Raw genomic sequence first — 142,782 nt, 5'->3', positions numbered from 1 at the left:
TTCCAAAGATTTTTCACTTGTTTTCCTCCAAAGAAAGCTGAGGAGATGCCCAGGCCTGGCACTGCAATAAGGAATAGTGGGAACAGCTTTGGACACAGACTAACAGGGAACATGCAGATGGAAAATAAACTCACTGAGCACTGAAAGATATGATTGGATTCACATATCCCGACGGAATCTCATGGGGGAAAGAAATGTTTATTTGAATTTATGGAACAACAATCTGACCCAGTCCTATGAGTGACGTACAGAGGTAGCCTTTGCCTCTGTGGATGGAAAAGATGGAACCAAATATGGGAAAGCACTCCTGGGACAGCCACTGCCTCTCACAGAAAAACCCTCAGTGCATTGTTTCAGCCACATCTCTAAAGGGCAGGTATTTTACACAGCTTATCCACTTTATTACAGCCTAACTCTAGTTCAGCAATAAAATCCCCTGGATGCTTTCCACATGTACACACACTCTTATTTGCCAATTCTCCTCTCTCCAAGGGCTTGGAAAGTGTAAAATCCTCACACAAACCCAGTGCAAAACTAGAGCAGACACTGTCACATGGACCTGTGATAGTAGCACAAAATTTTTCTTTAAATGCTCTGTGTACAACAGGTTTTTTCCTTACCTTTGAAGGTTTGGGTGAGCTGTTTGGATTGGGAATATCTGGACTTTTACAGATGGTTGGCAGGGGGAAGCAGAGTGACAGGTAACACAGGTAACATGGATCCAATACACTGGATCCATGGACAGGACTAGTGCAACTTCTCACTGATGTATTGAGTACAAAACCATTTAATCATTGCTTCCTTATACTGAATAATTCCTTTTTACTTCACTAACCCCTGCAAATCACAGAATCCCAGAATGGTTTGGGTTAGAAAGGACCTTAAAGATCACCTTGTTCCACCCCCTGCCTTGGGCAGGGACACCTTCCACTCTCCCAGGTTGCTCCAAGCCCCAGGGTCCAGCCTGGCTTGGGACAGTGAACCAGAACAGTGATTGAGTGAGGGAGCACAGCAAAAAATTCACTCTCAGCAGTGTCTCTCCTGGCCATGCTTGTGTGTTTCCCTGGAAAAATGGCAGGATGCAGGTTATCCTCTATGGGGACACCAGGCAGGATCACACTGTATCTGAAGATTGGCTCCTCGACTGTCAGTACTGCACAAGAGCCAAAATTTTGTGTGATGATCAGGATATTAATCCAGCTAAGACAGATGGCTACTGAGTTAGTCAATGACATTTAAAATTAACAAAAATCCATGCTGCTCAAATTGGTTTGGTATGTGTCATTCATTGAGCCATCATGAGGCAGCTTAGCCCCGGCTCAACATCTGACTTACCTTGGAAAATTTCTCCATTCAAAATCTACCACTTACCTAGACCCTGTTCTAACTTACCAAATCAGCAACTCAGCCACGTTAGCTTCCCAGCACAGCTATCTGCTGAAAAACCTTGTACCCAAGAGTCTGCAGGACAGACTCAGCTTTTATTGACAGACTTTTATTGATATAAAATATCAGACCTACTCATGGAAAAGACAGTATCAAATTCTGAGTGCTCTGATCTCAGCCAAAATGGCCCTTGAGCTACAGGTCAGACTGAGCTTCTTTCCATCACACTAAGGAATGTCAATTCACAGGAGTCCCACAACACTTTAAAACTTATTCAGTAACCATCCTTGAAATAAATGAGTAATCTCTTTATATATCAGATGGTATCTTTGGGCAGACTGGGTATTTTTATAGAGTACTCTTATGGAAGGCTGCCCTATCTTCTCACAGGAAAATGACAAGTTTTCCTTTCCTTGATTTCACATAAAGTCTCTGTCCCACTTGACACATCTACAGTGGCACTCAAGGTGCCTCATTTGTCTATAAAATGCCAGTATATATTAAAACCTTTCCTACTGAGAAATAGAAGAATGCCTTTCTCCTCTTTTCATTATCATTTGCAGTGTCCCAGACCTGAGGGATGTGTCTGGGAAGAGAGAATGTTGGGATGTGTTGGCCTGTGTTTAGGGAGTGGTCTCCAGTGGAGTTTGGCATTCTTTGGCCTTCAGTAGTGATTATTGGAACTTTTGCTGCACTTTGGAGCACTGCAGGTCTCACAGCCATACCCTTCCCCTCCTGCAGGCTGTTCCCTTCCCACTTGTCCATGCTCTACAGAAAATGGGGTTTTTTTACAAAAATAAAGAGGCACAGTGCTACCAATGCTGAGTCAGTGACTGCTCTGTACCTTCCCACCTGTGGGTCTGGAGGACCAGCTCACAAAAAGGCTCAGGAGGTGCCACTATTCCAAACCACCTGCTGGCCACAGGGAGTGTCTGGGCAAGAAAACCCCCTACCAGTCTGTGTGAGTATTACTTGAACCAGCACAGTCTGCCCCCACCCTTATTCCCATCAGACACTGGAAATAAATCGAGTATTGAGTGAATTCCTCACCTCCTCCACGCCCTGCCTGTGGGGGAGGACAGCCACCTGTTGTTGGGAAGGAGCAGAAAACACTGAGCATCCCCAGCCCTGCTGGGTGGGGCTGTGAGGCCAGAGAGAGCCTCCTCTCCCCAAAAACCAGCAGTGCCCCCAAATCCCCCAGGGTTCTTAGCCTGGGAGCTGTCAGAGAACAGTGTGACTCCCCAAACCATGCAGCATTAATCACTGAGTAATCTCACCCATGTGGTTTTCCTCCACAAGCATGAATTTTCTGTCTTAGCAGACCCTTAAGGGTGGATATGTAGAATCTGTTCTTTCTCTATGTCAGAATAAACATAAATATTTTCATACCCTGTTGTATTTGCAGGGTCCTCCATGGCAGGGAGGAATGATGAATCTGACTCCATGTTCTCAGAAGGCTAATTTATTATTTTATTATACTATATTATAATAAAGAATAGTGTACTATACTAAAGAATACAGAAAGGATACTTACTGCAGGCTAAAAGATAATAATGAAAACTCGTGACTCTCTCCAGAGTCCTGACACAGCTTGGCCCTGATTGCCCAATGAGTGAAAACAACTCACAGCAGAATCCAACAAAACAATCACCTGTGGGTGAACAATCTCCAAACACATTCCAGATGAGCAAAACACAGGAGAAGCAAATGAGATAAAAACTGGTTTCCTTTTGCTCTGAGGCTTCTCAACTTCCCAGGAGAAATATCCTGGGCAAAGGGATTTTTCCAGAGAATGTGAATGCCACAATACCTTCTCAGAGCTGCAGAGGAAAACTTGATTTTGCAAACAACACAATTCAGCAGAGCATCAACCCTGATCCTTGATCCTTCCCAAAGGAGCATTTTGGATTTTACTTGAAAAATAATTTAAAAATGTTAAAAACCCAAAAATTATGTGAAGTCACCCATCCATTTAACTGACAGCATTAATGGAAACTCAGATGTATGATTTATCCTCACTAGGAATTGATATTTCCTTACATATCCTTACCCTGCAGTCACTGATAAGGTGACTGCTTAGGAGGGAAGTGCAGACAGACAGACAGGCTGAAGAGCAGGAGACATGCAGACAACTCCTCTGCTGGCAGGTAATGCCACAAATCTGCTTTTGCTACAGGTTAGGCAGCAAGGGAGGTGAGATTGTGGAATGGCTGCACTTTTTTCCAAAGAAGATTCACCTTTGTGTTGTGTCTACACTTCAGCTTAATTCTGGTATGGAAAGAAAGTTGGTTCACAGTCTATTCATGTGCCCTGCAAAAAATGGGCAATGGCATTCATGACTACAAATTCAGATGCAGATATATCTGGAAAGGGGAAATCCCAAGCAGTGTTTTGTTGGTGCATGAGCTGTAGACTCAAATGTAGACATTTTGGTAGAAAAATAAAGCTGGAGATGGTGAAGTCTGCTTGAGCTTTGCCATGGGCTCAAAAAAAGACTACACTGAATGTTAAGGAAAAAAAGATAAATACTTGTGGATTGGGGAAGGTATTTTCAGTTATGGTTCCTGACACAGATTTCACATTTGTTCACAAAAGGAACTGCATGTTATGCATTCCATCTGCCAAAAACCTTCCCCCATAAAGCCCTCTCAGATCTTCCTCAGGCTTTTCCAGAAGGTTGTGAAGTTTCAGCAAGGGTAAGAGCAGTCTTCAATACCTGGTGTTCATTCTGGGGGCACAGATATCAAAATAAAGCCTAAAAAACCCACAATGATCATTTGGTTTCTTGTACACTTGCTCTCCAGAATGTGATATATGAACATTCCCTCCTCAGTCCTTCCATTATCAAGAATAGTTAAATTATCATCTAAGATGATTGATGTTAAGAGTGAAAAAATAAACTGGATTTGAATTTTGATGGATTGGATTTTTCAAAGGTACTTAGAATTTTTTCAGCTGAAGGCAAAAAGAATTTGCTCAGCTGTAGTCAAAGCTAAGTAGTGAAAGCAGATCTGGCTGCAAGAGAGAAAGGTCTGTGCAACTCATATGGAATTAATAAATAACCCACTCCTTATACACCCACCTGCATTTCATGGCTATGTAAACTTGTCAAACAAATGATTAATAATTCAAAATACCTTCTCCTCCCTCCCTTCTCCTCTAGATTTATTAACCCATTTTCAAAGTATAATTTGATCAAGCTAATAGCCACAGACTTCCTAAGCTGACTCTCTCTGCATCAATTCTCTCTGCATGGCCGTAGTCCTGCTCCCACAGTACCATCTAATAAAAATCAATTACAAGACAACAAAAGGCACCTGAAAGCCAAATGAGAGCTCAGCAACATTCTTTGATGCTTGAATTCTGTTCTTCTCTTCAAGCAATAAATTTATCTTATTTAAGCTGGGCTTGTTGTCCTGAAGCCAGTTCCCCTTCAAGTCCTCAAACACTTAGCTACTGGATGAAGTTTATTTATGCAGTTTTGTTAAAAATAAAAACAACAAAAACCACCAAAAAGAAAAAACAAAACAAAACAAGCAAACAAAAAGAAACCCAAAACAAAAAACCACACACAAAAACAAAAGAACAAAACAAGAAAACCAAAAGAGACCCAAACCACATCCTACCAACGATGCTGAAGGATCAAGCAGGACCTTTCTGGGATATTTCTGTGTGATATTTTGCTCACATGTGTGGAAGCAAACGGGCCCTGGGTTACCCTTTGAACTGTGTGGGCAAGCAAGTGCTGCACTGGGAAACTCTTACAGGACAACACAGAGCCATGAGCTGAATTTGTACCTGTGTACCACAGGCTTTGGCATCCTCCAGCTTCCCATTCTTCTTCCCAGATCAGAATTCTGTCTTTGGCCCAGACCTCACTAGAGGGTGTTTCCAGTTTACTCCTTATTCAAACTAATTCATGCTCACAGCAGTTAACATGCAGCACTTTTTGTCATGCTACTCCACAATCTTTGGACCTGTCCAAGTTGCTGTGGCATGAGCAGCACATAATGCCCCAGGAAGCTCAGATGTGGGCTGGGCTGAGGTTGCTGCAATGGACTCAGTGGTAAATCTCACAGCTTGTCACTGCAGAATCAAACTGACGTGGGCTTGCTGTTGTTCACAAATTTTTCATGCTTTCACACCCTGGGAAAGCTCCTAACAGCCCTTTCAGCACTGACTCTGTCAGGATGGGAACACCACACCAGTTTGCACTTCATGTTGGCACCTAGAGGGGAAGAAATGTGACTTTTTCTTGTCTGTGCCCAACAAAACACAGGAAAGCAGGAAGCACCCTGAATGCACCTGGTTTGGGCTAATGCTGGGCTGAATTCCCAAGCTGTTTATTGTTTCAGAGCATGACCAGCACTGAAGGGATGGGTAACAGATAACCACAGCACAGCAGTATTCTCCACACGCACTTCTGCAAGCTTCTCAGGAAGAAAGAAACTGCTGGGATCAGAGTGCTGAGGCTGCTTTTCCTTTGTTTGACTTTTGCTGGTAAGTATCCATCAATTTACTAGAGATACATCATCGTTCTGCTGACCTGCTTCCCTCCACTCACACTGCTCAGATGAATAATAATTTGCTGCAAAGCAATTTAGAAAATAAATGCTGACAGGCTAAGTGTATACTTAGCCTAGGTGAGATTTTGTTCTATTTCTACTTTTTCAATGAATTTTGCTAGCTTAGAATTCTAAAAAGGTCCCCAAAAGGAAACTGCTTTTGTGGAAATTCAGTGTTTTCAAGGCCTGTGCTGGACAACAGCAATTAGAAAGAGATTGGGAAAAGTTTATCACATATTGAGGTAGTGGGATGTCTTGAAGGCCTTTCTCTAGAAAGCTGCTTTCCATATCCATGAGCAAGTCACAGGTCAGACATAAAGCTTGCAGACAACACCTTTGCATTTGGTGTCACTCTGCCACTTAAAAGCTCAGATAAGCCTTTCCATCTTATCAATACCAATTAGTTTAGCATTGTTGCCTCTTTATTTTTTTTATTCTCCTGAGGAAACTTGAGTACACAAGAATTATTCACACCTCAACAGCAGGGAACAGAACATATCATGAAACACTTATCATGAAAACTTCAGGTTAAAGTGTCCAGTTTATGCAGGCACACAAATAGTCATGACACAAAATATTAATCCATAGAAGAGGTGTGCAAGGCCAAGTAAGGTCTGTTGTGGATGGATGTGTGACTGTAGCTTTCTCCTACTGTTTTCCTCATGATCCAGCTGAATCCAAACATAACAGCCACACAGTGAATCACAGGCAGGAAACACAGCAGAGGGCCAGCAGTGTTCATAGAAAGTAAAAAGACATGTTAGGATACATCAGAGAAAAGGCCCAGTTGTTTCTCACCTTAGAGCAATGTGAGCTCCCTCTCAGCAGGCAGCAGATGCTGGGAAACCAGAAACAGCCAAACCAAATGCAGAGTCCAAGCTGCACTGCCAGCCTAGGACTCAGGAATGCAGACACACCATGAGTCTGCTTTTTCTAGGTATTACCAGCTGAGAAAATCTACTTGGACAAGCAGCCCCTTCCACTGAGGTCAGCTTCAGCAACTGCTGCTTGGCTGTGCCATTTGCCCCTCTGCACATTCCATGTGCTGCTCCTTCCATATACCTTGGCACATCACTGTGACAGCCACTCCCAGAAGAACTCGGGAAACTGAGAGCAAGGAATTACCTGGATAAAATCTTTGAATGTAATTTAAAGGTAAAAGAAGGAGAAAACAACCAGCTCTCCCTGGACTGCTCCTACAGGGTTTGAGTTCAGTGTTATTGAAGCAGGAAAATCTGAGAGTTGCAAGGTTTTGTCTTTCTGGGTGTATAAATTCTCTCAGTGGTTTCCTTGAAGGAAAGACAAATGTGACAAACATCCCTACAGCCAGGAAGCCTGAGAGCTGTTGTCACTCCCCCACGTGATTAGATCCAACTGTACCAGGTTTTCACGTCCCAAGGTATCATCTTTCAGCAGTAGTCATCATTTGGTTTGGGTTTTTTTAGCAGACCAATCTGTAAATAAATGCAGTCTTGCTCTGGGGCGGGCTGTGTATTCTTTCTTGTAAGTGAGTCTGAAAGATCTTTCATTCAGTGTTATGAAGTATGAACATACATTGCATTCTATTGAAGGAAAATAAGAGCTTGGATTTGATTTCACCAGACAGCTGGGGAAGGCAATTTCAATATTAAACATTGCCTCTTTATTTAATACTGCTGGTTTTAAACTCATAAGAGAACATCAGGCAAAATAAAATATCTGTATGTGGAGTTTTCATCCCCGAGTGACCACAGCCAAATCTTTGTCATTTTCATCCTCCATTGTGCCAAAGAAGCCTTCCAGCTCTTCTCTCTTGTGACTTTTTTGTCACTCAGCAGTCTTTTGAACAACCCTCAGCAGAGCTTTGCAGCTTAGTGAACCATCTCAGATCTGCAAAAATCCTATCAAATCAGTACTGGAGGATAGGACTGTGAGTGAGAAAATCAGAGTTTTTTCCCTTCTTGACCAAAGGCAAACCATTCTGAGATGTAACATGCCTGGTGACAGAACCACTGGTCTCATTGTCTCAGAATTTCTTAGTGGTGTAGAACATGTTCTCAGCCATTTTCTTCCCAAATTTCTCTAATCCAACAATATTCCTTGATTGTATGTCAATAAATCCATCAGCAATCAATTGATAGTAACGTTTCATAGATCAGTCATTTTATTTAATACAAGCCTAGATAAAGTATGAAAGGAGTTTATACAAACTATTACACATTCTTTCTTTGTCTCCAGGCTAGTCCTTCAGTTTTTCTGGGTTTGATTTTTGTTGGGGGGAGGGGGGTTGGGGTTTTTTTAGTTTGTTGGTTTGGTTTTTTTGTTTTGGTGGGTTTTTTTTTTTCTGTGGCTGGCACAGGCTCTCTTTATCTATTGCAAAATTCATTATAATTGGAGTTCTTTAAGATTTTTTAGCATTTCTAGGGGGAATTAGTTCTTTACAGAGGAAGGGTTTCTCCATTGTGGGATTCATACCATAATTAGACAAAATGATGGGCTAAGTCCCAGTGGAAAAAATGCACTGTAATTGGTGTTCATTTTTGTTACATAAACCCACAGAGATCATGCTGGCTCCTCCTCTTGCAGCCACTTCTGAAGCACAGAGTTCAATTTAAAACTGATGTACCATTATTATCTAGAACCCACAAATATCTTCAAGACTTTCATCTGAGTCTGACATGAACCTTCTTCCTCTGAGGAAAATAAACTTAAGATCAGTTTAAGGCCTCTGCATTACCTGATCTCAGAAGCCACAGATTACATCCAGCCATGCTTTGCTTTGTGTTTGTTCAGGCATCCTTGTAGTCAGAACACAAACACCTAGCAAGGCACAAATGGTATCTGTATATAAAAGTAAGGCACACAGAAGAATTTCTTCCAGCCTGCACAGCACCTGGGACAAGAAAATAGCTGATGACAACCACAGAACAAAGGTACCAGCCCCCAAGAACAGATCTTATTGAGTGCAAACAAGATGTGGCCAGATTTTGTGGAAGATAAAAAAAAAATTTAAATGTGTTTATTGCATCTAACAAATCATTATTGAGGATAGTTGTTATTAAGAATTAACCAAATACTTGTAAGTTGGTTTTAAATGACTGGTGAAAAATACCAGTCTCACAAATTTTTGCTATTGCCTTGCTGATTTCAGAAAACAGAGGGTGTTCACAATTAAGCCAAGTCACATCAACCCCAAATGTATTTTTACAGAGGAACAAACCATGCTCTGTGTACATGCAGCTCCTCCAGCTAATTAGCACCTTGGGGTAGGTTGTTCATAAACAGAAAACAATAAGGGACCACTACATCCCAGCAGTACCTTGTGTAATACCAATCTCAGAATCAATGAAGATTTTACCTGAATCCTCATCAAGTCACTGCCTCACAAAATAAAAAATAAAATTCCAGGTTCAGAGAAACCAAAGGGAATGATTTTACCTGTGATGACAGAAATCTAAGGCCCTGGAGGGACATGGGACACTCCTTCAGAAGACATTTTCTTTTCATCTTAGGCATGAATCATTTCTTTAATATCAAGCTCATTACCTTTGGAAAATTAATTTATTTTACTAGTTATGCCACAAGTGTCAACATATAAGTGTGGGTGCTGCCAGGCAATTCCATCCTTTTGGTAAGGGACAGAAAAGGAACATATTTGCTTCATGGCAAAGGCATTGGGTCAAATTCAGCACTGTCTGACTGCGGGTGGCCCAGCAGCCTGCAAGGGTCCCCAGTCCATTTTCTGATGGCCAGCTGCCCACAGCCACACTGAAACCTCAGAGCCATTACCAAAAGGATCAAACATGGACCGTGCTGCAAAGTGGGAAGATTTTTTCAGCTTTAATAGTTCCACCTTCCAAGCCAGGCACATAAAGCTGAGCTGTCTGTACATCTGCCAGGCTTCACCCCACTTTTGATAGATTTAGGGCTTCAGTCTACCCTCAGCCATCAGCCCAGTCTGTGAAACACTTAGAAAAAAACAAAACCAAGGCTCTTCTTTTGGAGGGATTTAACCATGAATCACCATTTTAAGATGGCACAGGAAATGTTGGTACACAAAGCCTCATTTAATGAATACATTCAACAGTGGAACAGCTCTTGGTTTCAGCAGGGAAAAGGGAAAGGGAAAGGGAAAGGGAAAGGAAAAGGAAAAGGAAAAGGAAAAGGAAAAGGAAAAGGAAAAGGAAAAGGAAAAGGAAAAGGAAAAGGAAAAGGAAAAGGAAAAGGAAAAGGAAAAGGAAAAGGAAAAGGAAAAGGAAAAGGAAAAGGAAAAGGAAAAGGAAAATTACTGTGGATGAAGTACAGGTGGCCATGCATAAGTGTGCTAAAGGGTGAAACAAACAGGACTAATTTGAGTTCAGAAGCTTTCTCTAGAGACAAGATAATGAAAAATCTTTTTGTTTTGACACTAGCGCATGCAGTAATAATGGCTCTCCCAAATGTAACACTGAGCTCTGATTTAGATCGAAGCCAGTTCAGTCACACCTGGGATGAATCTGTAGTTGTAGAATGATGATTTATTTTAAACAGTTTAATGTTATTCTGGAATTATGACACAAGAAATCCTGAAAGAACATTCACCTAAATAGAAGATACCAAATTAAGAGGATTTATTTGTAAAGTACACATGCACACACACTGAAAACAGTTTTCCAGGTATAAATGACTTTAGATGTCTCTTACATGTCTCTCTGCATATATCTTTAGAACGTTAAAAAATAAGAGCTCCAATTTTTCATCTTTGTGAAATTCACTGCATACCATTAACGTCCTGGTTTGCCTCTGCATAAAACATTTCTAGCATTTCTGGTGATAAAAAGAAGGCCATAAACAGGAAATGCATGCAAAAATGTTTCTGGTATTGATTCTTCTCAGTACATGCTGTATATCATGCACACAAAAACCTGGTGGCCCAGAGCTGTTAAAGACTCTCCAAACTGAGCTCAGTGGTTTTGCTGAGTATCTTGTGGCTGCTGTGATCCCCAATGTCTAATGGAAACTAGACTGCTTGTAAACAATAAGCTATCATCTTGTTAGCACAAACAAACAGCAGAGAGAAATGAATCATGACTGTCACTGCCTTTAGCACCCCTGCTGCTGTTGCAAAGCAGCAGGGGATGATGCAGAGGGCACAGACCCTCTGAACAGGACTGGCTGCAAACAGGCAGGTTCAGTCCATGAAACATCGCTGGATTTTCAGACCTTGAGCAGATCTGTGTTGGCTGCGGCTGTTGGTCGGCTGGGAAGCGAACCTCAAATGCTTTCACTGCTTCTCTTTGGTTCTGAGAGGCAGCTTGGCAATTAAAAACAGGCTTTGCAAATGGGAAGATGCTAATGCTGTGCAGGAAAGATGGAGCAAAATGGAGCCTGCAGGCTGGGTGCCCTCACTGCAGCGAAGGCAGGCAGCCCTCTCCTGGTGTAAACACCACTGCTCACGTCTGCCCAACAGCCCTTTGCTTTTCTGGCAGAATCAGAGCAGCTTTTCATTCGTTGGAGGGCATTTTCAGCAAGTCTGCATATTTCCAAAATCCATTTACTTCATCAGTGGACTGACTTAGGAGTCCCTGGATACTTCTGGAGAACAATTCAAACTGTCTACATAAACTGCAGCTGTCTCGAGCCAGCTTCTGGAGAACAGCAGGCAAATGGACAGAAGTGAAATTTAGTCTGAGTTCACACTGGGTTCATCTCCTTACCTATTTTTATGCTGCATGGCAAACAGAGATATTTGTATGTACTTGCATAATTGGGACTGTCTGGGAAAAGGAATTTGGCTCACTTGGAATTCCTTCCTAAAGATCTAAAACTGTTGGTTTACTTGAGCATAATATTCTAATTTCCTTTAAAAATGCACATCAAAAAGAATAATTGAAACACGAATTCCATCTCAGTGCTTGTAAAAATGCATGCAAGGCACCTCAGGATTTGATTATATTTGCACCAGCACAAGCTGCCCTCAGAGAACAAAGCTCAATTGATTTCAGGGAGTCTGATTTGCCTGGATGAAAATGAATTTTTAATAGATTTGGTTGTCAGAGGGATTATGCAGGAATATGAAGAGGCAGGGAGTTCACACAGTGGACTGCTGTGAAGGTGTGTGCTGGTGGCCAGCAGGCAGGAATGGTGGCCAGTGTTTTCCACAGACAGACAGGAGCAGGATCCCAGGGGAGCTGAGGGGACCAGTTGCCAGGAGACATCACAACACCGAGTCCTCCCTGCAACAGACCTGACTCCCTCCTACCTCTGCACACTGGCCTGGCTTGCCACCACTCTTCAAATTATTTTCTTTAATCTCCCTATAACCCAAACCCTACTGAAAATTGCCAGCTTTGAGAAATTTCATTTATCTGATATGAAGCCCATTTTCTGGTTATTCTGTCACTTCATTAATGACAGAAAACTAGCAGAGGCCTCGAGCATCAGTAAGGATCCAGCTCCAGGGCTGGTACCAACCTGTCCAGCCGCAGTCCCTGTAACAAGGATTGAAACACAGCATGTGCTGTATCCCAGGGCAGAGATGCCCTCCTGCTTCACGGGAGAGCAAAGGCCAGCAGCACTTCACTTTCATAAATGAGTAAACACTCAGCTCCCTGAAGCTCAGGTCTCCATGAATCATTACATTGTTTAAACATGAAGCAAAACAGGAGTAACAAACAGATACATAGTTATAGATCCCCAACAAATATTGGTTTTGTCTTCAGAGTCACTGGTTTTCTTTCTCCTCTTCAGACACATAAGGCCTTAAAAGCTATGATTCCATAATTCCAGAACCAGGGGCTTCAAGGCACACCCCAAAATGTGGCAAAATTCAGAAAAATCCATGACAGCTGTCAGATGGTGACACTCATTCTGGCTGAGCCTCCTGTTCCACTCCACACGTGAGATATTCAGTCAGAAGAGTTTCTCCCTGTGCTTTGGTGTGTGTCTTCTGCCATCAGCCTCAAGGAGGAGGTGATCCAACATCTCCCTGTCTCCAGTCAGCCTGAGTCTTTGGGTCAATCCAGCTGCTAAATAACAAACCCACAAAGACACAATTCAAAGGATGTAGAAATGTGCTGAAATATTTCAAATTGACATTTGCCTGACAAATGCTACTCTGTTATTTTCCCAGGCCAAGCATCTCTGAATCACAGTAATATGAAGGAATTACTCCCCAAAAGATCCTCCATCTGATTTTCAAAGCTCCCTACAGCAACAAAAATATCAACCCTCAAAGGTACAGCACTATATCTCAATGAGAGAGGAAAAGAAAGCAAATATTTTTTCAGTTCAAATTTATATAAAGCAAATCAGAAAGAGAAGTAAGACTACCTTTACTCTTTCTGCATATTTATAAACATAGAAAAAACATAAATTTAGTGTGGAGAAGTCTAATTGCTCTCCTGTGCTTCATGTCATCCACTGCAGCAGTATATCACAAGCCATATGGAGAATCAATCTGTGCACAAAATACAAGGGAAAGGAAAGTCAATAACTAGCCAGTCATTGGCTTTTCTTCCTTCAAAGAAAATCAAAGTTTGTAGACTCATACAGGTTTCCTGCCTTCCTGTTGGTGTGTATTTTTTAATGATTCATTATTTGATACACTGTGCTTCCAGGGTCATCAGAGTTTTTTCTCCACAGTTGTGGGTCAGCCTTTAGACTTCAAGCGCAAACTAAAGGCAGGATGAAGTTTTCAGAAACAAAGATATGAGCTGACTAGTTTATTTTAATTCACTTTCTTACCCCTGAATAATATAATTATAGAGCTTTCTGGGCAAATTGTGGCAAGCTGAACTGAATACAAAGCAACAGTGCGCAGAACAAAGCCATCCAGAAACATTTCAAACACCAGCTCAGGGGAAGAGGGGAGGGATATGTCATTCCTCTCTCAACAAAAACCAGCTTGCACTCATGACATCTTCACTTTCTTGCCCAGATGTTGTCACAGGAAGAAAATATCAGAATATAAATTATGCCCTATAAAGCACAGATGGGAGCAAGCTCTCACGAGAACCTCTTTTCCATTTCAGCCCTGTCCTAGCCCCTCCCTGGGGCCCAGAACCACTTTAGGTCAGATTGAGCCCCTAGTTCTGGACTGGTCAGTTCTGTGACTACTGTGTGGTTTATCTGTAGGAACACAGGGCAGAAGCAGCAATGAAACAAGGCACAGCACCAAGCCTGGATTACATGACCTCTACCTGCCTTAAAACTGCACAGGCTCAGCTCCAAGTACCTCATTTTGAGAGTGATCTGTAGTTCTCACAGACCTCAGCATAAGCACTCATGGGCAAAATTCTACTTATGCCCTACACAACTTCTAATTAAAACAGCAGGTACAAATTAGCATGAAATTGAGTCCCTTAATGGATGGTTTTCCCTTTTCTCTTCCATTTAAAATCACCATAACAAGCCTGATTCAATGTGCAAGTGGAATGTGTCCTCCAGTGAAAATTCAAATTTAAGTCACTGCAATTTTACATGTGAATATTTTTTCTTCTCGCCCCTATACAGCATGAAGCTGGAAGCGCTAGCTGCAGAGGATGCTGGCTTCCAGTGACACAGAGAAAGAAAACAATCAAAACCCCAAACATTTAATTGTCCTGTCCTTTACCAGGTGCTGTACCTCATCTCCAACACCTGAAAAATTTAGCATTTTCCTTTTCATCCCAAATCAACCTTCTTCTCCCAGAGCTGTCAGGGCCCTGACTGCACTAATTGTCTCACCAGTCTCAGCTGGGGCTTCCACTCACACTCTTGGACAGGAACTTTATTTAAGCTTTGGGTTTAAATAGAACAATAGAATGGTTTGGGTTGGCAGGGACCTTAAGTTAATCCAGTTTTAACTCTCTGCCATGGTCAGGGACGCCTTCCTGCTCCAAGCCCCATCCAGCCTGGCCTTGGATGCTTCCAGGGGCAGCCACAGCTTCTCTGGGTACCCTTTGCCAGGGCTTCATCACCCTCACAAGGAAGAATTAATTCTCAATATCCAGTCTAAATCTGCCCTTTTCCAGTTTAAAGCCATTTCCCTGTGTCCTGTCACGCCATGCCTTTGTCCAAAGTCCCTCCAGCTCTCTCTTGGAGCCCCTTTAAGCAGTGGAAGGGATTCTAAGGTCTCCCTGGAGCCTTCTCTTCTCCAGGCTGAGCACTGAGCTCCCCCAGCCTGTCTTCCCAGCAGAGGTATCCAGCCCCTGAGCCCTTTGTGGCCCTCCTCTGAACCTACCTAACCATGTCCTCCTCATGCTGGGATGACAGAGGTGACTTGGGGGTGTCTTTGCCGCTAATTCTGCTCCTGAACTGCTCTTTGGGTTTCCTGGGCTGACACTGTCCATGTCCTTGCTGGATGGTCCCTGGACCGTGCCCTGTTGGTGAGGTCTTTACCTGGCTGGTGTTGTGGCCACCCTCAGCTCCCAGATTCCTTTTCCTGAGGGACAACAGCAAGAGCTGGATGAGGCTGGGCAGAGCCACTAAGTCCTTGTGCACTCAGGACACCAATAATGTTTTGTTCTACTGCATTTTTCCCCCAGACAGCGTCTGTTGTCAGCACTACTTGCTTTAATCAAAAAATAAATACATTTCAGCATGGCTCATTATGCTAAATGAAAACAACAGGGGGCTAATGAGCTTTGTGAACAAGGCATTAACATGGCAATCAGAGTTTCCACAAGAAGCTGCATCCTTCTTCCAACACCGTGTATACACAACTGTGTATACAGTTGTGACCTCATCTGTTGAATTTAATTCAGGGGATAAATAGATTTAGATGTCTAACTTTGGTTTTTCTTTGTAGCAAATTGTGCATTGTGTTACACTTACTATGAAAAAACAAAACTGCCAGCTTGGTTTGTGCAACTGTTCAGGGGTCATTCTTACTCTTCAGTGAACACATTTAACACATCTAATATTCATAACTGTGTGTGCACATTTAATAGTCATGATTTTGGGGTAGAAGTTAAAGTGTTACTCCCCCAGTAAGCGTTGTGGGAGGCTCGGGCCAGCATCAGTCTGTAAAGGGAAGGTGGCTGTGGCCCTGCTCCGGCAATGGCAGTTCTGAACACACCCACACACGCTGCCCGCGAGTTATCTGGGTCCCCAAGCTGAAATATCACCTGCAGGCCAAAATTTTCCGAATCTCTTTTCCAAATTTATTTTTTACCTCTTCTCCTTGTAAGCCTAAAAACCTGAAACAGTCTTGGCTGCCCCTCTAAACGCTGCCGGACAGTGGGCTCGTTAGAGCGGCCACCATCGCTGCTGGTGTGGCACCGAGGGGGAGAACCCCACGGCACAGCAGCACCAGCCCCGCCGAAACGGGCGGGGAACACCCGTGAAGAGGAGCCACGGCAGGGGACAGGGAGGGACAAGGAGGGACAAGGAGGGCCGGGCCCGTGAGGGAAGGAGGCGTTCCCGCCCGCCCCGTCCCTCCCCTCAGCCCGGCCGCCATTTCGGGAGCGCTGCGCGGGGGCGCGGCGCCCCCTGGCGGCCCCGCATCCCGTCCCGGCGGCCATGAAGTCCGTGTTCGTCACCGTGGGCACCACCAGCTTCGATGAGCTGATCGCCACGGCCCGCTCGCCGCCCGCGCTGCAGGTCAGCCGGCCGAGACACCGACACCGGCCCCGGCCCCGGGCCAGGCCTGCCCTCCCGGGGCTGGCGCCTGCGCGCCACGAGCAGCCCCGCCCTCACTGCCGCGTCCCGGCAGCGGTGCCGGGGTCCCTGAGGGCGCCGCGGCCGTTCGGGGGTTGCCGGGGGAGAAGCCTGAAGTGTCGGTGGAGGAAAGGGAGGGACGTTCTGTGGCGCGGGGTGGGAAAGGGAGGGGGCAGCGGTACCGGGGCCCGGGTAGGCGGGAGCTGGGCACACCCCTCACACACCTTCTCTATCCCCGCCTCATCCCCCTCTTCTCCATCTCTCTTCATCCCCCCATCCCCGTTATTCCCTCCATTCCCCCGTCCCGTGCCCTCAGGCGCTGCAGAGCCGCGGGTACCAGAAGCTGGTGCTGCAGGTGGGCCGGGGCTCGCTGCCGCAGCCGCAGCCCAGCAGCAGCCCGGCCATGGCGGTGGAAGCGTTCCGATTCAAGGACTCGCTGGCTGAGGACCTGCAGGGCGCAGACCTGGTTATCAGCCACGCAGGTACAGCCCGGCTGCTTCTGGGGCTGCGGGAGGTCCGTGGGATGAGATCTCTCCGGCCAGGGGTGGGCTGGCTGGGAGTGCTGAGGTCCACATTAGAGTTGGGTTGTTCAAGAGGTTCCCCCTGTTTCAGCAGCAAGTAGGGGGATATTTGATCTCTCATGATGTTTTCTCTTGTAGGTGCTGGTAGCTGCCTGGAGACTCTAGAGAAAGGAAAACCACTAATAGTAGTAATAAATGACAAGCTGATGAACAACCATCAGCTTGAGCTGGCCAAACAGCTCCACAGAGATGGCTGTGTCCTCTACTGTAACTGCAGGTATGGAGCTGCTGGGGCTGTTCCCACTGGGCAAGAGCAATCAGTCCATGTGACTGCACAGCTGAGAATGCAACAAGGAAATGTACATCCTTCTCTGCAATCTCCAGCTGGATATTACACTTTCCAGAGTGAACAGACTAACACTAGGTAGTAATTTACCACACTTACCAAGCCTTTTGACCATGACCTCTTCTAGTTTTTTTTTTCCATTTGAGGTAACATGTATTTAGATTAAAAAAAGAAAAACACTTGGATTCAGGGGATTAATAAAGCAGATAGAGATATTATCTGGTTAGTAACTTTAAGTACCCCTGTCTTTGAAGTACTCATTCAGGCTGCCCTTTTAACCAAACTTCCTGAGTCCACCATACCCTCTGACAAGGAGTTTCACAGATCTGCTGCCTGTCACTTCAGGAGAAAAACCTAAACTAAATAAACAAAAACACACAAAAAAAAACCCACCCCACAAACAACGCATGAAAAAAACCCACCATCACCAAAACCCCTAGCTCCTTTTTTTAGAGTTCATCCATCCTGACTCCTGTTGGGTTAATTTCTTCTCCTGGTTTTAACTGTACATTAATGTTTTCTCTTTACTTGTGATTGACTCCACTCTTAAAATAACAGATGACTTTTAAACTGAAGGCAGAAATAACTCCCATTACTTAGTCTGCATCTTGTTCCTTTGCCCTGCAAGCAGAGTTGCATATGTTTCAGAAGAGCTTTCTGAACAGACCAGGCCTGGCATTCATTTAAATTGAGCAAGTTTCTTAAACTCATTATCTTGGTGCTTCTGTCAGCTTTGGAATTTTTATTTCTTTGTGTTGGGCAGTGCCAAGCATTTGAGCCTTATTTGCAGCCTGATAATAGCAAGTAACAGATTGATGGAGCTGTTCTTTCTGGCTCTGTGATCAGGGGAGAACTCTGCCATGTGTTCAAATAGGATGGATTTCCTCCTATGGTTTATGGAGCAGAGCCTCAGATCTTGTTCAGTTTCCCAGCACTGCAACCAGAGAAGATTAAAAAGTTTAAAAGTTGAGTTTTGTCTCTGCAAGCTGATGGAAGTGTGTTCTCAGCAATGCTCCCTACAAGCCAGAGCTGGTTGGGGTCTGCTGCTCTGTGCATTCTCTTCCTTTCCATACATATCCTTATTTAATATTTCCATGCTAAAGAATTACGTATGGATGCATAGAAAGAAAACTGTATTTAAAATTTTCCTATGGCATGGCTCTTTCTTCTTTAATTTTTGCTTTTGGTCTGTTTTTACAGCACTCTTGTGGAGACACTGCAGTCAATGGACTTGTCAGCTTTGAAACCTTTTCCTCCTGGACAGCCAGAAAAGTTTGCTTCGTTCTTGGATAAAGTTTTTGGGTTACAATAAACAAAACAGAGATATAAAAAAAAGTTGGAATAAAATGTCTGATCTCCGCCACTTAAGATCTGCAACTGGGACCAAGACTCAAAGAAAATACCATTTAATATTAACTCAAATTAAATGGCTTCCAATTTAGTGTCAAACTCATTCAGCTTTATGTTTGAAAGAGTACAATGCCAATAAGGAAGGAATATGAACTGTTTAGTGGCATAGACAGACATATTTCTATCACAAAAGCTGCATTGGCATGGTAATTCCACTGATGAGGACAAGCTAAACTACTTTACAGGCATGGCATATGCATTGTGGTCTCTTGACCTTTTTTGCCAAGTACAGGTGGAAATAAATTATCTTTGTTGATGTTCCCGATGTCCTGCAAATGCCTTCAGCTCTTGGCTTGTGTGTTTACAGAAGCACTGAAAAAAGAACTTAAGAGTGAGCTATTTGAGCCTGAAAAGGGAAAAAAACATGTGGTGCATCCGGGTGAAAAAAGTCACAAGCTGCAAACCTGCTGCCTGACTGAGTAAATCACCCTTTGTTTGGGTGATTTACTCACAAAACATAGGACAGGAATGGGCTTGGCAATGCAATCGCTCCTTTTGCATGGTGTTAGCCCATCACAACCCATCAGTTTGGACTTCTGCACACCCATGTTTCCTATTTAGATTCTATGTAAGGAAGAAATTCTCCCCTGTGAGGGTGGGCAGGCCCTGGCACAGGTTCCCAGAGCAGCTGTGGCTGCCCCTGGATCCCTGAAGTGTCCAAGGCCAGGCTGGACAGGGCTTGGAGCAACCTGGGATATTAGAAGGTGTCCCTGCCCATGGCAGGGAGGTTGAAACCGGATGAACTTTAGGGTCTCTGCAAGCCCAAGCCGTTCTGGGATTCTTTGATGCTGATCGGAGCTTCCTATTTATAGTATCGAATTTGACAATGATGTGTTACATCAATTTATTCAAGTAAATATTTTGAAAACAAAGGGGGGTTTAAACTTTAAAATGTTCATGCATGTTTTTAGGCTTCTAATGGCCTACAACTTAGGAAGTGCATAATTGGTGCTAATTGCCCTTCCCACAAGGACAGTATGGGGGGCGGTGTTGCTTTTGTTGTTTAAAACAAGAAAATGAAACTCCTGAATTGGGCCATCTGATGTCTAAGTACAACTTTCATGAGGAAGTTAAATGTACATAGTACATTTACATAGTAAATGTGCATAGAAGCATTCAAATCAAGCACAAAGGGCCACAGGTGGAATAAAACAGGCCGCACGGTTGTGCAAGGCTCAGTTTTGCCAATCCCCCAAAGTTTGCCCCAAATACTAGATTAGGAGCCACTAAGATTTTTCACTCCCTTAACAATTTCTATGGAGTTATTTCAAACCCACTGCTAGCAACTCGCCTCCAGCTCGGGACCGCACAGGGAACTCTGGATAAGCACCGGAGCGACGTTCGCGCTGACTCTCCGCAGCCGAGCGATGAAGCTGAAGGAGCGAGCAGGTGTACGAGGAGCCGCTTCCTGCGGCTTGGGATGCGCACCCGCGCCGGGCGTCAGGCTCTCTAAAAACTGTCCTAAACCAACCTAAAATGGCCCCGGCGGGGGCAGCCCCAGCGGGATCCGAGGGGCCGGGGCCGGGCTGTCCCGTCCCGTCCCGTCCCGCAGGTGGGCGCGGTGCCTCATTAGCGGCGCCTCATTAGCGGCGGCCGCGCGCCCGGCGCCTCGCGCTTCGCCCGCGTCTCCGCGCCCGCCTCAGCCGCCCCGGCCGGGAAGATGCACAAAGGCTCCAAGAAGTACTTCGGGCAGAAGTCCTTCAGCGAGGTGGCCATGGACGAGTACCTGGGCAGCCTGGGGCTGTACCGCAAGATGACGGCCAAGGACGCCTCCTGCCTCTTCCGAGCCGTCTCCGAGCAGGTGCGCAGCCGGCCGGGCTGGGGGCAGCCGGGGCGCCTCAGGCCCGGGGCGGGCCGGGGGTGCCCCCGGAGAGCTCCTGGAGACCCGGCCGTGAGCCCAAAGCGAGGAGGTGGCAGCGGGGATGGCTGGGAATGTGTGTGGGCATGGGTGCGACCGGCTCCGGGCGTTTGGGCTCCCCTCATCCTCAGGTGTCCCCAGGTGCCGCCCAGCCCCTGCACCGCCTCCCGCTGCGGTGGCGTTAGACTGGAGCATTCACGCCTAACGCGAGGCGCGAGTTAAACTCTTGACGCTTTCTCCTTTGTTACCGTTATTTTCCCAGCTGTTTTCATCTCAAATTCATCACGCAGAAGTTAGGAAAGCTTGCGTCTCGTTTATGAGGCAGCACCAGTCGAGGTTTGAATCCGTGAGTACCGTGTGTTCTGTACCTGAGCTGCGTGCGTGCCGCTGGGAAGTGCTGTGCTGGGGGTCTGTGGTGTGGCACTGAGAACACGATGGTTTGTCACGTTTGATGCTTGAAAGACAGGAGAAATGGCAGGGTGACTGCTTCTTTATGTTGAGTTGCAGTTACACAAGTTTTATTTGGCTTTGGTTCTGAAGTTCCTGGAAACAAGTTACTAAAACCAAAGTAGTGAGTGGGGCAAGTTATTTGTAGCATATTCTCTGTGAAGTGACCATTGCAGAATTTAGTAGGTGGGAAATGTGTAGGTTTTTGGAGCAAGAAATTAATATCAAAGGGTGGTGGGAAATTCTGGAATAATTAGGTAAAGTCATGGAGTTTTGAGGTATGGTTTTGGTCGGTTTTGTTTGTGGCAGTTTGTGTGTGTGCGGTGTGGTATTTTAGGGTTTTGATGTGTTTTGGGGTTTTTCTTTGTTTTCCCTCTAATCACATTTAAGTGCTTCATCTAATCTAGGAGGAACTTGAATATTACTTGGACTCATATCCTTAATATTGTTTTAGAATCTCTTGGTATTCTCACATTGATACCCCAAATCATTCCTATGTTCTATGTGCTTTGCCCCCTCCAAATCAACAGCTGGTAGCTGTTAAGTAGTCTTTAGGTTTAATTTTAACTTTGCTTTCCAACTGCTTATGTTTTTATATCTGTTTTCTTCTTTGTTTTTTTTAAAGTATGTGGAAGGCTCATTTGAGAAATACCTAGAACGACTAGGAGATCCAAAGGTAAGCCTGATTTGAGACTTATTAAGAGATTTAAATTTGAAGAGACTAGAACAGGAAGGTGTTTAGGTAGTTATTTGAAATGTGGTTATTTGAGTTTGTGGGGTTTTTTAGCTAGACTCAGAATCAATTATGTAAGCAATACTAAGGGTTTGTACTGATGAAGGTGAATAAAGTGTGCATGTATAAATAATACCAGTTTTAGTAGGGAATTTGCATGGGTGCAAAGGAGCAGTCTCTGCAGGCTGGACAGTAAAAGCTTATTCATAACTGTAATTGTTTAAGAAGAAAAAATAAATGTGGCGTGTACCTTAAATGAAATGTCTGTCAGGCTTTACAATTCCCTGCTTCTTCCTTTGCTGTTCAGACTTCTGTTTCTTTAGTCTTTAACCAGTAACCTTGATAAGTGCAGCAGTTTCTGAAACAAATGTGGGTTTTAAAAAAAAGTATTTAAAGTGATGTGTTGGAGGAGCTCAGTCTTACAAACTTTGGTAATTGTGGCCCCCCCATGTAGCAGACTCCTTTTCCCTCACTCTCCCTCAAATCCTGATATCTCAACTTTCAGAGCATTATTGCTTTAACAAACTGATGACTTTGAACAGGTATTTTAATAGTACGGAATTTTAATCCTACAGAAATGTAGAATATAGTTGTTGGTGTTTAGATTCTTCTGCTGTCTCACATAATCTCATCCTATTGCACAGGAAAGTGCTGGCCAGCTGGAAATAAGTGCTTTATCAATGATGTACAAGTAAGTACCTATTTCTAAAGGTTTACTTTGCTTTGCCCTTGATGTGGGGGTTCTGGCCCCAGAACTTTCTGTGTGTTTGCCACTGAGAGGTGAATGTGTGAAACAGGATGAGAAATGCTTCCCTAAAAAACTCACCTAACTGACATGTAAATGGTGCCATCACAGCCCCTGTTCTGATGGGGATTAAGGGTAGGGTCAGTTTCCAGAGATGCTTGTTTGTTGTCTTTTTGCTGATATTAAAGTTGAATGTCAAGTGTTTGTTTCTAGTGGCTGAAGACTGGAAAATGGGGAAAACAGAGGAGCTGTGTGCAGTGGAAACAGTGTGGTAGTTACAAGCATGGCTAAAACTCATGTAGGTGTTCTTGAAAGCTCCAGGAGTGAGGAGTACCTGCCCTACCTGGTGTGTAACCATTTCAGAGGTAACACAGAACTGTGCAGGTGCTGCTGTCTTGCTGAATTAAGCTAATTAAGTGCTGCTGTGTGTATAAAGCAGTCTGGCTCTCTAGTGGTAGGAGATATATGCCTCCTTTTGCAGGCTGACTCTGTCCAAGTACTAAAGGAACAACTGAAGTTTGGCAGGAATTACTAGCTCCCTGCACTGAGGTTCTAGTCCTTTTGCAGGGTGCCTAAATCACTTAGACTGAATAGTCTCAGTGTCTGTGCACCCTTCTGTAAGTATAAGTACTTGACTTAGTCTATGAGTAAACATCATGGTCTTTCACAGATCATTTTTGTTTTCCCCTCCAGATAGGTTTGCTCATATGGCTATTCCCTTATGGTAGCATTCATTTCTTAGGGAAAGTGCTTTGCTTGATTTTTCTGTAAACCAACAGCTCTAAACTGCTCCCTGGAAACTTCTCCATAAGGTGGTTCTACTGAGAGTGTGCTCTTGCACGTCTTGTTTTCCCTCTGCTTACCTAGGAGAGACTTCATTGTGTACCGGTACCCCGGGAAGCCACCCACACGTGCTACAGACAGTGGCTTTGAAGACAAGGTCAGTAGAAGTGAGGGCAATTTCCTGCTCTTCCCTGCCAGTCTGTTTCCTTACTTTTCCTGAAGCTGGATGGGTTGTGCAATTTTTTCTATCAAAAGAGGAAGTTAATAGGAAGGGATGATTGTAACAAATTGATTGATTTTTGTGGCCTACAAACTGATCCCAGTTCAGAATGGGAGTTATTGGAACAGCTTATCTACATCAGAACTACTGCTGGGGGCAAAAGGAAGGAGCATAAAGGACAAATACTGTGTATTACCTTGCATCTGACCCCTCTGGAGCTGTGTAGATGTGGGTGCACAATTATGTGGCTACTTCAGGCACGATGCCAGCGAAGCTGCTGTGGTGTGGATTTCAGTGTGGGCTGCTAGATTTGCCAAGGTGGCCAGTCTGCTCTGAACCTGTGCTGCTACAGCTGTTACTGATTTGTTGATGAGCATTGCTGTCTTCATTACATGTGCTTCTTTCTTCATCTACCCAGATTCCTGTGTAGCTTAATTTAATTCCAAAGTGAGCTGAGTTTAAAAATCAAACAGCACGGTCTAAATGCTCAAGGCTTTCCCACCAGAACTCTCATTAAGTGTTGGCAGCTGTCTGGCATTACACTGTTGAGTTTGGGCAGCAGCTCCTTCTGGTGTTGCTCCTCCTTACCACAAGAGGAGAGCTTGTGTTGGCAGAATCCACAGAGCACCCAGAATTAAGAGTCCTGGCATCTGGGCTCCTTCTGGGAGCTGGTTTTCTGGGAAGCATCCTCGCTGACAGCTGCCTCAGGGCTTTTGCCCATTGCAGTTGGCTGTGGTTGTGTGCCAAGAAGTTTGGTGGCACATGTTTATGTGATGTGTCAATGCATGTGATACAGAAAGCATCTCTTCTGCTTCTTAAAAGCAAGGTTTTAAGGGCTAGAGAAGTAAATGCTCTTCTAGTCTTGCAGGCAGAGAAGGATGAAGTGTGCCTTTGATACTTGGGATAGTGTGTCTTTGGGTGCTTCATGCAATGGGTTGTATTTATTTTACCTCCTGAGCAAATGGTGGTCTTGGAAACAAACTCCTATTTCATGTTCAGTACAGCAGGATGTACAGATGGGGCTTTATTCTTTGTATGATACAAAGTTACTTAGAGACTACCTAAATTTCAGTTCTGAACTGATGCTACAGCTCAAAAAAAGCTCAGCTTTTTCCTGTTTATATTGAGAATATTTACTATTGCCTTGGTGAGTTGGTGTCAACTGTAGAATAAAAGGATATCAGAATTTACTGAATTCATCATAATTGATGGGATTACATCATTCCAGCCTTAAAACTTTTTTTTTTTAATTTTCCCAGATTTTACTGTGTTGTTCCGGTAACGGCCATTATGACTCTGTGTATACAAAACAATTTCAGGAAAATGCTGCCATTTGCCAGGGTAAACTTGAAATCATTTTTCTGTGAAAGAGAATTGTGTGTTTTCATATGTACAGAGGCAGGGTTTGTTTCAGTTTTCAGGGGGTGGGGAGAAGAGAGATGGAAGCTCACTTCTGGTATATTTTTATGCATAGACTCATTTTTTCTACCTGTTAAGTGGGTTTTGGACTAAATGACTTCCAGAGGTCCCTTTTTCCCAACTGAGTTACTTTATGATCCTGTCCTTAACTCCATTTGATATTACTACAGCCTTGTAACAGTAGATAATATCTGAAGATCTGCCTGCCTTAAACTGCAGGAGTTCTTATGGATCTCATATTATCGAGCTTTGTGTTGGTTTGTTCAGCTGTATTATATGAGATCCTCTACAAAGATGTGTTTGGCATGGATGAGGAAGAATTAAGGTCTGCAGTTGAGGTGTTTCGAAGTGGATCCAAGAAGAACAGAAACAGTGCTCCTGTAGGAAGTGAGGATGCAAACTTTGGTTGTCTCCATGAAAAAGTGCCCCGAAATCCATCAGAAAAGAGGTAGTATGTTGGGAAGGGGATCTGGTAAGAGGAAAGCAAAAAAAAAAAAAAACCTTGAAAACCTTGCAGAGGACAACTTTTCCAAGTTTCTATGAATTTTTATGGAATATTAACTCTTCTTTTCCTATGATATGACGCAAACACAAAGCTCAAGTATATCGTGGAAGAGAGTGTGCTTTTCTTGGAGCTGGGAAGTGCCACATAATTGACTGTCCTCTGCTGCAGGCTGTGCTATAGCTGTATGTTACTCTGTAAAATGACAGCTTATTTGTAAGTAAAATTGCTCCTTATATTCGAGTTTTTTTTATTATTTTAATGTGAGACTTATCCTTCTAAGCCTCCATAGCTCTGAAAGGCTTGAGAGCTGCCTCTGAATGCTTGCAGACAGCATGGGTTTAATGGTACCTGGCGCAGAGTGTCCTTTTTTACTTGACAGTGCAAAAATTCAGTCAGTGGGATCACCTTCATCCTTTCCTAATGCAAGCAGTAGCCCTCATTAGGGGTTGGTATTGGAACAAGCAAAGGTTCTTAAAGCTTGGAAAAGGCTGGTCCTGCACTGCATTGCAGCTTGCTGGTGTTTAAGGCAAAACGTGCCACTTGATGGCACCATGGTGCTTTTTCAGGTTGTCTGAACAGCTGGTGATATTAATCCTGGCTAGAAATCATGTGTTGTAGCTTTTGTAATCTTATTTTCAAATTTTTAGATTGGACGACTGGGAAGGCAACGATGCTGACAATCCACAGGAAACCAAGTTCAAACAAAGCATTGAAGAACAAAAGGTTTGGCAGTCCAGGAAAAAGCCTTATGGTTTGCTTTTGGGGTGGTTTGGTTTTTTTTCCTGTTGTACGTTACTCTTCTTAGGGCTAAATCCTCTTTACCACTTTGTAAAAATGTATTTTTGGTTAGTAGGTGGCTTATTTCTTCCATCTACTTGTCTATTGGTTTCACCCTTGAGATTCTCTTAAACTGGAAATGGCTCTTTTACTTTCTGAAATTCTCTAGTCTTTCTCTAGCTGATTTTTATTTCTCCCAAAAGATGGAGCTTAGCAGATGTTTCCTGATTTGTTTGTTTTTCCCAGAATGTGGTTTAAATTAGTTCACTTTTGTCTTGACCATAGTATAAATTGCTTCAGAATACTTCTAGAAATTGTACAGAGTTTTCAGATACAATAACTGAAATTCTCACTTACTTTTGAAGCTGTGGCTTCTTTAGTCTGGTTGGCTTCCTTTGATTCATTTTGAGTACAGAACAATGCCAAGTGTTACTCTTGAGCCTGTTCTGCTTTCCAGAGTCAGTTTGCTCAGCACCTGAGTGCCTGGATCTGTTTTCATACTCTTGAGTTTTAGTTTTTAGGGAAATACAGTGGAAGTGAAAATTTTGGAAAATAGTATCTGTACTTTTTTAAATGGTGCACAGATGCTGGCAGAATAGAGACTGTGCTGAACACATGAAATGCACTTGTTAATGCTCCATTCCCATTTTGTTTTTAGCCTCCAGAAAATCCTCCAAAGATGCCTGTTCCTTACAAAGTGCTAAAGGCACTGGACTCTACCATCTATCGAAATGTGGAGTTTGATGTTTGGCTGGACAGTAGAAAAGGTATTTTTGGAAAGGGAAAATCCAAAAACCTCTTCCTGTAGTAGGGTTAGCATTAAATTTATGAATCTTGAATCCTGTCAGCTGTTTCTTCACAGCTGAAATGTGAAGGACACAGGTGAACCCAGCAGTAGGTAGGACATGTTCTTGGTTTCCTGTCTGCCATTCAAAGCTTCTGATACTGTGTAATGGTGCAAGGTTGCTGAAAATCTGATCTCTGCTACTCATTGGCTGTATGCAGGAAAAAGGGGGATTCAAAGCAGAGCACAGAGCTCTGTTGCCATTCTGTTGTACTGGAAAGCATTCAAATGTGAGAGTTTTTTGTTACAGCATGTGTGCAAAGACTTCTTTTTAGAGCACGATTTTGGCCTCAGAATTGTATAATAATGAAGATCTCAAATTTAGCATTGAGATCTGTCAGATGAGTTTTTCTCCTGCCTCCCAGCCCTCCTGGGCTTGAACATTCTGCAGAGATTTTATGGTTCTCGTGGCTTGGGAAAGGTTGGCTGCTTTTTGGCATTCCCTGTGGCTGATCTGTAAAGCAAGAAGTTACCAAGAAAGATAAGTTTTTAAGTGATACTTGATGTCTGACCCAAAGTGCTTTGCATGCTGAAGAACTCCAGCATTTCACCACGGCGTAATCAGTAATGAGGATCATTAAAATTCTTGGAACAGAGTGTGGTAACCAATTATCTGTGTAGAATACTGACGTGCAGAAAAGCCAGGCAAGGAACAGAGGTAAAAAAAGCTGAAATTTAACAGCAAGGAGACTTTAGGCAATGTTAGCTTTTCCTGGATGACATTTCATGTTTGCCAAGTGCCACTGGGACTCTGGCAAGATAAGAGATGTCCAACATTTTTAATTCCAGGATTTATATTAAAGGCAGGATTATCTCTGTGCCACCACAGAAGCTGCAGTGTTGTAGCAGTGCTGCTTGCTGCATTATCTGGCTGTTGCTGGTCTCATGTGACTTAGCCTGGTTATGGTCTATTGTAAGAACACCTAGAGTTACTCCACTGTTACTATGGGGAATATTCAGGTATGCACAGGAAGTATTTAACTCAATTAGCCTATAAATTCTATTTGGCTGCTGTCATGAAGTACTTGTAGGATATATGAAGAAAGAACAGTAGCTTAAAGGCTTATTTTTTCCCCATTTATTTATTTATCCATTTCTTTTTAGAGCTTCAAAAAACTGACTACATGGTGTTTGCTGGGAGACAGTACTATTTAGGAGATAAGTGTCAGGTCAGTACTCAAAGGAGACTCAGTTATGATCAACTGTTAAAACTACTTTAAATGGACTATGATAAGCCATGAAGTCATTTGACTTCATAGAATTCTCTAATGCTTTTCTCATTCTCTTCCCTGTAGGTATTCTTCTAATTTTTTTTTTTTTTTTTAATCTACCTTTAAACTTGGTAGTTTGATAGAAAAGCAGTTTGGGGATTCAATGTAAACTAGTCATCCACATTCTCTGAGTGTGGAAGTTCCAGGCAGAGCTCAAAATGCACAGGGGGTGCTTTTGATGTAGTTGTCTTTGGATTTTTCTTTTGGGATAAGCAACAATTCTGGATAGTCTTAACTTTTTCAACAGTGAAGTAGCAAAATCTTTTTATAAAATAAAAAGGGAAGAGCTAAAAAGGGAGGAGTAGAATGATCTGGACAGGAGATGCTAAAAGGAAGGTCTGTTTTCTTTATATTCTGATGTCATATGTTGTGAGGGCACATTTTTTAATCAATCTTTAAGGGAGTGCTAATGATTCACTCAGTGACTTGTTTTTCACTGAGCAGAGCTTTCCTTTTCCTACTTTATCTTCTGTTCTCCTCAAGTTCTTAAGCAGCAGTCTTCCTTGGCACTTATCTGCTGGGCACAGGGGATAAAAATAAGTTAGGGAACTGGTATCTTGCCTCTCAGTTGCTCACAAGACTGATTTTATGTCTTTTTATCCTCCCTGAAGTTAGTACGCTGCTCTTTATTTTGGTTGCTGTTTTGAAGAAGTATTTGAGACTCCTGGGCCAGCTCAGTAAATGGGAGCTGCCTTTGCTATTAGTGGTTTGTGGACAATATTCTGATGCAGTTTAAATTTTTTTAGAGCTTTCCTTGTTCTCTCTTCCAGGTGCGTCTGGAACCAGGAGAGAAGTATTACAATGCTCACATCCAGGAAGTTGGACAGGATAGCAACACATTGACTGTATTTGTTGAGGAGCTGGCAGAAAAGTAAGCAGTCTGGTGATGACTTCAAGTTTAAACTCTTTCTGGTTGAGGGCTTTATTTTATTTTTTTTTTATGATCAAAATCATTATTGTAATGCTTTGTGTGAAATCTTGCTGCTCTTCCTTCACTGGAATGTAAAAGTGATCTCTACAGTTTGGGCTTAATTCACAGAGAGCAAATTGCCCTCTGCTGTTGCATTTCTCTGGAGTTTTTATGCTGTACCCAAGCAACGAAATAATTGGCACTTCTGGTGAATCTAATCATTTTCTCCCCCTTGCTGTTCAGTCATTCTCCCTCCTCCAAAGCTGGGATTTACAACATCCTGCAAAAATTCTGTGTACCTGCTTTTAGGAGTACCTCTGGAGGCACACAAATGCAGATAGGGGAGGGAGACTTGACCCAGGAAGTAAGTGTTTAAACTAAAGCCTAGCTTGTCTTTTCTTATGAAACAAGTAGCAGTAATGTGTGCTTGGTGCCAGAAAAACGGATTATTTATTTTCACAAGCTATTTCCTCTGTCTTGGTGCTGCTTCAGCTTATGTTACTGTGCAGAGTATATCCCTGGGGCACTGCTAACACGGGTGTCCTTCCTGCAGGCACACAGTTCCTCTGGCAAACTTAAAGCCAGTGTCACAAGTGGCTCCTGTCCTTGCTTGGAATATGGCTCACAACAGAAGAGGAGCTTATCAGAAAGTAACAGGTGGACACTTCTCAGGAATAGGTTTGTACAAGGCTTCCAGAGGCATTTCTTCTCTGGGGAAGTAGGGGAATTGCTCATGAGAGTTGTAACTGTAGCAGTCTTTGGATATTGGAATGGACTCAATTCCCCCTGTGATGTAAAACTTGGCCGCTGTGGGGGTTTGATGGGAAGCTATCTTTCAGACAGGGATGAATTTGCTTTTGCAAATGAGCAAATCTGTTGAAATACAGAGGAAATCTGGTATTGCTCAAAATTGCCCAGAACAAATTTGCCACTTGAGAGCCATCTAAAAGACATATCAGTGAACCAGAGATTTTGTCTGACCTGGCATTAGCAGAGATGTGTGGATGGACCAGGGACCCACTTAAGTATGGGTTCAATTTAATTTGGAGGAAGAGTTGTGAGGTTTTTTACTTTTATGAATAAATGCAGCCTGCATAGAGAGGTTTTTACACTGAGTACTGGTTGGATCAGCTGAAGCTGGGAAGGTGCTCCCATGTCAGATGCTTGTATCATGTAGAATTCCTTCTTGATTCTTTTAAAGAAAAGTTTGTGGTGTCCATATTTACAATGCACTTTTTCTGGAACAAGCCACTGGCTTTCTTCTCTATGGGTTCAAATATTAATTCCTTACTTTATCATTTGAAGCCATGGCTCAGGTTTAAGGTGTAAATCTCTTTTCTGTCTTCAATGGAAACTGCAGAAATGGATATGAAAACACGGAAGAGGATGCTCAAGAAGGTCCGTGGGAAGGAAGTGTTCATGGCTGTGGCTTACAGCAGGGGCCAGCCGGTGCTGCCACCCCGGCTGCAGCACAGTGCTCCCTCAGGGCGCTTCCCTCCCATCCACTGCTCCCAGGGAGGTGCAGCCATGGCACCCTACAAACCCTATCACCAGCAGAATCCTCCCAGACAGCACCGGGACTCCGGCATGCCGAGGTAGGGAGCTTTGGAAACATGAGCTGGCTGCTTATTTCCTGTCCTCTCTTGCTGCAGACTGGTTGGGAGAGAGTTTGTGCTGTTCAGGTAAAACTACAGCTGAGAGGCACTGAGGGCTGTTGGGCAGGAATTGTTCTCTGTGAGGGTGGGCAGGCCCTGGCACAGGGTGCCCAGAGCAGCTGGGGCTGCCCCTGGATCCCTGGCAGTGTCCCTGGACAGGGCTTGGAGCAGCCTGGGGCAGTGGAAGGTGTCCCTAGCCATGGAAGAGGATGATGAGGATGATCTTTAGCATCCCTTCCAACCCAAACCTTTCCATTATTCTGTAATGACAAACATGGTGCTGTGTACCCCCTTTGCAGAAAGGTGTCACACAGGTTTGGGTCCAGCCACTTTTTCCCCCTTTAAACTCAGGGCATCTCCCTGTTTTTTAGACATGCTTGGCCCTCAGATAGCATCCCCAGCCCAGGGGAGAGAGGCTGTCAGAGTTATGACAGCTCGTCCTGGTGAGTGACAACAAACCTCTTCCACCAAAAACTGCTCTACCAGGCATTAGGTAGGATGCTGGGGCACAAATTGCCTGTGTGCAGCAGAGTGTGAAAAAGCAGGTTTCTTGGTGGCTCTGCAGAAAGAACTGAGTTCAAACTGAGCAGCCAAAGGCAGGTGGAAGTGCAGGTGGTGGTGACTGCTCACCTCCCCTCTTGTTCCCCAGCTCGTACAGCCGCAGCCGCCGCCCGCTGCCGTGCGTGAGCAAGGAGTGCCAGTACAGCTTCGTGCCAGGGGCTGCTGAGGAGCCCCAGGGGCCAGAGGAAACTGTCACTTTCTGTGAAATCGAAGGAGATGACACTGCTTTTCCTGCTCTGCCTGTGAGTTATGAACAAAGGGTAAGCTGAAGCCTCTCAGAGAGAGAGGAGGAGGAAACTAAATGGACGATGATTCTTTACCTAAATACGCAGCAGGTTTTTTTAGGTTTCTTGGAGTAAGGTTTAGCAGTGAATGCATTTTTGACAGTGGAAGACTGAAGTTAGTCTAGTTCCTGTAAAACCATCTTGAAACCTCATTTTTTTTCCTAGATATTCCCTTCTTTGTATCCTCAGTAGCAACACTTGTTTTCGTCTACACATATTTTCATAAACATAATCATGTTTCTCCTTTCTATTGCAGTTTGAAAATAAAATCTTTTCCTCCTGCGAATGTCTGTCTAGCTCAAAACATTGTGGGAGAAAGCTTTTCACTTGTTTGCTACACTATAATTTATCATTTGGGAAGCAAGATTCAGAAACTGGATAGTGATAGCCTGGGTTTTTTTCCCTACGAATTTGTAGTTGTGATGTTTTGAATTAACTTGTTGTTCCTGACACGGTGTCTTCTGCTACTGAAACAGGAAAAAATTGCAAACCTGGAATTTTCTTAAAGCAGTCGTTTTTGTTGAGTTGTAGATAAAGTGGCGAAGTGTATTCTTAAACTTTAAAATGCCTTTTTTCTTTATTTGTAGTCCAAACCTAGTCCAAAGCTGGGAGTGCTAAAAAAAAGATCAATTATACTTAGGTATCTGAATAGAAAAACAGATTAAAAAACCCACAACCAACCTGGTATGTTTGAATTTTTTTGCTGTGTTGAAGCAGTGAACTATTGTTAGACTCATATTTAAATGAGGAAGAGAGAATGTGCTTAGGGCTGTTTCAGCACCAGTCATTTTTTCTTTGCTCTGATGTACTAGATCTGTAATCTTTGCTCTGATTTTTCCTCCAAGAGTGCCAAGGAATAAGGACACATTATCCTGCAATTTCTTTTTTCCAACGTGAAATCAATACAGCTCAGTGGCTTTTTCTCCCCCTTTGCTAGACTTGCCTGCAGCTCCTAATGAATAGGTTTTCATGTTCATTCACTGACTTTGTTATTGTCAATGCCAAAGCTTTTTCTCTGTCTCTTCCTTGTCTTGTTTAGTAAAGGAATGTGACATTTCCTGGGGAAAGATGCATCTCACAGAGGACTCTGCCATGCTGCCAGAGGCCTGGTGGGAAAATCTTCTGACTTACCACTTCTGCTTCAACCTTGGAAATCTTGCAAGCCTCTCTGAGCACTTTATTGATCTCGTAGTCACCAGTGGCTTCTGAGGAGAGTTTTGAGTGTCACCTTAGCCACAAGAGTGAATCAGCTTTTTTTGCTTAAGCATGTCAACCCTACATTCCTCCTTCAGAGAACTGATCTTTTAAACTGGGGTGCACCTAAAGATTGATTTCAGTGCAGCAGCAAAGGGCATGTAAAAAACTGAAGGAGTGCTGTGGGCAACCTTGCGGTGTGCTGCTCTCTGAAATAGCCAGGGTTGCACATGTGGATCAGCCTAGTGCAGACAGTGCTGTCTGTGCCAACAGCCACAGTTCCACTAGTTGGGATTGAAGATGACCTTTCTCCATGGTGATCAGTGTTTGGATGAACTGATCTGCTGCTGGTGTGGGGGGAATGCTCTAGAATGAGGAATGCACTAATGCAGCCTTGTCTGGGATCTGCTCCCTCCTTTGCAGCTTTGTGAGAGCTTGGGATAAAGCTGGCTGAGTTCTGGGAGGGAGCAGCTTGACTGCCTGCATAGGACAATAAAAAGCTTCTGAATTGCCTTAAGTGTGCAAGGCAGAACAGAAGGAAAAGGAAATAAATGTTTGTTTCATTAGAATGGACACGCAGATGATGCTTCTAGTAAGCTTTGGTTGCAGCAAGCTGGGTCTGCCAGCCTGGTTCTGTGTGTCTGTCTATAGAGCATGGAAGGGTTCTAAATGATTTCTAAATATGTGCTTCTTATTTTCCTTTTCAGAGCCACAGTAGCCATGCTCCCATTGTCCATGGTCCAGGGGCATTTTGGGTAGCAAGGAGAGGTCCAAACTCTGTTCCATCCAACAAGCAGACCCTGAGTGCCCTAGAGGAGGAGGAAGAAGCAAGTGAAAATGGTGAGTTCTTAAAGGATTAATAGACAAAAAAAAGGTTTAAGAGATTGTCAATGTGCTTTTCATTGTCAAAAGTAGGTTCCTTACATCTCCTAAAGGGCACAAAGTGAGATGGCACTGAAAGCAGGTTATTAATAGATGCACTGAAGTATAATTGCAGTAACTCAAGGTGTAAGCTCTTTTGCCTTCCCCTTTTTTCCCCTCAAATCAAAACTTCCTCTTCTCTTTCCCTTGTAGGGAAATTTCATGAGGAATATATCTATGTATCTCCAGGTAAGTAAAAGTTTAGTCTTTACTGATAGAACATTTGGTTGAATGTAATACACTCAATTATGAGCTTCTTTTATATTTCTGAAGGATTAGATTTAATGCAGCTCTTTTCAATTAATTTTGCCTATGTCCTCCAGATCCCAACTGTGAAACTGCAACAGTGTTTAGTTCAGCAGAACCTACAGCAAACTTGGTAAGTTTTACTCACAGACTGTTCAGATTTGAGATCTTTGAGGTGTGTGGCATTCATGGAAACTGTTCTTGGATGCATAGTAGGCTAGAGACTTAATAAAAGAAATGAAATCAGCATTCCTTTATATATTTACCATCCTTTTCCTTCCTGAATGGTGAGGTTTTTATCTGAGTCTGAAAGTACAGTCTGAATTGCACTGGATACATTAAAGATTTTCCACCTTTCCCTCTGCAAAGAGAGAGTGTGTATTTGAGTGCTGTTTACTTTTCTTTCTCTGCTCCAGACAGCACTTGCTTTTATCAGGCCACCCTTCAGGTCATATTCCAGTTAATCTTAGCCCTCTTCTGTGGGACTGGAGAGATCTCATCTGTGGTAGAACTTATCTTGGAATTTAATTTTTGTTTTATTTGAAACGAAATCTTTATAGTCACCTGCTGCTCCACAGTGGATGTGAAAGCAGTCCTGAGCATGCCAGAATAAAACTGTGTTTAATTGAGCTACAAAAGACACTCTGGGTGTATAGTCCAGAAATGCAAAATTAAAAAAATAGGGGTGTGGTGTCTGTGTGCCTTGTGGCTTCTTTGCCACTGAAATGGACCATGCTTTGCTTTGGAATCCCTTCAGGAGGAAGGGCCAGTCTCGGTGTCACCTCAAGATGAAGTGGCTTCCTACAGCTATCCCCAGAAGGTAGTGTCTGGTACTCTGAACTGTATCTCACACTTCATTGTGGTGGCCCTGCAGAGAGGTGACCACTCTGCTTGGACTGTGACACTTTCTGGGGACCCCTCACAGCCTCTGGCAGCAGAGAATGCAATTCCCTGCAAATAAAAGCAAAACAGAAGATGCCTTGCAGGTGTCTACAACTCTAAACTGGTATTTTTCAAGCCAGTTTTTACAGAGTTTGGATAGTTAGTTAGTGCCTTTACAGCTAGGATTTACAAGATGGATTTGTGTGAAGTGAGAATTTTTCAAGTGTGTGGTATTTTCATAGTCTTTGTCAAAGCCAGTTGCAGAGGCAGACTGTTGAATACTCTTGACTCTTTTCCAGGTGTTGGTGAACTCTGCAACAGTTTCCACCTCCACAGATGTTTATACTGCTCCAGCTACAGGTCTCTCTTCAAATTCTGCTGCCTCCACTCCAGCCAGTGTCATAACAGCAGCTCCCCCACAAACAGCAGTGCAGCCTGTCATAGTATCTCCCTTTTCTGTGGGGAGGCCAGGTAGAGTGTACAGACTGCAGCTGTGGACTTGGATTTCCAAGTTTTCAGTTACATTTTCCCCTCCCTTTCTCCCCCCCCATCCAAAACAAGTGTTAAAAGACTTCAAAAAAAAGTCACTCACTTTGGTTTAAAATTCCATAGTTGTAACTTGGCTGCTGGCTTCTTGTTTTTAAGGGGCTGTTGCCCCTGAGTTTTTGTGGGAATTAGAGGTCTCTGCTTTGGGTTACCCCTCTTGCCAACTTTAACCATTAATGCCAAGTGTTTGCTAGAAAATTCTTTTCAGAAGGCAGAAGTTCAGTGTGACTGCTTTCACCTCCCCTTTCCTACAGCTAATTTTCCTCTTGAGCTGAGGTAGCAAGCTTCTAGAATGCCATCACTTCCAGGAAAGTCACTGGCTGGGGTGTTCCAGTTTATTTTTGTGACCCTTAGTTTCCTCTGTGCAAGGAGATCAGGTCTGTGGGTAGTCACAGGGTGCACTCTCCACCTTAGCTGCTCTATCTGCTTTGCTCTTAGAAAAGGGCAGTTACGAAAAAATTTTTCCTTCTTGCAAAGAGCACTTCTCCTGTCTTCTATAACTTTTTGTTTAGCATCTAGAAAATCTCCACATTCCATTCTGCTCAGTTCTGTCTCACTTTTCTTGGTTTGTTTTTTTTTTTTTTGTTCCTACTCTGTATGAGAGTTTAGTCAGCACAGTTCTCAAAGCTGTCTGCTCACTGGTGCCAACCTGCTGCTGTGTTCGAGGTGTGGGCCACCTAAAAGGATATTTAACAGTTCTCTATCCAGAAGATTTTTGTCCTGATACGTGTCAAACCTTCCCTTATTTTTGTGGGCTTACTGTCACACTTCTGAGGATTTCAGGTGATTAGACTAAAGTTGTTGTTCTCTTACATAACTATCTGCCCTAGAAATCTGGCCTGCCTTCTAATATGAAGACATTATTGAAAAATACTTTTTTTTCCTTAAACTGGGATATACAGCTTGCAGATAGAAGTGCAGTTAAGGCTTGAGAGATGGAAACTTTCCTATCTAGTTTGAAATTTTCTTTGGTACACCTTTCAAAGGGGTTGCTGAACAGAATTTTGTTAGAGCCTGTATTTAGGGGCACCAAGGTGTCAAAGTGCATGCTGAATTGTGGAAGTTAACATCTTACTCATTTGACATATCATGGCAAAGTTGACCTTTTGGATGACATTTGTTTCCTTCCAATTGTAGCAGTTTCTTCAGTGCCATTCCCAATTTATTCAGCTCCTCTTCCCCCAGTGAGTGAGGTGGGAGAAGCCAGTGCTGTTCTTCCAGCCTACTCTTGTGATCCCAGCGGCAGTGATTTGCCTCGAGGTAATTAATGATGGTGTTTTGTATTTTTACTTCTCCAGCACGCTTCTGACTTGTGTTCTCCTTGGAAGCTTAGCAGAACACCAAGTTGAGAATACATAGTGAGAAGAAATGGCTCCCTGCAACTTGCAGGGAATGAGAAATAATATTATAGATACTTGAGCTAAAAAATTTTCATTCCCACTTTGGAACAGAAAGTTTGTATCTGACTCAAGTACGTGATTATTGCAGCTTTAGACAGCACCTTAAATAAGTGAAAGCCCAGGGAGAGGCTGCTTGGCCTGTATCATACTTGTTTGTGGCCAAGCAGTCACTTTTCTGATAACTGATTAAAATAAGAGCTGTGTATTTATCAGTTGTGCTGTTGCACAGTTCAATGGGGTATTTTAGTTGTTTTCCTTAATGGCTCCAAGCTGTAATTCTGTGGTATTACAAACCAGGGCTGAAGTGTAGGGTCAGCTTGTTCCTTGGGTGGGCAGCTTTGTCACACGCTGCCATCAGCTGGGACAGTGTCTAAGGTCCACGTTGAGCAGTGAGTGCAGAGGCCAAGCCTGCTGCTTTCACACTGCTGCTGCCATGCTCTGCAGTTGCTCTGCTGCCTCCCCTCTGCCCTCAAATCCAAGATTTGTTCATCTTGGCTGTTCTGGTCCCTTCCCTGCTGTGGTAGCATCACTCTGACCCTATGCACACAGCAGAGTTCCTGCTTTCCAGCTTTAGTTGAATGCCCTTTAACTGAGGCTTTCCCCACTTGGGAGAATGGGGTGTGAAGTGTGCTGACAAGAATCTGGAGTGGATGTGGATTATTTACCTCTCCAGACCCTGCCTGGAGCTCTTCAGCTGAGTCAGTCCACATTGTAGTGGTCCTGTCCTTGGTACAGGCTGCAGGAATTTTAAAGGTTGCTAGTTAACAGTACTGCATGTAGCATTTATGTTACAATGCTGAGCATAATCTAGATGGCTTTTAAATTAAGAAACCCAGCAGGTTTGGAGTAGGGTAGGGTGAAGTATGTGGGTGGGTTTGATCTGGAGTTCAGTGTGCTTGCTAAAGACACTAGCCTGGTATGGATGGGGAGCAGGACTTGTCAATAGACTGAAGTCCTGGACCTGCTGTGGGCTCTAGCATTTGTTGTATCTGCATTTTTCCCAGTTTTCACAGCATCTTGTATCTTGTTTTAATGGCATTTAGGATTTGTCAAGTGTGTTTATTAACGCAGTGACCTCAGGTGTCCTGCCCTTGCATGGTGCCTTGTATTGAAGGAGCTGTTGATAAAAGCTTGCTTGAAATTGCTCTGTTCCAGAAACACAGTTTTCAGTACTGGCCAGAGCTTCCCAACAGCACAGTAAAAACCCTATCATGAGATGAGATTTTTATCAGACATCAGCGTGGTCTTTGTATTTTCATATCAGAATGGGTAACTTTTTAGGGTTAGCTGTTGCTTCACAAGCAGTATGTTTTACTGAAGATGGACTTGATTTCCAGACATCTAAAAGAGGAATCTAAACACAAACTGGTCTCCTACTGTACTGGCTTCTTTTCCATCGTTCCACAGATGTCAGTATTTCCAGTGTCAGTTTGTCACTTCAGTCTCCCAGCAGTTCCTTTGTACTGTTATTGCTGCTATGGAAGCAGCTGTTCCATTCAGCTCTTATGCTTGCTTTGCATAGATTTGCATAAACAATTGAAGAACAAAATTGGGTTTTGGAAAAAACATCCAACTTCTTCCAGATGTAGATGGAATTTCAGCTAAATACTAAAAGGTTTGCACTTGTGTTAGCCTTTAAGTTATTTTTACTATTTCACTGACCATGGTCAGTGTTACAGCCAGACCACCAATACCTCCAGGAGTAAGGAAGGAAGGATCTGTGAGCATTTCCTAAAACAGCTGCATGGATTGTTGCCCTGATAAATGGGCTGAGCAGTAAAAGAATTGAGAATTGGCAGCAGCAACAGAGGAATAAATCCACGTGCTTTTTAAAATTGTGGCTTGCTTTGCTGATGCTTTTGCCTTCCTGCAGCAAACCACAACACAGAGTGACACAGAGGCAGGGCTGGGGAAGTGTGGGAGGTGGGTGGGCAGGGAAGCACTGTGGAGCCTGGCCTAGGGCAGAGTGGGTGCTTGTGAGGATGGCAGCTCTGGAGGTGTTGAACCCCTTTTGAGTTGTCTCCCTGTTTTCCCTTGGCTTTAGTAGAGCTGGGAGCTCAAAGGCTGTGCTGTGGAATAGGTCACTTGCTCTTCCTTCAAAGCCTTCAAAGCAAAATCTGTATTGAAATCTGAGAAATCAATTTTTCTCATGCACAGTTCAGAACTGCATCATGGGATTAAACACATACCATCCACTTTTTTTTTTTTGTCCTCTCAGTGGGTCAACTTCAAAGGTTTAAAGCTGCTTCATGGGTTTTGGACAGTTGGAAATGTGTTTCCAACTTCAAAACCCTGTTGCTTTTGGAGAGAGGTTTCAAAGTCCCTTCACACACCTGGGACTGTTTCTCAGCATATCACTTACTTGTCTGGGGACAAATTATTCAGTACAGGGAAGAGAGAAGTAAAAGACTCTGCAAGAAAGCAGGGAACTGAGTACCCTTGTGAGGAAGGAATTTATTCCTTATTCCTGCCTCCCCTGATCTTAATATAACAGTTGGGGGGCCCCAGAATTTGGTGAGAAGCTCTGTGTTAAGTCCTAGTTGCTTAGACAACTTCTTTGATTATTTTGTAAAAAAACTGAGTCATCACTTGAGTAATCAAGATGAATAAACCAAAACTAAACTTAATGTAATCATTGAATTAAATAATTAATTGGCCAGACAAATGCTCTGCCATTGGACAAATATCTAACTGTATTTAATTTAAAAGATAAAACTAGTTTAACAACTATTTATATTCAAGATACATTCTTTACCCTTGAAATTTTAAAGAAAAGGTACTGCTGAAATACTCTCATGCATTAAGAAATAATAACTTCAAATTAAATGTTCCTAATGTAAGTTGGTTTTGCTTCTTGGTTTATATTCCTCTGCTCTTTAATGTCCTGTCCTTTAATTTCAGATACAAAGGTCTTGCGGTATTATTTTAATATGGGATTGCAAGTAAGTGCTTTTAAAATGAGTATAGCAATTGCCTGTAAAAACTGCTGGGTTTCCTGACAAATGTACTGATGTATTCAAAACTTCACATGTCCCAAATGTGCATTTTGTGCACGGGACTTATTAATAGGGATAGACTTTCTTTATGGAGATTAAAGCCTGGCTCAGGAAGTAAAGTTCTACCTCAAAATGTGAAGTACACTATATTAATTGTTTTACTGTGGGTTGTGGTGGTTTTTTAGTTTTATTTTAGTTTTTTTGGGGTTTTATTGTATTTTGATGGTGGATAAATATCCTTTCTATGAAGAGAAGGGAAGAACCTGAGCCATTCTGAACAGAATTTGTGTACTTAGATAAGATATCAAAGACCACTTAGAGGTGTGTGGATGGAGTCTCCTAGGGCTTGTGCAGCTGAGCTCAGACTGGTTAGCACCATTTCTCTGTGTTCTGGAAACCTGCTCTGCTGAAGCATTCTCTGTAGCAGTAGTTAAATGCAGTGTCAGTGCTGCTGCTCAGGGAAGTAGAAAGAGCAATGTGAGCTCCTTCAACTGAAGAAATGGGAAAAATCTCTGAATATGACAAAGTTAATGAGTGGGAATCTTCTTTCTCTGTAAATGCACAACAGCAGTTGGCTGTTGCTGCAGGTATCTTTCCTGGTAGCCTATGAGGGTTTGATGGGTTTTTTGTTTGTTTATATGTCTTAAAGGGCTAGGGAGAAAAAAAAATCACTTTTTCCTAACTCTAGCTCTGAAAGTAGCAGTGGTTTGGAGGAGGGCTGGAGAGTGTGTGGCTGTGACCATGTTTTTCCTTTTCCTGCAAGTACTGCCATCAGAGCTGCTGGCCTTCCATGATGTACGTGCAGCCAGTGCTGCCTCCATCTCCAGTGGAAGTTTACCCAGCCTATGCTGAGCCAGCTCCTGTCCTGGATCAGTCAGTGCCCCAGCTCTTCCCTGATGCTGGGCAAGCTGAGGTCCACCAGGTTCCCTTGGAGGCATCAGCAAATGGTTTGTACTTGAGCAATGCTGCCTTCATACTCCTGCATAAAAAGGCCATCAGTGTGGCTGAAGTGTGTGAATGTGCTTTTTGTTCTGTTTTTTTTTAAGGAAACTTCCCAAACACAGAGCCTCCACCCCTGTCCTACGGGCCGGTGTATTACCCGGTGGTGTCAGACCCCTTCAGCCAGCAGCCCGTGCCTGGCTTTGACTCTGTGGTTCCTGCCTACCGCTACATTGGCACCTGGCATCCAGTCAATCCTCCCCATGGAAATTCCCCACCTGTGGCCAAGGCTGGGAGCTCAGGAGCACCTCCCCAGGTCGGCTACATGGCCTCCCCTAACCCTGCACCTCCTGATGCACCTCAGGGAATGTAAACCCGGGAGCTGGAGGCTCCTCCTTGGCTTCTCGTTTCTTGTTTGTAAGCTCTTGTTAATATTGTTTTGTAAATGTTATCCTCTCTTAGAGAGTTGAGTCAGTTGCTCAAACTGTGTTCAAATTTCATGTTTCTCCTTAGTTTATGCTACTGATAGATGACAAGATGTTGCTTTAGTTGATTAGGAAAGCATAGGAGAAAAGTACTGTAGTGCAGGGAACAGCTTGGATGTGAGTAGAGGAAGTAATGTGAAAAAGGATGCTGTGACTAAAGACATGTTGTGTATCTCTGAGGGCTTGCACTGAGCACTTAAATACCTGGTTCTTGCTGAAACACTGAGCCACTGCCATCACAACTCAGGTAAACACTGGGCACAGGGTCATTAGAGGGGAATAATAATGTTTAAAATAAGTTGACTTTCTCAGATTTTGCAAAACAAAGCTGCTTTGCCTCTAGTGGTCACATATTTGTAATAGCTGTATTTCTTCTGTCTGACTTCATGGTGTATAGGTTTCACTGCTGTGGAAAGTGTAAGAATAATCTTTTGATCTGTTGTATATTGTTGTATATTTGTAAGATTTGTTTTGTGAAAGCTGTTGCACATACAGGGGTGGCCATGGTGGTTAAGTTGCACTGACAGCACAAAATAAAAGCATTGAACACCTGAAAATGAGTGGTCATTTATCTCTGGCAGGTAATGTTCCTGACAATTAGCTATCCCACAGCCAGGACTGAAGAAATGCATTTGTGTGGGACAAGGCTGTTCTGACCTTCTGTGGGAAAGCAGCAAAGGCTTTCAGCATAGAAACAGAAGCAGAATAATTCCTGGTAATTGCACCTTTTCCCCTCTGAACTCAGACACAACATGCTTGGCCCTCAAATGGCATTCTACACAAAATTTAAATTGGCTCTATTGGCCCATTCTACTGTTTGGTGATTTTTTTAAATAATTTTTCCTTTCTGTATAACCAGGTGGTGGTGAAAAGGGGATTAAGTGCAGAACTGGAAGAAGACAAAAAATGGTATTTCCTTTGGTATCCCTTTTTAGTAACCCTGAAAGCAAACCATAGTAGGAAAAAGTGACTTGTTACATTTTTGTCTTACATTCATGCAGCACTGTTGGTGTTGATAATGTAACTCTGTAGGGGCAGGGCTGCAAGCTCAGCTTTTGGTTTGCCTACTTCAGTTTCTAATTGCTGTACATTTAATTTGGCAATTTAATAATGGCTTTTCAAGATGGAGCAGCCAGGTAAAAAAGTGAGATGAAAATGACCCCTGAATAGCTAATGTGATTTTGAGCTGTTGTGCTGTTTTTAAAACAAAACATTTACACAAAATTGTTGATGAAATAATGGGTGGCCTTTGTCTTTCTACCCCTGGAGGAGCACTTGACTTGCACAGATGTTTTTTGGAGAAAATACCATGAGGACTTTTGTTTCTTTTTCTCTGAAATAGCATTCACTAGCCTAACCTCTTAAAGGAACTAGTAAAGCCTGTGATTTATTTTAAGGAATTTAAAGTGGCACTTACCTAAGCACAGTCTCCATGCTGGAGTCATGGAGTGTGTTTCCATCTGTCATATCCCAAGCAGTTTCTGTCAAGCACTGAAGGGAATGGAACATCTTCCCCTTTCAGGCTGTAGCTGTGAATTCTGCCTCCTTTCTTCCTCTCTCACTGAGACAGCCTTGCTCTTTTCTATACACATGGTTATCACAGCACAGTGTTGATGTTTTGTCTTCTGGTGTTAATCTGTCCCTGGGATTAAACTTTTTTATTTTTTAATTTGAAAAGCTGATAATTCTGCTAGAATTCTCCTGACTTTTCTGGTTTTGCTTACCCATCTAAGACCTGGATTATTCACCATTAGCCCATGGCTATTTTGGCCTTACTGGCCATTTTGATACATATGAAAATTACTTTAATTGATATAACATGTCATATGTGGCCAGTTAACTTATTTATGGATTTGATATACAGAGGTACCTTTGTGGCTCATTTTATGTTTTTTTTCCAAAGCTTTTAAGCCTCAAACTCAGCTTTTTGAACTAGCAAGCAGGGGCTGTGGGGAGCAGGTAGCAGTGTGTGAATGCTGTCCGTGGATAGGAAATGCCACGTCTTTATTAACAGCAAAAGAGCTCAGAATGGCACAGAAATTAAGGTGATTGCTGGAGTCTTTTATTTCAATTCTGCTTCCCAGAATTGTGTTGCAGTACAACAGCTCTGCAGCACTTTTCTGAAACAGAAAAACAGCTGCCAAAAAAGCCACAGCTCTGCCCACACCACAGCTGACCTGCTTTGTGCTTCAGCTCTGGCTGCAGCATCCCTGGGCTGACAAAGAGCATCCCTGGGTCTGGGGCTGATCAGCCTTTCCAGGGGCTGTAGGATAATTCACATCAAACTTACACCGAGGGCTGGGGCTTGGCTTGAGAGGTTTGGGATATTTTTGTTGGGATTTCTGCACATTCCAGGACATAAGCTCAGGGTCTTTTCTTTGGTAGGCAACCCAGTGTCAGCCTGATGCTTTTCCAGACCTCTCTGGCACATGTTTTAGTGTGATTATTTTAGTTTGATGATTGCTGTTATGGTTTGGTACCAGACCAGTGCTCTGTGTTTTTTATGCTCAGCAGAATTGCTGTGAATGGGGATATTGGAATATAGTTTGAAGCCATAACCATATTTTATCTTTAGTTAGAAGAATGAAAAATCCATGAGTATTGATTTCTATCTGGAATTATTTTTTTTCTGCAGATCAATGTTTTCTCCTTGCTCACATAACCAAACCAATCCCTACAGAAAGTTTGTTTTTCTAGCTCAGTTGTTGTTTGGGGTTTTTTTATTTCACTCTCAGGTTCCATTTCTCTTGGCAGTGCTGCTGGGATACCTTTTCTTTTATAAAATTACACCATCAAAGGTTACAATTTATATGGAAGATACTCAGCATATAAATCTAGACCCAGAATTCCAAGTAACTGCTTTTTTCATAAGGGAGGAAGATAAAACCGTTGAACCAGGACTTCATAGCTTTGAAATAAGATCAGAAATTAAATTTTGCAGGGCAGACCTGTATCTAGAAGCTCTAGTCACTACTGCTGACCAGATTTCACAGTCAGCTGGGCTGCAGCACATGGGAAACAGCTCAGCCACGGGCTCAGAGCACGTTCCAGGCAGCCCAGCCCTCCCTTCAGTGGGGTGATCTGCAGCCCCAGAACAGGTACCTGAGCCCTGACAGGGTCTTTTTATCTCTTAGGCTCTGTTTATGGCAATGCTTTTATTCCAGATGCTAAATCTTGCCTTCCCTGGAGCAGCTGAGCATTTTGCCACAAGCTTTGTGGTGACCCAAGGTCAGGGTCAGTCTGTGCTCACAGCTGCTGATGAGGGCTTGGGAAAATGGACTTTTAAGAGAAAGTGGAATATCCCCTAATGATAAAATTGATGGACCATCCAAATCCCTCTATCATTTCCTTTATGTATTTTTTCTATTCCCTCCCCTCCCTTGTTTTCATTTTCCAATCAATTGCAGACATGTGGTTTCTAACTCTGTTTAAACCAGTACTTTTAAAATATGTCCTAGTTGACAGCAAAAGTTGTTTCTTTTGATGCTCGTGGTGATGCTGTGAATGTGTGATTTGTATAACTTTTCAGGATGTGCCAGTAAGAGGAGTGTGCTGAGTCACTCCCTGGCTTTGCAGGGACAAGGAGGGGGTGGAAATCCCTGCCAGGTGAAGTTCAGTCCCTGTTTCTGGAATAAGGAGCACAACTGGAGATTCACAGTGCCTTAACTTTCAACTTTTATCTTTCTGAGTGGGAAGGTGCACATCCAACTACACAAACTCCTTGTCTATTGAAAAAAGAAAAATGGTGTAGCCTTCTGTTTTTATGTGAGTATTTAAATTTCTGCAACTGTGGGATCCCTGGATTTTGTACAGCTTTTGCCATGGTCAGTGTTAATTTGTGTGTCCACGTTGCCTCCCTTGTGCAGGGCTCTTCTGCATTCCAAGGGAAGGGAATTGCTGGGGTTTAGCTTGTGGAAACTCTTGTTTTACTGGAAGCTTGACCAAAAGCCTCTGGTCAGAGATGGAAACCTCCTGAAATGTATCTCCAGGACTTTAATGAGATTTGCTGGAGGACAGCTTTCCAGAAGCAAATTATGTAAATACAGTTATAAGTTGTTGCTTAATGACTCCCTTACACTATTAGCTATATTGCCAATTGTGTGGCCAATGCAGTTGTGCTGGTCTGAGGATATCTTTGGGGAGTAAATTAAAATGAAATTACACTTACTTAGACTTTTCTGTGCAGGAGTAATTGCATTCATGTGGTGAATTTTATTTACCAACACTTTTAGTGGGTTGCTATTTTCTGTTGTAGCCAAGATATAATGAATATTTTGGGGCTGTTTTGTTGTTTGGGTTTTTTTTTTTTTCCCCAGCCAGGTGTTGTTGAGCTCTTGTTCAAATTTGGGTGATCGGCTTCACTGGAAGTAAGCAAGACTGTGAGATGTCATTTTATTGAAATACCAATAAAGTCTCCATAGAATCAGAGCCCTTAAGTGCTCCTCTGACAGCCCTTGAGGAGTCTGTGCTGAACTTGTTTTTTAAAAACTCTAAACGTCCAATCTATTGCTGTTCATAAATGTTTATTATCAATAGGCAGCTGGAAATGTTACATCTGAAAAGGTAGAAACACCTTGATTTTTCAATAGGCTTACATTTTTTGGGAAAAAAATTAAATGCTTTTTATTTGGTTTTTTTTTTCCAGTTTACAGTTAAGCTAAAAATACACATAAAATAAATAATTTCATTTGTTATGTACATAGTTTCATTTTGTACAGGTTATACGAGGGTCTGACATGGAGTCTGCACTAGGGGTGGAAGAGATGCAAGTAGAAAAGTACATAAAACTAAGCATCTGTTTTTGCTTTTTGCTCTTGCCCTTGTCTCCAGGGGTGGCTGTTACCACTCAGCTGGCAGATTCTGAGGTCCTCATTCTGTCTTTGCATACACAAAATTCTTACAACATGTAAAAGTTCTTTTGCCTGGAAAAGGCCTTTGAGTTCTTGAGCAAAACTAAAATAAAGAAGAAGGGGGTGGGAGGATGGAAAAAAAAGCTTCACTTTTTTTTTTTTATTCCATGAAATTAAATGGCATTCTAAAATATGCTTGGGTGTGAAGGTTGTTTCTGTGGTTGCTTTTTTTTTTTATTAATGAAGATTTAATTTGACAATAAAACTTGATTGCTAAAAAAACTTCAGAGTCAGCCCAGGGCTCCATATAGAAAATAGAATACTCAAGCATCTGCTACTGTCTTTTGCTTCTCAAAATCCTTAGCCCTGTAGCTCCCAGACCTGCCTTATAAACACCTTCAGTAGTTTTTAAATAACTGTACAATAGCCAGAAAAATAGCTAAGACCCAAAAGTGCCCCCTTGCTGAAAAAACAACTATTTATAGTCAAAAGGCTTCGCTCTGCTGGCTCAAGGTATCACAGTGTTCTGTCAGCTCCTCCTGGGGCACCTCTGAGCCCTGGGCACAGCATCTCTGCTGCTGCTGTGGGAATGCTTCCAATGGGATGGGAAAGGAAAAAAATGCCCCAAACAATCCCCAAACCAGGCTGCACTGGTGGAGAAGGGGCTGGGACTGGATCTCCAGGGGTCCCTTCCAACCCAAAGCCCCAAATTCTGTATGGCAGGAATGAACTCGATCTAAAATTGAGAGTGGTTTGAGCTCTATTGCTGTTCTCCTTGGGGGTTTCGTTTTGCTTTGCACACCTTAAAAAAACCAGAGCAGGTCAAAGTGTTTCCCTGAAGCACAAAATGCCATCAAAGGTTTGGAAGTTGAGGATCAAATGCTTTTGCTTTTTAAGTGTACTACTTTAGATTAAACATGTTTTCTTTTTAGAACAATGGTTCTTGGTCATGAATTGCCTCCAGAGCAGTTGTTGGTCTGGGTGGAGGCAGTTACATGAATAGTATAGAAATTACTCTTCTGTAAAAAGGGCCTGAAATGGGGAAAGAAGTGTGAAAATTAAATTGAATCAAATGATAAACGTTTAGGAAATAAGCTGATGTGGCTAGCCCAGAGTATTCTCTATCTCCTCCAAAATAAGAGAGGAAGTGACTTTATAGCTGTTTCAAGTCACACATTCACTGAAAACTGCAGATTCTGTTGGGGGACAGTTTATTTTAGACGCTTCTCCAGAGAGTGGATTCATTATCCACCACACTCTCAGTGACTCCAGTTAATTTCACCATGACATTAATTAGGATGCCTGGAAGGTGTGAGCAGCCCTGGCCCCTCCCTCAGCTGGGGCTGGAAGTGCCCCTTGGGGGGAAGAGGTCCCTGCAGGGCCCCCATCCCAAAAACACCTCCAGGAGGGCTCAGTTACACCCAACCCTCATTAACTGCAGGCAGCCCTGGGGGCTGGGATGGTTTGGATGGATTTTTGCCCTTCTTTGTGTGGAATTGCAGCAGAGGTGGGAGGGGGGTCCTGATCCTTTGGGAATCAGCTGCACAGAGCTTTGTCTGCCTGTGGGACAGGGTTGGACGCTGCAGGAGGAGCTGGCTGGTTAAAGGAGAGCTCAGCCAGCACTGAACTCCTCCTGGTTAACTGAAACATGCTTCTCTTTGGGATTTTGGTCCTCTGGGAAGGAAAGGGGCAACACCAAAATGAAGGAAAGGGGGACAAATGTGTCATGGTGTGAGAGCAGTGAGTGCTTGGATGGTTTGCAGCTGCTAGAAACCCCAGAGGTGATTCAGATCCTTGCTTGCACTGCTGCTCACTGTTCAGATACCCCTGTTGATAACATCCAGGTCCCCAGGGCAGGGACATTGCTCCTAGCAGGGAGCTCAGAGTGCCCTTGCCCTGCCAGACCCCTCTTAGAGCTCCTCTTGGTCAAACCAAAGACCTTTATCCAGAGTGAACACTAAAGAAAACACCTTGTACAGAGAAATCTGGGTGAGGAGCCCCTCCCAGGGGGGCAGGGGACAGTGTCCAGCTGTCCAGGCTCCCCCAGCAGCCACAGTGTTGGCCACCCTCTGCTGCCTGGGTGGGTGTCCAGAGCTGCTGTCCCCTCTCCTGGGGCAGAGCAGGCAGCAGGGCCACCCTGCTCCAGTCCTAGCCTCCCTTTGCCCTCCTGTGACACCCAGGTGAGCTGTCCTGGCCAGTGATGGTCACAGAGGTGATGATGTGAAGTTTCCCTATAGCCCTACCCTGCTGTGCACCAGTGCTGAGCTGCCTGTGGAGCCCCCCTCCCTGTTGCACCAACCAATTTTAACCTCTTTCCAAGATAAGGGTTTATAGTCATACATTAATATATTTATTTAAATATTCTTAATATTTACAGTGGCTGTTTCTGCTAGAAATCATGTTACAGGGGCTGTGGGGAAAGGGGTGGAACACAAATACAGGAAGGTGACATTTGGGGTGAGGCATAAATCACAAAAGCAAAGGTGTCAGAATTTAGGCTTCCAGGGTATGCTGCTCCTGCTCTCTGTCTACTGCAGAAGTCCCCTAAATTCCCTTCATGGGGAAACCATGCGAGTTTCCTACATGGAAAATTATCATTAACAGACATAACAGTTAAATCCTAACCTGAATTAGTAGTAAGAAAATAAAAGTACCTACTGCTGCTACCAGTGTTACCTACGTCCTGTATATAGCGCCTTGGAACTGGAAAGTGCTTCTAAACAATGAACTAACCCCCCCTGCGAGGTAGGTAAGTATTATTATCCCTATTTTACAGATGGGGAAACTGAGGCATTCCAGAGGCTGAGTGACTTGCCCAAGGTCACAGGGGAGGCAGAGGCAGAGCAGGGAGTGGAGCTGAGCTCCCTCCAGGCTCTGAGCCTGCCCATGCTTCCTCTGAGGGGACACAGCTACAAACACAGGAGTATTTACATATTTACCAGCAAGTGAGCCATGTACAAATGCAGTTATCCAAATAACCTGCACTGATAATTCAGTTAATTTCTTGTTTCTGAAGCAATTTAGGTAATCTCTGACCTGAGTACAAACACCTCCCAGCTCTATTAAATTCTTAACCCTGGGTGTTATTTGTTAACTTTTTAATTGGTGATGATGCCCCATCCCTGCAAGTGTCCAAGGACAGGGTTTGGAGCAACCTGGCCTTGTGGAAGGTGTCCCTGCCCATGGCAGGGGGGCTGGAACAAGAACTTTAAGGTCCCTTCCAACCCAAACCACTCCATAATTCCATGACCAGGTGTGCTGTTTTACAAAGCCAGGTGAAAATGACACTGGGATGGGAGGTGAGGAAAAAAAATGCAACTTCAAGAGCAGGAAACCTAAGAAAGGGCAAATGGTTGAATAAAATCTCTATTATTCCTAGCTCCAAACTCCTTGCATAGACACAAGGGTCCTTCTTGAAGCCCACAGAGTAAAGGCCAGGTGTGAAGCAGCTGAGCCAAGGAAAGGTTTAACTCCTCACAGGAGAAACTCAAGTGTTCCATCAGCTCCTACCCTGGCCCTTGAAAGACAGCACAGGGGGCATTCACTGATTTCTCTGAAGGAAAAAAAACTTTCACTAAAACATGCTTTCATTTTTGAGCAACTGAAAGCAGAAAAATACTGGTGCAGTCCCAAATACTGTGCTGCAAGTGAATTAAGCAAAACCTGGGTGGGGTTTCTTTTATCAAATGTATTTCTCAGAAGCTACTTCAATTTTGCTCCCCTGAAGCTCCTGTTTTAGCATAATAATAATTCATCAGCTGCTCCAAAGTCTATTGCTATCAACAGGGATGCAGAGATGCAATCAAAGAGAATTTTGCCTTTTGGGGGGAACCAATTTGAGTTTTTCAAACTCCTGGACACACGTGTATTAATCACAGCCAAATCAAATATTTGTGTTGAATTCCAGTCAGCTCAGACGAGCTGGGAGCAAGGAAGGATTTCAGTCACGAAACAAAGCCCAGGGGAGCCCCAGCCCGGGGGCCAGAGAGCATCTCCCCCTCCAGCCCAGCCCTGGGGGATACAGATCTGCCATCCCCTGCCATGGGGCAGCACCAGCAGGGCAACAACGTGACTCACCCAGCTGCAGGGAAGGGATTTCTGCATTTTTGGGGGCAGCACTGCTGAGTTAATTCCGTCTCTTTGTGCTGTTTGTACCTGGTGATGCATTCGAGGGACACCGTGCAAGCTCACCAGGCTGGCTGCTTGTTCTCACTGAACACTTCAAAGCCTTTCTGCTGTCCAAGGATACAAACCCAGTTTCTGGCCCAATTTGATGTAACAACTGAATTGTTTTGAATTGTTTTCATTCTTCCTCCTTACCCAGGAAATGCCACAACAATTCTCTGGCCCCACGTCAAGCAGAGCTCCGAGACCGCAGAGTGGGTTGGGTGAGGCACCAAAGGACCCGAATTCAGCCCCCTGCAGCAGCTCCTGCACACATTCATCTCTGCAGAAACGTGCTCAGTTTGGTTTCCTGACCTGTGGGGCTTTTATGGTGACCATTGCCTTGGTGGGTTCTGCCCGTGGCGCTCCCCCATCGATGGATTTGCTCCCCCAGATCCCATTGATCATTTCCCGGGGGAATGATCAGCAGGCTGCTCCCTCCCCTGGGTTTTGCAAGTCTCCTTGTGCGCCACCAATGTCAGCTTGCTCAGCCTTCCATGAGGGAAGAGGAAATGCAGTTTCCAAAGTCAACCCTAACCCTGCAATTAGTGTGAAAGCCCAGAATCTGTTGATACAGAAATGCCTTTCACTCTGCCTTAACTCACACATCCAGAGGTTAAATATTTGGGGTTTTACACTGCCTGCTGAAAACGAGACTGCTGTCTTTATAAGCAAGGAATACAGAAATGGCTTGGAGTCTCTGCTGGTTTATCCCAACACCAGGGCTGCCCACAGAGGTCTGCACTGAGCACTGCCATGGGTTTGGGGTGCTGGCACCTCAGCTCTGCCCCAGCACCCACTTTTCTCTCTGGGTTCCACTTGCTGGGTGAAGCTCGAGTGCCCAAGGGAAAAAACCCCACAAGGGCAGTTTTCCCCCACAAGAGGAGGGAGGCAGGGTTAAAACTCGGGCAGAGCACCCAGCTGCAGGTGTTCCAGCATCTCCCATCCCCTGCCCCTCCGTGCTGCCAGCAGAGCTGCTCCTGCCCCGGCTGGGGGAGTCTGACCGGCTCCAGTGGATTCCAGGTGTGGATTTTCCAGCACTGGGTTCCTCCAGAGGCCATTCACAACCCAGTTCCCAGGTGAGGGGACTGCTGGCAGCCACCTTGGGGAAATGCTGGAGCTCCACAGCCCCTCCTGGGAGCAGAGCCCTGCAGGAATGGGGACAGGAATGGGGACAGGAGTGGGGACAGGAATGGGGACAGGAGTGGGGACAGGAACAGGGACAGGAATGGGAACAGGAACAGGGACAAGAATGAAGCCATTCCTGAGCTCCTGGGCAGGATCTGCTCCCTCCAAGGAAGCAGCTGACCAAGAACAGCTCAGAGGTGGTGCTGAGTGCCAATCGTCTGTGCATCTTAGCAACGCTGCAGAATAAAGTTCAAGTATCCCATTGTTAAAGAATTAAAATAAAACCCCCTTAAAAATCCCTGTTAAGAGTTCAACCCCCTTGCCCTTGATGGGGCTTTTCTCCCCTCTGATGTTCCTTGGGACAGCAGCAGTGACAGTGCTAAGCTCTGTCCAGACACCCCCACAGCTGGGGAAATAAAAAACAATAAAAGATCCCACCTCCTGCCACACTCCTTTTTGTTACACCTCAGAGAAGGACCTGCAGAGCTGTTCCATGCTGCTGCACCTCTTCCTTAGGCTGCTTTCCACACCTGCAGCTCAGGGGCCCAGGGAAGATGCCCTCCCTCAGGAGATGGATTTCCCCTGGCACCCATCAGAGAGGCAGCAAAAAGTGAATGCAGCACTGGAAGTAAAATTAGGAATTGCAAAATAAAGGCAAGGCTCAGAGCTGGGTTTTGGTTCAGCCTATTAGAAACTACTCTGAGGTTTGTATTTTAAGCAGCCAGGGGTGTTTTGGGTTGTTTTGGGTTGTTTTGGGTTGTTTTCTTTTCAGTTCATCTACACAGGAATTGGAGGAAAGGCCAGGTGCTGGCTCCCACTGTCAGCCTAATTAGAAAGTCCTTCTGCTCCCCAAAAAGGGAAATTAGGTAAATAAGCAAATATGTTAGCAACAAAAACATGTTCCAGGTGGATGATCAAAGGGGTTTCATATTCAGTAATACTTTACAATATTAATATCGTGGCCTGAAAAAACAAGCACAACCCAAAGAAGTCATATTGCTTAAAGGAAACAAAAAAACCACCAGTTATAGGTCAAAACCCTTTAAAAAATATTTTCAGTGTGATTCTCAGCCTCCTGCTGAACAGCTGTTTGTGTTGATGAGGAAAACTGAGCAGGCTGCAGAGCCAGTGGTGCTGGACAGCAGCACTGAAACCCAGCTGGGGTGGGATGGCGATGGGAGCACTGGAGAAATCCTTTCCTCAGCCACCTGCATGCCTCAGGTCTGTGGGGTTTGGAGACTAAGACTGCACCCAAAGGGATTCCTGTGGTTTATGGCAACCTTATAAATGGTGAAACCATTGGTTTAGTATTAGTGAGTGTAAGAAAAAGCAAATTAAAAAAAGTGCAGATGGCTATAAAATAGGCTATAACGTAAGTAGGCTTACACTTTTTTTTTCACCTGTGGACAGAAAGGAAACAGTGATGCTGAACCAGATGAGAGCAAACAATTACCAATACTTGGCTGAGTTTTGCAGTGAGAGTTAAGAGAGCTTTGCTCAGAGCCGGGTGGTGACATGATCCTCCTGCCCATCTTTCCACTGGTTTATAAACAAGTCACAGGCCTCTCCCCACGAATCAAACACATCCTCTGACGAGTCTATGAGTTTGGAGTTAGAGGAACAGATACTGGAAGCACAGTGAAGGGAACTGGTACAAACCACAGGGCACTCCTTGCTCTGTCCTGTGAGTCTCGTGTTCCCACTGTAGGCCACCTCATTGAGGTTAATTTCACTTTTGGAACAATTCTCTTCCCTCTCTCTGTCCATGGGAGAATATTTAATGTCCTTCCACATGTAGTGTGGCTGGATGATGCCGTCTGAAATGGTGTACATGGGTTCTGAGCTGGGCTCGGGCACGTGGCCGTTCATCTTGGAGAAGAGCAGGCCCAGCCTCTTGAAGGATTCCTTCTTGGAGCTGGAGAGCCTCTGCACTCTGTTCCCGTTGCGCACGAAGGAGCGCTTGCTGATCCCGTTGCTTTTCGGCTTCTCCTCCACCATGTTGATCCCAGACATGGTTTTAATCAGGGCAGACACGTTGAAGTCCTTCTTCTTGTTGGCTACATTGAAGGACACGCTCTTGGCTCTGGGTTTTTCTCCAGCACCCTCCTCGTTTGTCTCCTCCTTCTGGGACACCTCCGTGCTGCTGGTGGAGTAACTTCTCCTCTGGGGCTTCCTGTTGCCTAAGAGGTCCAGAACTTCATAGCGAAAGCTCGAGATGTCCTGTTTTAATTCCTGGGGCAAGAGGAGACAGGAGTTAAGCCCTGACACGAAGGAATGACCCCATTCCCTCGGCAGAGCTCAGCTGTGCCAGCGGCTGGTCCCAAATCCCACGAGAACATCACACCCACGGCCAGCGTCACACAGAAATGTGTTGGCAGTGCTGAGAGCTGGGACCTCACAAGGCTGTTGTCTCCAAAAGCTGGGGACTGATGATCAACCCCCCCTGCACACCCCGGAAAGTCAGATAAAAGAGTTACAGAAGAGGGAAAACGGCTGAAATATGGCAGGAATCCTGTCTGGCTGATAGCCCCAAATTTACATTTGTTGGTGAGTGTTCTTAATATCCATCCACCCCAACCCATTCCTCAACTCTGTCTGCATTAGGATTGGGAATGTGATGTTGACTCAAACCACATATTTCACTCCTATTCTTTTCCAATGCTTTTGTCCGCATAGCATATTGTATTTTAACATATGGAAGGTGGTCATATAGGAAGACACTCAATAATAACTCACTCTGCCCACAAGACCCCACAGGCCCATCAGATGCAGTCCCAGCTCCAGTCACAATCCTATTTCCACACACCACAAATCACCTTAACAAGTTAGTGCAAACTCTGCAAGTGGCTGTTTGAACTAATAAAACAAATTATTATTGAGGAATAATAAATTACCTTGAAGTTTTCTTCAGTTAAACCTTCGTTGGTTTTGGAAGTTCTTATCATTGCAGCGACGTATCTTTTCACAAGATTTCTTATCACTTCCTGGAATAGGAAACAGTCCAAGTGATTCAATTGCTAGCTCAGCCCAAACTCTGCTCTTGCTGCCTTTCCCTGAGCTCTTGCCAACAGCAGCTGTCCTGACTCTGCTGGTTAAAAACCACTCACCACCAGGAACAAAATGCTTCCTTTTAAGCAGAGCAAACCTTGGGAAGGGGTGATACAGCTTCCACCTCACGGATGCTCAGTTTTTAACTAAAGGCAAAGCAGTTGTTTTGTGCTGGGGCTTGTAGATGTGCAAGTCATGGAGAAAAAAAATTCTAGGAGTGCTCTCTCCAAGCAGCTCTTGGATGTGCTCTTTAATCTCAGCTGCTGAAAGGTTTTACAATTACCAATCTCATGTGCACACTGCGTCTTGTGATGGGTTAAATTTGGCATCTGAAGGTGGTTTATCAAGTATTTGAAGCCAAGGAGGCCCTGTTGGCAATAAATAATGTGAAGAACAGCCAGGATCCCATGGGTCAATGGACATTCCCCTCAAACCACATCTGCAGCTGCCTGAGTGCTCCCTAAGGGCAGAAACTCCTTTAAGGGTGGCTGCACCATGCGTGGGCAGCACTGGAAGGGCCAAACCACACTCTCAGTGACTTCTTCAGGGACTCTCACTCCTCTGTGTCACCTGTCTGCTACACTCCATGTTTTTGGTTGGATGAGCTCCATTTTGCTCTGCTCACGTCCCTCCCTGATGGCTTCACAGGAGCAAACTGGCGCTTTGAGCTTGCGCATTTATCTGTGCCAGCCAAAACACAGCCAGGCTGTTTGTGCCTGCTGTGTGCAGGGAAGAGACTACTCCAAACCTGCCCTGAATCTCCCCCCCTTCCCAAACAAGCCAGAGCAACACCAAGCTGAAGATGGTGTCTGCAGCGAGGCTTTGCTGGGAGGTTTTTCAGAGATCCCAGTGTCGCAGCCGTAAGCTGTGCTGTGAAGTCAGAAAGCTCCATATGCCAGTTGTCAGAGGTGACTAATTATGTTAACCACCAACTTCTGATAAAAGTGCTCTTCAGAAAGCAGGAGATGTCTTAAGACAAATTACTAATGGCTTTTGGCAGTGGAGCCTAACGCACCACCTAACATTCTGGAGAATTGTTTTCCTCCCAGTGTGCTGGCATAATACATCCCACTGAATTCAAGGGCTGAAGCTGGTGCTTTTAATGAACTTTCATCCTTTTGTAGGTTGAGTTTAATGAGTACTTGGTGACAGGCAGGCTGAGAATAAACAAACCAGCAAGATTCAATAAAGGAATCATTCCTCCTTCCCGAGCTGTCCCTAACAAAAGAATATCCCAACCACAGTCTGAGTTAGGGGTGCTTTACAAAAAGGAGCAAGAGAGGAACAATTCAGGAGCGTAAAAATGCTGCAGAAATAGTTTGAATCAGGATGTCCTGACAGCCTGATGGCAATGGGGATGTGACCTTGACTTCAGCAGCCACACTGATACCTGCAAGTTTTCCACTATTCCAGAGGGGCTGAAAGGCAAGGACAGATCCACTGAACCATCCACCTCCAACGAGGAAATGCTTTAATCCATGATAAGCTAAATCCTCTTAGAGGACCTACACTTATCAAAATATATTCTGGAAGCAAGCAAGAATTGAGGTATTGGAAAATGAGGAGGTGAAAGAAAACAGCAAGTAAAAACTTGATGTGCCCAAAAGTTTACCTGGTAATGTTGATTCTGAATCAGGTTGTCAGCGTGACGTTCCTGGAAAGAGAAAGGCACAGGGGTGTCACCTGTCTGCTCCTGCCTTTAGAGCTCCCCATGGCTCTGAGCACGTGTCTCAGGCTTAGCTGGGGGTGTGTTCTGTTTGTCATCTGTTAAAGGTGAGGCAGTTCTCTGCTGTGCATGGGGCAGTTTTCTTTATCTCTCCACAGCCCATCCTCCCTCCAGGAGATCTCTGCTGTCCATGGCCAGGGAGTGTCCCTGCAGGGCTGATCAAATTCCACCATCCCATGGGGAGATGCTGTGCCCAGGGCAGGAGCCAAGCATTCCTACCTGGATACAATCTGCCCTGGAACAGCACAGCAGCCTTTGCCCCCTGCATTCCCAGAGGAGCAGCTTTCTCCTGCCCTGCATTCCCAGAGGGAGAGCAGGCCCATCTCCAGCAGCCCTGCAGCTGCAGAGGAAAACTCCCCCCTTGTGCAGGATCCTGCTGCAGCAGAGCCACAGCTGGCACTGCAGGAGGGCTGAGCCCCCCTGGGATGGGGCTGTGCCCCCACCCTGACACACAGGGGACAGGGCAGGGGCTGACTCTGGCAGGGTTTGTTTTGTTTGTTTGTACTCTTGCATTTGTATTTTAGTTTTCCTAATAAAGAACTGTTATTCCTATTCCCATACTTTTGTCTGACGGCTTCTTAGTTTCAAACTCATAATAATTTGGAGGGAGGGGGTTTACATTTCCCATTTCACAGGAGGCTCCTGCCTTCTTTAGCAGACACCTGTCTTTTCAAACCCAGACAGCAAGTGATGAGCCAGCAGCCCCCTGCTGATCCCTCCCAACCCTGAACATCCCCAACACCCCCCAGACACCGAGCACAAACCCGTGAGCTCCTTACTGTGAATGTTTTGAGGTTTTCGTGCCTCTTCTGTTCGTTGTCAGAGTCATCTCCTGGGCACAGCTGGTTGTGGATCCACTTGCAAAGGTACCAGACCGACTTGGGGCTGGGGACAATGTTAAAAGGAGGGGGCAGAGTGGCGCCTTCGTCGAAGTAACTCATCCAGAGCTTCGTCCGCGCAAACTTCCACTCGATGTCCGCGTGGTCCTGCGGGAGGAGGGCAGAGACCATCAGCAGCTGCAGGCAGCTGTGTTCCTGGAGCCAGGCTGAGCAGGGGAGGGCTGAGGGGTTTCCCCAGCTGCAGGAAGAGCAGTGGCACCCCTTACATCTCCCTCGCTGGGGGTGGGTGCAAAAAAATTGGTGTGAAATGTAGCTGGGGTGAAAAAAATACCCAGCACGGAGAGACCAGAGGAGAGCAATGCCCAGCAAGGAGAATTCCCTGTGCTAGAGGCCAGAGAGCAATGCCCAGCAAGGAGAATTCCCTGTGCTAGAGCCAGAGGAAAGCAATGCCCAGCAAGGAGAATTCCCTGTGCTAGAGGCCAGAGAGCAATGCCCAGCAAGGAGAATTCCCTGTGCTAGAGGCCAGGGGAGAGCAATGCCCAGCAAGGAGAATTCCCTGTGCTAGAGGCCAGAGAGCAATGCCCAGCAAGGAGAATTCCCTGTGCTAGAGCCAGAGGAAAGCAATGCCCAGCAAGGAGAATTCCCTGTGCTAGAGGCCAGAGAGCAATGCCCAGCAAGGAGAATTCCCTGTGCTAGAGGCCAGGGGAGAGCAATGCCCAGCAAGGAGAATTCCCTGTGCTAGAGGCCAGGGGAGAGCAATACCCAGCAAGGAGAATTCCCTGTGCTAGAGGCCAGAGGAGAGCAATACCCAGCAAGGAGAATTCCCTGTGCTAGAGGCCAGAGAGCAATATCCAGCAAAGAGAATTCCCTGTGCTAGAGCCAGAGGAGAGCAATACCCAGCAAGGAGAATTCCCTGTGCTAGAGGCCAGAGAGCAATATCCAGCAAAGAGAATTCCCTGTGCTAGAGCCAGAGGAGAGCAATACCCAGCAAGGAGAATTCCCTGTGCTAGAGGCCAGAGAGCAATACCCAGCAAAGAGAATTCCCTGTGCTAGAGGCCACAGAAAAGCAATACCCAGCAAGGAGAATTCCCTGTGCTAGAGGCCACAGGAGAGCAATACCCAGCAAGGAGAATTCCCTGTGCTAGAGCCAGACGAGAGCAATACCCAGCAAGGAGAATTCCCTGTGCTAGAGCCAGAGGAGAGCAATACCCAGCAAGGAGAATTCCCTGTGCTAGAGCCAGAGGAGAGCAATACCCAGCAAGGAGAATTCTGTGTGCTAGAGCCAGAGGAGAGCAATACCCAGCAAGGAGAATTCCCTGTGCTAGAGCCAGAGGAGAGCAATGCCCAGCAAGGAGAATTCCCTGTGCTAGAGCCAGAGGAGAGCAATACCCAGCAAGGAGAATTCTGTGTGCTAGAGCCAGAGGAGAGCAATACCCAGCAAGGAGAATTCCCTGTGCTAGAGGCCACAGGAGAGCAATACCCAGCAAGGAGAATTCCCTGTGCTAGAGGCCAGAGAGCAATACCCAGCAAGGAGAATTCCCTGTGCTAGAGGCCACAGAAAAGCAATACCCAGCAAGGAGAATTCCCTGTGCTAGAGGCCAGGGGAGAGCAATACCCAGCAAGGAGAATTCCCTGTGCTAGAGGCCAGAGAGCAATACCCAGCAAGGAGAATTCCCTGTGCTAGAGGCCAGAGAGCAATACCCAGCAAGGAGAATTCCCTGTGCTAGAGGCCAGCTTTGTCCTTAAGAGGTTGTGCTTATTAGCTCACCAAAGCAAGAAGCAAGAAAACACATTTCTTATTTTGCTATTTGCTAGCACTTTTATTATCACAAACCACTGTTCCTCATGTCTAAATCCAATGAATTATCATATTCTTCCCTGGGAAAAAGGTCTTCCATAGTGGTTTTTGATTTGTTCTTTATGGCCTCCATTAATTCTGCTCTTATAAGGAAATGACACATTTTATGTGCACCGTATTTTACATTTTGCCTCTGCATTATCCTTACAGAAGCCAGGAGACATTTCACTCTGGGGTTGGTGGGTTTTGTATTTATATTATCACCATGATGGCTTGCTGTGCCCTGGTGTTTTTCACCCCAACAAAGTGGAGGTGGGAAGTTAACACCATCAATTCCCAGCTGGACACAGGTCCATACAGTCCCCAGGAAAGGAATGCTGAGCTATGGAAGAGACTGACCTTACAGACTTCAGAATAGCTGTGTTTGGGGAGCAAAATTTAGTCAATTTTTAATGATGGTGGAGCCAACCCAGTAACACAGTGCACATTCCCTCCAACACCAGGACAGAGGCAGCTCCCTGCAGCCAGAGATGCCGCAGAGACCCAAAAGAGATCTCATACTGCTTTGTGCTAGTTTTAAAGTTGAAAAAAACGCCACTGCTTTGTAGGTTCTGCAGAAATTCTGACATTAGGCAGAAAAGGGGGGGAAATAATTTGTGCTGAACGCAGCTGGCACCGGCAGAGTGAGCAGAAATGTTGTAGTGTGTGTTGTTAGCACTGCAGAGCAGCGCTAAGCTGATGGTTGTGACATTTCAGCATTTGCGTGAACGGTGTCTGACACCAGATTAAACCAAAGCCACGGTGATTCAGGCTAAGAACAGCACAAGGTGGGAGAAAAGGACAATGCAGGGCTTTAATTTTCTGAGGAGATTTCAGCAAGGCTGGAACAAGCAGCTTATTGAGCGAGGGGTGCTGGGCTGCAGCTCTGGCAGGCAGGCACTGAAGTGTAGGACAGGGAGTTTAATAAAATATTGCTCAACATCTACCCAAAAAATTACTACACTGGCTCTCTGGCCACGCTCCAGCGCCCTGACACAAGTAAAATATGCTCACATTTTGACAGTGAGGTGCAGCTGAACTCCATTTTGGTAATGTATTCAAATTATGTGCAGCCCTGGATTTAGAACGACTGTCTCGGCGGCCCGGGAGCACATTAATCTCTGCAGATGGCTGAACCAGCCCAGAACATCATTGTCCCCTGCCAGTTTACCACAGGGGCTCTTTGCAAGCCACAGGGAAGCTCAGAGGGGCAGCCTGTCCTGCCCCTTTTTCCTCAAACACCATCACACCCCATGAACAGGTGAGCTGCAGCATTGCTGTGAACTGTCACGAGTGGATGCTGCTGGAAATTGAGTCCTGGGTAGTAAATAAAAGGCAGTTTGTAGCAGTAGGAATAACTGCCACCATTAAAAAAAAAAAAAAAGAAAGAAAGAAAAGAAAAAGAACAACTCCTGCTCATTTTTAGTTCATTTGTCTCTTCCAGAGGCAGGGCTGGCTGCTCCCTGCCCACACCTGAAAGCTCCCTCATGCCCATCTTTCCACCTGAGCCCTTCCAGACCTGGGCAGCTTGAGCAGAAACAAGAGGAACAATGGGCACTGCAGGCCAGGTGAGCCCAGAGGGACCAGGGAGGGGGAGAGAAGGGGCCTGAGCTGCACTTTCTGTGCTTCACCTGGATGTGGAATCATTACCATGGAAAAGCCCTCTAAGACCATCAGCTCCAGGCAGAGGAGATTCTGTGACTGCACAGTGAAGCTCAACAAGGCTTTTCCCTTGGGGAGTCTGGAGGCTGGTCTGAACAAATCCCTGCTGGTCTGGGTGTGTCTGTGGATGCTGGCTTCACCCCACCTGTATTTCTTCTCGTGCTGTCTCAGACAACAGGTGCACCAAACCTCTCTGAAAGCTCCAAGTGTCTTTTCTCCCCTTCTGTGTTCTGCTGCTGCAAATTCCCCAGAGTTTGGGAACGCAGCCTGTCTCAATTATTCACCTTGATGTTTTGTGAACCTGAGCAAATCAGATGAGAGCTCCTGGCAGCAGTTTTGTGTTGGAAATATACAGCAAAGAGACACTTCAGTTTTACTGACAATGTCTTTGTGTGCCAGGAAACCACCATTTTCTTGGTTAGAGCTCTCCTTAGAGCTGTAAGCAATAAAATCCTCGCACAAAGCTACAGCTTCCCGAACTCTCCTCCCTGTGCTGAGCACCAAAAAGCCACTTCAGTGTCTGTCCTGTACCCAGTTCAGACCTGGAGCACCTGGGACAGACAGCCAGGACATCAGGAATGTGGCCCCGCCAGGTGTGCTCCGGGTTTGGAGTGTTCCCCCAGTGACTGCTGGCCCCTGGGCAAGAGACACATTTTTGGGAGCTGCCTGAGTCTGAGCAGTGAGTGCAGGATCCTCCCAGACCTGTGCTGCCTCCTGCAGTGCTCTTGGGTGACAGCTCTTTGGTGACATTTATAATAAGCTCAAACCCCACATTCACTAGCTTTGCCAGCGTGACCTTGCTGCTTTAGGAATTTTAATCTAAGTTGGGATTTCAGTGTCCTCTCTTTGAGAGCTTCTGTCTCTCTCACCCTTCTTCTTGTCACCATTTTCTTTCAAGCACTGCTCAGCGTTTCAGCTATCAAACACTCCACACTTAAGAGGGCCGAGCCCTCAAGCTCAAAGAACACATGAACTCAAAGGAACCAGCACTCAGCTCTGCTGTGAGGAAAAAAAACCTGTCTCACTTCCCATCACAATGTGAATGTGTCATCCTGGCCACATAATCCTCTTGCAAATCTCTGCCATTTGAAGTGAGAATTAATCTCCCACCAAGATTTCCCTGTGGGATGGCTGAGGCCATTTCACTGTAGCAGTTGCAAATATTTTCTAATTCAGTCAAAGCGATGTATTCACAGATGTGCCAGATTTTAAATGATTACCTGCTACACTAATTATCCAGGGTAATTCTGACATTAATCTCCGTCCTTATCTCTGTGTAGAAAAAGCGTTGTTTACAGTTTCTGAGATGTTTTCTATAAAGATTTCCATCACCTCTCCTCCTCGGGCCATGCAGGGTGGGTCACACTCTGCCAGTGACAGCAGTGAGTCCTGAGCCAGCCACACAGACCCAGCTGGCTGGGAAGGGGCTGTCTGCATCAGGGGGACACTCTGCCACAGCCTCCGGGCTCCTGAAGCTCTCCAGGAGTTATTCCAGCTCCCTCCTGCCTGGGAAGCTGCTGCAGGGCATCACTGTTAGTTCCTCTTAGCACACAGGAGCTGAAGCTCATCCTGTGGAAAGCCTGTGGCAAATCAAGGCATGGAGTCCCATCCCCTGGCTCTATATTCCCAACACCCCTGGGAGCTCTGGGATAGCCCCAGGATTTGGTTGGCTCAGGGCTGAGATGGATTTTGGGCACCCTGTGGGTTTTGCAGGCGTCCCTGCACTCTGGACCAGGCTGGTGCAGAGCTGTGGCTCAAACCCTCATAAATTCCTTTATTGTGAGGGTGCCAGAGCAGCTGGGGCTGCCCCTGGATCCCTGGCAGTGCCCAAGGCCAGGCTGGATGGGGCTTGGAGCAGCCTGGGACAGTGGGAGGTGTCCCTGCCCATGGCAGGGGGTGGAATTGGATGATCTTGGAGGTCCCCTCCAACCCAAATCACCCCAATATTTCTCTGAAAGCGAATGCTGGGGTGATTTGATGCTCAGCAGCCAGGCATGCTGAGATCCTCCAACTTTTCCACTGTGGAACAATCCCAGGATGATCAGTTGCTCCAGCTCCTCTGTGCCACCCAGAGGTGCCCAAGGGCTCCTGCCCCTTCCTCTGGGACTCCCTGGGATGCAAATCCTCCCACCTGGAAGGAATAACCTACAGAGAGCTCCAGCATCACTCTGGCTGGCACCAAAAGGGCTGTGTGAGCCTTTCTTGTGTTTTATTACACAACAGGCAGTGGCTAGGCTGGGGATCAGGCTGCTGCCTGTCAGATGCAGATATAGATGGCTCTGACAGTGCCCTGGGGACCAGGCTGTCTGGCTGTGGCTGAGTGCCTCTGGAGGAGGGAGGAGAAGCTTTCTAGTTGTGCCAGGAGTGCTGGCAGGATTTCTGCAGCAGGAGCAGTTCTCTGCTGCTGTCCCACCCCAGGGAGAGCCACCAGCAGCCCCACAGGATAAGGATGTGCCCGAGCTGGGCTTTGCTCTAGGAAGGAAGGAGGAGATGTCACATTTACCTTGAGCAAGGGAGGCTGGCTGCCCCGGAGGCACAGGAACTTCAAAGGTGCCTTTTTTGCTGTGTAATTAGCAGTGCTGCAAAGCCTAAGAGAAGTCATTAGACCCCATTCAATACATTTCTCTCTCCACGTGCCTCTTTATTGCTCTGTGCTCAACCCAGAGCAGGAAACTGCACAGAAAACGAATCAGGGCTGGCTGTTCAAGCAGGCTAGCACAAGAAAGATGCCCTTGTGTGTCCTGAACAGAAAGCACTGCAGAAAGAGGGTCAGGAGAAATTTAATCTTTACAGAGCTCCACGCAGGCAACTCTTGTGCTGTTTCAAAGCTGTTAATTTTGTAATATGTGTCAGGCAAACTGGAAATAACATCAGCAGAGCTCGGGGGTTTGGTGACAAGCTCAGGGAAGCAAGCAGCAAAATTCCAAGCAGGCTATTTGACGTAAGTGGTGCTTAACATTTTTCAAAAGAAAGGATGTCATAGAAAGAAAAAGTCTGTGAGAAAATCAGGAAGCTACAAAGTCAATTAATGCATAGGTAATTCAGCTGCAGCTGGCAACAAATGACTTTGCTTTCAAAGCTGGGGATGACATACTGAGGGGTAAGAACTTAATAGGATCAATCTCCAAAATAATGCAAGAAAAATTACTAAAGGAGGACAACCTAGCATTAGGAAAAGCAATTAGAACAGTCAGGGCATGAGACAGCCAGAGAAGAGATGAAAGCACTGAGGAGCACAAGGCAAGTCCTGGGCAGCTGCAGTGGCAGTGCCCTGGGACAGCCAGCCCCTGGCAGAGGAAAATCAGGGAAAACCCACCTGGAGCAGGGAAAACCCTCCTGGAGCAGCCCCTGCAGCAGCAGGTGAGGAGAAAGGGAGAGCAGCTCCAAGGGGGACACAGGGGGGTTTTGGCTCCAGCACAGAAAAGGAGCACGGGCAGGTCCTGAGGAAATACTCACAAATAAATACTGGCACTGGGAAACAAGGAAAGGGAATTCTTGGAGCAGGATGCAGGTAAATGACTTCAGGCAACAGCTTCCCTTGTCTGGCAAAAGGCAGCAAGGCTCTGAGGTGAGGAAGGCAAACAGAGCACAGAGGAGAAAAAACCTCAAATGCCAAGTTTTATATAGCAGGTAACCCATCACTGGGACTGTGAGCCTTCAGAACATGAAAGCTGGGAAAGATCCCACATGGCAGAGCCTGTGAAAGAACACACTGCAATGGAGGAAGGGAGGGAAAATGTCCTGAATTTTGCAGTGTCCAAGGCCCCCCACTTGGGAATGGCCAGTGCAATGTCAACAAGAGACAGCACAGGACCTGCATTTTGTTAGAAGTTGGGTGAAGGACTCCATCTCTGGAGCACAGCCAAAGAGGTTCAGGAATTATGGAAATGGAAAAGAAAACCACAAGTGGTTTCTGAACGCGCCAGGAGGGGCAGAGAGCAGGGACATTTCCCCCTGGGTGACAGCCCAGCAGACCTGTCACAGGAGCTGTGGCACTGCCCATCCCTGCCCAGAGCCTTGGCTGCTTCTCCCAGCCCCAGGGAATCAGTTTGTTTGTACTTGGAAAATGCGTGCTTTAGCATCTCTGCTATTTATAACTTCCATGTGCAGAAGATATTCATAATTAAAATTTTTATTATGGCTTGCAATGCTGCATTCCACAATGTATTTAGGTTATATGTACATATATAGATATATATCAAATACTTTTTATCTCCCAGCAGCATCTTGGATGGAAGCAATGATAGCTAATGAGAAGGCCAGGGAATATTATATTGGAGAAAACACAGAGAACTGGGGATTGTGCTGGTTTTATTGCAGTTAAATTATGGGAACTGACACCTTTTTTGTTTCTGCAGTCATATTCCAGTTAAGTTCAGTTTTTATTTTAATAGTCAAATAAATCTGAGCAGTGGGAAGGTCATGCAGAGAAACAGCTCTCTAAAAGCCTCGGCAGGAAGATATCACCAAGGCTTTGTTCTTCCTGCCATCCATTCTTTCTCCTCCATCACTGCCTGATCAGAGCCTCTTCTCATGCTGAAGGTCAGAGAGATAAGGGGAATCTGTGCTGATAACTTAACCACCTCCAGCCAGGTCAAAACCAAAACCTCACATGTCCTGGAGAACTGGAGGGCTGAGCAGGTATGGATAACCCAAAGTGTTGGAATGCTGATGACTCTGTTAGTGCTAGGGCAAAAAAGAAACAAACTTGGCCTCATTTTCACTTGCCCTATTTCCAGAAGATTGTCTTTGGTTTTTTTCTGCATAGCCAGTCAGGTTGGGATTTGATCCTCAAAGGTCTTTTTTTTAACCCAAGAGTCCATAAAGTTCTCATTGCTAAAGGAATCATATCTGCATTACACCTGGAGACACTGCTGGGCTCCAGAAAGTGGCTGCTGCTCTCTGAGCAACCATTCCTAAAGCTCAGGAATCAAACTCAGCTCTCTATTCCGGCCTCAGGGTGCTCAGTCTGTCAGTCCAGGCCACCTGCTGCAGGTGGATGGGAACCTTGGACTCCCTTGGACACAGCCAGGATGATTCCCTGGCACAAACTTGCCCTGGCAGGAAGGAGCACTGCAGAATTCACCACCTTGCACTCAGTGCCTGACCTTGGCTCCTCCAGCTGGGCTGCTGCAGGTGAACTTCAAAGGGGAAGGACAAACCCCAGGCAGAGCCCAGGAACCAAAAACCAGCCTGTGAGTCACGGTGTCCTGCTGAGGATGGAGCAGAACACCGTGAAACTGGGCTGGAGCGGCCTCTGGGGGTTCTGGAGGTGCCAGGCTTCACCTCCCCGTCCTAGGCTGACATTAGGATGCTGGTACCCCCATCTGTGTGTGCTGTTTATGCTGGATATTATGGTCTGTGCCTTCAAGACTGGCTCTGCAGAGGGAATGTTTTGTTTTGGCTCGTTATCAGCCGCTCCCCCACGGCCGGCAGGACACACAGACGGGGCAGTACATAGTGCTGCTTCTGCTTTTTGCTGGGCTTTTGGCTTTTGCTCTTGCTTCTGCTTGCTCCTACTTCTGCTTGCTCTCACTTCTTGCTTCTTCTCATTAGTTAGATTAGATAAACAATCCAAATTTCGTCCTGGACTGTTTCTCCTTTCCTGTTTTGGATCTACTCGAACCTGTTCCGGACTGGGACTTGGGAACACCCAGAGTTTGCACCCTGTGGCTGCAGCAGCTGCCCCAGCGCTGGAGGGACTGATAACAGAGGAACCACCCCCACAGAAACTTTCTGAATTTGTCATCTTTTTCAGAGCAGTGACAGAGTACTGTCACGCAGTATTGTTCATTTTGTGTGCTGGGGGTGCTGTTCCTGTTCAATAAACAGGTTCTTTGCACTTCTCTCTGAGGAATTCTTCCCAAACCAGTTGCAGGGAGGGACCATGTGGGTTTGCTTTCTGGAGGGGCCCCTCTTTGGGGATTCTCTCCCAAATTTGCCCTAAACCAGGACAGAGCCCAGGAACCAAAAACCAGCCTGTGAGCCACGGTGTCCTGCTGAGGATGGAGCAGGACACTGTGAAACTGGGCTGGAGCAGCCTCTGGGGGTTCTGGAGGTGCCAGGCTTCACCTCCCCAAATCTCAGCATCCCCTCGTCTCCTCAGAACCAACGGCAAGGCTGCTGCTCCTCGTGTCCCCTCCCTGCTCCTGGCAGGAACACGACTCTGTGCAAGTATTCAGGCACCAAATGCCTCCGTGTTCTGCTCTTTTATGGCTGCCCATAAACTGCCTTTCCTCAGCACTGCAGTGGGGCTGGATTATGTGTTTTACTGGGCCTGGAAAGGTCACAGCAGCAGAGGGAGCAGCAGGTGCCCAACACCTCTGTAAGGCAGCCTGCTTGCACAGCCACTTAAATGCAGTGCCTGAGCTTAGCTGCCAAAAATTGAGTAATTGCTCAAAAATTAAAAAATCCTGCGTCCCGACCATTTAAATCCATCCTTGAGCCAAAGGAAAGGGACAGATTATAAATGTATGAGATTGTACAAGTCTGTAAGTGAACCTTGAGCTGTGCAGAGAGCACTGGCTCAGGAGAGAAGGCTCTGTGTTTTCTCCCCCAAAAAGCAGGGGTTGTAGCTGAGTAGCCACTCAGCTACAGGGAACAGGACCAGCAAACAGAGACAGGTTATTAATCACATCCCCATTTAATTAGGAGAGGTTGTGTGTGTCCTTTCGCCTGTATGATCAGCATCCATTTATTTGCAAGACTGCAGCAAGTTGCAAATGGAAATCTCTGAAGCACTGGCATCTAAAAAGTCATTATTTCAGAGAATTCTTAGTAATAGAGCTGTTTCCATTGTTCAGCACCAGGGGAAGGCTCTTCCCAGATAAATCCCTTTTAGTATTTCACTGCTTTTTCCTCAGTAATATTCTCCCTTTATCTTTCACTTTTCCTCTTTTCTCCTGCCTTTCTAACAAGAGTCCCCTCGATGCAGAAGCACAAGATAATGCTAATTGAGCTTGTCAAGCCTAAATAAAAGATGGGATAATGCAGGGGCTGCAACCTATGTGGTTCCATCTGGATACTTCAACTTCTATCATGTAGCAAGAGCAAACCTTGCTGTGCTGCTCACAGGAAATGGGCAGAGAGTTATTGACCTGTCAGGCAGGGCACTGGGGTGTTAACCACACCAAAAACCTCCAGAGGCCTGAAAATTCCAAAAATAAATGCCAGCAAACTCCCTGGAATATCTTAAAATCAGCCAGGTCTCATCTACAGATTGCCAGCTCTTCTTTTTTTATTTTTTACTTGAATGTAACTTTTCTGCCCCGAATAAGCCCCGAGATGGTTTGGCCAGGGTGGTTCCCAGGGACACATGAACTCCTGGATGGAAAGATGGAAAGAATGGAAAGATGGAAAGCAACAGAAAGGCTGAACCTCCTGATTCTGCTGCCAGCTCTCAGAGGAGAGGCAGGACTGGACCCCAGGATGGAGCACGAGCTTTGTCTGGTCTAAGAACAGAAGATGCAGCACGAGAAGCTGGAGCACATCGAGTGCCTCTATTCAGAGGCTCTGCAAACACCAGATGAATATTAACAATGTGATTCAAGTCCATGGGTTACATGTAATTAGGCCAAAGCCAGCAAAAAGACAAACAGTTCTACACCTTCAAATGGATCCTCTAGCTTGCTAACAAAAAGCAATTAAGCTGCCTGCCAGTCTGGAGCCAGGCTGCAGGGCTAATTTCACACACACACAGGCTGTATGGGAGCATCCCAACTGCTGCATATTTCCCTTCACTTTCCAATAAAAATCTGCTGGCAGTCCCCCACACCCAGCCACAAGGTGCAGAGGGAGCACCCAGCCTTGGGAATCAATCCCACTGCCTGAGAGGAGGGCTGCAGCTCCTCACAGGGAACAGGGAGTGGGGGTCACATGGATTGCACTCCATGGGAGATGGAACAGAAATCATGGAGTCAGGGAATGGGCTGGGTTGGGAGATCTGGGGTTTCTGTGGCTGAGATGACCCCGAGGTATTAAAGTCTCTTTTTCTCCCAGCCCCGTGACCGAAGAAGAAGTCAAGATTTGTTGGTTCTGCCTTTCAAGGTTTATCTTTTCTTATCTGTTCCATTCTTTCTCTGCCCTGCTGAGGTCTGTCCAGCAGGTTGGGTTATAGCACACTGCCTGCCCTTGGGGTGCTGTTGGCTTTTATACTAAGAACTACATGTATTTTATTTACAATAATTTTCCAATACCTATGACCTATGTTAGACAGTCTGTCTCTGCTCTAAACCAATCCAGAAGTGTCACCATCACAGCAAAAGATGGAGGACAAGAAGAAGAAGGACAGGACATGCCCAGATTCCTCCATCTTGCCTCCTGAACCCCCATTCTAAATCCCCAAAATTCTACTTTTTCACCCTGTGACAAATTCACTGCCATTCTACTCAAACTCTTGTGGCTTGTAATTCTTCACACAAAGTTGGTAATTGTTTCCATGGGCTAAAATCAAAGGCACAGGTGTTTTTGACTCTGTGCCAAGGTCTCTGAGCCTCCTGCCAGGGTCTCGAGTCCTCCAGGGCAGCCCAAGGAATGTCCTGGGTTCCAAAGGGAGGGACCTTAAAGCTCATTTTATTCCAACCCTCTGCCATGGCAGGGACACCTCCCACTGTCCCAGGTGCTCCCAGCCCTGTCCAGCCTGGCCTTGGGCACTGCCAGGGATCCAGGGGCAGCCACAGCTGCTCTGGGCACCCTGTGCCAACCCATCCTCCCAGGAACAATTCCCTCCTTATGTCTGATCTAAACCCACCCTCCTTTAGCCCAGGGCCATTCCCCTGTCCAAGCATCACTGAATGCACTGACAGTGCAGAATTTCCCATTTCAATTAATTATTGCTGATCCACAGATGAGTGCAGTAATTGAGATCTGGGTAATTACAGCCGTGCTGCAGAATAAAGCAAAGGTGAAATGACCAGCAGATGTGTGTGTTGGTCAGCAGGAGGCTCTGAGGGCCACAAAACCGAGGGACAAAGAGGGGTATTCACTCAGCTGGCACACCAAGGGAGAGCCATTTCATCCTCTTTGCAGAACCTCCTTGTTTCACTGCACCATAAAAAGCTTCAAGAAATATTGATCCCAGCTTGTACTGGCAACACAACAAGAGCATAATTTCATTTCCTGCTGTATTACAGAGTTAAAAACTGATGGCTTAATTTCTAAGAAATTCAAATTAATGGTGCTGAAATGGACCTGGGAGATGAACATTTCCTGATGCTGTAAAAGAGCTTAGTTCTGAGACCAGATTCAGGAGCTGGCCTCACCTCTATAGGAGAACACCCACCACCCCAAAATCTGCCAAATGCACGGACTGGGCAGCTGTTGTACCTCAAACAAAGTTTATTGATTCATAAAATTCCTCCTTAGCAAAACCACCAGGTAATAACTGTGCAGGTCGTGCAAGCAGAGGAACATTTTCTGACAGTCCTGAGGGTCACAAATCACAGTGGGGGAAGAGAATTTCTGCTGGTGTTGTGAATTAAACTGGGTAGCAATTACTGCCATGGTGCTGAGGGAGTTCAGCTGCTGCAGAAAAGGGGAGGAATCTGTGTGCTTGCAGAGGAAGAAAAGTTTGAAACTGCCCCCTGGGAGAAATCCAAAGTTATCTTGGAAACAATGTAATAGGGAGCTGAAAAATCTTTATGTTTCTCTGTGCCTTAATTTTTAAACTCTCTAGCCTGCAAAAATTGAGAAAATTCCATATCTAATATCCCTATACTTACAGTCAAAGTTTTATTTATTTTTTAGCTGCACATGCCATTTCTGTTTCGTGTACAGCTTTTGTTTTGCTATGCAAAATATTTCTTTTCTTCATTCTTGTCCTTAACTACTCGTGCTAATCCACTCCCTTTAATTTCATCATCCAAAACTGCATCCTGAGCTTGGTGTCCAATGCCTTGATTCCTGCAACCCAAACACTGGAAACTAAGCTCCAATTTGGACATACTCTCAGAGACACACTTAAAACTTTTTTATTATTTTAAAGACTGCAGCCTTTTGCAGGAACAGCTGTCTGAGATGAGCTAACTTGAAATAACAGAGATACCAACCAACAGGAGGGTACAAAATACAGTACACAGAAGAATTTTGTAACTTTGTGCTGGCTGCTGAAGTCATTATTCCAGCATCACACACGGACACTGCATCACACACTCCAGGCTGCAACACCTTCCCACATGGGAGTCAGAGGGAATTTTTCTCAGGCTCCCTTGGGTGTAAGTAATCCCTGAGGTATGAAGCATCTTTGTGGTTTTATCCCAGGACATCTGAAGGCTGTGAGGGCTCACATCCTTCCATCCTGCACAGCCTTCCATCCTGCACAGCCCCTGCTTGCTGCTCTCCCACTGGTATCGCTCCTGCTGCTGCAGAGTCACAACTCCTGGTGCAGATCCAGTGACTAACTCTTGCCTGACTCCCCAGAATAATCACAGGTGTGGCCACAAGGAACAGGCTGTCAGGAAATACACCTTAAATCCCTGCAGGTGTTCCTGCCCCCGAGGGCAACCCCCGGGCCAAAATGCACCTGTGTCCTGGGGAACACCAACTATCCCCCTTATTCTGAAAAAATCAGGAGGATGGGATGGCTTGATGAGGAACAGCCCAGCACACAGAGTGTCCTCATCACCCACTTACAAATGATGCAGCCACCTGGCCACTCTCACAGCATTCCCTTGTCCTTCCCCTTGTGATTGTGACAAATTCCTCTTCCCATCCTCGGCTAATGGCATTGTCTGGAAGGTATTGAGATGAGGGAGCTGGCAGTGCATAACATCCCACTGCATCCTGTGCTGCTTGTATAAAACATTCTCATCTTCCCATATTGAAGCACAGCGAGCTATGGAAATTTGGGGCATTGCATTTGGATTTTGTTTGCTTTCTTGGTGAAAGATGGCGTCTGCCATCACCAGAGTATGGTTTGGCAAAGGAGAAAAATGGGCTGTCTGGAAATAATCGATATTGAAACTGCTTCAGGGCACTCCTGGAAGTATGTGTTGTTTATTGAAGTCTGAAACAGCTGAGGAAAAAACCAACAAAATTATGGCAGAAAAGTTCTGCCTTCTCTGAGTCAAGAACCCCTTGAAGCAGGGGTTTTACTCTTTGCTCGCCTTGCCCTGCCTTCCACAGACACGGGTGCTTTCATGCTGTGTGCCTGCAGTGCCTAATGAGGCACCAAACCCTAATCCTCAGACTGGGGAGACACAAGGAAGGGCCAAGGAGGAGCAGCCCAGATCTCCTTTCTCAAACCTGACAGCAGAAACTCATGTGTGAGCACAGGAGAAAAGCTGACCTGAAAAACAAGTGCTGGAAATGCATCAGGTGTATCTGTCCCTGCAGGAGAGGGGGGGACAAAGTCTGCACTGCAGCAGTGCCTGGGGCTCATTAACAAATGGGATTAATGAAGATGTCCTCAGCACTCCCTGCAGGGGAGTCAGCAGGCAGAGATGCACTCTCATCTCACCCCCGTATCTGTTTTATTGCTCTGCAGTGATGTTTGTGGAAATCCTTTCACAGGATTTCCTGCTGATGCAGAAGAAGACCTCCACCCCACCCCAAGGACTCCTTTTCCCTCCTTCCCCCTGGAATGCTGCCATTCCACGTGTACCCACTGCAATAAAAACACCAGGAGGAAGAAATGCCCAGTCTAGCACCCAGCCTGCTGCCATTCAGCAGGGGGTGAACCTGATTACAGCGGGTTAATTAATGCCCCACATTTGTAAAGCTCAACGTTTATTAACGCCTTGTTTTCTTCGGGGGAGAGATTAATTGATGTTTGCCCTGAGAAAGCACACCAAGGAAATCTGTCCCTGAGAGGAAGCATGCAGGAATGCAGCTTGCAGACCCCAGCTGGGCAGAGATGGGAAGTGCCTGCTGTCATGAGTAAAAAAAAAAGAGTTACCCATTTTTTTAAAAAGGTTGTAGAATTGCAAGTTGAGCCAGTTCTGGCAGAGGAGAGTTCTTTGTTAGCCTGGTGTTGTAATCACCTGGTAAGAGTCTGTTGGTAACTCTCTGTTGTTGAGAATTCCCTTTTTGTCAGTACCACCCTGCCTGCTGCCAGGAGGATGGCATCCCCCCTGATAACCTCGGAGCCAGGATGCACTAGGGCAAAGCCCCCACCAAACTCAGCAAATAAACCCCCAAAACAACGAGCCAACCCAGAATCAAGAGATCCAAGTGATGTCTGGGCATGAGGAACAAAGTCCAGAGCCTGCAGAGACGCTGAGACCCCTTTTTGCCTTTCACCATAACCTAAAGATGTTGGCTGGACAGAGGAGCTGAAATGTCAAACAGGGAAATGGGGGATCCCTGATTGCTCTGGTGAGGATGGAACCCCCAGCTCTGCCCATGGATTAGTGGACAAAGCTGCACTCCTCCTCCTCCTCTGCACAACTCCTGGGAACAGAGGTGGTGACCCATCAGCTCTCCCCCACCTGAGCTGATCACTTTATTAATAAAGCCATTAAAAAGGACAAAGATCTCCTGCCCTATTTATTTCACCTGCCTCCTGCCTTCCTAGGAAACATCACTGCTCTGGGTATCACCTGCAGCCACACTTTCAGTGAAAACAAAGTCTCCTGTAGCATTTCCAGGGTCATCTCCCCAACTTCCCAAGCAGGGGCTGGTGCTGTTCACTGCACTCCAGGCTTGGCCTCAGTTATCTGGAGAGTTCAGTCCTCCAAGGGCAGACTTTCTGATGGGGCCAGTCCCCGGAGCCAGCTGCTCCAGACACAAAACCATTAACACAACAGCCCTCTCTGGACCCTTCTCTGCAGCTAATTGTTATGATGGGTTCCTCTAATTCATGGGGGATTGTGTGTAATGTGTCATTGCATCACTGGAATTATTCAGGGGAAAGAATGATGAGTGGGTTGTGGCCCAGTGAATAGCAAATACTGCTATTCTTGTGCCAGTCTTAGGCTGGGGCTTTGTCTTAGTGACAAGCCTGTTCGATGACAATAAAGGAAAGGGAATTGGAGAAAATGGCCAAGGAGAGAATCTTTGTTTTCTGTCCCTCATTCCAGTCTCCCTGGAATGTGAGGAGTAGCAGTGAACAAAGAGAGAGCGCTGGAAGCATTGAAACACACTGATAAATGCCTTTGTGATAAACTGCTTTTCTGCTCATCTGGAAGGTCAGTGGTCCAGTTTTTCTCATACTTTTTACCATGATAAAGATCAGATGTCCAAAAGAATCAGCAATTTGACCAAGTGAATTTAGAAGCCACTTGAATCAGCAGATAATCAACAACAATTGTGGAACCTGTTCAAGAAAACAACTCAATACTCCCCTCTGTGCTTTAGCCAGGAAAGGAACTCACCCACACACATCCCTGGAGACTGGTCCAGGAATTTGGAAATGGAAATAATAGCAGAACTGCTTCTGGTTCTGTTTTTGCTCTGGTTTATCTTGTAGAATAAAACAAGAGTCACCCAAAGCAGAGGAGGAAGCTTCTACTCTGTCTGTACTGAGTGACCAGGCAGGGACACAAACAGCTTCCCCCCACTCCTGTTTTGCTCCCAGATGCTGCAGCAGTTCAGCACCTCTCTGTCTCCAAACCTATCATGTTAGTGGTCACAATGGAGAGGAAGTGCCCACTGGTTCGCCTGAAGTCCTGTGCACACAAGATTTTGCTTCCTTCCATACTCTTCCTGATCTAAAGAGCCTTAAAATGCAGAGCCACGCTGCTTTAGCTTTCAGTCTGTTGACAAATTTAATCATCGAGGTACAGATTGGCTTTTGGGTACACAGAATGAGATTACAGTGGAGAAAACAGTTCTGAACATTCAAATGAAAGTTCAGTTTGATAAGGGCTCTACAGCCCCGAGCTGCCTCAGCTCAGATCCATCCTGCACTGGGATTACTCAGGAATCTCACATGGTTATACAGCCAGGAGACTCTGGTATTACAGATGGACATGATCTAATTTCAAGTGGGAAGACTGTGGAAAAAGAAATTGCAGGACTGGGCTCCTGACACACGTGGTTTCACATGAGAAAGCAGAAATAGGATTAAAAAATATACCACAACACCCACCCCCCAAGTTCCAACCAAACATCAGGAAGCAGTGGGAAGGCTTCCCTTTATACACCCAAGGTGGTCAGCAAGGTTACTCCACAGGGGCAGACAGGGGCAGACCACAGCCCATGAGCCTTTTCCAGCTAAGAAGCTTTACAAACAGAGCAAAACCTCCTCCTCAGGCACGATTCAGCCTGGTGAGCAGGAATCCCAGCTACCTGCTGGCAGAAACTGGGGGCAGCAGTCTCCAGCAGCCCAGAAGGGACCCACTAGCTGCACATCAGCCAAATGAGGCACACAGGGAGAAAGAGCAGCAGAAAGAGAAGGGGTAACTCACAGCAATGAGCTGGTAGGAGTTGTTCATCATGGCTATGAGCATGTTCAGCAGCACAACGAGGGAGATGACGTTGTAGGTCCCAAACATCGTGGCCCCAACAAACTCTGTGAACTCGTGCCTGGCTTTCACGTTGGTGACATAGAGATTCAGCAGCCCAAACACAGACCAGAAGAGTGACTGGAGGGTCTCAAAAAGCCTGCAAAGAAAACAGATTTTTAGCTGGCTGCCTGATGCTGGGGGGTGGAAAATTATCTTCTCCCACACAGATATTGGGAGACACCACAGAGCAGCCACTCAGCACAGCCTTTTATCCCTCCCTGGGGACAGCCTGTGCCCAACCACAGTGACCCACCAACCAATGCATGTGAGAGCTGTCCCACCAACAGCATTTGCTGTCTGTCCAGGAGCTCAGTCCACATCCTTGTGAGATGCAGCGAGCACAACTTCCCCAAGGAACCCAAGGCTCTCTTTCCCACCCCGCACACTGCAAAGAACAGCCACAATATATTCCATTTAATTAAAATTGCCATGCTGCGATGCTGCTGCTCTCTATAAACTCTCCTGTTTAATCAGTGCCTGCATCATTAACATGTCTGCAGGATAAATGCTCAGGGAGCCCAGCCCCAAGCGTGACTGCAGCAGTGAACAGTGCACAACAACGAGGCACCACGAGGTGGGAGGTGGCAGAAATCACAGCCCTTGCACCTTTTGCTCTAATTTGCAGCGCTCTGTTTGCAGTGCACCTGCCTAAAAACACAGCCCTGTTTGCAGTGCACCTGCCCCAAACTCTGCTCTGTTTGCAGTTCACCTGCAATGCTGCTGTATTTGGAATACACCTGCCCAAAACTCTGCTCTGTTTGCAGTACACCTACCCCAAACTCTGCTCTGTTTGCAGTTCACCTGCAATGCTGCTGTATTTGGAATACACCTGCCCAAAGTGCTGCTCGGCTTGGAATACACCTGCCCAAAACTCTGCTCTGTTTGCAGTGCACCTGCCCCAAAACTCTGCCCTCTTTACAGTACACCTACCCCAAACTCTGCTCTGTTTGCAGTTCACCTGCAATGCTGCTGTATTTGGAATACACCTGCCCAAAGTGCTGCTCGGTTTGGAATACACCTGCCCAAAACTCTGCTCTGTTTGCAGCGTACCTGCTCAGAAGAGTGCTGTATTTGGAATACACCTGCCCAAAACTCTGCTCTGTTTGCAGTTCACCTGCCCAAAATGCTGCTCTATTTGGAATACAGCTGCCCAAAATGCTGCTCAGTTTGGAACACACCTGCCCAAAGTGCGGCTGTGTTTGCAGTGCACCTGCCCAAAATTCTGCTCTGTTTGCAGTGCACCTGCCCAAAACTCTGCTCTGTTTGCAGTTCACCTGCAATGCTGCTGTATTTGGAATACACCTGCCCAAAATGCTGCTCTGTTTGGAACACACCTGCCCAAAACTCTGGTGGCTCTGAGTGGTTGGAGCAGCAGCTCCCACCCACCACGGGCAGAGTCCCTGGCAAAACCCTGCAACCACTGCTCGGTAATGACTCAGATGAAAGAGAGTCATCACATTAATTCAGCTCAAGAGTTTCTCTTCTTTTGAAGGCTTCCTGCCCTAGATGAACCAGACCTGACCCCACTGAGCTGCTGAGATCATCCCAGGTCTCTCTGCTCCCAGTGACCTTTCGCAGTCACGTCAGACGCGTAATCAGCAATCGAAGTAATTGCTCTATTTGGGCATCTTTGTTTTGGCTTTCCAAAATATGGCCTTTAGATCATCCAAAAATGACATTTATATGCCTGTTTAAGAGTTCCCATTTTGGCCTGAGGTCGGCAGATGTTTTCAAATGCGACTACTAGACACAGCAATATGAATAATTCAGATGTTTTACTTGACATACCCGGAATTTGTTCTCCCATCATCTCCAGGCATTTGTTCACATGTATCCCCCTGCCTTATATGAGGATTCTGTTTATGCTTTGTGGATGTAGCTTATGTTTTTCACTGGCCAAAATCATAAAGATGCTCCCTCCCAAAAAAACTCCCTCCAAAAAAACCTCCCTCCCAAAGCTCAGGCTGTTTATTAGGCTTATTAAATAACCAAGGTACTAAAATACAGATTAACCAAAGAATGCCAAGCATTTCTTTACTAGAAGTGGTGGAGTGCTAGCTGTCTTTTAAAATATTTATAATATTTTTAATGTTAACAGGAGAAACACTACTTGGGCTACAAGGTACAAGAGAGGCAGGAGTTCCAACCATTGAACTGAAATCAGCTCCAGAGCAGTGAGAATGCTGAGGTGCTGTGTCCTCAGTGTTTAATGACAGGACAGGTCCACAGCCTCTTTGCACAGTCCACCTTTCAGAGCAGGCTCACACTACTTTGGAGAAGCAGCTATAAAGAAACAGAGTTTTGGAAATTGTGATTGAGAGGCTCTCGTGTCCTGCTGAGTGTATTTTGAACCCTAATCAAACAGAGGGATTCTCAAAGCTCCACCACTCTCCATGGTGGCTTAGAGAGAGCAAGTGCCCCCTCTGCCACGGGAACCTGTGCCCAGGGGAATGGCAGAGAGAAGGAGACAGCAGGCAGGGAGATGTGACTTCCTCCACCCCTTCCTCCTCTACCTCACTCTCCTCTCCCTCCTTCAGTTGCCAGCATCACAGCTATAAACATATTTTCCAATCATCTGCCTAAGCAGCAGGCACTCTGCTTTCTGAGGGATGGCAAGGCCAAAGCAGAAAACCTTAAATTATTCATTACTTCCCCTCATTGCTGTCACAAAGGAATATTACTTTTCCATGATCTGCGTGTGCAATGCAGAAAATTTCCTCTCCAAGAAAATGTTAAACCCACCCTTTGAGAGTAAGAGGAAATAACGTGCCAGTAAACAGGAGTCACACTTGACACAAGCTGCACACGCACCAGGGGTGTCCTCTTTGCCCCCCTGGAACAATTAGAGCTCATTGTGTGAGCCCAGGAATGCTGGTGGGAATCAAAGTGCACTGACTCAGAGCTCTGCAGGTTTATTCCTTCACAAGGAATGAGCCATGAGCAGAGTCAGGGTCCCCAGCCCTGGCTGGGCTGGCTCCAGCCTCCTTTGCTTCCCCCCCCCAATAATATTTGGATCTGCAGCTGCTCCTTCCCAGCCACTGCCCCATGCTGTGCATCTGCTCCCCAGCCAAATGTCAGCTTGTGCTGGGGGTGTTAATAAAGACCATTTAAACTTTTAAGAACACGTTAAATAAATTTCTTAAGCGAGCCTCAAACAAAAAGTACCTGCAGAGCGTTCTGTCCCCTGCCAGGAGACCTCACTCCTAATGGATCCCCTCCCACTGGGATTTTGTTTTACACAAACCTCTGCCACAAAGGCTGAGCCCCCTCAATTTCCTTTCCCTGCTACATTCCCTTGGCAGGGGGTTTAAATGAATGTTGGGGTGGCAGAAATTGTGGTTTAAGCTGATTGACACACTTTCTGCTAAGTGCTTCTTGTATGATTTTTAGCTCTCAAGACGTTACACCTTCTCACAGGCTTCAGGATGGTTGGTTGCTCGCTTTGGCTTTTTTTTCCTGCTGGCCCAATGTTCTTTTTCTTCAGTCAAATCCTGCTGTTGTTTTCTCCACTTACCTGACACAATGAAATCTGTAAAAAACCCAGCGTGCAGCGGTGGCAGGCCCAAACCAGAATGCAGAACTGAACACATCTGTTCACCACAGCTCCAGAGGAAGGCAGGGCTTGGTACTGGATTTTGTAGGCTTGACCCTTCCTGAGGTAGAATTTACCCCTTAACACACACTGTGTTTGCCAAACTTTCCTCCCTCTGGCCGCTGCATCAACATGGACGCAGATCAAGGAATAAATTTGTTATTTAATTCCCTTGCCAGGGCAGCACGACACATTTCTGGGGCATGTGAGGCAACTGAAACAGCAAAAGGTCTGAAATCTTTAATTCTGTTTCTCATTAGCACAGTGCAGGTCCATTCACTTCCCTCAGACAGAGATGAGTTTCATGAGAAAATTAACCAAGCCTGTGGTGTTCCTGCTCTGCAGTGGGAAGTGGCACGTGTCTGGTGTACCAGGGCTGCTGCTCCTCAAGGATGGGCTCTATCCCATGAAAATTCCATCTTTCTTTTAGGAGAGAGCCCACAGGACAAAGCTGGAACCTCTCCTCTCCCAACCAAGTCATGTGGCCTGAGCCATCATCTGTTTTTGATAACAGTGCAAATACATCCCAAATCCTTTCTTAACCCCAAACCTTCAGCTGACAGAGGGAGGAGAATTATTTGGCACCATGACAAGTTGTATTTAATTTAGCATAAAGTGGTGGACAACAGTTTTGTTTTGCTTGTTTGCAGGGCGTGGGCCTTTTTCTAGACCGTGCTTTATTTATTTCTCCTGCCATTGTGAGTTAAGTACTGTGCAAGCAGCAAGAACAATCGGGTGGGGGCTGATTATTATAATTATTTCTACTATTAGTAATTAAAACAAATACATCAGCAAGACAATTCATGTCATTTTTCAGCATGTGCTCTCTCTTTCAGCTCTGCCAGATGTCCTCACAGCAATTTCCATGCCAGCATCTCAGCAAAGTACCAGCAAAAAAAAAAAAAGGTTCTGCTGGGATTTTAGGCTGCAAGGAAATCAAAGAAGCCTGCACCTTCATAAAAATGGTCTAGGTGAGATTGTTGTTGTTGCTGCAGGCACATTATTTAATAATCCCTGTTTTTAACAGGTTTATCCCTTATTTTCTTCATTTTATTCAGGTCCCCCCCCTTTCTTCAGTAATTAGGCAAAACAATTACCGCGGCAAAATTACACTTCCTTTCCCAAATCTACTGAAATTGCCAATAGTCACAATAAGATTTAAGCTGCAGGATCACGCAGGGAAACTCCTTGGTCCAGAACTAAAAGGTCTCCCAGTGCCAGACCTATGTGAGAGTCTTTGTGACAGCAGAGCTCAGCACAGTGTCTGCCCCACTGAACTCCCACCTTTCCTGCAGAGCCAACCACCTCACCTGGCCTTTGCAAATGAACAAATAAAGGCTCTGTCAGCGCAGTGACAGGCAGCAGGCAGAGGCAGGGCACAGGGGAAGCAGCCTCAGAAGCAGAAAGAGAGGATGTCTTACGTGGAGAAGGCATTGTTCTGTTTCTCACATCGGATCCCCTTGCAGTTGTTGGGCTCCTCCGAGGCACTGGTCTCGTAATAAAAATAAAGCTGGTTCAGTCCATTGGCAAAAGCCAGAAGCACCAGGCAGTAGATAAAAAGGAATTTGAGGATGTCTAGCAGCATGCGTCCCAGAGAAATCTGCAGGGGTCCCAGGTGCGAGTTGGCTGTAAACAGGGAGATGAGGCGCAGGGAGCTGAGGATGTTGGATATTGCAAAGAGGGCTTCTGCAATCAGGGTCGGGTGCCACATCTCCCACTCCTCCCGCGGGCGAGAGCCGTTGTACTGCCAGGAAGGAAGGAAGGAAGGAAGGAAGAACAAGGGCATAAAAGTGAGATGGGGTGTAATGACTCTGGGGTGACTCCAAGGTCACACCCACCGACCCAACCCTTCACAGGTAAATCCTAACCAGGTGCTGTGGCACAAAAAGGGCTTTTAACCATCCTTGCGAGGAGCCCCTGATGCTGGGAGTAACGTGCTCTGACTCCATGATTCAGAAGGCTGAACAATGGCTTAATTAAAATTATATATATTACACTAACACTATATTAAAACTATACCAAAGATATACTATACTATACTATACTATACTATACTATACTATACTATACTATACTATACTATACTATACTGAGACATAAACTTTAAGGAATGTAGGGGTTTTAGAGGAGTTGAGGTTTTAGTTAGAGATAAGATTTATTGGAGTTAATCGAAATAAATGGGTAGGCCTTGATGAAGTTAAGAGTTAGCAGTTAACTAATAATTGGCTGCTTGTCAGCACAATGTTTGGTGAGCTGGGTTTCTAATGAAGAATATAGAAACTGATAAATGGCTTTAGGAACGGAAGACAATTGTGGGCTCCTCTGTTCTGAAATCAACTGAGGACAGGGAATGGGATTTACCAAGGGTTCATTTGTCATATTTGCATTGAAAAGGCAGAAAGGTCAGAACGAGGAAGACTTCATTGACTTCCTCATTTTGGGACCCCTCCCCATGAAAGGGACCACCCACCCATTTCAAGGAACAAACTACACATGCTTAATGGCTTTTGAACTGATTACCATACAAAGCAGGGAATGGGATGTACCCAGGTTATGAATATGCATTTGTATTTTGGGTATTCAAGACCTGTATAGATAAAAGGGCTCTGTAATCACCTGTAAATTGTGGTATTTGGGAGTTATCCTGCAATAAACATACGCTTTCTAACTTTAAACTGTTAGAGAGTTTTTGTCCCTCACAGTTGGATACCAGTACTAGATCAATATCCATATTTTTTTAATAAATCTATACTATATTATACTATATTATATTAAAGATATTAAAGAAAAGCCCGTGACTGTCTGAGACAGCCAGGACACAGCTTTGAGTGACTGGCTAATCACTCAAAACCACTTTACCCGTGTCCAATTAACCAAATCACTTTCAGCAAATGATCTCTATAACACATTCCACATGTGCAAAAACAGGAGCAGTGAACAGAGATAAGAATTGTTTTCTCTTCTCTCTGTGTTTCTCACAGCCTTCCCAGGAAGAATCCTTGGGAAGTTGTGCCTGCTGCTCTCTGTAAGGAGAGCTGAGGCCACATTTAACCCCTTACACCCCAGCTGCTGTCAGAATCACATCTGGGATTCAGGACTGAGGCTGACTTGATGAGGGCAGAGATGAAGGTTTAATAATGCTTTTTTAATGAATTCTGCCTTCTACATCGTGACCCCCTGGTGGTGAGAGATGTGGGACCAGGTTTTCTTTAGAGGCTTTGGGTATGTTGGCTGTTCTTAGCCTAAGCTGAAAAATTATGATTTTTTAAAAAATTTGTTTTACTTTTGAGTTCACAGTCTGTGGGTTCCTTATGTCCATGGCTTCATACACAACCTCCTTCTCTTTCAGCATTTAAAGGGGTTCAGATTTTAGCATGTTCCAGATGTAAATTTCCAATTACTTTTGTTCTTCTTCCTCCTAAATATGTCTGCACATTATAAACACTGCACATTCCAGGAACAATGGGAGGCAGGGAGAAGGAAGGGAAGAAGAAAAGCAGTGAACTATTGGATGCTTTCCTTCCCATGTAATCTCAAAAAAATTTAAAAAAAAAAAAGAGAGCAGGCCCCAGAACCAAAAGGCTTTTTTCGTATTAATTTTCTTATTAGTTAATTTGTCATGGCAATTTTAGGAGAGTTGCTAAAGCAGAGGTCTTAATTACAGCTGAAACACTGGGTACAGTTGAGTGCATCAATTACAACATTAACTGGGTTTGTAATGTAGCTGTAAAAGCAGAAGCATTTTCTGAGCAAAGTGCAGCCAGATGCGAGCAGGTACCACAAAAGATTGGTTCTGTAAAATGTAACTGCTCTGGTTCTGTGAAATGTAAAATGAAACTGCTCTGGCTTAACGACAGTGGCACGGAGAATGGAGTCAAAGACATTTAACATCAAGGAATAATTGTCCTTTTAACATTTGTCTCCGCTCATTTAGCATGCATAAAAAGGCAGAACTGCACTCAGGATAACACAGCTAAAACCATAACCAGCGTGTTTAGGGCTCCTAAAATAATTCTGGTACCTCTGAAAAGGAAATGGTACCAATATCACACTGACAGGACGAGATTGCACAGACTTTCTATTTAAATCTGAAGGTCCCATACACAGCCTCCAGTGTATTCAAGGGCTCCCAGTTTTTTCAAGGGCTCAGCAAAAAGCAGGTTGATATTTCAAACTATCCCTCTGTCTGAAGGAGATGAGACATGATACAAAGGCATTTCAGCATGACCTCGGATTGCTTCTGACATTTCCAAACTGTTCTTTATTACATGAACATCGTGGCCTCAGCCTGTTAACTTGATTTGAAGATGGGTCTTCAAATGCCTACAAACAGGCAGAGAGCTGAACTTTTTGTGGAAATCCAGCAGTGGGGGTGGGTGGGTGGGATTGGGAAGCAGATTTGCTTCTGAGCAGCAGATTTGCACAGTTATTCCCAATTCTCTTCTGCAGGCTGGCTGGACACAGCAGCCCAGGGCTCTCTGCTAAGGTTTAGCACAGATTGCAGGTAAAGGTATGGGGAAAATACCTTTTTTAAGGTATTGGTATTTTTAAAGGTATTTATTATTTTAAAATATCGCTTTAAAAAGGGATGTGGGACACTATTCTGTGCAATATTTAAAGCAATAAATAAATAAAGCAATATTTAGGTCATTAAGGTAATATTTTCTTCCTTTATGAACTGATGGCATCTCCTCTCTTTGCAAATAGCATCTTCAGAGCATCTTCTGTTACCTGCCATCACAGGTAACAGAAAAACAGCAGATTTCAGAGTTATCTAATGAAGCTGGGCATCTGGGAAGGCTGGAGTAGTTTGGTTTGATGTCTGTTCAAAAGATGAAACGCAGCAGAGATGTACACAGAATAGTACAAATAAATTACACCATGCTGTCACATTTACCCTTCCTCATTACATGATAATTCAATGCAGCAAATGGAAACTGATTAAGAAAGTATTTCTACCCTATAATTAGCCTGAAGATTCCATTGGTATCAGACAATATTAGAGCCAGGTCTTGGAACCAGTCAAATCAAGGGAAAAAAAAAAAAGTCTTCACGTAAAAACAAGGATGGAAAGCATTTAGTGTCAGCATGCAATTTATTTTTTCTGCTCTTTGGCAGAAAGTTAAATGTCCATGTAATCCTTTGAAGTTCTAAGAAGTGTTAGAATATGGTATATTGGCATATATCCCAGCCTCTTCCAGCTCAGGGCTGTTCTATAAATAACAAATCATGTTGCAAAATGTTTTGAAGCCATTATCAACGTTATAAACCCTCACACTGCAGAGCACACTGCAGCCCCCGAGTGACACAGGGCAGGGGGAACTTCTGTGACCACCACATCTTTCAGAAGATTTTCTGCCTGGCACTGTCCCTCATCAGGAGCTGACCTGAGATGGGTCAGGTTTAACCCAGGAGGGGTTAACCTGTCAGTGTGATATTGGTACCCTTTCCTTTTCAGAGGTACCAGAATTGTTTTAGGAGCCCTAAACACGCTGGTTATGGTTTTAGCTGTGTTATCCTGCGTGCAGATCTGTCCCTGCCAGCCCTCCTTTGTGTGCTGGCCCATGGGGTTTTTTTGGGGCTGACCTGCACGTTCCTGTGGCTCTCAGAGGGAGCACAAACAGAGCTGCACCTCCTCTGGAGCTGTGCTTTGGCTGGGAGCTCACATCCCAGTGTGTGACTGCACAAACCCCTGCATGCACAGCTCCTCTAGTAATCTGTGTGAGGAAGAACCAGACTGGTAACATTTTAAGTTTTGTCCATGCATTTTACCGTTTCCAGCTTTTTTTTTGTTTTTCTTTTTTTTTTTTTTTTGTATTGCTCGTGGTTTAAAGACCAACCTTTCAAGTCTGTAATTTCCTCCCTGGTTCTGAATGTTGGGAGAATAAAAGACATAATCTGTTCCTGCTTTGATGCTGTTACAGAGCTGCCTCTTCAGGGAGCAGCAACCAGCTTAAAAGCTTTTCCCTTTGAAAATCTGACTCACCACCACGCTGCAGCCTTCAGCATTTCACAAAGGCCCCATAGCAGAGCTGTTTGCATTCTGGACTCAATGGGCTCGGGGAAATTTTCTCCTCTCTCCCCCTCTGCCTGCTGGGCAGGACTAAACAGGGCTGCTCTGGGGAAGGGCTGGTCCAGGTTCTTGGGAGCTGGGCTGCCAGAGGTGGAGACCTTGCAAAGCTGGGGAGAGCAGGAGTGGCCAAGGAGCAGATCCCAGTTCCTTGATTTACACCTGAGTAATCTCACTGACTGCAGTGAAGCTGCTGCTGATTCATACCAGGGGAAGAACTAGGCCAAGCACGAAGCTCCAGCTGAAGCCAAAGAGAGCTGTTGCATAAGGAATTTTACTTTTGTGTCTTGTCTTTGAAAAAGGGAGACAGAAGGAAAGTGCTTCAGGCCATCCCCTGGCTTCAAACCCTGTGCATATGCTAATTTGGAGCATCAGAAGTTTATAACTGTGGAAGGTGCTTTTGAGGATGAGCTCTGATGTGGGCTCTCACCACAAATGGAACATGACAGGGAAGAACCTAGAGGGTGTTAAAGCCACAGCTTGCTCCTTTTGTCATTTCCCTGCCCACAGGTTACACACTGCAGAGTGAGCTGACCCCTTTATATCAGATTATCAGGGAGAAGCCTCCTATTAACAGTCTTGCTCTTCTCAGTAGACCTGTCACAAACTTCTGATCACTGATCTCCAGATCTGTAGGATCATACAGGTTATAAAGCTTGGCCCTAGATGTTTTCAGGTAAGCCTGTTCTTGTTTTCCCTTTACCATTTTACTTAAAAGCCACGTTCTCACCATGCACTGTTGAAGGAGGTCCAGTGCCAGCACAGAAAACAAAGTGCCTTGGCAACTGAGTAGCTGCAAAAGGCACAGAAAGTGGAGAAATTTCTCCCCAGTGCCCAAACAATCTATTTAACTTTTAATTAAAGAGTCGGAACGAGCAGGATGTTCATTCTCCAAACAAAATCGCTTTCCAGGTGAATTTTCAAAATTGGACTGCTTGAAAAGCTGCTATTTTCTTTGCTTTGTGATTTTGATTTGAACAGTTTGTACCCTGTGTGCCACAGCTCCCACCAGCACATTACAAATTCCCTCTCCCAAGTTACCCTACCTTGACATAGGCAACAATTTTGAGGGAGATAGTTGCAAGATAGAGGGAGTTCATTGCAAAATCCATCAGATTCCACCAGTCGTGCACGTACTCATTGAATCCACCATCCCACATTTCCTTGATCTCCCCCCAGATGAAACCTGTAGAAGAGAAAGGGAGTCCATCACCACGACAAGGCATTGTTTGCCATTAAAACTCTGTGTATGTACACATGATGTAACAGCAGACAATTTGAAATTAACGGCTCGGAAAAAAAAAAGCCTCATCCCTCCTGCCTGCCACAAAGTACAATGCTGCTGATTATGAGACATTTTACAAGTCTGTGGGGAATGCAGTCTGGAGAGAGCTGAAAAAGACTTTGGTTTCTTACCCAGGGCTCCAGATATGCACATGAGGAGACTGCCTGAAACACACGTTATTTATAACCAGGGCGAGCGAATTGGCTCAGCTGAAATTTGTTCTACGTGAACAAACTCCTCAAGCAGCTGTATCTGGTGTAGTTCCTAATAGATTGTCTTCTCTCACAGACACTGTGAGCAATTCATTGCTCTGTTGGACAGCACTGATTTGCCCTGACTTTCTCTAGCAGCACCAGAACCAGCTCAGCACGCCAGCACAGCTCCTCCCTGACCTGCAAACACCACCCCAAAGAAGGAAGCAGCAGATCCATCCTCTGCTCAGCCACTGCACTGATGCATCCTGCTGTAGAAAAAGCCCAAGGGGATTATTTGTGAGGAAAGGTAAGACTCAGCAGGAAGCAGGGCACTGCAGCCTGGCAGTGACTCACCTCGTGTCAGGAATGGCTGTGGGCTTTGGGAGCTGTTTGTTCCCAAGGATACGGCCAGAGCCCATCATGCCAGCCCTGAAATGCCTCCTGGTGATCATTTCTGGCACTTGCTAATGCTCACTGTACCTCCCTGCAGCTGAAAGGGTGAAGGGCAGCTTCTGAAATCCATCACCGGACTGCTAAACTCATCTGACACAGTTCTGATTGTAAGTAACTTCTATGTCCTCTCTTGCAGAACTGTTTTAAGTATTTCTGAAAGCATTTTGAGTCCCATCAAAAAGCAAACAGCAGCTCCTTCACGCCCTGGATCCTTCTGAAAAATGTCTCTAGAGCCCCAGGTATTGTGAATTACCCACTTGACATTATACTTGAATGAAAACTGGAAACGTGTGAAGAGGACACAAAACAAAACAAAACAAAACAAAACAAAGTGCACCTCCAGGTGCATTACCAACATAATGACCCAGACTGCTGGCCCTGCCTAACCACAGGATATTGCAGTGCTCACTGACCACAGGATATTGCAGTGGTCACTGATGTGCTGCTTCCAACTCAGCTTCAAGGAGCTGGATGTCCATTCTGAAGAGCAGCAAAGCTGCAGTGAACTGCTGCACGCCCCCAGATATCAATCTGAGCTGCTCAGCTGCCAGCCAGCAGGTCAGTGGCCACACAAGCACAATGTCAGGGCCAGCCAGGTAATCCCATCACAGCTGCCTGCACACAAACCCATAAAATAAAATAAATCAATGGAGAGGGGCCTGTTGAAGAACTCATACACTGTATTTATAGTGAGTTATCCTTGCTGGTTACTATAGCTACAGCAATGCTGTGTGTGCCTGCTCTCTCCCCTTCTGTAGTGGAAAATATTTTGTAAGTAATAACCTTTAATCTGGTGAAACTGTTCTAATTTCTCTATTTAATAAACAGTCATACAATATCTCTATTTATCTGAAACAAAGGAACTCAAGAACAGACAGCTGTAAGAAAGGTTTTTTGAAGGGATTGTGCTCTTGAAAGGTTTTTTAAAATGGATTATCCTTCTTTCATCTGCAAATCAATTTTACTGAAATGCCTACCATTTCCCTCAATTTTAACCATGAATTTAAAGATAAAGTGAATATATGACCTAAGCTCAGAAAAGACATTTAACCCCCTGAGCCTGCTCTGAAGGTTCTACCACCATCTCCATCTGAGTGCATAAATCAGCTTCATCAGATAATGAGGCTGCTGCTGGAGCTGTGCAAGGGGCACAGCGCCCTGGGCCACCACCCAAAGTGATTTGTGAATGTCTGCAACTCTTGCTGTCTGCAACTCTTACTGTCTGCACCTCTTACCCTCCTGCCTTGCTTCCCATCAGCAGTTCTGGGTTTGGCACAGGAACAGCTGGGTTTGTTCAGCACAGAGCCAGCCTGACCCAGAGCCACCAGAGAAACAAGGAGCAGTGTCCTGGTGTCACCAGGACAGGGGAGCCAGAGAGGTGTGAGGAAGCAGGAGAAAAGTGTGGACACCACTGCCCACGAGCAGTGCCTGGTGGCATTCCCAGCTCCCAGGGGTGCCAGGTGCTGGTGGCACACGAGGGACACGGGAGCTGATCAGGATCCTGATGGAGCTCACGGGTTTCCAGTGCTGCTGTGCTGGAGCTCACTCTGGAAGGGTAAATAGTCCTCTCTCAGCAAAGGTACGCCCATCTGGCTCCTCTGCTCTTCTCCCACCTTGTCCCATGGCAGTGCCCCCCCTGAGCATCCCCAGCACACAGACACCTCCTCCTGTGCCCAGCTCTGGCTGCCCCAGCCAGGCTGGAATCAGAGCCTCTCAGGTAACTTCAGACAATCAACACTCCTCCTTCTCCTGCTGGTATCAGAGCACTTGATGCTGATGTGGCCAGTGATTATCAGCAGAGAGTGAGCCTTATCTTCCCTCTCCTGCATTCCTGCAGCTTACCTGGGAGGAATAAGCCAGGCTGGGAGCAGGTCAGGGAGCAGGGATGAGCCAGCAGCAGGGACGCTGTGTGTGACCCAGAGCTCTTCCCAACCTGCTCCTCTCCTCTCCCCCAGCATGGGCAGGCAGGAGGGAGCGCTCCATGCTCCTGCTGTGGGGCACTGGGGTCAGGCCAAAGGCACATCAGGGGGCACAGAACAGCAGAGCAGCCCCGGGCCAACAGGAGCTGCTGCTCCAGGAGGAGCCCAGCTGTTCTGAGCAGCTCCTGCAGCTGGCTGCCAAAGCTCTGCACGTGCTGCGCCTGCGAGGAGCCAACACACTGCCCTGGGTGCCAGTCCGGCCCTGCAGCTCAGGGCTCCTGGGTGTGGGGTTTATGGGATGTGCCTGGAGCCCAGGGCAGGATCAGGTGTGGGATTTATGGGATGTGCCTGGAGCCCAGGGCAGGACCAGGTGTGGGGTTTATGGGATGTGCCTAGAACCCAGGGCAGGACTGGATGTGGGATTTATGGGATGTACCTAGAAGCCAGGGCAGGATCAGGTGTGGGATTTATGGGATGTACCTAGAGCCCTGGGCAGGACCAGGTGTGGGGTTTATGGGATTTACCTAGAACTCAGGGCAGGACTGGGTGTGGGATTTATGAGATGTGCCTAGAACCCAGGGCAGGATCAGGTGTGGGATTTATGGGATGTACCTAGAACCCAGGGCAGGATCAGATATGGGATATATGGGATTTGCCTAGAGCCCAGGGCAGGATCGGATGTGGAATTTATGGGATGTACCTAGAGCCCAGGGCAGGATCAGGTGTGGGATTTATGGGATTTACCTAGAGCCCAGGGCTGGATCAGGTGTGGGATTTATGGGATTTGCCTAGAACCCAGGGCAGGATCAGGTGTGGGATTTATGAGATGTACCTAGAACCCAGGGCAGGATCACGTGTGGGATTTATGGGATTTGCCTGGAGCCCAGGGCAGGATCAGGTGTGGGATTTATGGGATTTACCTAGAACCTAGGGCAGGATCAGGTGTGGGATTTATGGGATTTGCCTAGAACCCAGGGCAGGACTGGGTGTGGGATTTATGGGATTTGCCTGGAGCCCAGGGCAGGACTGGGTGTGGGGTTTATGGGATGTGTCTAGAACCCAGGGCAGGATCGAATGTGGGATTTATGGGATGTGCCTGGAGCCCAGGGCAGGATCAGGTGTGGGATTTATGGGATTTACCTAGAACCTAGGGCAGGATTAGATGTGGGATTTATGGGATTTGCCTAGAACCCAGGGCAGGATCAGGTGTGGGATTTATGAGATTTGCCTAGAACCCAGTGCTGGATCAGGTGTGGGATTTATGGGATTTGCCTAGAACCCAGGGCAAGATCAGATGTGGGATTTATGTAATGTACCTAGAACCCAGGACAGGACTGGGTGTGGGATTTATGAGATGTACCTAGAACCCAGGGCAGGACCAGGTGTGGGATTTACAGGACCAGGTGTGGGATTTGCCTAGAACCCAGGGCAGGACCAGGTGTGGGATTATACCTAGAACCCAGGGCAGGACCAGGTGTGGGATTTACCTAGAACCCAGGGCAGGATCATCCACTCCACGATGGTGGGAGGTGGCCCCTGCATGTGGAGGTCAGTCCTGACGATGTGCTGCGACGCCAGCAGGAGCATGAACAGGAAGGTCAGGTAGGAGCCAGTGTGGCAGATAAACTTGATAAATGGCTTTTTAATGAACAGTCCCAGCCTGCTCTTGGGTGCAATCAGGTATGCCACGGATAGCACAGGGAACAGCAGTCCAATGGTGACACAGGTCAGGAGTTTCACTGCCCAGTGTTTCCTCCTCCATCCTGGGAAGCCGTCGTACCAAAGCGTTGCTAGCAGCTGCTGGCAGTTTGGCTGAGCAACAAACTGGGGAGGAAGAAACAAAGAGAAATTATTAAATTATTACTGACTGGTACTCCACTCCCCCTCACTTATGTGTTGGAGCCCCCTCAGATTACTTTTGGGGCCAGCTATGGGCTGGAAAAGCATATTTTGGAGATAAAGGGAAAAAAGGAGGGAAGTTTCACTCTCCTTTTTGTACGTAGGATTTAAGATTCCTTCTCATGGAAGAAATGTTTTTCTACTTGCAGCATCCCTCTGCAGATCAGGCACTCAGCACACACACAGCCTCGTGCCAGAGCAGCACCAGGAGGATTACTACAAGCTGCTTCTCTCCCCATGTGCTGGAGCACGCTCCCTCTCACAACGCTTCAGGTTCCGACCGCCTGGAACAAGTCACTGTCAGCATCCTCAAGAAGTGACTCAAGGATGAGGCAGGAGGGAAAAGGTGCAAAGCTCTGAGAGTGTGTGTGAGAGGGAGAAGTGTGTGTGTGTGGGCTGGGCTGCCAGCAGACAGACAGACAGCCAGCAGCAGCCAGAGGTGTGGCCAGGTGACACCTGGTGGGAAGCAGGACAGCACACTGGGAGCCCTGCCTGGCTGCTCAGCCAGGGAGCAGCTGTAAAACATAAGGGATTAAGCAGAGGTCAAAAGGAATCTAAGTGACATTTGACTTTCACTCTGTAAAAAAGCAGCATTGTGATGGTGATTTTGTGCACCTCACCCACACCACACCACGCGGGCTCAGGGTGCAACCCCTTCATCCCAAACAACCCCTGGGATTTCAAACCAAGCCGTGGAATTCCTGCTCAGTGCCAGGAGGCTTCATGTTCCTGATCATACCTGCACAGCCCCATGGTTTTCAAGCCTTGCCAGACACAGAACTAACCAGAAATGTCTGCAAGACCAAGACAATTCTGATTTTCTCAAAAAATCTTTAGCCCACACCCAAATCTTTTAAATGTATCACAAAAACTGCCCAGTATTGGGAGGACTTCTAAGCACAGTTCTCAGAGTGCTCTAAACAAGCAGAGCTCTGTCACTGCCATATTCAAAATGACTAAACCAAGGTCAAACAAAAGGACAAATTAGTTGCTCGTTCTGATGAAGTCATTCACTCCTCTAAGTATTTTTAGATTTTGGTAATATATTTTATATGTCTTAACAGGCTGTTTACATCAGAATCAGACCATTTTTGGACTGGGTGGCTCAAATCTACGGAATGACCCAAACTAGCACTGAAAATAATCTCTCCAAGGGAACTATCTGGCATTTATGAAGCTGGATTTTGATGTGTTATTACAACAATAAGCTTCTGATTACTTCTGCATTGGCACATAACTCTGCTCCAGAGGGCTTGGGAACATAACATCAGAAGAGTGTGTGATTTGGAATCAACCAGCACATGCAGCAGCTGAAAATGGGCCACAGCTCACGGGGTGATGGTCTCCAGGAAAGGCCAAGACCTGCTGCCCGTGTGATGAGAAAATATTATTGTGAAATTCCATCCATGGGGAGAATGATCATGAAGTCACAGAATCCCAGAATGGTTTGGGTTGGGAGGGACCTTAAAGCTCATCTCATTTCCACCCCCTGCCATGGGTAGGGACACATCCCACCGTCCCAGGTTGCTCCAAGCTCCATCCAGCCTGGCCTGGGACACTTCAGGGATCCAGGGGCAGCCACAGCTGTTCTGGACAGGTAAGAGAAACAATTCCACAGCAACTGGAAAACTGCCAAGCAGTGATTGGTGTTTGGCTGTGTTTTAACTCTGATTTCAGAAGGGTCAGAAGGGTTTAAAACCTGGAAGAGACAGAAAGTTACATTGCTCTGTGTTCCTCAGGAGCTGCTGCTGGATGTGTTCTGCAGTGACTCACAGGGCAAGAGATGCTGCTGCTTCTCTGAGATGAGGCACAACTTTTTCTTTTTTTCTAATCTTTTTTTGAGGGAGAAAATGTTATAAACACATTTTCTCTTTATCACATATGATAGAAGGCTCTGAGGGGAGAATAAAACTGTTTTTCCCTTGAGTCAAAGTCAAAGTCATTTGAGAAATCAAATGACTGTATGTTCCTCTGGTTGCTGTGCAACTTGCAAGCATCTTAAAAGTGCCTCTTCTCTGCCTAATAGCTCATTTCTAAAATCTGCTTTCTCAGTTGTATCTGATGTTAGTTCTTCAAATGGAGACAAATTCACACATCATGAAAGAGGAGCTTTAAAGAGCAGATTGGCAAAAGGGAATGGAAATGGAAAAAGCCATTAAATTTTCCAATCAAGCTGATCCCAACCTCAATGAAAATTGCCCAAGGGAAATTTAAGCACACCACACAAAGAGACTCCCTAATGTCATAAACCACCAAATGCTGTGTTTATTAAAGGTAAGGCCAAGCACTTACCAAAGTTGACTTTTACTAACTTGTATTAGTCCAACTTATTAATCACAGATTTGAAATCAGTAAGCACCGATGCCTTTATCTCCAGTAGTGCAGTCGGCCGAAAAACAAAATTTCCAGTGTGCAGAAACATTGGAATTCTGAATTTTAAAGAAGAAGCAAACCAAGCCACTGGTGTGCTGCCTAAAGAATTGATTGGTTTTTTGATGAGTTTGCTTCTAGGTGCTGTTAACTTAACTAAACCCTCAAATTCATTGACCAGACTAAACCACTGAATGCCCAACTTGTCTAGGAGTCATAGTGCTAAATCAATGCACACAAAATACAAAAATATATTCGTTTAAGTGTGAAGTACCCTGAAGCTCTGATAATACTTTTGTTATCCTCCATCATTTCAAATTTCTCCATAAAGTTAAGGAAATTTCTACTTTGCAAATAGCAGAGCAGAGAACTGGAAAAGCAACTTGACACCTTCAACACCACTTTTACCAAGGCTTTTCCTGAGCAAAAGTTAATTTTCCACGTAAGTAACCCCAAATGTGGGTTTTTTTCACATTTTTGCAAAGCCTTTCATGTGCCACAGCCTGAAATAGTGCCTGTGTACATCACAGCCTTTTATCATTTCACATGAATGTGCCGTGTGTGACAGGATTTGGCATCAGTCAAAGTTTCTGCACAACAAAAAGCAGGGAAAAAACCTGCATTTTGTCCCAGTTTTGTGGATGGGCCAGAGTCACAGGCAGATGCTCTGCACCAGAAGCTCTGCTGAGAGAACACATGACTATCAGACACTGTTTCTCCAACACTTGACAAGCATTTTATCCAAGGACTGCTGCATTACAGGAGCCTCCAGTCTCCACCACAAACAGCAGCCCAAGGCATCACCCCACAGGCAGGATGGAGAATGTTCTGGCAGCTGCACCAGTGAAAAGAAATGTCCCCAGGAGGTGGCATTAATGCCCAGCCCAGTGCATGCAGGAACTGGAGATCTGATGCTGTGCTGGTTTTAGCTGGGCTAGAGTTAATTCTCCTCCCAGCAGCTGGGTTTGGTGCAAACAGGGCTGATTTCCCAGGGGTGTTGGAGCTCTCCCTGGGCAGGGATTGCACACAGCCAGGGCCTGTCCTGCTCCTCACCCTCACCACAGCCAGGACAGCTGATCCCAGCTGACCCCAGGGACATCCCAGACCTCATGGCATCACCCTCAGCACACAGAGCTGGGGGAGAAGGAGGAAGGGGAACATTCTGAGTTTGTCTTCCCAAGTCACTGATGGAGCCCTGGGGATGGCTGAGCTCCTGCCTGCCCAGGGGACACAGTGAATGAATTCTGCTTTTGCTCTGCCTGCACACATGGCTCTTGCTGCACCTGTTCAAACTGTCTTTCTCTCAGCCCACGGGTTTTCTCACTCTGCTCCTCCAGTTCTCTCCCCATCCCACGGCAGGAGGGGGCGAGTGGCTCCTGGGGCTGAGCTGCTGCCTGGGGTTAAATCACCACAGAAGCACCAAAGCCTGGGGCTGTACAAATCACTGTCCCCACCTGCAGATGCCTTTCTGGAGGAGCTAATCCCAAAAACAACCTCCTTGTCCATTACCTGTTGGGCAAAACCCATCCCTAGCTGAAGATACAGTTCACAGGGAGACAAGATGCACCTCAGAGTCCCTCCTTGTGAGCACAACACCCCTGTGGTACCTGTGAGCAAGGTGCTCAGTCCCCTGGCTTTTGAAAACAGGGATAAATATCTTCTCCTTTCCAAGAAATGAGATCAGCAACTCCAGTCATAGTTGGGAAGCACTCTAGAGATTACTGCAGTGCAAAGTCTTTTATATTCTCTTCTTCTTCTCTCAGCCTTGCCAGGGTCTTTGTGTAGCACTTGGCTTGCAGGTGGATTGTGCTATTAGAGAATTTCATTTTCAATGTTCATCAAGCTCATTGCCACCTAATCCTATACCAAGGGGGTTATTTTTAAGGGGGGGAAAAAGCAACTGCTGGATGGAGTGTCTTTTCCTTAATAACTAATCTTTACTGATATTTTTAAGTCACCTAAATTCCACTTCTCAGGAATTAAATGCCTTCTGCATGCTGTCAAACACAGAAATCATGTTCCACCCCCCTCCCCTCATCTATGGGGAAATCCCTGATCTCTCGCAGTCATAAGTAATTTAGGATCAGACACAGATGGGTTGAGATGTGAATGCCTCAGGGAGCAACTGAAATAGCTCCCTGATAGACATCACAGGGGCTGAGCACAGCATCCCTCTGCCTTTATTCTGATTATTGTGGCTGCTGCCAACAGCCTCTTGTTGGGAGTTTGCTGGAGTCCTTGTCGCTGCTCTTGCTGCGGATGGCGAGGGCGAATCCTCTTCATAGATGAATAATCACTAATTTGGAACTGCAGAGCTCTGTCTTCATCAGCAGGACCCAGTTCTTCTATCAGTCAGCTCCAGCAGCTCCCACAGAGGTCACCAGTGAGAGCCATGAGAGCCATGGGATGACCTTTGGTTCCTCCCAAAGGTCAGAGCTCACCCACATCCCTGCAGCCCCGAGCATCTCAGACCTGCTGGGGAGCACTGCACGGTGCTGCCCTCCACAATTGGAGCTGCTCAGGCTTTGGGAAGGCAGATCCTCTCAGAACAGAGGCAGATTGTGCAGCCTGTGTGCAGTGTCTGCTGCAGCAGCGTGTCCCAGAGAGCTCTGTGAGGAATGCAGATTCCCGTCAGTCCCTGTCTCCCAGGAGAGGGACAAACAAACGCCTTTGCCATTCTCCACTCGAGCAGCACCACACACTTCCAGGGTGACACCAAGCCCTCTGCCTCTGTTTTTACCAAGAACAAAACCCTCTGAGGAAGGATGGACACGTGGTGGTTGCAGCAGGCTGATTGCTCTTCGGGCAAATTCCAGTGGGCAACATTCAAAGAGCCTCATTCCTAAATTAGCCCAAAGACAGGAGAGAGAAACTCGGTGTGGCCTCATTTGATGCCTGCAGCAGAGAGCCAGTGAGCCCTGTGAGACCACATATTCCAGAGCAGAAATGCCAGCCTCCTCAAGTTTGCAGTGTTGCAAACAGTGAGATGAATAAGAAAACCCTCTTTTGTAGCACATTTCTTTTTAAAGTTCAACCCTGTTAATGACTGCAAAGTTATTTACATTCTGCTGCCGAAGTGTGAGCTGCAGAGGGTAAACACCTAATGGCTGTTCATCCTGTTAATTAAGAACTTTCTGCAAGAGGAAGGAAAAAAAAAAGAGAAATGAGACAAAGTAGTTGGAGGGGGGCTGTGCAATGTGGGGGAAAGGGACTACACAACTCAACATTCCTCATCAGACACTTCCAAGTCATAACAGTTTTTTTGCAAGATGAATATCCTATCAAAACCACAGCTGTGAGTAGCAGCAGTGAAGCACTGATGAAAATCCAAGTGGCAGCATTCCTGCCATGAAGGAGATCACACAGCTGAGCTGGACCAGCCCTACAAGAAAACCAGGTGCTACCCAAACTGCTCAAACCCTCAGCTGGTGAATAAAACAAACTCCAGATCCTCCACAGATGAACATATGGCCTCAAATTAGACAGGAATTTAGTTTAATCTGTTCTTAAAATATTTTAAATTATGATGACACATGAATCCCAGCTAAAGGTCTCCTATCCATAATAGATCTCTCTGGTGGTAGCAGACATGAACTCAGCTTAAGTGGCAGCAATTGGAAATTCAACAGTGAGGTGAATGGTGACAAAAGGAAAGAGTGAATAACCTCTAAAATCCTGCCACTGTTCCATCAAAATTCATGGGTTTAACACCTTCAAGTTGGATTGGCTCCAACATTTAAATTAAAAGGTCCCACATATCCTAGGACAAAGACAGACCCCTGCAAATCCTGCATACCAACCCAGAGAAGAAGCAATTATCAAGTCTTTAAGCTTGAAATTAAATCCATCTCCACCCCTCGTGCTGAAATGTGTGTTTAGCTGTAGGTTTGTATTTGTGGCCTGTGTCAGCAGGATTCAGGAGCATCAGTTCTGCTCTGAGCCAAGGCAAGGTGCTGAAGGCTGCTCCTGGAGCAGAACAGCTTCCTCTGGGAACAAGAGCCCAACAGAACCACAACTTTCCAGCATTTCTTCAAGCAGACAGCTACAGCTGATAAATAAATTCCTGGGGGATGTATCCCAGCAAACATCCCAGGGTCCAGTGCTGAATGGGAGCAATGCAGCCCACAGGGAGTTAATTCCAACACACTCCTGGGTCCCAAGAGCTGAACGGGGGATACCAGACACAGAAGCACTGGAAAAACACTAAAAAGTGTTTAGAGACAAATCTACCAGCATTTCCTGAGTGCCCTTTCAGGCAGCACTTCAGGAGTTACAGATTTTGGCAGCGAATACTGGGAGCTCTCAGGGGCTAGAGCAGAAGTGGGGAAGGTATTGACTTTTAAGTAAAAGGCTGGGCTCATTCTCTAGTGAATTACTAACATTTACATTAAATGAGTGATAAGTAAAGCAAACATGAAAATTTTAAAAGCCATTTACGAGTATTTTACAATGCATACTTACTTTACCCGATTAGTGTTAATAAAAAGTCCCAAAATTAGTTTTCCTTTGCTTCCTTTCTGACCTGAGACACATTTACACTGAAACGGTGTAATTTTGGATTCCTCTTCCTTTCTGCCTTCTCCTGAATGAGTAAATTTATTCCAATATCCACAAAAGAGCAGAGCAGCACACTGCAAACACTTCTCACCTCCCTGGGAGCCCCTGGGCTGTGCCACCCTGGCAGAACATGCACTTTGCTGAGGGCAGTTTGCTCAGCCAGCTGGGGTTTGGAGAGAATAAACAAAAACTGCAGTCACAGCTTTGAAATGTCAGTCTGCACAAGAGCTGAGTTTGGGGGGTGTCATGACAAACCCATCTCACTTCTCCTGGAGCCACCTGTGAGGTGGTGGCTGAGAACAGGCACCACTGAGATGGTGATGGACCTGATTTGTACAAGGTGAGAGTGCAGTGGCAGTTCTTTTCTGAAAGGAGCCTCATAACTCGCTTCTCTCAGCCACAGGAGTGAAGTTGGAATTCCCAGAAATCAGGTAAATAACAATGATCACTTCTAAATCCAAATGACAGTACCCATGCCCACAGTTTCCCCCCAGAGTTTATTTCTTCAGAGTGTCACTCAGAGTATGAAATAACATGATTTACTCTTCTCCACTGACACAAAGCTGACTCTAAATACACTTCAGCCCTTCAGATGTGGGCACACTCAACACTTGGCTGTTACCACACACCAGGCATCACTTGTCCTCTCCAGTTCCTGCTGTCTATAGAAAGCCCATCAATCATGTCCTGTACTTTGGCTTTGGCTTCCCAAGCCTCTTCTCTGGCTGGCAAGGAGACTGATGGGAAACATGAAGTTTAGGGAACTGTCAAACTCACTAAATCACTCTTGAATGCTGTTAAAACAGCGGCAACCTCTTTAGCTTTCAACATATTTCCCATCTTTGTCCAGGAGATCATTAAGTAAGAGGCACAAGACACCAAAAATGACTTAAAGAATGATCCTGGCATTTTCTGCCCACTACACATCACCATAATGCAATCCAAGTCCTTGTCCTTGACCTACATACCAGTCTTAGGGTGCTTTTTCAAACTGGTGCGTGGCAGGATTAGTCAGAGATGATTTTGCTGTCAAAAGACAGTGTTGTGCAGCTCTGTTCCGTGACAGCTGCAATATGCGGCTAACCTTCATCAAGCGAGAACGTTCCGGCGTTACGTGAACGATGTACCAAATAATGCTGCTCCCTCCAACAAACATTCCAGCCCATTTTGTCAGGCCACTGAACCATCAGCCCCCTGAATAGGATTTTTTCTTCCAAGTTCAGAGAGGAGTTAAGATTTAAGTGCCACTTCTCCTGAATTTTGTGACGCGACGACGCAGCCGTGCAGGTTAAATTTCTGTGACAATTCCCCAAACTGAACAAAGAGATCTGGCAACTGCACAAGCCCGTAGAGGAGGGGCTCTGAGTCATGCACCACCAGTGATCAGCAGGGGTGGCTCTTTTAAGGGTGCAAATATAGACAAATCTCCCCTCCTGCCCCCCCAAATCCTGCCTCTGAGGCTGCTGATAACAGCTCAGTTAGTGCCGCACTCACACAAGGTTTTCCAAGGTGGTCAAGTGCTGCTGGGATGGAGTTTGAGAGAAAACAGCTTCATTTAGCACAGGCCACTGCTCACACAGCAGATGGGAACACTGCTGCAGACAACAGTGAACAAATGAAAGGATGGCTGGTGGAAAAGGGAAGGTCACAACTGGACACTCAGTGCTTTTGAAATCCACGTTCAGGCACAGGACAGACCACGCCATCCTCACCATGGAACACACCAAGGAATATCAGCGTTCCAGATCACCAGAAACCAAGAAAAGCTTCCACAGGGAGCAGCTCTGCTTCCCTCAGCTAGTCCTAATAAAGATCTCCTTCTAGATTTCCTTCTAGAAGTCTGGAAGTAAAATCCTCTTTATTACTCTTCTGAGCTGTGCAGGCTCAAGCAAGACTTTTCATTGTGCCTTTAAAGAGCACAATACAAATATTCAGCCCTCTATCATTATTCCTCCAGGCAGTATGGCAAGAAAACAGACAAACCCACAGGAGAATAACTGAGCTTTGCCTGCAAGCAAAGAAAGATCTGTGGCCATCCATCAAGATACCTGAATGGCTTTCAAATCGGGTAAACAAGGTGCGGGCGAGGAGCTTTGATTTTCACAGACCTCACACTTCATTCTTCATGCATCTCTGATATTTTTATAAGCTCTTTTTATACACTAAGTGAAGTGCCCTCAGAAATTTCCCAGGTTTATGCATGCTCCCTGGAGAGGGATGCTGTGCTTCTGACTGCAGCCACACAGCTGACAAGAGTCAAGACACAGCGGAAAAATATGCGGCATGGCAGGAGTGATTATTCATTCACTTCAGAACTGCATCTCAGGAGGTGCTTGTCTATGTAAATGTCCTGGGAAAAAAAAAATTAAAAAAAGGACTGAAGCTGTTGAAGCTTCATCCTTCAGAGAAAAACGGCAAAGAGCACGGGTTTTGAATTGGAAAAGCAAACAATTCCGCTTCTGTCCTTTCCTGCCATTGATTAGAGCACAGCGAGGAGGAGATACGGGGGTTAAGGGTTTTTGAGAAGGAATTTCTCTGTGCACTCCTTTGATCTAATTCTGTGGAAGTGCTAAGCAATAGAGTCATAGATAAAATAATGGGTTTTTTTCTGAGTGCCTTGCATTGTGCAGACCTCTTACAGACACATCAACTGAACCTGCCCAGCTATTTGCCAGCACCAGAAAAACGCATTAAAACCCCCACTACTGTGATGTTTCACTTAGTTTTGGAGATGTGAATGACCTGTGATGGAGAGCAGGAGAGCAGGAATAAGCTGAATGTGTGTTGCTGTTCTTGTGGCTCAGCAGAATGTTAAATATGAGCAGAAATCTGCCCTTTTAGACCTGACTCACTGCTACACTATGGATGTTTTACATTATTGGCAAAGGAAAAAAAAACTTAAAGGACATCAAAATTTTCTTTGCCTGATGCCTCTGCTCTGATTCCCTAAACCAGCCACATACCCTGAATACACAACTCTGCTTTACAAGACTGGCAAGATCCTAAGAGATGACTTTTCCCTATCTTTTCTTAGAAATGCAAACAAATTAACAAATGTAGAGCTAATTTGGTGCCAGGAGAGCACAGTGAAGACTGATCCTCAACAGCTGAGCTGTGCCTTTTCCTATTAGGCCCTCAGTACCCTTTCTCCTTCCAAAAATAGTCATGAGTAAAAGAACTAGAAAAGGAATAATATGAAGACAAATGCCACACACTACAGAATATTTTATGAAAAGCCTGCTGGTCTCTTAGACCGTAATTACTGCAATCCTTGGAAAATAATTTCTTTAACAGTGGACTGAGAGAACTGATGTGTCTGTGCTGGGTCTAACTCATTGTGTTCCACAGAATTTTGTGCTGTCCTCATTTTTCCCCCAGATTTTGTGACTGCCATGCAATCAGATATCACAACCATTAAGTCCTTCCCACTTCCTAGAGAAATTATCACAGTGAGTTGAAACTGAGTACACAGCCATTCTACACTTCACATGAGAAGGGAGAGGGAGCTTGAGAACATTGCACAGCATGCTTTTACCATTTACTGCCATAAAATATACTACAAAGCTACCTTAGGGCACATTTTAATCTTTCCTGTGTAATTGATTTTTTTTTTCCCTTTCTGTGTAAACAGAAATGTACCTTCTAGGATTTACGGGCTTATTAAAAACAAACAGGAAAAGCAACAAATTTATTCTCCATTGTTTTGGCCCTCCTCCAAAGAAGAACAGTCTTATTTCTCATGAGCAACGCATTTCTCAGTTTATAAAATATTTAGCACATGTCATGTTTGGGAGTAATCAAAATTTTTACATTCCAAGGGTTTTTTTGGGGAAAAAAACCCAACAAAACATAATGGGAGATTCTTCTAGCCTTTGTAAAGACAAACCCCACGATCTCTTCACCCAACTCCTCTTGACAGCTTCTCTGAGAAGAATCTTGAAGTTGACCTTATCTGCCTGATTAAGCTGAACTGGAATCATTTCATATTTTGGGGAGAAATTTTCAGGTTCAGAAGAAAAAAAAGCTGCAGGAAATTTGTCTGAAATCAATATGAAATTACACATTCTTTGTGCAGAATATAGAGAACTAAAAACTGCAGTAACAATTGACACCCCAGAAAATACCCAAAGTCCATGTTGGATTCTTCTCTTAGGCAGCCAGGGATTTGACTTTTATCTTTGTCAATGTTCAGGTGTAAAAACCTTCTCCATCCAACACAATCCAATCCAATCCAATCCAATCCAATCCAATCCAACTCAACCCAATCCAATCCAATCCAATCCAATCCAATCCAATCCAATCCAATCCAATCCAACTCAATCCAATCCAATCCAATCCAATCCAATCCAATCCAATCCAATCCAATCCAGTCCAGTCCAGTCCAGTCCAATCCAATCCAATCCAACCCAATCCAATCCAACCCAATCCAAACCAATCCAATCCAATCCAATCCAATCCAATCCAATCCAATCCAATCCAATCCAATCCAATCCCATTTAACGTTAAGACATAAAAAAGCTTCAGCAGAACAAGATGATCTACTTTTAAAAGTCTGCTGTTTTTCTCTGCAGAACCTTCTTTCATGAAAACCAAACTCACTTCTATTTTCCTTCCTGTCCCCACAGAAATCCTCTCAGTCTGATACTCTTCAGTCAGGATGAAAAAACATTCCTCAGTGTCTCCCTGGCAAAGGTTCCCACTCATTTTTTCAGAAGCTGGCAAGGATGTTTGTATCTTGCTCGATGTTTTGTGTTGTGCTAATTACCACGATAAGATGGCCTAATTACTATGGTGAGAAAACCCCCAGCCACCCTGCAGGATGCTTCAGGGCTTTGTGAATAACCAGGTGGGATGGCAGGGCTCAGCAGCTGCTTCCCCAGCCTCATTCATTCTGCCCCTGCCCACCAGTATTCCACCTGAAAACAGCACTGAATTTAGCTGGCAACACACAGCGTATTTGCTATCATTTTTAGGCTGGAACTGTCATGAATATGTCACAAAACATGGAATTTGTCCATATGCTTGGAATTCAGTCAAATACGCCTAAGAAAAAAAAAAGATAAAAACTGTCAAGAAAGCAGGCAACGATTAAAAAACTTAAAATTAAAAAAGCTCCAGGACTGTTCAGCACCACGTTTCAAACACAGTGAGCTGCCCCAGACGTGAGTGTGAACACAAGACCAGAGCAGGCACAGGTTCACACCTGGGTGTCACCAGTGGGGCCAGCAGGGACCTGCACACAGCAGGGCTGGGCTGACCTGGGGCTCGTGCCTGCAGAGCCTGGGCCAGTGCAAAACCAGAGGCAGAATCTCTGCTCCTTCTCAGATCCAATGAACACTGACCTGATCCCCTGGGCTGCCCCTCTCCAGAGTGACTCTTTACTACCTGTCCATGTCCCTAGAGCACTTGTGGTGTTACCCAACCCCATCACCAAGCCAAAAACAACCTGACCTGACACCAGCCAGCTGACATTCCCCCAGAGCAGCCTAGCAAGAGCAGGGAGCTGCCAGGGGCTGGGTCCCAGGGAGTTTGAAGCTTTGGCTTCAGTTTATTCCATCGAGGGGCTGGCACTGGGGGGCACAGCACGAAAGGAAATCTGCAACTTTCACCTCTCGGCCCGGATCACACCACGCTGGGTCAGGGCTGGATGGGGGCAAGGCAGGGAAAGGAGGAATGTGGCAGGATCTTCTGCCACTCAGGTGACCCTCCAGACACAGAGGAATGTAGTGCAGGTTGAAATCCATTTCCTCCACCAAGCAACTGAATTCCTCCTTCAGACAACCTGGAACATCGCTGGCCAACAGCAATAAATCATCTCCTAAATTCTGCCTGGATTTGGAAAGAAAAAGGAAATCCAGAGCCAACTAATGAGACTGCTGTCAGCATTCTCCTGGGGTTTGTGGCCTTTATTGAATCAACTTATAAATCTGTGGATCTGAGGGCTTCTGAAAGGCTCTGTGCCCTTTAGCTGAAGTGTGGCTTCGCTCTCTGCAGCTTGGGGCAGGAGTCTGAGTTTCTGGGGAATTGCTTCTCAGCTCCTAAAACAGAGATGGGTCGAGCACTGAAGACCAAGAGGTGTCACAGGTGTGAACAATCAGTTGCACCACATGAGTGTTTTCACAGGACTGCTGGGGAGCCCCGGGACTCTGGGAGTGCTCCCAGCCTCTCCTGCTCTCTTCACCTGCTGTCACATCTCTGGCCCTTTCGAGTTAGAGCTGAATGGGTGCCTGGCAGTGCTTGGTGGCTGCAGGAAGTGAATTGTGTGCATTATTTCCTGCACTTCACAAGGGAGCCAGTCTTCAGGAGCCAGGCAGCCCCTCCTAGCTTTGGGCTCCTGTACAAAAGCAGCCACTGGGAAAAGATTTCAGAGCAGACCCGGGAATGTCTGCAGGCTGCTCTCTGCAGGGACACAGTGAGGTGGGATTCAAGTGGCTTTGAGACAGAAATTATTGGTGCTGGAGAAGCCACAGCCCCCTGCAGCAAGTCACAGCCCTGTTACCCTCAATTGTCATCAGATCCACGCTGTCACCAAGGCGCCCTGAGCCTCCTGATTTGTGACCAACCCCTGTGCACATCAAAAAATCCCCCCTGAGAGCCAGCACTGAACAAACCCACAGCAACTCGAGAAATGAATTCTTTCACCCAACACCTTCACATTTAGGTGACTCTTACCTCCTTCTGGTGATACTTTATTGCTACCTTTAGCTTCGCCAAGTCGTGACACTTCTGGGGATCCAGCTCCTCGCTCTGATCATCCCTGTGATTGAGAATGATCTCCAGCTCCCGGGAGCTGCGTGCTTGGTCCAAAAGATCCTTAGCAAAACGCTTGCACTGCTGTGACAGCTCTTCATACTCAGCCTTGAACTCATTTTCCACCTTGCTCAGCTCCTTCAGCTCCCAGCCCAGGCGGAAGGCGGTCAGGATGGGATCCTCGCTCGATAAGGCAATCAACGAAGGGCTGGCTAAGGCTTTGTAGATGTTCAGCCTGGACCTGGAGTGCCTCAGGCTGTCCACCTCCGAGCTGGAGACACACTCCACACAGTTGCACCTGATCTGGTGCGGGCGTGGGATCGTCACCCGTCTTTGGACCAGCAGCTTGATGATCTCGTAGTTGTTGGTGTGAGCCGCCAGCATGATGGGGGTGATGTCCGGGGTGAACTCTGAGAACTGGGTGTCCATCATCAGCGTTGGGACCTGCAGGGAGGGACAAACCACCAGGGAAAAGTCACATCTCACGGGGAGCAGCAGGATTTACAAGTCCCTCATCCATACCTTTGGAGTGGCATCATTACAAAATGGGTTTTGTGGCACCCTCTGTGCTGGAAATGCTGCTGTAGGCAGGCTTAGCCACACGCTGCTACTCTGGCAAAACCATTTTCCCCCCAAATCCTGCAGATCTGCCTCCTGACCACTCCTTCCCAGTCTGATGTAAAAGTCAATCCCATCCCCATCCAAATGTGAATCTGGTCTGAAATGGGTATGGGCTCATACACCAAATGGAAAAAAAAAAAAGGAAAAAAAAAAGAGGGGGAAAAAAGGCCCAGGTAATTAGACAAAAACCCTAGAAAAGAGTGACCACTGAAAGGATTTCCATAACTACCATTATTGCACTATATATCTGCATCAGCAGGCCAAGAACCTGCTCAAAGCAGGTCCTGCACACACCAAACCCCGCTCTGCAGCTGGGCAAAACTCTTCTTCACTTCTGCCTACTATTTTTATTTGAAAATATTTTTCAGTGTAAGGATACATTACTTAACTGCCCTCAGAATAGACTTGTAGGTTGTTTTTTTTTTTTAAACTGATTTGAAAAAAAATTAAATGTAAAATTAATGAGCCATAGTCCACTACAAATAAGCCACTCCAGGGCGTGCATTACCCAGCTACTGCTGCACTTCTCAAAGGATGGGCTTAATGCACACCCTGTTGAGTCTTATTACTATCTGCAGAGTGTAAAATTAGCTGGGAATGCTGTTACATGCAAGCACCCAGTGTGTTTCCATTTGCAGGCAGGCAGCTCCCTTTGTTGTGTGTTAATCAGTGCCCAACACTGCTCTCCCTGTGCCCACCCCTCCTGCCCTGGCACATCCTGCTGCTCCAGGATGGGCTGCTCCAGGGGCTCTGCTCCCTTTGCAGATATCAAAGATGTCTTGGAGGAGTCCTAATGGCAGGAAATGTTCCTCAGCCTGCCTAAATCCAAGAGCAAAGCAGTGATGGAGGAGTGTGAGGTAAGAAACCCCTCTGCAGGACACACCTAAGGCTGGTGGTGACACCTCCAGCCTTGGAGTCTCAGTTTCCTGGGAGTTAAGAGCCTGCAGAGCATTAAAGAGCCAAAGCTGAGCAATAAATCCTTACACAGAAGAGTGGGACAGCACACAACACGCTCCCAAAGGTGCTCACCAGGTGCAGGGTCAGCCACAGCAGCCTGCAGGCATTCTGGGGAACAAATCTGCTCCCCTGGATGTGGCACACGAGGAGTTAAATCCCTGGCAACCTGCAGGCACGCAGGGGTGGAGAGGCTTTGGAGGCAGGAGGGAGAGAAAGCAGTCCTGGGGATTTGCTGTGGGTCACGGAGGGCTTGGTGGCTCTTAGCAAGGTTGGATAAATGTATTTTAAGATACCCAGTAACAAATGGCTGAAAGCAGCTCTCTGTGTAAGGTCTTGCTCTCTCTTCCCTTCCCTTTGCTTAGCTTGTTTAGGTAGTTTCTTAAATGTCAAGAGAAAGGTGTGGGGTTTTCTTTTTTTATCCTTCTTAGAAGCTTTTTTTTTTTTAAGACCTGATGCTTGACTATAACTGCATTTATCTTTCTTCCTGCCCTTTTTCAATCAGTGACTGGCTGCTGTATTCAGAGCCTGTGCCTCAAAGGAAGAACACTTTTCCTCCTCTCTCACTTTTATTACTGTCAAGTTGAATCTTGTTTTTCTATATGGAAGTTATTGTACCCAGGGCTGCAGGAAGGATTTTCAGCTTTACACAGATGAGGAATTCATGTTGCTCAGAATATGAAATGGGCACTGGAGGAGAAGGTAGTGATGTTACAGGTGGGGATAGTGCTAATCCTGTCTGCTCCAGAGCTGTCTAAATATGGATCTGGGGCACTCAGAGTGCTTTGGGATGGAATGAAGTGATCTCTCATCCCTTGCTCTGGCTGGGATCACAAACCCTCACCCCCAGTGAGGCTGGAGCAGTGGTGGGGAAGGTGTGCTCTCCTGGGCACCTCACAGTACTTTAAATTAAGGGATAGAGAGGGAAATGGTGTGCAGGGACCCAGAGGCTCCGAGGAGCAGAGCAGTGCAAGGATGCAGCCACAGGAGTTATTTCTGAGCAGCAAAGCAAAGCAGCACAGCACAGAACAGGGACAGTGTGACCAGGGGCTGCTGCAGCCTCTTCCCTGTGTCTGCCTGACCCAAGGGCCATGGACTGGCCCCAAATTGCCTGTCTTGTGATAAACATTTTTGTTGTCTTCTCACACAGCGTTTTTTGATAACCTGCATCATAAACTATCTATTTTAAAGCTGTGGCTATGCAAAGCCTTTGCTGAAGGGCTGTGTTCTGTCACTGGAGGGGCAGCAGAGATTACAACAGCACTGATGTTCCTCCTGTCAGGCTCTGCCCAGCTCAGTTCATGTTTAGATCAGCTTCTCCTGTGTCTTGGGCCAACCTGCAGTGATGGAAGCAGAGGAGGAATAATTTATTCTACCCCAAGGGCTCTGCTGAGCTCTTCCAGGGTTACTTTCATTAAGTGACCTGAAAAACAAAACTCTTTTCCATTAACCTCCTCACCTGACAGCAGCTGTTAACCCCAGTCCTTCAGAACCTCAGTGCCACCACCTGCACAGGAGCAAACACCTTGTCTGCATTTCATCTTGGTTCTTATCATTTGAGAAATTAATGCCACTGTTGACAACTGAATGCTTGTTATCATCTGCCTAGATGTAATCCTCATAAGGTCCTGCTTACCCCTGCACCACTGCTGCTCTGAAAGATGCTGCAGCCAGTGAAAAATCCCCTTTATTTGAAAAGGAGGGCGAAGAAACAAGCTTAATTCATTAAAGGAGGAGGATTAGCTCACATAAAAGCACTGTTCAGTACAGCTAAGCTCTCCTCTGAATGGAAAAATAAGTTTTCCAGCAAAATAGTGCACTGCTGGAAAGGAGCTCAGGATAGAAAGAGAGCAGGAATCTCTGCTCTTAGTCAGGAGCACAGTGCAAGAGGAATTAAACTACAGAAGGGGGAAAAAAGAGAAAGAAGCTGGCACTGAAGATCTGGTGGCCTTGTTGTAGGTCTTTTAGGAGTTTTACTCTGAATTTAATCTAGTTTGGTATCTGTCCCTGGAGCAGCTCCTCTGGTTTAGTGTTGTGTAAAAGCAGCCCAGCCTCAAGTGCTCCAAGACTGCTCAGCAATGTGAGCCACACTGCAATAAATGGGAAAACTGAGGAGATTCAGCTCAAAAACATCTCCCAATGGACAAATGGCAACGTCCCTCTTGTCCTTTATGGATAATAATATTTTGTCTGTAAATAACTCACAGTGCTTTTACCTGTAACATTTGGAATTGCCCTGTTTTCAAACCATCTGCATTTCATAAAACCAGCACCTCCCCTGGATCAGTGCAATAAATTGTAAGTATAACCATGATCAACTGTAAATACATTAATCTGTGAGTACATTAATCTGCATTATTTTCAGCTTGTATAACCCAGCTGTGTTTTATACAAGATTTTCTCATTGCCAACACGAACTTGTGCAAGCCTCACTGGAAAGCTACAAATATAATCCAGCTTTCTTGGAAGATCCCTTTAGGCACTGGAAGCAGTGGGACCCTGGGAAGGTGGTACATGGCTGAATAAATTCCAGCATTTATTTTAGGTGATTCAGTGATGTGGGCTTCACTAGCTCAGCATTTACCCAGAGATGCCTTGAGAGATGTCTGCTATCAGAGTGATGCCAGAATTTATATTAATGGGGAGGTTGTGGTTTTTTCTCTCAAGAGCAATTCATTGATTGAAATGTTATCGTTTGGTTAATGAAATACAATGAACAAAGTGCTACCTGTAAAAGTCATGTAGTTTGTACTGGTTATTCACAATCTTTCTGAATATGGCACACACTCTAGATGCACTTATGGCCAAACTCTGCTGCTATTGAAGTGTTCCAGTGGTTCCAGTGCAGCTGCCCAAGAACATCCAGCTGAAGAAAAGGCTCTTCCTGGTCTAAAATCTCCTCAGTGACTTACAAATGTGCCTGTAAAGCCAAATAAAACCTCTGCTCCTCAGACTGACACAAACCAGTGAGGATTAGTACCTTTTAGTGCCTTGCAGGTTACCAGATGGTGCACATTAACACTAAAATAGGCATCTCTGAATTTTCAAAAGGCATGATTCTACAGAACCACAGAACTGCTAATAATTGTTAATTAATGTAATGCATGAAAGAATGTGGAAAAGTAAATCTGTGATATCTGTATGACCAAATACCCTTCTCTACAACCAGCAAACAGAAGTAAAACACCGACAGAGCTGCTCTAGATTCTTCCAGTTTTAATTTGGCCTCTTATCCATGTGTTTAAAAAGGGAGGGAGGCCCAAGGGGTTCGTTCTCAGAGCAGAACTGAAACCCAGTGCACTTGACAGAGGCAGGACTGCAGCAGAGCCCGTGCCCAGCCATGTGTGCAGGAGGCAGCACAGCCAGAACCACTGTCAAAAATTGTCACCATTTGTGGCTGATGCTACATAATAACTTCTGCTGGGGATTGGGAAGAAAAGAGGGACTCGGAGAGGAGCCTTCAGGAGGAAAGGGTTTTTTGCAAATGTGCATTTTAATGGCCTGTGGCAAGTTCCTGCAGCCAGAGCCCCCTCTGTGTGTGTGTGTGTGTTTGTGGGAATCCATAAAAACAGAGGGTTTTGGGAAAGCTGCAGAAGGCAGACCTCAGAGACAGCAGAACTGAGATTGGAGCTAAGCAGTGGCCATAAAATAAGGCAACAGAAAAATTATGTAAGAAGTAGAAAAGTAAGGGCAAACAGAACAATGGTCTGTGTATTAAGGCTTGTCAAGAATAACTCCCTAAGCTACAGAAAAGTTTATCTAGCGAGATATTAGGAAGTTTGAAGGTTAATAATGGAGCTCTGTGCATTGTGTTTTAAGGCTTACAAGCAGGTATTGTATTGGAAATAGGCAGCATTGTTTAACCAAAGGTAGGTGTGCTTATGGTGGTTAGATAGAACCACTGTCAGTGTGCTTTTGCTCTGTGTGATTGGTCAAAAAACTTAAAAAGTGAGTTATAACATTGAGTTCTTGGTCTGCTGCCTGGGATGTGAGCTGCTGGCATCCTCCCATTGTCATAACCATGGAATGAGACTGATGCTGGAAAATACAACAGCTCAGGGCATGTCCACAGCACTCCTGTCCTGTTGGTGATTTGTACACAGCCCCAGGCTGGTGATGTGTGTGTGTCTGTCTGTCTGTGTGTGTCTGTATGTTTGTCTCTGTGTGTGTCTGTGTGTGTGTCTGTGTCCCTGTGTGTGTGTCTGTGTGTCTCTGTCTATGTGTCCCTGTGTCTCTGTCTGTGTCTCTGTGTGCTTCTCTCTGTGTGTATCTGTGTGTCTGTGTGTCTCTGTGTGTGTCTCTCTGTGTCTCTGTGTGTGTCTCTGTGTCTGTGTGTCTCTCTCTCTGTCTCTCTCTCTCTGTCTGTCTCTCTCTCTCTCTGTGCCTCTCTCCTGAGCCCTCTCCTCTCCCTGCCTGTGCAGGAGCTGAGATGAGGCCCTTGATGATGAAGGAATGAAGAGTGCAGTCACTGTGGCTGACTCTGCGAGTCACAGGAGGACACTGACGAGAGTCACCTCGTGTTTGAACCTCTTGTGCTGAGCTGGAGTGCAGCCTGAGCTCACTCTGCCCTGAATTCCTGTGCCTTGATGCACTGCAGAGCCCCTGGCTCCAGCAGGGAGATGGGCTGGGGGCTCCTACAGGTGCTGAGCCACGAGGGGCTGCAGCCTCTCCTGGCCACAGCTCCTCCTCTGTGCAGGAAAGTTTCACAAGCCTGCTGTAATCCTCATTTATCAATATTTCACCCTGATTTATCACATATTAAGTGATGTTGTCTCCAGGGAACCGTGGTTCCATCATACCCGTGCATGGTCTGGGGCTCACTGAGTGGGGACACTCCTCCAGGCGGAACAAACACGGCACAAAAGTCCAGGACTGTCACAAACCCAGACAATAATAATGAAGCTGCTGAAGTGGCCCAGGTGATGTGGGTCCATGGCTCACAGCCTGTTATGGGTCTACCAAAAATGCAGTGTTCTGGATCTTCCCAAAATGCAGAGATTCCCTGGCTGGAGGGAGATTCCCTGCTGGAGCTCCTCCTGAGACTGTGACACCCACACAGCTGCAAGTCCAGAATTACTGACATAGGAGTGAGCTGAATAATCTCCTCAAGACTGGACAGGCAGACTGGTTGGGTTGTTACTGATGGTTGGGGGTTTTTCCCCCCTCATTTGGAAACACAAAATGCTGTTTGCTTGGATTTTTCCACCTTTCTTCATTACCATTTTAAGAGTTACTTTGTGATAGGAGCAGCTGTTCTGAGTAAAAGTCATTAGGGTTTATTCTTTATTTTTAATGCTGCTTTTAAGCTCTGAAGCGAATTTTATTAAAGAGCTTGCTTAATCCAGTCCTATAAATTTCTTAAGTACTTTAAGGACCTTGGAATGTTGCTGCATGAGATATTTTTTCATTTTATGGATAAGCTTTCCCCTGACCCCAAACACAAGTGAAACAAAGACAGCCTATGGTTATCTGGAAATTTGCAGGCTCTGACTTCAAGGTAATCTTTATTTCATTACAGTTACTATTTTTCTAATTTTTTTCAGGCTTTATTCTGGGAAGGAGAGCTGTCCAGCTTTTTGATTCATTTTTCTTGGTCTCTGTATTATCTATTCTTAGTGGTAACAAGGACAAGATGTGCTAATATAGGTTAATAATCATGCTATCTACAGCCTTTTATATCATCTTTGTACATAAAACATCCCTTCTTCCTGTAATTTATCACCTCGCGTGGATGAGAGATGTTTCATTAAGTTTAGGTGAGGTAATACGTTGCTGGTAGGGCTTGAAGAGGGAGGGCTTTTTCCTTGGGTTGCATTCATATTCAATCACATTCCTTTAGAAAAAAAAATTAAATCAGATTGGATCATGAGACAGTGTCAGGGAGAGGAGTGAGTTACTGCACCTGGCGCCAGCCCAGCGCTGCCCGATGCTGCACACAACACAAATCCTGATGCTCACAGACCAGGAGGGTCTTTACTCCCCATTCTGACTACTGAGCTGGGCTTTTGGTGATGCCTCAGGGTTTGGCTTTTCTATTTCTCAGGTTCTGTGCTGCTTTAGTGTGTGGGTCTGGGCTCACATGAGGGGATGGTGAGCTCTGTGCACAGAGCAGGGAGACAAAACAATTCCTGCTCCAGCTGGGCACCAAGGACAAATGATCCAAATCTCAGCCCAGGAGCACAAACCCTGTGGGCTGGAGAGAGAAAAACAAGGATGGGACTGGATGGGCTGGGGCTGGGATGGGACAATGAACTGCAAGGTGCAAATGGAGCAGAACTGATCCCAGGGAGAGACCCCGTGCCCGGCCGTGCATTTTGGGGCCATTTTGGTTCATCTTCGGTGCAGCCCTGACTGCCCAAGGTGGATCCATTGAGGAGATCCTTTTAATAAACCCCTGCTTTATTCTTTAGCTCTGTCCAGCCTCTGCTGTAGGTCAGCCTTCTCAAGGCATCATTGGTGCTGTTGTTTCACCAACCAACGCTGTGGCTTCTGAAAAGACCCCAGAGTTTGCAACAGCAAAGAAATGACAACCTAGACAGGTGGCAGGGGCTTGCACAAGAGAGAAAAGAAGATCTGTGTGGTTGAGATCTTCCTTTATTCCCACTCTGTCAGTGACTCCCTCTGATATCCCCAGTGCTGGGAAGTCAAAAGCCTCCAGGTAATGCTGTGCCCTGATGCTGCAGAGCCTGGCACTGCCTCATCCTCTCCAGCCTGAGGAGTACTTGGAGCACACCAGCCCTTTCTCACTGCCATGAACTAAACACCAGCAATTCACATGGCCCTGAGCCTCTCAACAGTTTTCCAGCATCCTCCCAAGGCAATGACAGAGCAAAGACCTTGGATCACAGCATTCCCTCACTGCAGCAACTCAGAGACAAGAAATACTGCTCCCAGGCAAGGCCTCTTTGATATTCCACCACCACTGCCGCCAAAGTGCTGCCCCACCAGGCTGTGTTTTGCCATGGGATAGCAAAATACTGCTCCTACAGGGATAAACAAGCCATAAATTGTGCCTTTGCCAGCCCAGCACAGCTCCACTCACCAGCCAGGTGAGGCTGAGGGACTCCTGCTAAGCTGCCCTGCAGTTCTTCACAGATCTTTATAGATCCCAGAGCTTTGTTTTGCAGGAGCCTGCAATTTGTTACATACACTTTTCCCACAGAGAGAAGCTTCCCTTGGAAAAAATGTGTTATAACTATTGCACCAGGAAGAGACTCCCACAAATCTGTACCAGGGAATCAGAACAGCCGTGTCAAACTCCTGGGTTTGGGGTTTCAGAGAGAGCAGAGGCAAACACGTGTTGGGTGATGTCAGGGGATGCTGCAATGGGGGCTGAGGAGCAAAGGGAGGTGGCTGCAGGAGGCACATCCATGGATGCTGGGTAGATAATATGGCTTTTTGGAACAAAGCTCCTTAATCAACACACCTACAGAGAGCCCAGAAGTTCACTTGTGCAGCAGCACAAACAGGAATGGTTTTTTTCTTGCCCTATAATAGTTCATGCACCCAGCTGAATCCTGAGAACCCATCACACCTGACTGAAAATTCACTTTACAGTGTGCCCAGAGCAGGCAAGTGCTAAGAACCCTCCAAGAGATCAGTACAGACAATTCTCTGGGAAGCATCTTGGATAATTCCTGACTTCCCACCTGTCTGTGTGTTCAATTACAAGCATGGCTTGTTTGTGCACGCTGGGATGCAGTTCTTGGCTTGACCCCCACCAGCATCCTAGGAAATAATGACAGAGCTGATGCTGACCCAGGAGAAGGAGCCAGTGCCTTATTGCCACTGTCAGAAATCTGGTACCTGTCACTGCCTTCATCTCCTGAGTGCAGGACATGTTTCACCCAGTTCTTTTTCACCTGGATTTAAGATTATCTGGGGACTGAGGCAATGGGGAGGGAGGAAAGAATTTCACAGTTAAATGTAATCATTAGCTGAAGTGATCTTTGATTCCTCTGTTGTTTAGTTTAATTAGATGGAATTCATTTTGAAGGCAGCCACCAGTGTCAAAGGCATGTTAACTATAACTGTGAATTATTACTGCATCAATAAAAATAATGAAAAGCTTGGGTGCTAATGGAGCCATTAGGCTTTGAAGCTGCTTCTCTGTTTTCAGACATGATCCTTCTTCCTTATTGCTCCTTTCAAATATTCCCACACTGAGAACCTGTGGCCACATTTTTCTTGACTGGTTCTGTTCTTCAGAACCTCCCCTTGCCCAGGAGTGTTTCTAACCAGGTTCTGCCTTTCCTTTTCACTTTGGGCCTTCCTGTTAACATGGAAATGACTGGTTTGAGTCACACCCATCAGCCTCTTCCCCTCTGTGTTCCAGTGCTCCATTCAGAACTGCCACAGAATTCCTTGATCCAGATGCCTGCTCCTAAACCTCTCCTCTTCCCAACTGCCTGCATAATCCAGATTTTATATTGTGAGATTTTTGAGAACTGAACTGTTTCTTTTGACTTAAATGGTCCCATCAGTGGTAGCACAGGACTGGCAAGGAGCTTGTACCAGCAAGTCTAAAATCAAGGGCTGTCAGTGGTAAGGGCTAACCTTTACACTGGTTTCTGCACAAAAACCCTGTGCCAGCAGGGAAATTAAGCTAAATCACACTGTCTCAAGAAAGTTACTAGATTTGGGCAAGAATAAAATGGTTTAATGCAACCTTTATCTTCTGTTTCACAAAAGGCTGTCTCTAGGCTGTTCATCTGTGGGATCTGAACAAAGATTAAGAGGGATTTTCACTCATCAGCTCACCTAAAAGAGGATTTTTGAGGCCAAATTTCAGGTTCACTAACACTATCCAGCGCAGCAATCTTGCACCAATCTGATGATTAGCAACTAAGACTGAAAACTTGCCTTTTATTCTCTATAGTTTCCTCTTCACAACTATACTCTTCCAGAGGCTGCACCTGCAAACTCCTTCTTTTGGAATACACAGATGGCATTGATCCAGAAGGCCTTTGGACCATCAGAACAAACCAATTCACAGCCACAAACCCTAAGATCCCTTTTTCCCTTCATTCCCATCATTGAGGAATTGCATTTGTAGTCCCATCTGTGAACCAGCTTCATTTGGAGCCATCTGCCACGAGATCAAACGGCGAAGTTTGCCAGGGAGCAGAGAGATGCTGGTACCCTCCTCGTGCAAACAGCTGATGTCAGCTCTGACTGTCGGGAAGAAAACAGCCACCGTGGACCTGGAGCAATTCAGATGACTGATTACAGCTCCTCAAAGAGGGAAGGAGGGCTCAGCAGGCAGCAGAGACCGCAGCACAGCCCCAGCAGGAGGGCAGGGAGGCAGGCGAGCTCTGAGAGCTCTGACGCACCTTCGGGGGGCTGCTGCCCCCACCTGCACGCAATTCAGCTGCAAAAAACGGCCCCTGAACGCCTCATCTGGAAAATCTGTCCTGATTTCAACAGGTTTCCAAGTGTCAGGAAATACAGCTATTACTGGTAAATTGAGGGTGAATCAAATGCAGGGGGAAATGGGAGTTTTCAGACACGAATTTCCTGCTCTTTGCTGGAGAAGGTTAGGTGCAGCCTCCAGCTTGGCTGAAAGCAAAACTCGCTGTATTGATGTTTGTGTAGCAAAAATAACCATCTGATAGCACTTTTAGGGGGAAAAAAACCAGCAAAACTCAAAAAGATCAAATAGGTTGAGAGACAGAAGATTTTACAGGGAAGGAGAATTCATTCGACAGGCTTCATATATACCTTCCCCTGCTTGCACAGTAGTTCTGAATTAATTAAAAACCCAATAATTTAAAGTTCCCTGTTAATTTCAACCCCAGAGGATGCCAGCCAGATCTCTGGTTCTGCTGTGTGCCTACTGCCTTGTTTTGCCATTGCATTTGCTGGACCTGTCCCACGCACAGACAACTTCTCATTTCAACATTTCCACCCCCAAAGAGAAAAGCCTGCCCCAAAGTCAATACTGCATCCTCAGGTGCTCAGTTGTGCTATTTCAGACCTATCCCTGCACTTTCTGATGGTTATTCAGTGGTTTGTTGTCTTATTGAAGTAACATGGCACTCATCACTCAGGATGGATTGCCGTGCCAAGCACAGCTATATTCCTCCTCTGCCCCTGTGCAGTACAACATCAGCCTCTGCACTGCCCAGAAAATCAAACAATAACTATCACAGCACCAGACTAGGCTCATTTTTATTTCCTGAAAAATGCATGTTTGCTGACTACAATCCTCTGCAGGAAAAGCAACACTTGCAAACCCTCCAGGTTCCAGGAATATTAAGTTTGTTTTGTTGTTCCTCTTAATATTCATGAATAGGTTGCTTGATTTCCAAATGCCTGCCATGAGTTTGGGAAAAAACAAGTTATGCTTTAAGGGACCAGCTGTGTGACTGGTCAAAGAGATCTATGGTTTATAAAAAGCTTTGAGGAGTGACTGGAGTAAATTATGCAACCCTTGGAAATTACAAGTTAACCTGTAAAAATCACAAAATTAGGGAAGCTCTTTGGTTACTGAAGAGGAGGATGGGTCATTCAAGCCTGGGCTTTACTCTCTGCTGGGAGTGAAGCACACCAGAACATCTCTGTGCTCTTCCCATGGTTGCACCGTGATGACTTTCTCACTGACCCCAAATCTCCCACAGCCAACAGCATCTTTCAAAACAGCTCTAAGTTTATTAGCATTATCCTGCCTGTAACTGGTGAAGCCTCCTCCCCAGCTCCACCAGCAGACTCACAGCTCAGCACCCAAAACCACAGCTCACAGCTCACAGAATCACTGGCTTGGAAGAGACCAGGTCATCGAGTCCAGCCCAGCCCCAACCCCTCACCCAAGCCCTGGCCCCCAGTGCCACATCCAGGCTTTGTTAAACACACCCAGGGATGGGGACTCCACCACCTCCCCGGGCAGAACATTCCAGAACTTTATCACCTTTCTGTAAAAAACTTTCTCCTGCTCTCCAGCCTGTATTTCCCTTGGTGCAGCTCAGGCTGTGTGCTCTGGTTCTGTCAGTTCCTGCAGAAAGAGCCCAGCCCAGCTGAGCACAGGCACCTTTCAGGAGCTGTGAGAGTGATGAGGGCAGCCCTGAGTCTCCTTTTCTCCAGGCTGAGCACCCCCAGCTCCCTCAGGGCTCCTCTCAGGGTTTGTGTTCCCAGCCCCTCTGGACGTGCTCAGTGTCCCAAGGTCCTTCCCAAGCTGAGGGGCCAGAGCTGGGCACAGCACTCAGGGTTTGTGCCAAGGACAGGGGCAGGATGAGCTCCTTGCTCCTGGGACAGCCAGGGACAGCCAGGGACAGCCAGGGGCAGGGTGACCTCCCTGCTCCTGCTGGCCACACCATTCCTTGTTGTCCGGACTGGGCAGCATTTGATGAGAAATGCTAAGATCTCAAAACAGCCCACAAACCTCGGTGTGAGATAAACCTAAAAAGAAGCCCATCTGGTGGAGCACATCGCTGCTGGTCTCTGCTGTGCTCTGCAGCATCCTCTGGAGCGAGGTGGCTCTCCCCATGTAAACAGAGCAATTTGCTGCTGCGCCGAGCCCCGGCTGCAGGCGGGTTGTTATAGTTACTGCCTGTGACTTACCCCTGCCATTGTCACCGCATTCGCCTTAAACGGCGCTCAAACAGCAGTCTAGCACAGGCTTGCAGAATAATGACTCAGAAAAACCCACTTAATAACAGGATCCCAGCCCCTGCGCTGCCCAGCCCCTTCATCCATCCCCACCCCGGGCATTACAGCACCAACGGGACCCCGATTCTCTTACATAAGGAGCGCAGCAAAGGTCACCACGTGTGTTTGAGAGGTTTGCAACTCCTGCTCCCTGAAAAGGTCATCCCACAGGTGGAAAAGCAGAGCTCTTTCCCTCGGGCAGCTCTCAGAGCCGGCTCTGGAGCTCTGCTCTTGGAGACTCTGTGGCTGCTGAGTGAACCTGCCTTGGCAGGTCCAGCCCGTGAGATTTCCACCTGGTTTTGGGGGTCTCCTCTCCTACCCACATCCAGCCACTGCAGCCCCAGGAGAGGCTGGAAGGAGGCAGCTGTAAGAGCTGCTGTCAGGACTGTGGCACGGTGATGAGGCTGAAGACACACACCCATGAAATGGATGATGCTGGATGATGCTGCTCAGCTGCTTTTGAGATGCAAAGACAACAATTAACGGGGCTGACGTGAACAGACGCAAATAGGAACAGCTCTTCATGCCCAGAGAGATGCCAGGCTCAGGGAGAGAGGCAAATAACCTGGAAAAGCAGGGAAAGGGAGCCAGCAGGTCCTCCCAGAGCCCAGGCTCAGGTGGAGGAACACCCAACACAGACCAATGCTGCCCCTGCACCACTGCCCAGAGTGCAGCACAGACTGATGGCACACGGGCTGCCACACACCAGCCAAGGAGCTGTCCCCACACAGGCCTGTGCAGGCAAACTGAACCCTCTGTACATTTAATTGATAGATTATACTAACCCTAATATGTAAGAAATGCAGTGATAGCATCTGACAAATTTCAAAGCCAGATGAAAACATTCCTATGAGGTGCGATTTTTTTGTTACTACTGGAACCAGAAAGCAGCGTTTCTACACGTTTGAGAACATCCCAGAAGCTGATGAGGACAAAGCTGTGCTAATCTGCTTTATCAGGTGCTTTTTGTGAAAGCAATTAGGTGTGGGGTTCCCAAAGGACCTTCTGAGAAAGGGTCCAGCAAGGACAATTAATGAATGTATATTGATACTGCTGTGGAATTAGCATCAGGAGCTTGTGCTCAGAAACCCCTCTTGTTACAGCTTTGATATTTGACAAAATAACCAACTTTGGCCCAGCTTGTCCTATCACCAGACACTAAATAAATGTTCATCCCCACCACTGCACAGCAGTCAGTGGAAGAACTGCAAGGGAAATCCAGTCCTGCAGCCCTCTACCAGCAAACTCTGCCTGCAGTCTCCAGAAGAGCCTGAACCCCAGCCAGGGAAGTTAATCCGAGTTTGTTCATAGAATCTTGCTCCAAGCCAGTGCTAGTTTAAAATACACTGACGAAATCTGCTCTTGTAACAAACCTTGTAAATAAAGCTGAAGCTGGCACTGCATCTTTTCTCCCCCCACACATGCTCTCCTCCAAGTTGTAAACCCTGCAGCAGATACAGTTCTAGCTACAGAAGGAGAGCTGGCACAGAGATAACAAAAAATGGAACAGGCCTACTATGAAATGGATCACTGAACTGGAGACACTGGAGCTGAATTTCAGCTGTAATATATCAACCTCATTTCACAGACCTCTGTCTCTGTCCAGTTAAGCCAGCAGGGCTGGGGATTTGAGTGGACATAAGTTTGGTATTCAAAAATTACAGAAATCCACATGAATCTCACTTGCTTTCCATGACATTTCAGGAGGAACTTGTCATTAGCCTGCTATAATCAGTGGCAATTCCTCATGCTGCTGAAAAAAAAAAACTTTTCTGTTCTGCTTTCTGTCCTGTTGAGCTGCAGGATGCTCTCAAATTTCTAGAAGACCAAGGGGAAAATGGCTCATTCCTGATGGATGGTCTGTATTTTGCTACTTGCATTTTGTCAGACTAAAACTCAGTACTAACAGTTCGATTTTTAGGTCAGATAGAGGGGTTTTGTTATCTCTCTGGTTTTTAAACCACACATTAGAATCACATTGCTCCAAGTATGCACAGTGCTGCTATTTCTAAATAATAAAGCTGAGCACTCTTGAATTCTGTCAGGGTTGATCCTTATTGTTTACTTGGCTACATGAAATTATTATGGAAAAACTACGTGCCAGGGGGCCTATGCACTGAAAACATTTTCTTCCATGATTGACTGGTATTAATCTTTCACACACAGAGGGATGTGCTCCCTTCAAAAGAAGGCTTGATATATAAGGATTATCCACCTTTTGGATGTTCCTTTCTAAGCAGTGAATACACAAAAATTATCAGTGGTCAGCAATGTACATAAATTACTCTAGTTATTAGCAGTAGTGCTTGCAAATGAAATTTAAAAAATCAGAAAAAAACCCAGTCAGTGACAATGGGTGACACTTGAAGTGACAGGATTCAGATTTGGTGGTTTTTCCACAAGATCCTTATGTAACTCAGGGATGGTTTTGCAGCTCAGGATCCTTCCTACAAGTCACTGCTGTAAGTTATGTCCTGCCTCAGCATTTCTGCCCTGGAGCTCTCTGGAGAGGGAGACCAAGATGATCTGTCTGCACTACAGCAAAGGACTGAAACCCAGCAGACTGTTTGCCTGCTTGCAGCTGTAAATAAGCTTGTGTGCTTTCAGGATTTACTTATGAAAAGCAATTCCACTTAATATCAGCACAACAGCGTGGCAATAGTTCATATTTACAGATTGTAATATAATTTCAGAGAGCCACAAATTCCTTTAGAAAGTGCTCATCTATAAATCAACCTATAAATCAGTGTGTCCACAAACACTGTGGGGCTGGAAAGAACACTGAGTGAAAGAGAAAAAAACAGAGGGTTTAAATCAGGCAGAACATGTTTGCTCAGGCTGGAGATTACCATCCAAACAGGACTGCCCAGGTGTGGCATCCACATTCTCTGAAAAAACCCCTTCGCTCAGGATTTTTCTCCTGGGAAGCTGAGAGGCCTCAGAGAAAAGGAAAACAATAATTATCTCATTTGCTTCTTCTGTGTTTTGCTCCATTGGAATGTGTTTGGAATGTGTTTTGCTCCATTGGAATGTTTCATTGGTTTCTGGTGTGAGTTGTTTTCACTCTTTGGGCAATCAGGGCCAAGCTGTGTCGGGGCTCTGGAGAGAGTCAGGAGTTTTCATTATTATCTTTTAGCATTCAGTAAGTATCCTTGCTGTATTCTTTAGTATAGTATAGTATTCTTTAATATAATACAGTATAATAAAATAATAAATTAGCCTTCTGAGAACATGGAGTCAGATTCATCATTCCTGCCTTTGTTGGGGCATCCCTTCTTTACAACACCCAGGTCTGCTCTGGGCATTTAAAGCCACGGACCGACCCCAAGGACTTTGAGCAGCAGCACCTTCCTGAGGCAGGATAACAGCTCAAAACTGAAGGGGAACACTCAACCAACCTGTTTTTCACCGCTGGGCTTCCTGTAATTGAGCAGCAGCTCCACGGCTCCCACCACCTCCTTGCGTATGGCGTAGAGCAGCGCGTCCCCCACGTAGACGCTGTGGCTCAGCAGCAGCTCCATGATCTCCAGGTTCTCATTCTCTATGGCTATCAGCAGGGCGCTGCGCCCCAGGGGATCCATGCAGTTGATGTTGATGTTGTAGTAGATCTCTGCCTCCTGCAGGGCATGTTTCACGCTGGCATAGTCGCCCTTCTCCACGGCACTGAGGTAGGCTTTCTCTTCCGACGAGAGCTCTGCCTCCGCTCGCACGATCTGCAGTGGGATCCGGTCTCGGTACGGGGAGAAGTTGACCTTTTTGTAGTAGAGCTGGGCCATGGTTCATAGTGACCAGGCAACCTGTGAGGGAGGAGAACCACGCATCAGTGACAGCACAGCCCCACAGGGGACAGGCTTCCAAAGGGCCGCCACGGGAAAAGCTCCCCGTCCCTTTTTAAGATGTTGTGTTCTCAACACCAGCCCCTGAGCAACCCCACCTTAAAAGGGCTACAAAAGCAGACAGGTGGCACCACCACTCACAATGACAGAATCTCAGTATAATTTTTCATCTTGTTTAAATACTACACCATTGATGTCTTTTGCCTGGTCAGAAGCACGATCTTGATGTTTACGGGTAATCTATCACACGCAAATAGGTGGATTTCTCATCTTTGCTTTATTTCCCACTCACAGTTCCTTTTATTTCCTCCCTTTCCACTGCTAAGCCAGGTCCTCAGCATCTCTGAACTGTCAGTGATGGGAGCTGCTGATTTACAGCCTTCTCTTTACAGTAATAGATTCATTTTGAACATTTTTGCTGCTGCTCCTCTGCTTCCGTCCCTTAAGACAGGCTTTTCTTTTTCCTTAGTGTTTACTCTTCGACTAGGTCATGGTTTTATTTTTAAAGCTTGCATGTTTTTAAACATTTTTTCTCACTCTCCTCATTTATAAATAGGACCTAAAGACAGGCTGATGTAGAAAGCTCCCACCCTTGCTCTCCAAAGGCAGTGATGTTGTTTTGTGGTCTAGGAAAACGAGAAGCAAATCCTGCCTTGGAAAAAGCGCAGCAAACTGAATGAATTGAGGTTCCTTCCCACGCCTCAAAGATCCCAGCAGGTGACTGGAGTCACAGGAGACACGGGCTGGGTATTCACAGGTAAGGAAAAAAGGAACCAGGCTTGTCTATGTCTGCTTGGCATTGACAAACGCCACCAGGCCAGCACCAGAGGCCACCAGCAGCCACAGCTAATTGGGTGACTTATTCCAGCTCCTTGCTCAACAGCTTCCTGCAGGCAATCAGCTGGAGCTTTGGTCCATTGCAGTGCCCTGTCCTGGGGGAAAAGGAGGTGCTGATGGAGGGTGATGAGCGCAGAGGGCTCTGCAGGTGCCACCCCAGGCAGCCGCAGAGCCCGGCTGCATTTCTGCCTTCCCCGAGTGGGTGGATCTGAGCTCCAGCCCAGCTGACACTGCAGAACAGTGGGTGGCTGTAGCAGACAGCAAAGCTGCATCTGAGAACTTCCTGGGGAGCCAGGGATCTGTACCAGCGCTTTGGCACCTCGAGGGATGTGCTCGCTCAGGATGCCGCTCTCCTCCGCGTGCCAGAGAAGTTTGTGTTTGGTACTTACCCAGAGATGCTGGCACAGTGCTCACATGTGTCTCTCTGCCACTGGCAGAACCACAGAATTCAGTGGTTCAACCTCAAGACACACACAAAGGCACTGGAGGTGAAATAAACCATAAATATATTGTCTGGTTTTCTACAGGAACATTGTGCCACTAAAGCTTTAAAACTAAGGAAGAGTGTCAGTGACTCAGAAGTTTCAATAAACTGCACGTAGAACCAACTACTCTGATTTTGGAAAGCACCAAGGTTCACAGGTCATTTTCAAATTTTGTTTTTGAAAATGTTATTCCTCTGGGATCCAGTTAATTCCCACTGAAACACTGACAGGAGACAGAAGGATGCAGCACAGGTCTGGTAATAACAACTGAGGACCAAAGAGATCTTTGGGAAAGTAAGGAAAAACCCAAATGGGAAGGGAAACGTGTCCTTGTGTGACAGTCTGGCTGATGGGAGCAGGGAACACCAACCAGTGGGACTGGTGCCAGAGGACAGCAGTCACCACGTAAAGGTCTCCTGGGGGAATCTGTTGGCTCCAAAAAACATGAGGGATTCTGGCAACAAGTGCAGCTGCTAAAGTGGAATTGGATATTTTTCACTGCTCTTTAGTTTAATTGGACGTTTTGTAGATGGTGAGTAACGTTTGCAATGAGTTATAACAAATGTCACCTTATGAAACATCATGCCAGCATTGCATCCCTTCCCTTCCCAACAGTTTTGCAGAAAGAAAAGAAAGCTCCAAGTATCTCAACTCCTCAGGGAGATCTCACCTCCCAGCGGAACCCCAGCCCAAAGAAAGCTAATAATGTTAATACCTCAAGCATGTAGGAAGCTGCAATAAAACCAAACAGGAAAGACTCACAAAATTAATGATCTTCCTGAATTCCTCTCATGCCAACACCTGCACAGCCTGACAAACACATGCTGCTGACTGGGTTTGGAAATAATAGCAGGCAGGGTTAAAAGAAAATCATAAAAATGTCTGCCTGGAGTTCATGGAAGATTTCAGCAGAACCTTTATCTGTTGAGCTGCCCCTCAGCCGGAGATCCAGCACAATTTACAGACCCAATGTCTTTGTCAATCAAAATTATTTAACAAAGCATCAGCCACACCTGTGGATGGAATGAATGAGCACAAGGTCCCTGCTCCAGCTGTCCCCTCTCAGCACCCCCAGGCTCCCAGGGCAGCATCTCTTGGTGCAGCAGACAATCCTGGTAGGCACTACACACTTGTGTTTCCCAAACTGGTCCTGCCTCCTCCTTAACAGTCCAAAAATTTGTGCCAGGCTGAAAAGGCTTGGAGATTTGGACTGATGATTCAGGGAGAAGGGCATCTCTGCTGGAGAGAGGTGGTGGAGTCCAAGCTGAGTGCTATGTCCTCCTGCCTGTATCTTGAGCAGTTTGTTGCATTTCCCTGGTTGTGCTTCTCCTGTTTCTCCCCACCTGCTTGTGGTGCAGGTTTCACACTGCTTTAACCAGTCACTGCCTGTTGTCTGAGGCCTTTTGCCACCAAAAATTCCATGAGCTGTGGCTACAAAAAGCTTTTAGGGGTCGAGGCATCCCTCAGCTCCCACTTTGCACACACCACAGACTCCCACACAGCCCTGTCCCAGGGGAGCCAGGGTGACCTGGGTGAAATGGGATGAGCAGAACTGGAGGGGAGGCAGCCAGAGCCAGTTTGCAGCCATTATAAAACAGGACCTTCCTGGATTTCATTTGCTTTGATCATCATCATGAAGCTGATTCAGAGGTGGGAAAGCACCATTGCTCCTGTAAGGGAGGCACAGAGACTCTGGGGGGATTGAATTTAGCTGCCAGCTGACATCTGACAGCCCGAGGACCTGACCAAACACCGATTTTGGACACGAGACCAACAGCAAAGAGTCACCTTTGCCACTTGCTGAGACTCTGCATCACACCTGAGAGCAGCCAGCAAAGCCTCCCACCTGGCAGGCTGCTCAGAGCACGGCTGGGTGTTCCCTCACACCAAAATTCTGTGTGAAATGCCACTGCACCTTCTCCAGACCTGAGCAGGGTTTATGTGCTGCAAAAGCCACCTGCATTTTCCAGCTGTGTCAGCCCCACCAAAGAACCGATCCCTCGCTCCACTGCTTGCCCCCATCCTTCTTGCCAAGGCTGTTTTCTTCTATTTAGTGTTTCAGGGAGAGCATTTTCCTCATTTTGCAATTCTAATCTGGACTCCAGGTCTGGAAATCACGGCCCATAACTGTGAAAATGGCCTGACTTCCACGGTGCTCACACACTGCCTGCTCAGTACTATTGATCTGCTCAGAAAAGGTTATCAACCTGAGCTATGAAAGAGTCCAGAAGGGCCACTTAGGTAAATAATATTACATGTAGTTAATGGACCAATTGAATTTGTGATTGGATCCTTCTTTTAAGTGCTCTAGATCTTATTTACTAACAATGCCTGGCTGAGCACAGAATGAGGAAATAAAACTGACTTTGTAATGTTCTGCAATTCCCTTCCTTCTGCAAAGATACCCCCTTGTTCCAGAAAATTGCTTTTTCCATGGAGTTCAGTGGGAACCAGATTACAACCCTAAGTCTCATGATGTCTCAGCAGCAGAAGCAGAAATTTTTCCTGATGCCTTTAAATGCAAAGAGAGCCATGACTGAATAAATGTATGACCTCAGACATGTTTTACAATTATAAAATTGCAGTGACCTTCTGCTTCTATGGCTGTGTAAATTCCTTTCAGCTAAAGCCCCATGATCTCAGAAAGTTTATATCCACCTCATAAGTTATATAAAATATATCACTGACTGGAGTAAGTGCTGTCCAAAACTTGCAGGGCCACAGCACAACACAAAAATGAGAAAGTGACAGCTAATAAAACTGGGGATGAGTAATCCACTTTCACTGCCCAACGTGAGGAAAGGAAGAGCACTGATAGCACATGTGATCAAAATGCAAGGCTGCAGTGATTCACAGTGGAGAAAAATTCCCCATGAAGTGTTTCTCACTCATCCTCACCCCAGGCCTGGGTAAGAACACATCAATTCCCCAGGTGCAGCACAGAACCTCCTAACCCAGAAGCGTTTGTAAAGAAAGACAACCTCAAACTTCAGAGCACAAAGTTTACAGCCACCAGAAGAAAATCCTTTGCCAGCAACGCAAAATGTCACAATTTGACTCGAGTCCCAACTGCAGATCTTAACTTCCTGGGGAGGGTGACAATTATCAAAGATATATATATGTTTGAATTGGAAAGGACAGCTCTTTGGTAGAAGTCTCTTCCACTGCATAATCAATTGATGAGTCATGAGCAACCCCATATGGGGATTTATGTACGTGGTTTTATATGTCTGTATGAGATATATATATGTGTGTATATATATATATATATATATATAAAATATAAGCTCCTTGCTGGAAGCTTCAGCCTTGTGTCCACTTGCAAAGCACTGAGGATTCACCTGCCTCATTCTGTTCAAAGATGAACAAGAAGCTCCCTTTGCACCAGGATGTTCTCCTCTACATCTCCTCTGCCAGGCAGAGCATAATTCATGGATGGAGAGTTTGGTCTGACCAGAAATCTCAAAAGCTCAGGGCTCCCTCAAGCCTGCTGCATGTTCAGGGATAGTTCTGTGTGTTTTGATCCACCCCAGGGACAGTTCTGTGTGTTTTGATCCCATGTCTAGGGATAGTTCTGTGTGTTCTGATCCCATGTCCAGGGATGGTTCTGTGTGTTTTGATCCACCCCAGGGATGGTTCTGTGTGTTTTGGTCCCATGTCCAGGGATAGTTCTGTGTGTTTTGATCCACCCCAGGGACAGTTCTGTGTGTTTTGATCCACCCCAGGGATGGTTCTGTGTGTTTTGATCCACCCCAGGGACAGTTCTGTGTGTTTTGATCCACCCCAGGGATGGTTCTGTGTGTTTTGATCCACCCCAGGGATGGTTCTGTGTGTTTTGATCCACCCCAGGGATGGGATGCAGATGGACATCTGCCCAGCGCTGGCCCACGGGTGAGTTTCACACGGCATTGATGGGGTGTTAACGATGCTAAAATTTCAGCCCAGCTCCTCGGCCAGGCTGGGCTGGAACGGGGAGAGCAGTTCTGCAATAAAAACCAGCTGCAAACCAGATTTCCCTGCAGCACTGCCAGAGGAGTTATCCCTGCACCTGGGAGAAGGAAGCAGAGGTGCAGGAGCTGCAAAGCAAGGCACAACTTTGGGAAGGATGAAAGAAAAAGCCTTTGGTGTGGAGCCAAATGCAAAGTTCCTCTTTTGGGATACAGCAGGAGGGGGAAGTGCTGACCCAGCCATGGAATATTTCAGTATTACCTCAACAGAAATCAGTCTGGGCTACTAAAATTATTAAAATTACTTCCTAGTGATGGAATGGCTGCAGAACATGCTTTTAGCTACTTTTATAAAAAAGCATTTACAGTCTGCAATTCTCCCACTTCTCTCCACACAGCCATCACGCAGGTGGTAATAAATAAAAATGTACCATTGTGAGAAGATTAAAAAAAAAAAACAAGCCCCGGAATATATTCCTAGTACATATCTTCACAAATGCAGGCAGAACAGAAAGCTCATTTTGTCTGTCTGACGTCACTGCTCTGTCCCTTACTCGTTTGAGATGGGCTGGGTATTCATTTTCCACAAGAAAGAGATGTCAACTGAACTGAGGAATACTGTCAAGCACGCTGCCCTGTTGTCTTATCTGCTAATGCAGCACTAATGTAGCGTGGCATCATTATCATCTCCAGCTCTGTGTCCACTGCTGCTTGTAATCTCTGCCTGCTGCAGCTATTAAACAAGAGGTTGGGGGTTGTGGTTGGTTTTTTTTTGCTTGTTCCCACTCTGGTTCATCATTCCTGCAATCAGCAGGATAATCTGGGAGCACCGTGTCAGGGAGAGCAGTGAGGAGAGTCAGACCTGCCTGAGCCCAGCTGGAAGTGCAAGTGAGCCACCCAGGGAGGAGGGGACAGTCCAGATGATGGCACAGTGGCCAGAGAGGGGAAAAAGCAGTGGCAGCAAGCTCTGAGCTATCACAGCAACAGCCTGGGCTCCTTTTCTCATCTGGCACTGAGTGGATTCATCAGTGCCATCATTTCTGAACAAGCTCTGCTGGGCTGTTTGCACTGTCACCCCTGTAAAAACAGAGTCAGAGCCAGCAGATGGAGCATCCATCACCTGCAGCCCTGCTCTGAGCCTCCAGGGCTCCTGTGCTGCAGCAGCTCCACCTCTGGCTCCATTCTGGGTTTGTTCCCAATTCTGGCATTCAAACCTGACTGGAGCCTCTTGGAAGGAAGAGGCAAATTTGTGTGCTCAGTTCTCAAATGAATGTGTCCCAGTTGCAAAAAAAGGGCTTTTTTAGACAATACTACATTTGCCTGCAGCACCTTTTGGATATGAAAAAGTACAAAACACCTGAATTCTCTTTCCCAAGTTAAATTCTAAACCATGGTAAATACAGAGGGATTAAAAGCCAAATCCATTGCATCTACAGAACACTGGGGACAGGAAGACAAGGAATCTGTACCCCGTGGAGAGCAAGCACACCACTTTCCCAGCTGTCTGAACAAATGGGGCCAAACAGAGAGCACTGGGTGGGCAAGGAGCTCACCCTGCTCCCATGAGGGTGCTGGTGCCTGGCAGTCACTGTGTGCCTGCACTCTGTGCAAAAGGAACAAACTTCCAGGCATTTCCTTGTTCTAAAACCTTCACAGAAGAAAAAAATCATTCTTTTGAGAGCTTCCAGACAGAGGAAGAAAAATCTGAAAAAATCCAAGTATCTGAAGTAGTTAGAGCAGGTGACTGAATTAAATACAGCAATAAATGGGGAGATTTCCATCTCCTTCAGCAGCTGCACACAATGCAGCCCACAGTCCCCTTTCCATGCAGCTTCCTCACCACGTGGGATCCTGCCTGGCTCAGGCACACCTCACCACCAAATCCCACACTCTGAGCCACCCAGATGGTTGTAGAGCTGAGAAACAGAAACATTTCCACGAGCTAAAGGTCTCTCTGAATGGGTTTTGGAAGGATGGAGACCGAGCACTGCGACTGCAGGGCAGCCACAGTTTGTCTCAGTCCTGGTTTTGCACAAGTCAGCCCTGGTCATCACACCCTTCACAGTCCCTGGACAGAACAGCTTCGTGGGGAGGTGGAAATGCCATCCAGAAAAGAGAAATCTTCATAGAAAGCAGGTGTGAGCGAGCTCCTCCTGACAGTGATAATAAACAGAATGGTCTGCAGATAAAACAAAGAAGCAGAGCCAAATCCTAGCTCATTAAGAAAGAGCCTAGGACTGCAGACTGGACAGTTTTTGAAGACCCACAGAAAGGCTGCAGGCAGTAAAAACACATTCATTTTAAGTGGAAAAATGTTGTCCTCTAGAGTATTAAGCAGGCAAATCCAAAAGGCTCCAAAAATGCTGCACAGACATAAAGCAGCTCGGGAGGGGAGCAACACCGTGACACTGCTTCCCAGTGAAGGAACACACAGAATCAGGGTTTTGCTTCCATGAATGCCCTAAAAGGTTCCTGAATAACAGAATAAAACTTGCTTATCCAACCTCCAGACCATTCCAATAGAGTCAGAGATTTGGGTCAGAGATTCGCAGGAGTAGCCACGTTATTCCTTGATCTCTGCCATGCTTACATTGTGCCCTTTGGCCACCAACAATAACAACACCCTGATCTTCTGAGACCTGAAAGTCCTTTCAAAAGGACAGACAGCATCCATCCTCATGTTGTATGGGCTGGGAATCTGTAGCAGAACAAAAATTATTTATTGCATCCTTGTGACAGCAAGTGGTAACTGGGCAGGACACCCCCTAAATACAGATACACATATATATTCTATACCTAGAGCTTAACAGGTGGAACAGTTCTTTGGTGCCAGAGCGATCTGGATTGCAGGAAGTGATGAAAGCGATGATAAAAACTAGAAATGTCCCATTGTACCAGGGAAAAACCTTAATTTAAATATCCCACAGGGCTACTCTGTCACACATTTAAAAATCTGCAGGACACTATCTTGGAAATCAGCTCTTGATTTTCCTAAGGGGAACTTCTCACACGGACATAGGATGCCTTTTTCCCCCCCAAGCCTTGTCTGCAGAATACCTTAACACCACTGCTTTTTTCTTTTTATATTTCCCTTCATCAAGATACTTTTCTAAAATTTTCTCCCATTTTCTTCTGGATTTAATTTTACAGTTTGCTGCCCTGTTCAGTTAAGTGTTGATTCAAGACACCTCAGCTTTCTAGAGATATCTGAGGTGAGGCTCATCACTTTCTCTTCAGGAGAAATTTATTTTATGTGCTCGGGGGCTCAGGCTCAGCTATAGTGTAACTGCAGGGGGTTCATGTTTAAATTGAGCTGCATTCCTTTGGCTGCAGGAGTGGGCCCAGGCAGAGGAAATGCACAAATCCATAAATAAGGCTTGGCACGATTCCCCTGCTCTACTTAATGCCGACATTTACCAGCTCTGTTTTCCCAAACCCCTCGCTTCCAAATCTCTGCACCTGCTAATTTGTTAATTCTGTTTTCACTGAGTTTAGACTTATGTATTCTTAATTATGCTAATGAAGAATAAACTACTTAAAATATTAACGTTTTGCAAACCTTAAAAAGAAAACAGTTAACAAATACCTTGCCCCTGGGGTCTGTCTTAGCTGTTGGATTCACAGACCAGTCCAAGGCATTACTTTTTCTCTTGAGGAGATGTCCTGTCCTCCCTTTCTCCCTTCTCCTCCCTCCCAGGTCTCTTCTGGCACAGCCTCACTCTCTCCTTTTCTGTCTGACCTCTGCTGGGAGGGAGAGCTCACAGTTAAATGAAAATCACCCCCAAGGTGGTCCTACCTCAGATGTCTCCACCAGTTTTCTTTTTCTCTCTTGGTGTTGATCTCTCCCCTGCAAGGCTCTGTAGAGGCTCCTTGCCCTGCTCCCTTCCAACCATCCTCCCTGCTGGGAGTTCCTGGGGTGCCACAGAGAATGTGTGTCCCCTCCTGTCCCCCCCTGTCCTCTGTGCACCCCTCAGGTGCCCCTGCCAGGCAGCAGAGCTGCAGCTCTGGCAGAGGAATGAGGCAGGACCCAAGGTGTGCTCCCTGCCAGGCAGGAGCTGAGCTCTCCTCCTTCCCCATGTGTCAGACACTGCCCTTTCCTGACCCAGGGATGGGGCAACTAAGAGACATTTTAAAAACCTTTATTCCATTTCCAGTCTCATGAAAAGGGTGAGACAGTGCAGATGTTATAATTCACTCCATCACAATCAAAAGCCAATTATTTCCTAATTACAATCGCTGTAAGTGTTTCTTGGCCTGTCAGCTTTTTGCCACACCATGCTGTAAATACCTTAAAGCCAATCATCTAAACCACTCCTCGTGGGTCCTGCTAGAATGCACCTTCCATAGTTCTACTTCTCCAAAGTACCTTGTCTTATTTGCAAAGCCACCCTTTGAAACTTTTTTTTAGCTCCATTCAAAATTATCCATCCTATTCCATGGCATTTCCAAGTCAGCATTTCTTATCTCAAAGTTTGCACACAGATGCACAGCGTGAGCCCTCTGTCAGACCCTGAGAACTCTCTACAGATCCATTTCCCACTTCCATCCCCCCACAGTTCCACCCCATTCTCCTCTGCTCTCCCTGAACACTGCTTTGCACACCTGGTTTGTGCTTTCCTGGCTTCCACCTGAACCAAAGGCCAGACCACGGCAGCCACGCACCAAAATTGTGATTCCTGCACACAGCAGGGACTGTGAGCACTGAACCTGCAAAGAGCAAAGCTGACTAATTGCTTCACTTCCCCAAACCACCTGCAGAACGCCCCTGGCTGCTGGGGGTTCCTGCCTATCTGTGCACTCCTGATAAAAGCTGTGCTTTTCATGCTGCCAGCCTTCCCGAGTGTCTGCGTGGAGCTGCTAACTCGCAGGTTACACCGTGTAGGATATCGTTCTCACCATCTCCCCGACAAGGCAGCATTGTTTCCTACAGGACAGATGGCTCACAAGATACTGATCTCTGCAAAGTGCCTCTCAAGTGACTCTGAAAGCCTGTTTTGGCATTGAGATTGAGGACACACCAGCCCAAGGAGCAGCATCCCTCTCCCCAGGGTATCCAGGAGCTGTTTCAGAGCAGCTTTCCCCAGGGCTGTGTGCTCCCTGACTGCACCACTAGACTGGATGCCACGCTTGGCACTTCCCTGGGAGTCTAGCCACGCTTGCTGGGGTTTATTTTCAGCCCTCAGCTTTGGGAGTTCAATAATTATATGAGAATGTGTTCTTCTGGGGGGAAAGAAAAAAAAAAAGAAAAGTTTCTAGCCTCTGGGGTGTGAAGTAAAGAGTGTGAGTCACAGAGTGAACTTCATTGATGCAGAAAGCAGACAGAAAGTGTCCCAAATTCTCTGGGTTTAAAAATCTCCCAACTTTAAGCCAAAGTTTGCAGATTTGAGATGTGGGACAGAGAGGGGAGAAATGGGCCTTGGAGCCCCTGGACTTGGCAGAACAAGAATCACAGAAACACAGAGTCACAGAACATCCTGAGCCTGAAGGGACCCACAAGGATCAACCAGTCCAACTCCTGGCCCTGCACAGACACCCCACAAATCCCACCCCGTGCACCCCTGAGAGTCTTGTCTGAACACTCCTTCAGCTCTGTCAGGCCTGGGGCCATGACCATTTCCTGGGAGCTGCTTCATTTGGGGATGCCAGATCTTCTCTGCAGCCCCTGCACCTCCTCTCAAGTCCCTCCCTGGCTGGAAAAATCCCCATCACGATCCCTGCAGCAAGGGATGTGTCTGTGCCCTGCTCTGGGAGCAGGTCAGGGTGACAGTGAGTGGCACTTTGTGCACTGCCTCAAGCCCACACACTTCAGGGATTTCAGGGATTGCCTGCTCTGCTCTTTATAAAGCCAAAAGGGTGTTAGCACTCAGCCAGCACAGTGCAGGAGCATCACTGGTGCTCTCCATGGAGGCAGTTTTGTAAATCCATTAAATCATTCCAGCTAGATATCATCCACCTTGCTCACAGGGAGTGACAGAGGATCCCTCTGACTCAATCCAACACAGCAGCCACCAATTTAACACCACTTTTGGCAGAGGAGAAATGCATTTCTGTACAGGCCTGCTTCACAGCTCCTCTGCTGCAAGACACCTCTGTCACTGCCATGCTGAGCTAAAAACCAGCTGTAAAATATGCTGCACACTGGAGAACTTTATTGAAGCACAGTCAGAAGTGTGGCTACAGACAGAAATGCAAACAGAGTGGACATCACCAGACACATCTGGTTAGGGAGCCCTGACAAAGAAGAACCACCACCCCCATTTCCTAAGGAAAGCAAAGCAGGAGACACTTCCAACATTTGAGAGAGTATCCAAGGCAGTAAAGAACCTCACTCCACTCCACACCTGACTGCCAGCTGAACCCCTTGTGGAATTCTGCAGTGCAGAGGGAGAGCTCCCTGCTGATGTTTTCCCTCAAACCAGGCCCTGGAGCAGCAGATGTGCAGTGATGATGCGCTGCTGCTCTCCTCTGACAAGCACTGTTCTTTCAAATCCTCCTTTTCTTTTGGTTCCCTCTTGCTTCTTCATCTGAAATCTTCTGTTCTCTATGGCTCTGAAGGGTCTGAAATTTCAGGTGTCTGATGCTGAGACAGCTACAGGAGTTAGCAGACAGCCTGGAAAGGAACAAAGGGTTTGAACAGTCCCATCTATCTCAGCGAGGGGTTTAATCCTGGGGCATGACAACTGCTGGTGACAATCCCAATACAGCAGAGGAGATGGAAAGTTACCAGTTTGCATCACTTTCCTTTTTAGGATCCTTATTATCCTTTTTACTCCATGCCTGGGTGGCGTTTGAAGACACCCTCGCCTATTTTGCCCCACAAAACTTGTGCAAGGAGTGAGCTGTGATTAAGGTGTTCACTGAAACACAGGAAACGGGCAGAGAATTTAAGGAACTCTGCAAACTGCTGGAGGGACCACTGCAGATGTCAGACATCCCTTGGACATGGTTTCACCTGGCATGTGTTTCTTCTCCAGCTTTTGCTTGCTCAGACTGACCCCACTCCTGGGCTCTGAACCCCCTCCTGCAGTGAACACGGCGTTCAGAATGCAATCCTCCCTTCCCAGGGCTGTTTCCAGAGCTGTCTCCAGCTCTCAGCACTGGCTGGGGGCAGAGTGCAGGCTGAGATTCCCCTGACAGCCACCTGAGCCTTTCTGCCCTCCTCCACAGCTCCCAGCAGGGCTGGGCAAAGCAGCCAAACCACATCAGCCCAGCTCCCCACAGATGATCAGGTCCATGGCAGAACGAGCAGAATTAATGTGCAGGAAATGAGATCAGTGCCCAGCTCTGCCCTGACCTTGGTTTCTCACACCAGAGATGTGAAAGGCCTGGTGTTCCACCAGAATGGGGTCTGTCAGGAAGCACACCCCACCACATCTGGCAAAATAATCCCTGGGTGCCATCCCTGAGGTGCCTGGGAGCTTCTCTGGGGCTGAAAAGTCATCAGGACTCCCACTGGGACTCTCAGAAGCCACATTTGATCCATCCCACATCCCAGGGACTGGGGATTGCTCCACTGCCCTTCTGGGCAAGCAGCTTTTCATCCCTGCACTTCTGTTTGCTCCTCTCATCTGGTTTTAGGGTGTGTGGCACCACTGGTGCCTGCAGGCAAGCACAACCTGCTCTTGGTTGCTGTGACAGGAGCCTGATCTGTTCCTAGAATTCCATTTTTGCTTCTTCCTATTTCCAATAAATTTCACTGCACAGCTCTCCTCTTCAATGTCAGCACTCTTCTTTCCAGATACAGAAAAGCAGATCAAGTGTCTGATTAAAAAACAGATACAAAGGGCTAAACCCAGCTTGTTTAACAAGCAACTGGCAGAGATAATGAATGAAGACCTGGGGATTTTTTCCCTTACTCTTCCAATGGACATTGGCATAATGAGCATGTACAGCTCCATCATTTCAAGCTCCACGGTTAGTTTTACACATTTCCTTGTTCATGTAATTAGCTGTTAGCATTCTTGAACATTGTCCATTAAATTTTATTACCCACAATCTAGTTTTCATAGAAGAACAGCAAAAATTACTGCAGAAATAATATCCATGGAAGGCATGTTACATGCATCATCACAAGGGAAAATTGGGACGTCCCTCAAATTCGGAGCTGTTCCTAGACAGACTGTAGGACTGATTAAAACACTGAGTCTGATCTTGCTTCTGTCACAAATCTAAAATTAATTCTTTGACTCTTTAGGATTACCCCGCATCCCTGCTCGTTTAATTACATACAGGACTTAATTTGGATTCACCAAAAGTATCCAGGTTCAGAATTTTCTCAAAACCTAATTTTTCAGGTCTCTTTCTGTAACTGTACTAAAAGAATGGGTTTGCATTTAGTAGCTAGTTACCTCTATATGCATGAAAAAAAACCAAACCAGAACTAATTTTTTCCTCTGATGAACTAAGGCTGAATTCTTCTCAATGCACTGAGGTTATATTCCCTGGGTCCTGTGTTCTGAAGTGCCACGAGGGACCTGGTTTTTGCTCAGTGTTACAGCACTTGCAGCCTGTCTCAACTTCCTCAGCTTCTTCAGCCTGCTTCTCTGAGATTTCCATCCCCTGTTCATGAATTACCATTGCCAGCTCAGCTCTCCAGTGGGAAGCCAGATTCAGCACCAACTTTCTGTCCTCTCCAGCACTCTGAGGAGCCCTGGAATTTTGTTTTCTTAGCTGGATCTTGCTGCCAGTGACGATCTCTTTTCAATTCTCTCTTAAATGCATCAGGCCAAATTTTCTGTTTGCTTTCTTCAGCTCCTTTGGCCCAGGTCTGACTCCTTCCTCTCTGTCTTAGGCTGAAAGATTTAGCTGGGGTGTGTACTCTATTGCCATCTGTCAGAGCTGGGCAGTTCTCTGCTGTTCATGGGGCAGTTTTATCTCTCCACAGCCCATCCTCCCTCCAGCAGATCTCTGCTGTCCATGGCCAGGGAGTGTCCCTGCAGGGCTGATCGAATTCCACCATCCCATGGGGAGATGCTGTGCCCAGGGGAGGAGCCAAGCATTCCTACCTGGATACAATCTGCCCTGGAACAGCACAGCAGCCTTTGCCCCCTGCATTCCCAGAGGAGCAGTGGGAAATGTGCACCACAGGGACCCTCTTGCGGCTAAACAGGCACCCAGCTCCCATCACCACGTCTTAGGTTGGAAATGGGGGTGTGTATTTCGAATCTGTCAGAGGTGTGGCACTCATCTTCTGTTCATTGGGCAGTTTTCTTTCTCTTCCACAACCAATCCTCCCTCCAGGAGATAGCTTCTGTTAATGGGCCATTAATTATTAATTATCTTCAGTCCATGGCCAGTGAGTGTCCCTGCAGGGCTGATCCAATTCCACCATCCCATGGGGAGATGCTGTGCCCAGGGCAGGAGCCAAGCATTCCTACCTGGATCCAATCTGCCCTGGAACAGCACAGCAGCCTTTGCCCCCTGCATTCCCAGAGGAGCAGCTTTCTCCTGCCCTGCATTCCCAGAGGGAGAGCAGGCCCATCTCCAGCAGCCCTGGAGCTGCAGAGGAAAACTCCTCTGTGTTGGAACCCTGGCTGCTGAGAATTTTGGATTTTCTGTTCTGGCAGGCACTGACCCCCAAGAGAATGCTGCACTGACCTGAGGCCGTGGAGAAGCTTCCAGAATGGAATGACAGCACTGGGATTGTGGGTGTGGAGTTTGAATAGAAGAGTGTGATATCACAGGGTGGGAAACTCAGAGTTTAAGGCTGTAGAATATAGGAGGTTTTGGGGCAGTGCTGCTCCTTCTTCCTCACCTTCTTCTCCCTGGGTTTGGGTGGTTTTGTGTAATTGGATAAAAAACTCCACACTGCAGCCACGGTGGTTGGTTATTGGTTTAAAAGTAAAAATAATTTAGGTGTCATTTCTTAATTGGTCAGTTTAGCCTTAAAAGGCCTTGGAGAGAGAGAGAGGGGGCTCCATTTTTAGTTTGTCAGAGTGAAGTGCTGCAAAACTCACAGTTTGTGAGACTGTAACAGAGATAAGAACTGATAAACATCTGAGTCCCAACAAAAAAAACATCTCATGCATTCAGTCTCGACCTTGGCAAAAAAGAAGCAAAGATCCTGCACACCTATGGACAAATCCAAGTATTTTGTGTTTGTTAGTAAACTGTTACTTGAATGGATAAATTTGCTTTTTCCCCCCACTGGTTTCCCCTGGATTTCCACAACGAAGAGGAGGGCAGAAGCCATATGGGCCCTGCCCTTATGATCATGGTGACTACAGCTCTTCTCTCTGCCCTGCTTTTGCTCCAAGCTTTACCTTAAAATAATTAAAGGCGCTGCTTGCTGCTGACCCAGCTGGCCCTGGCAGCTGCTGTGCATCCCACCCTGCACAGGCACTGCTGCATTTGCCCCCTCAGCCCTGCCTGTCTCCTGCCATGGGAGGATGGCACTGCAGTCCTTGTCCCATCCCCAAGGCCAAGCCTTGAAGCTTCAAGAGCTATTTATTCACAGTGTGCAATTTGGAGGGGTTCCAAGTTGCAGATGCTTCTCTAACTCAAATCTTTATTTTTCCTGCTGGTACTCTCGATTTTACCTCATCCCTGAGGTGTCTCAGAGCAGTCGACCCTTGCTCAGTCATGGATGATTTATTTTCCTTAGTAAAGTCTTTTGCTAAGGGTACATTCTGCACCTCAAATCTGGGTTGGGTGGGATTATTTTTTTTTAATGTAAGGATTATTAGCCAGTTCCCCTTTATTTGTACTTTGAGTTTTCCGCGGTGCTTTTAATGACAGCAGCACTCAAACTCACTGTGAATGTGCTGGGTCAGGTGAAGCAAACAGTGTCCCCAAAAAACCTGCTCAGCAAATCATCCTGCCCATCCCAAACCCCTGCTGACCTAGCCAAGAAACCATGGATCACCTTCCAGGGAAGCGACAGGAGTGAGGGGCCTGGGTGAAAGAAGCTGGACTCCTCCAAGAATTCCCTGTATTTCAGGACAGTCTGGGCTGTCACACTGTGTCTGACAACAAATGTCACTCGGCTGACATTTCAGGTGGGAAAAAAATCAAATGCTCCCCATATGCTTCCCAAATTTCTTTCTGGACTTCAACTTTCTACAGAAGAAAACTAAAGGCAGTGACAGCTCTGGGGATGCTGCCTGTTGAGTTTGTGAGGGCTCCCCAGGACGAGGTGAGAGATGAGAATCTGACTCCATGTTCTCAGAAGGCTGATTATATTATATTATATTATATTATATTATATTATATTATATTATATTATATTATATTATATTATATTATATTATATTATATTATATTATATTATATTATATTATATTATATTATATTATATTATATTATATTATATTATATTATATTATATTATATTATATTATATTTCATATCATATCATATCATGCTATACTAAAACTATACTAAAGGAAAATAAGGATACAGACAGAAGGTTTAACAAGAATGGTAATGAAAGCAGGTGACTGACTCCTCAGAGTCCGACACAGCTGATGGTGATTGGTCATTAAAGAAAAACAATTCACATGAAACCAATCAAACATGCACCTGTTGGGAAACAATGTCCAGACCACATTCCAAAGCAGCCAAACACAGGAGAAGCAATCAGATAATTATTGTTTTCATTTTTCTCTGAGGCTCCTCAACTTCCCAGGAGAGGAAATCCTGGTGAAGGGATTTTACAGAAAATGTGACAGTTGCCCTTGTGCCAAAGATCCCACAGTCTGATCTGCTCACAAACACACACCAACACTGCTACAAGAGTGAGGGGAAAACTGCCTCAAAGGGTTCAGCATAACTCAAGAATGGGCTCCTTAAATGGAAACCCAGGGCACAGGGAATATTTCTGTGTCTGCTCTGGGGTGCCCTGACTGACTCTGACCCTCATTTGTGGAGAAAGTTTCTCAGACTTCAAGACAGGCTGGAACCCACAAAAGTGTGCAATAGATTATAGAGAGCAGTGCAGGTGTGTCACTGGGTGAGAAATTGAGGGGTTGGGGTTTTTAGTGTGCTGTGGATGGAAGCAGGATGGAGGGCACAGGGTGTCATCCTGGGTTTCTTCTTCATGGCTCTTCTTCCTCCTTCTCCATGGGTTTGGGTGGCATTTTGTAATTGGGCAGAAAAGTCCCCATTGTGGGTTCTGTGGGATCAGTTATGGGGTGAAAAGGGAAAATAATCTGGGTGTCAGTTCTTAATTGGATAGTTTAGTCTTAAAAGCCCTTGGATCAAGAGATTGTTGGCCATTTTGTGCCTTGCTGCAGAACTCACAGCAGTGAAACTGTTTTCCTGATAAGAAATAATAAACACCTGAGTCCCAACATGAACTGCCCTCTCAAGTGCCCTCAATCCAGACCCAGAGAAACCCACAGCTGGGATCCCCACACCACTTCAGCAGACACACAGACACACAGACACACGTCCCACCCCTCCCTGGGGGAAACCCCCACTGCCCAGCCTGGTTTGTGCAGGGCTGGCCACAGCACGGAGCCCTGCAGCCCCCAGACCTGCCCTGGCTGGTGCAGAGCAGCAGGGACACCTCTGTTGCAGTGCAGCAGCAGGTTTGTACTTGCAGGAGCTGATGAATTCAAACTCAAGGTGACTCCACTTCATGGATTGCATTAGCATCAGCTGCAAATCCTCAGGGCACAGCCTGAGCAAGCAACATCGACATCAGCAGCTGCAGCCCTGCCAGTGACACAAGCACAGGGAAATGCTCCCTGCTCACACCTGGAGTGCAGGACAACATCTCAGGGAGCATCTGCAGCCTGCTGGGCTCAGGGCAGAGGCACTGAACACACCAAAGGCAGGAGGGAGGAATATTGCCTCTTAGAGACACCTCCTACATGATATTATTACTTTCCATTAAATTGAACAAAAATACCGAGGTTCTGGAAACACTGTCTCATTGTAACACCTGCATGATTGGATGAATAAATCTGTTTTAATTAACTGCCTTTTTTATAGTAGGCTGTAACAAAATATTGTGAGAAAGTGAGAGGCTGATAGTTGGCTTTGAGATTTCAAATAACCTTCTCCTAATTAAATCTGTATATATTTATATGTCATCCTGGAGCAAAAAAGCACTTAGACCAATCCGTTCTTTTAACTTCCTTGCCTATTTTCTTTTCTAGTGTTAGCTATTAATTTACTATGCTCTTCCTTCACTTTGCTTCTGCCAGAGCAGAGCCAAATTGTTTCAAATGCATTTTGTGCTCTCTGAATTTCACTCTGCCTATGCAGATCCTTGTCCTGCAGACTCCAGTGACATAACTCCTAATTGCACAGCTAAAACTGAAAAGAGAAGTCACTATCCTGGACTCCTTCCCGCTTCTTTGCACTTGTGATGCCATTGACTAAAGTCTCCAAACTAAAACTCTCCTCCAGCTCAGCAGGGAAGGCGTTGCAAAGCTTTGGGAGCACATCAAAGCATCTCTGTGCACCGCTTCCCATTTCATGTCCCACCAGTGTGGTCTGTCACATGCTGCCACTGAACTTCTTCACTGCTCAGCCCCAAAGCCTGCTCAGCTTTGAGTTAAGTCTATTGTCACTCTCACTTTTGGGCTCTACCTGCCCTCCTCAGCACCTAAAAAATAGGAAAAGAGAACAATGAGGAGCATGTCTCTATCCATGCATCACCGGTGCTGTGCTGGGCTTGGGTGTGTGCTGCCTTAGGGGGAGGTTAGAACCCAATAAAGCAGAAATATGGGCCAAAACAGGACCATCTGCTGGTGCCTTGTACATCTCTGTGCAGAAATAGGGCGTGGGCTAGCAGGAAACACTGAGGGGGCTCTGCAAGGACTCTTCTGACATGACCCTGGAGGGTGAAGATGCTCAGGTCTTGAAACATTCCCAGGCTGTAACAAACACAAACAGGATTCACTCTTGCCACAGTCACACACTGCTGGCTTTTAATATTTCCTCTGAACTAAAGCTGTGCTTTTCTGCACCCATAAGGTCTCCTCAGCTGCCCAGACATGAAAGGCACTGTCAGCAGTGCTACAAGCACATCCTGGCAGATGACTGGGTCTCCACCAGGAACAGCCCATCACTTTGCAGCATCCATCAGTTCTCAGGGATTCAAGCACTCATCCAAAGTGCAGTCATGCTCCAAACATCTACAGAAACAGAGATGCTCCAAGCAAAAATCCTGATATTCAAACACCCCTTGTGTCTCCAGCATCTCCACTGCACTAAGGAGATCCATGTGGGATAGGAAAATCCTGCAGTCTGAGGAGGCTGCTTCCAGAGTTCATTTTTCAGGTGCAGAACATTCTCTTTAGCAGCAGCAGCTCTTGATAATGATAATTGATCCACATGGATTAAACAAGAATGTTGGATGAAAAACATTATATTGGGCCTCTGGTTCCAAACCAAGATAAAGAATTTAAATGAGGCACGAGCAGGTCTATTTATGTGTTTGTTAATTTGGAAACAAACCAGTTCTTCTGAGCAGCATCAGTTATCCATGATACTTATAAATGATCTTCCCTATAAACGACTTCACTTCCACTGAAGAACTGCCCATACTCTTCACTTTTCACTTCTGAAGCTCCTTATGACTTGATTCCCCATTTAGTACTCACAAAGGCATATTCTGTGTGCTGAGATTATAAAAGATGAATAAAATGGGAATCCATCCATCACAAAATCCACACAGCAGGACGGTGCCCCTCATGTATCCACACTTTCAGCAGCACACCGCTCGTTTGCTTCTGAGCTAATAAACTGAACTCAGTGACAGCTTTGTGTGGCACAGCCTCAAGGAAGGAAGAAACCTGGCTTGGGCTTCTCAATCTTGCTGCTGTGTTTCTCTTTCCTTGCCTGTAAAATGGGTGGAACTGCTGCTAATCTATCCTAACTCCACGCTAAGAGGCTCAATCCATAAAGCCGATTTAAGCTGCAGTATGGGCACGGTAATAATGCCATTAACATACTTCAAATTTTACAGAGGTGAACAAGAACTGAAAGCCTAATTTTATTTCTTTTTTTCAACTCTGCATTCTCTTCACAATGCTTCAATATTTAAGCACAGGAGCACAGGAACATGCTCTGGGCCAGGACTCAGTGCTGTGTGGATGCTCTCTCTGCATGCCCCAGCTGTTCCCACTCAAGCCTGGTGATCCCTTGGAAAGGGAGGAAAACCCACCCTTCATGTGTGGAACAGCTCTCACAGTGCCAGTATGACCAGAGGGCATTTGAAAAGGCTCTCAGGCTCAAGCATCAGTGTCTGGATCAAACAGAACCACATCCTGTGGCTGCCCAAAATCTCCTACAGGCATCATGGAAAATGAGAGTCCAACCTATAGAGCATGTTTGGCCAAACATCCAGGAACACCAGAGCCATTTGTAGAACCTGGATCAGGGTTTGAAATGCCCATCAGCAAGGAAAAAAAAACAAAACCCATGTGACAGTGTTGTTGCTGTGAATAACCTGACAGCAGAGACTGGACAGGTGTCTGTGGTCATATCCTGGTTTAAATGTTGGAACAATCAGGCATAGCATCCTCTCAGAGCCTGAGTGCTCCAAGTTTGGCAGTTAAAGGACTTCAGCCAAGCAGGATAACCAGATTAAAGGACTGTGAGAGGGGCTCTGCAGCAGGACTGCAGGAATGACTCCTCTGTGAGCCTCAGCAGCTCCTCAGCTCCCTTCACCTCAGCCTGTCACAGCACAAAACAACACACAGCTTTTAGCCCCCATCTGTAACTCTGTGCTTCCAGAGGGCTGAGCCTGAACTCCTGCCCAAACTGCTGGAATGAGCCAGCCCCCATTCTGGGAGGGGCAGAAGGATGCTTCTGAAGAGGTCACTGGCACAAGTCAGATGTCCCTGCTCCACGCACACCTCTGGTCACTGAGGGGAAGCTCTGTTGGCAGAAGGAGCAAAAAACAGCTCTGATGTTAAGAAATCAAACCCACAGAACAGTCCTGAACTGGCCTGCTCTGCACAAGTTAGTGACACAGGGAGGAAGCCTTGTTTCCAGCTGGTTTTTGCAGGAGAGAAAGATTAATCCCAAAATGTTCATGAAGGTCATGGTGGCAACATCACTCTTTCATTACACCCCAAATGCTTCACCCAGAATTTTGGTGCTATCACAGTGTGCCTGCCCTAAGAAAGAATGAAAACAAACCCTTCAGAGGACAGTGAGAACATCTGAAATAAAACATTGTTCTTCATGCCCAGATCTAAATCTTGCTAAAGTCAGTAGGAATTCTTTCATTTCCCACTGCTGCTCCTGTGCTCACAGAAGGGCCCT

General features: G+C 46.0%; 3 protein-coding genes across 5 annotated transcripts; 2 read left to right on the top strand and 1 right to left on the bottom strand.

Moving 5' to 3' along the window:
- The first annotated feature begins 16,331 nt into the window (after window positions 1-16,331).
- Window positions 16,332-19,020, top strand: LOC311157943 (UDP-N-acetylglucosamine transferase subunit ALG13-like). Of its 3 annotated transcripts, none has more exons than XM_084213019.1 (4): window positions 16,332-16,493; window positions 16,867-17,032; window positions 17,210-17,348; window positions 18,618-19,020. In XM_084213019.1, exons 1-4 carry the CDS (start codon window positions 16,413-16,415, stop codon window positions 18,727-18,729), a joined length of 498 nt encoding a protein of 165 aa, XP_084069145.1. In that variant the 5' UTR covers window positions 16,332-16,412; the 3' UTR covers window positions 18,730-19,020. The 3 variants fall into 3 exon arrangements, with proteins under 3 accessions (XP_084069145.1, XP_084069147.1, XP_084069146.1); XM_084213020.1 differs by lacking the exon at window positions 16,332-16,493 and adding an exon at window positions 16,585-16,668; XM_084213021.1 differs by lacking the exon at window positions 16,867-17,032 and having other exon boundaries at window positions 16,354-16,493.
- Window positions 19,021-20,487: 1,467 nt separating this feature from the next.
- On the top strand, window positions 20,488-45,575 carry LOC311157898 (UDP-N-acetylglucosamine transferase subunit ALG13-like; the record flags this gene model as incomplete). Its single annotated transcript, XM_084212948.1, has 26 exons — window positions 20,488-20,628; window positions 20,948-21,031; window positions 21,758-21,808; window positions 22,510-22,556; window positions 23,478-23,550; window positions 24,873-24,954; window positions 25,300-25,480; window positions 26,185-26,260; window positions 26,973-27,081; window positions 28,263-28,327; window positions 29,200-29,300; window positions 29,893-30,017; window positions 30,700-30,934; window positions 31,366-31,437; window positions 31,644-31,797; window positions 33,741-33,873; window positions 34,108-34,143; window positions 34,278-34,333; window positions 34,958-35,020; window positions 35,382-35,553; window positions 36,799-36,888; window positions 39,930-39,970; window positions 40,788-40,971; window positions 41,071-41,279; window positions 42,308-42,369; window positions 45,533-45,575. The coding sequence occupies 26 exons, from the start codon at window positions 20,488-20,490 to the stop codon at window positions 45,573-45,575; spliced, it is 2,685 nt and encodes an 894-aa protein (XP_084069074.1).
- A 7,512-nt stretch (window positions 45,576-53,087) lies between these two features.
- TRPC5 (transient receptor potential cation channel subfamily C member 5) lies at window positions 53,088-121,229 on the bottom strand (the record flags this gene model as incomplete). The annotated part of the gene is made up of 10 exons (XM_084212775.1): window positions 53,088-53,822; window positions 54,485-54,574; window positions 56,251-56,292; window positions 57,144-57,350; window positions 75,048-75,243; window positions 80,160-80,482; window positions 85,855-85,994; window positions 90,147-90,483; window positions 104,158-104,679; window positions 120,852-121,229. The coding sequence occupies 10 exons, from the start codon at window positions 121,227-121,229 to the stop codon at window positions 53,088-53,090; spliced, it is 2,970 nt and encodes a 989-aa protein (XP_084068901.1).
- Window positions 121,230-142,782: the final 21,553 nt, after the last annotated feature.

Source organism: Fringilla coelebs (genome assembly GCF_963513975.1).
Source record: "Fringilla coelebs genome assembly, chromosome: 11".
In the NCBI taxonomy this organism is placed as follows: Eukaryota; Metazoa; Chordata; class Aves; order Passeriformes; family Fringillidae; genus Fringilla; species Fringilla coelebs.
This window is presented reverse-complemented; position numbering and strand designations above follow the sequence as displayed.

What these genes read in the sequence shown, in the direction of transcription:
- LOC311157943 (XM_084213019.1), top strand. Translation starts at nt 16,413, where the DNA reads ATGAAGTCCGTGTTCGTCACCGTGGGCACCACCAGCTTCGATGAGCTG. An exon ending in GCTCGCCGCCCGCGCTGCAG is followed by an intron (nt 16,494 to 16,866) that starts GTCAGCCGGCCG and finishes CCGTGCCCTCAG; the next exon opens with GCGCTGCAGAGCCGCGGGTA. An exon ending in CCTGGTTATCAGCCACGCAG is followed by an intron (nt 17,033 to 17,209) that starts GTACAGCCCGGC and finishes TTTCTCTTGTAG; the next exon opens with GTGCTGGTAGCTGCCTGGAG.